At 45.0% G+C, this 144,179-nt stretch overlaps 3 protein-coding genes across 8 annotated transcripts in view; 1 reads left to right on the forward strand and 2 right to left on the reverse strand.

The window, feature by feature from the left end:
* Positions 1-3,195: 3,195 nt before the first annotated feature.
* RNPEPL1 (arginyl aminopeptidase like 1) lies at positions 3,196-30,483 on the reverse strand. The gene is made up of 11 exons (XM_087725086.1): positions 29,578-30,483; positions 20,870-21,010; positions 19,082-19,233; positions 15,924-16,040; positions 15,203-15,438; positions 14,180-14,293; positions 11,178-11,290; positions 9,045-9,153; positions 6,559-6,786; positions 5,967-6,109; positions 3,196-3,564 (listed from the first exon to the last, which is right to left on the reverse strand). Exons 1-11 carry the CDS (start codon positions 30,340-30,342, stop codon positions 3,286-3,288), a joined length of 2,397 nt encoding a protein of 798 aa, XP_087581212.1. The 5' UTR covers positions 30,343-30,483; the 3' UTR covers positions 3,196-3,285.
* Positions 30,484-34,793: 4,310 nt separating this feature from the next.
* ABCC5 (ATP binding cassette subfamily C member 5) lies at positions 34,794-100,402 on the reverse strand. Of its 6 annotated transcripts, none has more exons than XM_087725089.1 (30): positions 100,275-100,402; positions 95,341-95,521; positions 84,452-84,609; positions 82,382-82,537; positions 78,061-78,208; positions 73,181-73,414; positions 72,190-72,363; positions 71,118-71,265; positions 68,910-69,058; positions 68,684-68,791; positions 66,783-67,133; positions 64,602-64,673; positions 63,994-64,118; positions 61,939-62,011; positions 60,036-60,239; positions 57,909-58,052; positions 55,095-55,197; positions 53,484-53,668; positions 49,179-49,325; positions 48,211-48,340; positions 46,755-46,908; positions 46,082-46,210; positions 45,197-45,383; positions 43,694-43,783; positions 41,773-41,962; positions 40,442-40,601; positions 39,851-39,929; positions 38,609-38,722; positions 38,144-38,308; positions 34,794-36,476 (listed from the first exon to the last, which is right to left on the reverse strand). In XM_087725089.1, the coding sequence occupies exons 2-30, from the start codon at positions 95,467-95,469 to the stop codon at positions 36,375-36,377; spliced, it is 4,308 nt and encodes a 1,435-aa protein (XP_087581215.1). In that variant the 5' UTR covers positions 95,470-95,521; positions 100,275-100,402; the 3' UTR covers positions 34,794-36,374. The 6 variants fall into 6 exon arrangements, with proteins under 6 accessions (XP_087581215.1, XP_087581214.1, XP_087581217.1 ...); XM_087725088.1 differs by having other exon boundaries at positions 84,452-84,612; XM_087725091.1 differs by lacking the exons at positions 82,382-82,537; positions 84,452-84,609; positions 95,341-95,521; positions 100,275-100,402 and adding an exon at positions 75,668-75,744 and having other exon boundaries at positions 78,061-78,201.
* Positions 100,403-128,503: 28,101 nt separating this feature from the next.
* The window catches only part of EIF2B5 (eukaryotic translation initiation factor 2B subunit epsilon), a 30,956-nt gene continuing 15,280 nt past the window's right edge, over positions 128,504-144,179 (forward strand). Inside the window, exons 1-7 of the mRNA XM_087725095.1 lie at positions 128,504-128,690; positions 135,844-135,968; positions 137,496-137,681; positions 138,962-139,139; positions 141,582-141,662; positions 142,916-142,993; positions 143,258-143,567. Of these exons, the coding sequence (XP_087581221.1) occupies positions 128,535-128,690; positions 135,844-135,968; positions 137,496-137,681; positions 138,962-139,139; positions 141,582-141,662; positions 142,916-142,993; positions 143,258-143,567 (1,114 nt within the window). The 5' untranslated portion in view covers positions 128,504-128,534. The remainder of the gene's footprint in view (positions 128,691-135,843; positions 135,969-137,495; positions 137,682-138,961; positions 139,140-141,581; positions 141,663-142,915; positions 142,994-143,257; positions 143,568-144,179) is intronic.

Genomic DNA, 144,179 nt, shown 5'->3' on the forward strand with positions numbered 1-144,179 from the left:
AGGTTCCCCTCATATATGCTAGTTGTTCCCGACTCTCCGTTTCAAAGCTGAAGAGCCAGCACTGTCCAAAGACGTCTCTGTGGTCATGTAGCCAGCAGAACTAAACACCGAAGGCTGTTCCCTTCCCACCAACGGTGGTACCTATTTTTCTACTTGCATTTTTTTACATGCTTTCGAACTGCTAGGTTGGCAGAAGCTGGAATAAGTAACGGGAGCTCACTCCATTACGCAGTGCTAGGGACTCAAACCGTCAACCTTTCTGATCAACAAGCTCAATGTTTCAGCCACTGAGCAACGCATCCCTGCATTTACCGCAGGCTAATTCACTGCTCACTTCTAGGAGTTCGATCCTCGCCAGCTCAGGGTTGTCTCAGCCTTCCATCCTTCCGAAGTCGGGAAAAAGAGGACCCAGATTATTGGGGGCCAATAGGCTGACTCTGTAAACCGCTTAGAGAGGGCTGTAAAGCACTGCAAAGTGACATATAAGTCTTAAGTGCTATCGCTAAGACCTCATTTGCAATCACTCAACCCAGGTGCCAATGTTAACAATAAGGCGGGCAAACCCTTACTTCCAACAGTTGGGGCCTTATCATGAAGAGGATCCAAATCTTTGGAGCAGAAAGGTGGAGCTACACCCAATTCGCACCTCAACTGATGCGCCTTGCGTGTTGTCTTGTCGTGTGTAACAAGAGCTTTTTCAAATGTTGCTTTGAAACAATAGTTGGAAGAAAGCAGGCCGTCAGGGCTGTCCGTGGGAGGTCAGAAAAGTCAAGATGGCTGCCACACAATATGCCCCACCCCCATCCTTTCTACATGCATGGCTACAGGTAGTTCAGCTTCAGCAAGGTCTTGCCTCTCTTGGTGCTTACTACAGGTAGTCCTCGACTTACAACAGTTCATTTAGTGGCTGTTCCAAGTTAGGACGACACTGAAAAAAAGTGACTTACATGACCATTTTTCACACTATCATTGCAGCATCCCCGTGGTCACATGATCAAAATTCAGATGCTTGACAACTGCCTCATACTTACGACGGTCCCGCGATCCCCTTTTGCCACCTTCTGACAAGCCGAGGGAAGCCAGATTCACTGAACAACTGGGTGACTTAACTTAAAAACTGTAGTGATTCACTTAACAGCTGTGGCAAGAAAGGTCATAAAAGGGGTCAAAACTCCACTGTCTTGCTTAGTGGCAGAACGTTTGGGGGGTCAATTGTGGTCGTAGGTCGAGAACTACCTGCAACGCCCTTGTGATGCCGTCAACGGCTAGGGGAGGAAAAGCCACGAAACCTCCCAAAGTCGCAAACATTCGTTTAATTCAACATTTATAAGTGATGTTATTGTAAGGCATCCAGGTACATCTCCAAGGAATTTCCACCCTGGTTGCATACATTCTCCTGGAAAATAAAAATAAAAACGCAGGATAACAAGAGCTCAGGATGGTAGAAAGGTGTGTAGTGGTTGCGTTCGCGGCCCGACTGGAGCAGGCATCAAAAGTGCTGCCAATCAAAAACACCTTAAAACAGGAAGGTATTTTTGACAAGGTGTGGGATTCAGCCGGTTCGGGCGAACCGTTAGTTCTGGTGGGCATTTGTCCCCACGCTGCCCCCGCTTTCCTGTCCTATATGTCCGTTTTTTACCTCAGCTAATTCGCACAGTACAGCGGATTCCTGTGAATCAGCTGTTTTACTCACAGGCGTTGACATAGAAAGTAAGTTTCGAAGCTTTAAAAGGTCAGGTTTTTTTAATGCTGCAGGCACGCAAAGAGCGCACACTCGCCGAACCGGTTGCATCCCACCACTGGTTTCTGGGGAGATGGGAACCCTGCACATTTCCAAATGGCGGAGGAATTCCGGAACCGCTACGCCAAATGATCCCAACCCAACTCAAGCCACTGTGGAGTCCGACTTCATTATCGCTCGTCCTCCCTTTTGTCTGAAGCCCCAAATGAAACGATATTTCAGGGGGAAAACAGACAATTGAAGCACCTTGGGGGACCAGGAACCAGTTTTCACCAAGTGGGAGGCAGTGGACAAGCATCCTCTCTGCCGGAGCTGGACGCTGGAATGGTATCTAGGGGGTTATCTGCCCATCTTTACTGGGACGGAGAATAAATATTACTCTTGAACACAGAAAGAAAATCCCAGAGTTGCTTTGGTTAAAAACACGTGAAAAGGGGGTTGCGTGAGCTCCTGTGCGCGGGGAGGGGGGGGAAATGAACGAAGGGGCTGGAAACCACCAGCGGCCCCATCCAAAGACCACAGCGCCACGAAGATGCGAAGACAAAGTCAGTAGGTTTACAGCAGCCTCAGGAAAGGCTTTTGTGTGGCTGGTTGAGTTTTTTTTTTGCAAAGATTTAACACTCCTATTTTTCCCCGTGGTGGAAAGGAAATAACGACATTGCACTGTTGCATTTGGGGACTGGCCACTGACATAATTGTGGTGCAACCTCGCAAGGGTCTTCCCGTCCGTTCCTGCTGGGCAAGTGTTCGCCTACTACACCGTTAACAGTTGGGCTGGCTGGTCTCCGAGGAAAGCAAAGCAGTGTTAAACACCCACGTTCCTACCACCCCACTCCCAAGGGTTGGCTTCTGCCCCCCGCACCCCCCTCCCCCCGTCTCTATAAAGCCTGCTGTGCACTCACACACCCTCAGCCTGCGCACCCTACAACTCTTTTCATCCCTGGCCCATTTTTCCAACCCATGTCCTGAAATCGGCAGACACCGCTTGGAAGAAACGTTTCATTCTTTAGGGTTCCGGGGGGGGGGGGGTGTCACGAGCGCAGCGTACAACGGGACAGATCCCGACATCAACATTTACCATGATCCTAATCAGTTTTTTTTTCCCCCCTTCCCTTCCAGCCCTGGGACCAGGGAGGATTCTGCCTCCTTCAAGGCCAGGCTTTGGCGAGCGAGTGCTGGAAATTGCGCTTCGTTGGCAGACGCACAAAAAGAAAAAAAGAAAAATAATGCAATCCGATGTTCCACATTCATGATGCAACCAGCCCAACCCGTCGCTTGCTCCCAGTCGCTGCTTATAGAGTTAGGAAAGGAAAAAAAATACATCCCTGATATCTCGCTGTGCCTAGGGGGTCAGGCACCTGAAGGCACGTAGGACTCTCGATGTACACACCTGGGGAGGGATTTTGAACAAAAACCCCAACCCCAAACACCCCCACACACACACACCCCACCCCACCCCAGCAGTGGCACGAAGGGCAAGAGAGGGCAGTCCTAACTTGGCGTTTTTGGCTGGCCCCTCCCAGCTTCCAAGGTCCAGCATTGAGCTAAGCAGACACATTGACGTCCCTGAGAGAAACGGCACCGTGCGCGGCTGCTCTGCCCTCAAGCTCGGAGCCCGGAGGATCCGCCGCCGCCGCCACCACAGCGGCCGTGTCCGTGGCAAGAAGTGGTGGGTTCAAGCCCTGGGTCAGGATCTGATGGATGGTTTTCCGCAGGTTCGGGTGGAGCTGGGCTTGGGTCTGTAAAAAAACCTCCAGGGCGAAGGACTTGAGGGTGCCGGTGCAGAGGTCCTCGTATAATGGAATCGTGTACATGCGGGACATCTGTAACGCAAGCAGAAGGAGGCCAGGGTCAGCCCAAGAGACTCGTGTGGAACTGGATCGTCGTCGTAAAGGAAACCTGGGACCAGCTACAGGTTAAGTAGTCAAAGGATGAAATTTTTCCGAAAATTCCTACTGCCTCTCCCTGCTCTGAGTTAGGCTTCATAAAGTCACGAAGCAGACTCCAAACCCCCCTTTTTTTATTAAGCTACGATGAATTCCTCTCATTCACATGGCAGACAGTCTTTCAAGGGTGAATTTACAACCACAGACTTTAGCAGGCTTGGAGAGCTGCCAGGCTGATATCTTCCAAATGCCACGTTGTACTAGAAAATACTTGGCAAGGAGTCTCGCAGAGTCACAAACAAATCCTCACACTAATTAAGCGAACTAATTGACTCCTGCAAACTCTGCTCCTCTTTATTCCCTATGGGAGGGGCCATTCACCGTCCACCTGTGGCTTTACTCCCAGGTCCCCCCTTGTTCCTTAGCTGTTCCCTTCGTCTGGCAACTCTGTGCATGCGCGCACTGGGAACAGGCTCCAGCTGTTCTTCTGCCCCACTGATCTCTGACTCCGAGGGCAACTGATAACTGTCAGACAGCCCTGGTGCCCTCTCTGTTTCCGACACAGAGCCCTCATCCGAGCCTTCCCCAGACTCCAGGACTGGCCCATGTTCCTCAAGGAGAGAAGCAACTTAGAACTGAGGAGAAATTTCCTGACAGAACAATTAATCAGTGGAACAGAAGTTGCCTCCAGAAGTTGTGAATGCCCCAACACTGGAAGTCTTTAAGAGGATGTTGGATAGCCATTTGTCTGGAACGGTATAGGGTTTCCTGCCTAGACAGGGGGTTAGACTAGAAGACCTCCAAGGTCCCTTCCAACCCTGCTATTGTACTGTACTGTAAATCCGTCCATTCCCCACCATCCAATCAGAACTGAAGAAGCTTCTTGGATGAGAAGCGAAACATCTTCCAAGAAAAACCAGAAAGTCCAGGTTCTTCTTGAAAAAAGAAAAAAAAAGACAACCATGACCTGGATGACTGAGAATCTCCATGAACTTTTCAACTGTGATTAGCTGTAATGTCTGCTAAGTATTCTGAAAGAAAGCTCTCTGATGACACCTAGTGGCCCATTCCCCCAGGATAAGGAGGAAAACATATTTATTTCAGTAGTAGCTGATAATTCGGTGCTGCCCAGGTAACACCTACGACTTCTGGTGGCAAGCTGTTCCACTGGTTAACTGTCCTCACTGTTAGGAAGTTTCTGTGTTGTACAATACAGTCCTTTCAATAGTTCCGAGGAGGCTCCACACCCATTTGCACCACTCAGGTGAGGCTGAGAGGCTGAGAAGAACCAGTTTTATAGAAATAAATATAAAAATATCATAGGGAGGGAGGGGGAGAGAGAGAGAGAGAGAGGAGAGCGAGACATGGCTAAACCTCCAAGTGGCCTCAAGGACTCTCTAAAAAGGATGCAAATGACCAGCTGTCTGCAAGGAGCATCAATCCTTCCCTTCCCAGAAGCTTCTTGGATGAAAAGTAAAACGTCTTCAAAAGCAAAACCAAAAAGTCCAGGTGCCTCTTGAAAAAAGAAAAAAACGACAACAACAATAGAACACCTGTGGGACAACCATGACTGGGATGGCTGAGAATCTCCACAGACTTTTAGGCTCAATTGTGGTTACCTGGCGATGCTCCTATTTGACTATTCGCTGTAAAAATCAACTAGAATAGAGCTGGAAGGGACCTTGGAGGTCTTCTAGTCCAACCCCCTGCTCAAGCAGGAGACCCTATACCAGAGATGGCGAACCTTTTAGACCAGTGTTTCTCAACCTTGGCAACTTGAAGATGTCTGGACTTCAAGTCCCAGAATTCCCCAGCCAGCATTCGCTGGCTGGGGAATTCTGGGACTTGAAGTCCAGACATCTTCAAGTTGCCAAGGTTGAGAAACACTGTTTTAGACACTAGGTGCCCAAATTGCGAGGGCACATGCCCAAAATGAAAGGTGTGCGCATTTGTGTGAATGTGCGCATGCGCTGACATGTGCATGCATGTGCGACATGCGCAGCAGAGACCCAAAGACCAGCTGGCTGGCAGGAGGCGGGGCATCCCCACTCCAACAATGCAAAAAGAGATAAGATCTTTTTCTTTTGTGAGTCTGTCTCTCTGTCTTTCTCTCTGTCTCTGTCTCTCTCTCCCTCCCTCCATATATTTTTATATTTATTTCTATAAAACTGGTTCTTCTCAGCCTCTCTGGCTCCATTTGGACCCCAGCTGAGCAATTTTCCTCCATTCCCACGTCCAAGCATCAGAGCTTCCCAGGTCTTTTGGGCATCAACTGGTTTCCTGCCCCAAATCTTCAGACCCCAAGCAGCCCCAAGCTTTTTAACCCGGCAACCGGATACCTGGTTTTCCAAGAAGCGACGGACTTTGTGAACATCAGGATAATAATCGTTGCGGACGATGATCTGCAGCCAGCGGATTCGAATCTCGGCGTTCATGTTTTCCAGCTGAGCCGAGTAGCATTCGGACAACTTTGTTATCACCTCTGCGGAAAGACAACATTTCTCTCATTTGCTTTTGATTCAATTTAGGGGCCATCCAAGAGCTCCGGGTGGTGCAAATGTGTATGTTGATTAATAATTTCTGGAAAACTATTAAGGTGGAAACAAGATGGATCTCATTCCAGAGGACAGGCACCAGAGAAAGAACACTTTCTGAGTCCAACCATTTTTTTTATCCAACCATTGGTAAAACAAATCCCATACCTTATAAAATTGCTCATCCTCCTGTTCTCTAATTTCAAATGTAAGTCTACTCATTTCGGCACATTCTATTATCGCTGTTAAAACATTTACAATCAAATATTTCAAGTTTTTATTGTATGTTTCTGGTATGATTCCCAATAAGGAAAGTAGGGACCTTGGTAGTTCTCTGAGCTTGGTTGTTTTCTTGCAGACATTTCATTACCCTACTACCGTAGGTAACCAAACTCACCGTGTGGCAAGGGCGACCCATCCAGTAACCGATCCAGGAAAAGCACCGTTTGGAATGTTTGCCACTCGGCGATGTTGACGCTGTTCGCAGCAGCTCCTGCGTCCAGAGGCTCCGTGGTCCAGAGATGGAACAGCGTCTCCACCGGCTGGGTCAAGCTGGATCCCTGAGATAAGTCTGGTTCGACCAAAGGAGGCCCTGTGGCATTGAGCCAGCGGTCAAACTCTAGCCCTGCAACAGATTCCCCAACAAGGGTCAACTTGGAAAGGCATACCCACGATCATGTGATCAGAATGCAGATGCTTGGCAGCTGGCTGCCACTTAGGATCTGGCTTGCTGCTATCAGCTATCTATCTGTCTGTCTGTCTGTCTGTCTATCTATGTCATCTATCTATGTGTCATCTATCTATCTATCTATCTATCATCTATCTATCTATCATCTATGTCTATCTATTTATCTCTCTCTCTCTCTCTCTCTATCTATCTATCTCTATCTATCTATCTATGTCTATCTATCTATTTATCTCTCTCTCTCTCTCTCTATCTATCTATCTATATCTATCTATCTATCTATCTATCTATCTATCATCTATTTATCTATCATCTATTTATCTATCTATATCTATCTATCTATCTATCTATCTATCTATCTATCATCTATTTATCTATCATCTATCTGTCTATCTATCTATCTATCATCTATATCATCTATCTATGTCTATCTATCTATTTATCTCTCTCTCTCTCTATCTATCTATATATCTATCTCTATCTATCTATGTCTATCTATCTATCTATCTATCTATCTATCTATCTATCTATATATATATATATATATCTTATCTATCTCTCTCTCTCTATCTATCTATCTATCTATCTATCTATCTATGTCTATCTATTTATCTCTCTCTCTCTCTATCTATCTATCTATATCTATCATCTATCTATCATCTATCTATCTATCTATCTATCTATCTATCTATCTATCATCTATCTTCTGGAGGCGGGGGTGGTGATAAACGGGCAGTTTTCACCAGTTTTTTGGTCTCCTGGGGCATCTGTACGCCCCATTTTCACACACACACCCCAGAAGCATTCTGCAGGCCAAAAGGGCTCATTTTTTGCCAAAAATGGGCCGTTTTCACCCAATTTTTTGGCCTCCTCTGTGCGCCGTTTTTCACACACCCCTTCACCTCCAGAAACATTCTGCAGGCCAAAATTGTTGGCCGTACCTTTCACTTCCAGCCTGCGAGGGTCCTGAAGGTAAGACCTGTGCTCGAGCGAAGGGTGGGCAGGGCAGCCTCATGGTCCTGCGCGGGCCAGATTAATGGCTATTGGTGGGCCATATTTTAAGGATCCGTGACGTATGACGTCGCTGTGTCTCAAGGTCATGTGATCGCCTATTGCGACCGTCTCGCAAGCAAACTCAATGGGGAAGCCAGGTGCATTTCACAACCATAGCATACCCACATGATCATGAGACCAGCATTCACATGCTTAGCCACTGGTTCCTTTTTTATGATGGTTGCAGATCACCTTCTGCGACCTTCTGACAAGGGGGAAGCCAGATTCACTTAACAACCGCGTTGCTCACTTAACAACTGCAACGATTTACTTCCCAAGGGTGGCAAGAAGAGTCATCAAATGAGGAAAAATACACTTAACCACTGTCTCACTTAACAACATAAATTTTGGGCTCGATTGTAGTTGTAAGCCGAGGGCTACCTGCAGTTTGTCTCCTCCATCTGGGCAATACTCCTAAGATATGTGTGTGTGTGTGTGTGTGTGTGTTACATTCTGCCCATGTAGAAGGAGGAGAGTCTTCTCTGTGGCTGCTCCGACTCTTTGGAACGAGCTACCCCCAGAGATCCGGACCATACCCACTCTCATGGCCTTCAGGAAAGCTGTAAAAACCTGGCTGTTCCAGCTGGCCTGGGGCTGTTGACCTCATTGTTGAGGTCCAGCCCCGATTAGAATGAATGTATGTGGTGTTGTGATTTTAAACTGTCTTTTTTTCTCTCTCTCTTTTTTTGTAAGCCGCCCAGAGTCCTTCGAGATTGGGCGGCATATAAATTTTAATAATAAATAAATAAATAAATAAATAAATAAATAAATAAATAAATAAATAAGTAGTGCCGACTGGCGACTACTCGGAGGAGAGCCTTCTCTGTTGCGGCTCCGACACTATGGAACAATCTCCCCGTGGAGATTCGTACCCTCACCACCGTCCAGGCCTTCCGCACAGCCCTTAAGAACTGGCTAGCCCGTCAGGCCTGGGGATAATCTTATTTTCGCCCCTCCCGAATGCTGAGTGAATGTTGAGTTTTACTGTCTAATTTACTTTGTGCACATTTCTTTTTGGTATTGTCCTACACTCCCCTTCCTTTTTTGATTGTAAGCCGCCCTGAGTCCCCTCAGGGAAAAGGGCGGCCTATAAATAAACAAATCTAAAATCTAAATCTAAATAAATAAAATGTCCTCTTCCCTACCTATTTTGCAATCGATGCTTTGTTCTTTCAGGTCTGGAAAAAATGCCAAGAAGGAATCCAACAGATCTTGGGCTACAACGCTTGTGAACTTGTACTTCTCGATATAAGTCTGAAAGAGAGGCAGCATAAACCCAGGTTACAAAATTAAGGGAAACAGCAAGGTTGAGCAAGGGGAAACTGGAGAGGCCCGGAGTGGAAACGGCCAGAAAAGCAACAGAGATGAAGACACATACACATACTAGAGAACAAAGTAAAATATCACAAATTGAAGGAGCTTCCCCTAAGAGAAGAGCAGAAAATAACCAAGGTTTAAATGAATCAGGACCAGCCGTGCTGGATTTCTAATGCTCTGACACAAAGATCCCCGCTGATGGAAAATCTCTAGAGGTCATTCTTCCAGCACAATATTTTTTTGTTAAATTACAGGGGGCTCCAATCCTTTATGACAGCCCAGTAATTTAGGGGACTGAGACTCAATTCTGAAATAAAATCAATAATGCATACTTTTAAGTTTTTAAGTTCTCAGAGGCTGGGATTTTAACTTCCCAGAGGCTGGTGGGAAGAGCTGCTGGTTGTGAGTGGGGGAGACTGAGAGGGAGTACAGAGGACAAAGGTAGAGTAAACCTGCCTCCATTGCATTTTAACTTCCCAGAGATTGGTGGGAGGAGCTGCTGGCTGTGAGTGGGGGAGACTGAGAGGGAGTACAGAGAACAAGAGTAGAATAAACCTGCCTCCATTGCATTTTAATGTCCCAGAGATTGGTGGGAGGAGCTGCTGGCTGTGAGTGGGGGGGAGAGTGAGAGGGAGTACAGAGAACAAGAGTAGAGTAAAACTGCCTCTATTACATTTTAATGTCCCAGAGACTGATGGGAGGAGCTGCTGGCTGTGAGTGGGGGAGACTGAGAGGGAGTACAGAGAACAAGGGTAGAGTAAACCTGCCTCCATTGAATTTTAATGTCCCAGAGATTAATGGGAGGAACTGCTGGCTGTGAGTGGGGGAGACTGAGAGGGAGTACAGAGGACAAAGGTAGAGTAAACCTACCTCTATTACATTTTAATGTCCCATAGATTGGTGGGAGGAACTGCTGGCTGTGAGTGGGGGAGACTGAGAGGGAGTACAGAGGACAAAGGTAGAGTAAACCTCCCTCTATTACATTTTAATGTCCCATAGATTGGTGGGAGGAACTGCTGGCTGTGAGTGGGGGAGACTGAGAGGGAGTACAGAGAACAAGAGTAGAGTAAACCTGCCTCTATTACATTTTAATGTCCCAGAGACTGATGGGAGGAGCTGCTGGCTGTGAGTGGGGGAGACTGAGAGGGAGTACAGAGAACAAGAGTAAACCTGCCTCCATTACATTTTAATGTCCCATAGATTGGTGGGAGGAGCTGCTGGCTGTGAGGGGGGGGGGGAGACTGAGAGGGAGTACAGAGGACAAGAGTAGAATAAACCTGCCTCCATTGCATTTTAACTTCCCAGAGGCTGGTGGGAAGAGCTGCTGGCTGTGAGTGGGGGAGACTGAGAGGGAGTACAGAGAACAAGGGTAGAGTAAACCTGCCTCCATTGCATTTTAATGTCCCAGAGATTGATGGGAGGAGCTGCTGGCTGTGAGGGGGGGGGAGACTGAGAGGGAGTACAGAGGACAAGAGTAGAATAAACCTGCCTCCATTGCATTTTAATGTCCCAGAGATTGGTGGGAGGAGCTGCTGGCTGTGAGTGGGGGAGACTGAGAGGGAGTACAGAGAACAAGAGTAGAGTAAACCTGCCTCCATTGCATTTTAATGTCCCAGAGATTGGTGGGAGGAGCTGCTGGCTGTGAGTGGGGGAGACTGAGAGGGAGTACAGAGAACAAGAGTAGAGTAAACCTGCCTCCATTGCATTTTAATGTCCCAGAGATTGGTGGGAGGAGCTGCTGGCTGTGAGTGGGGGAGACTGAGAGGGAGTACAGAGGACAAAGGTAGAGTGAACCTACCTCCATTGCTTTTTAACTTTGCTTTGAGTCATGCTTTTTCGAAGGATTCAGCTGAAAACGCCTGATTTGAACTGAGACTGACTGGCAAAGTTGACGGGGCAATAAGTATCCATGGGCACCCATGCGTATACCTCCCCCTCCCGCCCCAAACCAGATTACTAACTCGGAGAAAGGCATCGAAATGTGTTGGGTCTCCGCACAGCTGAGACAGATAGTAAACAAAGCAGAACCCTTTCTCGTAGGTGAAGAGGTTCATCAGGTTGCTGGGATTCACACCTGGGGGGGAAAAAAGGAAGAGAGGATAAGAGTGATAGAAAAATAAATGGCAAAACAGGTACTCCTCGACTTATGACCACAATGGAGCCGAAAATATCCGCTGCTAAGGAAGACAACTGTTAAAGTGAGTTGTGCCCCTTCTTATGACTTTCCTTGCCACAGTTGTTAAGTGAATCACTATAGTTGTTAGAGAGGTAAAGGTAAAGGTTCCCCTTACGCATATGTGCTAGTTGTTCCTGACTCTAGGGGACAGTGCTCATCTCCATTTCAAAGCCGAAGAGCCAGCGCTGTCCGAAGATGTCTTCGTGGTCCCGTGGCCGGCATGACTAAACGCCGAAGGCGCAGGGAATGCTGTTCCCTTCCCACCAAAGGTGGTTCCTGTTTTTCTACTTGCATTTTTTACGTGTTTTCGAACTGCTAGGTTGGCAGAAGCTGGGATAAGTAACGGGAACTCACTCCCTTATGTGGCGCTAGGGATTCGAAACGGCAAACTGCCAACCTTTCTCATTGACAAGCTCAGCGTCTTAGCCACTGAGACCCCGCATCCCTCTATAGTTGTTAGTAACATGATTGTAAAATGAATCCGGCTTCCCCATTTAACTTCGCTTGTCAGAAGGTTGCAAAAGGGGATCCCGGGACTCCGGGACGCTGCGACTGTCACAAATATGAGTCCACTGGCATTTTGATCACGCCATGGGGATGCTGCAACGGTCGTTCAGTGTGAAAAACGGTCGTTAAGTCACTTTTTTCAGTGCCATTGTAACTTCAGATGGTCACTAAATGAATTGTGGTAAGTGGAGGACCATCTGTAAACCTTTGGGGTGGGGGATTATTCTTCCAAGGTGGCGCAGTGGTTAAATGCAGCACTGCAGGCTACTGCTAGATCAGCAGGTCAGCGGTTCAAATCTCACCGGCTCAGGGTTGACTCAGCCTTCCATCCTTCCGAGGTGGGTAAAATGAGGACCCAGATTGTTGGGGGCAATATGCTGACTCTGTGTAAACCGCTTAGAGAGGCCTGAAAGGCCTATGAAGCGGTATATGTCTACTGCTATTGCTATTATTGCTATTCTTATTATAACTTTCTTTGGAATGGACTTTTAAGAACCATCACTGGGCGGGTTGTTCTACAAATGCAATGCGGAAGCTCAAAGAACTGACAAATCGGGTTCAAAAAAATCTGGGATTTTTGGGTGGTCCCCGACTTTTCCAGCTTTGCGGACCAGCGATGATTGGGGGGGGGGAGGGCAGGGAGAGCGGATGGTTCTGAGTGCACAGCTCCATTTGTGCCAGCAGCTGGGCATGCATGCCTCCGTTTGTCACTCACCCAAATTGAACTTCACGTGTGAGCTCCCGTCACTCACCCAAATTGAAGTTGCAAGTTACAATAATGAAATACAATAGCAGAGTTGGATGGGACCTTGGAGGTCTTCTAGTCCAACCCCCTGCCTAGGCAGAAAACCCTATACCGTTTCAGACAAATGGCTATCCAACATCTTCTTAAAGGCTTCCAGTGTTGGGGCATTCACAACTTCTGGAGGCAACTTCTGTTCCCCTGATTAATTGTTCTCACTGTCAGGAAATTTCTCCTCAGTTCTAAGTTGCTTCTCTCCTTGATTAGTTTCCACCCATTGCTTCTTGTCCTGCCTTGAGGTGCCTTGGAGAATAGTTTGACTCCCTCTTCTTTGTGGCAACCTCTGAGATATTGGAAGACTGCTATCAAGTCACCCCTGGTCCTTCTTTTTATTCAACTAGACATCCCCAGTTCCTGCAACCGTTCTTCCTATGTTTTAAGTTGTTCGCATGGCCCGGCTCCAAATGGGCCATCGGAGGGTACTGGGACATGGCCAAGAGGCTGGGGACCCCTCCTTTAGAGGGTTTTATGAACCCAGCCAATCTCCCACAAGCTAAGATTATTATCATTATTTTGTCTTTTAATGACCCTGTAATCCCTTACATCAGGGTGGAGTTGGGGCAACTGAATGGACTCAGTGTTTACTGGCCGGATGCTCTTCCTGTTGCCAAGGCAGAGTTTGCAGCAGATAATTACTCATTGTGCCCAGGGAGAGAAAATTCTGCCACTACCTAGGATCAAACTCACAGCCTCCTGATCCTGAGGCAAGAGCTGGGCCACTGCACTGTTCTGACCTAGACTTCACAATACCATGAAGCAGACTCCTTGTCCCGATAAAACCCCTTTATTATCATGTGAATTCCTCTCATTCACATCCAGCAAAGTCTTAGCAAACAGTCTTTCAAGGGTGAATTTGCAACCACAGACCTTATCAGGCTTGGAGAGCTGCCAGGCTGATATCTTCCAAACACAACTCTGTACAAGAAAATACTTGTCAAGGAGTCTCTGAGTGTCACAAACAAACCTTCCCACTAGTTAAGCGAACTAAGTGTCTCCTGCAAACTCCACTCCCCTTTCGCTCCTCTTTATTCCCTCTAGGAGGGGCCATTCACCGTCCACCTGTGCCTTTAAGAGTCGACCCTTGTTCCTTAGCTGTTCCCTTCTCCTGACAGATCAGGAACAGGCTCCAGCTGTTCTTCTGCCCCACTGATGTCTGACTCTGAAGGCAGCTGATAACTGTCGGATGGCCCTGACCTCCTCTCTGCTTCCGACACAGAGCCCTCATCAGAGCCTTCCCCAGACTCCAGGACTGGCCTATCTTCCTCCCCAACCTCCTCACTGTCTCGAGTCTGCCGCCAGCTCCACTGGCTGCTGGCCAGCCACAACACTATCCCCCAAGCTATGATGAACCAAGACCTTGTTTGCTGTCTTCACCTTCTGCAAGTTTCATTTTGGTAATTCCTTGAGCAATCTACGCAGGGAAGGCAAAATCCGTTGGCTTGATTTGATAAAAGAGAAGGCCCAGCCCTCTTTCTTACCTGGTTCAAGTTTAACCTGAAGTTTGCTGACAGGATTGTCCTCCCCAAGGAGCTTCATTTGCCGGTGAAGGGCATCAAGGCGGAAGGCTGTCTCCAAGCATGTAAAAGCAGCACCTGTCCACACGCACAGCCCAAAACACGCGGATTTTAAGCCGAGAGTTGAAATTTTTACACATTATATGGCAGGTCGGATTTTGGCTGCCGTGATATAAAAACGATGCTAAGACTCCGTTGATGGTAAAGGGAAGTTGGAGACCGTATAAGGCAGGGGTGTCTAACACAAGGCCCGCGGGCCACATCCGGAGCGCAATGTGGTCTGATCCGGCCTGCGGGCAATGTAAGGGGCTGGCCAGTCTGGCTTCAGCCTGGCCTACCCAATGCGAAGAAGAAACATGCCCGTCAGCTCTGCAGCCATCTTTCCTTTTGGATCTTTGGCCTGCCACACTTTCTATTAATGCCATGCATTTTCTATGGTGGGAAAATGGGAGGGGGGGGATTGTACGGAGTTAGATGCTATGTAGCCATAACAAAATTCCTTTCTGGAAAGCCAAGGTCATCCTTTGTCTCTGCACCTGTGCACCTGACCGGAACTGGATGGGTGGAACTGCCAGAATGGCAGTGGGAAATTGTACCGTGTAATGGACTTGTGGGTGTGGGGGCAAGATCTTGAACTTTCAACTAGGCGGGGGAAACCGGGAAGTTTTCAGATTTGGGTTTTCCCAGATGTGCCAACATGGCTCTCTTAATAAATTGGAACTTTGAGGAACACTTTGCCTTGGACTCTGATTTAATTTTGGATGCTATTTGGAATCCTGAAATTGCCAGCAGTTTGGGGAGTGTCGTCAAGTTGGCCATGTCCACCCAGTTGGCCACACCCACTCCGAAGTCAACCACAGCCCTCATGCGGCCCTCAATGAAATTGAGTTTGACACCCCTGCTCTGAACAGAGCCAAGCTGGCCTTGGCAACTCCTGCAATTTAAAGGCGCAACACGCAGGCGAGGCAGAGTAACGACAGAACTTACCGTAAGTCTCCGTCGTGATTCGGCGCTGAGCGTAAGTGGCCAGCCCTTCGCTCAACCACATCTCTTCCCAGGTGGCGTTGGTGACGGCATTGCCGAACCAGCTGTGGGCCACTTCGTGGATGATGTCGATGATGAGAAACTCATCGCTCTCCAAGATGGACGAGATGACGAAGGTCAAACACGGGTTCTCCATGGCGACGATGGGAAACGAGGGAGGGAGGAAAACGATGTCGTACCTGGAGATCAGAGGAGGGAGGGAGAGAGGGAGAACGCAGATCAATTGGCGAATCCTGAAGCCATAATTCTCAAAGCAGACAGATACACAGACAGCCGTAAAAATGTCGACATGCATAAATAAAATTCCCCAGAATTTACAAGGAGCCTCCATCTTACAACTACTTAAGTTGGGGTTTGCTCAATTTTACGATCTTTTTTGCCTCACTTGTTAAAGGAACACTGCAGTTGTTAAAATTAGTTGCACAGTTTTTGTGTGGTTTGAATTTATGTTTTGCCGATAAAGAAACCAAGTGGTCCTGTCCACCATTAAAATCATCTTTCCAATTATCCTCCATGTTTCCGGGGTCTTTCTTCCCACTCGGAAGTGAACCCAGGACGTTTCTTCCAAAAGCGCAAAAAAAGAAGGGGAAGAATTGCCGCCCCTCCACATGCATTTCGTTCCTTGCGCCCCATCCGAGACCTACGCATGCTATAATGAGCTTACCGGCCCCATATGTATGGACCGTAGAGGGTCTCTGCAGCGCTCAGCCAGTGCTCCACCCGACCTGAGAGTTTGCCGATGGCTGTTGACAATAGGCACGGCTCGGCCCAGACTTTGCTCCTGTTGGCAAAGAAAGCAGAAAAACAACAGAGTAAATAATAGGGCCTAGGATGTTGTGGCCCACCAGCAGAGCTGGCAGAAGAGTCGGAAAGTGAGGAGGTTCGGGAGGAAGATGGGCCAGTCCTGGAGTCTGGGGAAGGCTCTGAGGAGGGCTCTGTGTCAGAGGCAGAGAGGGGACCAGGGCCGTCTGACAGTTATCAGCTGCCTTCAGAGTCAGACATCAGTGAGGCAGAAGAACAGCTGGAGCATGTTCCCAGTGTGCGCATGCGCAGAGTTGCTTGATGAAGGGAACATTAAAGGACAGGGGTCGACTTGGGAGTAAGGCCACAGGTGGACGATGAATGGCCCCTCCCAGAGGGAATAAAAGGGGAGAGAAAGGGGAGTGGAGTTTGCAGGAGACAATTAGTTCACCTAATTGGTTTGTGACTCTCCGAGGCGCCTTGCCAGGTTTTGCAGATCTCGGCCTGGCAGCTCTCCAAGCCAGATGAGGTCTGTGAGTGTAAATCCTCCCTCGAAAGACTTTGCTGGAGGTGAATGAGCAGAATTCACAGTAAACTAATAAAAGGGGTTTTTGTCGGGACAAGGAGTTGGCTTCAAGCTCTGGGGGGAGCCTCGGTCAGAATATAGCAAGAATTTGGCCTTTTTTGCTGTGGAGGTGCAAAACTAACACCTAATTGCCCACTTTAAAGAAAGTTCCTGATTCCAATACAGGCAGTCCTCGACTTACAACACTTTGCCTAGTGACCGTTTGAAGATGTGACGGCACTGAAAAAAAGGACATGACCATTTTTCACACTTATGACCGTTGTAGCATCCCCACTGTCTTGTGATTTACATTTGGATGCTGGACAACTGACTCACATGTATTATTTGTATTTTGTATTTGTATTTATTGTACATTTATAGGCCGCCCTTTTCCCTGAGGGGACTCAGGGCGGCTTACAATAAAAGGGGAAAGGGAGTGTAGGACAAATACAAAAAGAAATGTGAACGAGAATAAATTAAACAATAAAACACAACATTCACTCGACATTCGGGAGGGGCGAAAGTAAAAACTTATCCCCAGGCCTGACGGGCTAGCCAGATCTTGAGGGCTGTGCGGAAGGCCTGGACGGTGGTGAGGGTACGGATCTCCACGGGGAGATTATTCCATAGCGTCGGAGCCGCAACAGAGAAGGCTCTCCTCCGAGTAGTCGCCAGTCGGCACTGACTGGCGGATGGAATTCGGAGGAGGCCTACCCTGTGCGATCTGATGGGACGCAGGGAGGTAATTGGCAGAAGGCGGTCTCTCAAATAGCCAGATCCACTACCATGGAGCGCTTTATAGGTGGTGAGTAGGACCTTGAAGTGCACCTGGAGATCGACAGGTAGCCAGTGCAGCTCACGGAGGATCGGTGTTATGTGGGCAAACCGTGGTGCGCCCATGATCACTCGCGCGGCTGCATTCTGGACTAGCTGAAGTCTCCGGGTGCTCTTCAAGGGCAGCCCCATGTAGAGCACATTGCAGTATTCCAGCCTGGAGATCACAAGGGCTCGAGTGACTGTTGTGAGGGCCTCCCGATTCAGGTAGGGCCGCAACTGGCGCACCAGGCGAACCTGGGCAAATGCCCCCCTGGTCACAGCTGAAAGATGGTGGTCAAAACTCAGCTGTGGGTCCAGGAGGACTCCCAAGTTGCGGGCCCTTTCTGAGGGGTATAAGTTTTGTCCCCCCAGCCTGAGTGATGGTACGTTGGTCAAATTTTTGGGAGGAAAACACAACAGCCACTCGGTCTTGTCTGGGTTGAGTATCAGCTTGTTTGCTCTCATCCAGTCTTTAACGGCCTCAAGACCCCGGTTCTTATGACGGTTGCACTGTCCCTGGCTCATGCGATCCCACCTTCTGACAAACAAAGTCAATGGGGAAGCCAGATTCATTTAACGACCGTGTTACTAACTCAACAACGGCAGAGATTCACTTAACAAAGGTGCCAAGAAGAGTCGTAAAATGGGGCCTAACTCATTTTAACTGTCTCACTTACAAACATCCATTTTGGGCTCAATTGTGGTCGTAAGTTGAGGACTACCTGTACTTTACAATCGCATTGTTTAGTGATGGCAATTCTGGTCTGAATTGCACTTGTAATTCAAGGCCTCCCTATACCAGCAGTCACCAACTGGGGATCCGCAAGAAAATTTTGGTGGTCCGCAGAAAAATTATTTCCATTTTTTATATTGCACTCAATCAGGGGTCCTCAAACTACGGCCCCTAGGACGGATACGTGCAATGAACGCTTGTGTGGCTGCAGGGAGTCTTCCCCTTCGGGGTCTTTTTGTGAGGGGCAGAGGGGGGCAGAAATTCCCACTTGGGGTCTGCTTCAGCCTCCTGGTGGGGGGCTTTTGGCGAAGGCTGGAGGGAAGAGCCGCTGGTGGCAAAAAGCCGGAGGGCCTCGTTCCAGTGGGACTGCATCATGGCCTGGAATTGGCTGACCATCTCAGCCCGCTGAGCCTCCAGATGTTGGCACCTGGCCTTGCACTCCCGCAGGCTTCCCTCTGCTTGGAAAGCCTATGCTCCTAGTCCTCAGTGAGGTGCTTCTGCTGAAACCTCCTTCTCGGTCAGATCCAATTTGAACTGAGCTGTTTTGCCAACTCTTTCTCCCGGTGGCTGCTCAGCTCCAGCAACTGCTTCCTGTTGGGGCCTTAAGGAGCCCGGGCGGGCAGACAAGGGGTGGCGAGTAGAGGCTGGCAAAGCGCCCCTCGATGTGAATGACAGAGTTGGCCACACCCTTCCAGTCACATGACCACCTTGCCACGCCCACCCAGCTGTCATTAGGCAGACCATTTTGGTGATCCGCGGGATTTTCAATTATGAATTTAAAATCCCGCGGATTTTAATTATGAATTTAGTGGTCCTTGAGGTCCCAAAGTTTGGGGACCTGTACGGCTTTCCACAAGTTGCTGAACTACAATTCCCAGCCTCTTCAGCAACCACAGTGGTTAAGATGAGAGCCTCGCAATATCCCAGCCTTCCATCAACCCTGCTAAATCAGACAAGAGTGCCTTACCTGGGACCAACCTCTGCGGCAACAAGATCCCCGGCCACCAGAGCCACCAGGTAAGCAGGGATGGGGTACTCCATGTAGAACTGGTATACGCCCTCTTCTTCCTCATAGGTACTTTGGGTGGCGCTCATTAACACCTGCATACCTGCAGGGGCCTGTTCAAAAAAAGAAAAGAAAAACAGAATAATAAAGAGTTGAAAGGGATCGTGGAGGTCTTCTAGTTCACCCCGTGGCTCCAGATGGAGACTCCATACCGGGGTGAAATCCAGCAGATCCTGGAGAATTCTTAGTGGGAATTTTGAGTAGTTCGGAAAATAGGACAAGTTGAGTATATTGACATATAGTAGAAATACACCAAGGGGAGGAGGAGTGGGATAGAAGAAAGAGGGGTAGAGAGGGCGGGAGAGAGGATGGGAGGGAGGGTGAGAAGGAAGGGGGGAGTGGATGTGGAGAGAGGAGTGGTAGAGGGGGAGGGAAAGTAGGGTAGAGGGGAAGGATGGAGGGAAGATAGAAAGTTGGAGGGGGGAGGAAGAAAGAGGTGTATGGAGAGTGGAAGAGGTATATTGGGTTTCCATTTTGGGGGGTATTGTTGACAAGAGGAATTGCTGTGATTATTGTTTAATGTTGTATGGCCCCGGCTATGCACAGTATATATGTGAGTGTATGGAAATGAAAAATGGAAAATAAAAACATTTTAACCGGAAAACAGGCAAATGCCACCTCTGGCTGCCCCCCCGAGTGGGGTGGGAATGGAGATTTTGCAGTATCCTTACCCCTGACACGCCCACCAGGCCACACCACGCCCACCAAGCCACGCCCACAGACCCGTTAGTAAAAAATACTGCATTTCACCACTGCTCTACACTTGTGATGGTGAACCTATGGTACGCGTGCCACAAGTGGCACACGGAGCCTTCTTTTGAGGCTGTTTTTTGCCCTCCGGAGACTTCCTTGAAAACTCCAGAGTGCAAAAAACCAGTCCTACGGGCAAACCAGAAGTTCAAGAACGGACTTCTGGTTTGCTCATAGGGCCGTTTTTCGCCCTCCGGAGCCTTTAGGCTTCCCTGAAGCTTCCGGGGGGGCGAAAAACGGACCTATGGGGAACCCGGAAGTTTGGGAATGGTCACTTTCAGTTTGTCCATAGGGCTGATTTTCGACTTCAGGAGCCTTCAGGATGCTTTCCGTTTCCCCCCCTCCGGAGCCTTTAGGGTTAGGGTTAGGGTTAGGGTTTAGGCTTCCCTGAAGGCTCCGGAGGGGGGGAAACGGAAAGCATCCTGAAGGCTCCTGAAGTCGAAAATCAGCCCTATAGACAAACCGAAAGTGACCATTCCCAAACTTCCGGGTTCCCCGTAGGTCCGTTTTTCGCCCCCCGGAAGCTTCAGGGAAGCTCTCGAACCCTCCGGAGGGCCTCCAGGGAAGCCGGTGGAGGGCTGTTTTCGCCCTCCCTTGGCTCCTAGAAAGCCCTCTGGAGCCTGGGGAGGGCGAAAAAACCACGTCAAAACTGGGGGCGGGTTGTCGCGCGGATAGCATTATGGGTGTGGCATGCCCGCCCACGAGCCCCCCTGAGCTCCCCCCGCTTTTGGCATGGGAACCAAAAAAGGTTAACCATCACTGCTCTATACCCATGATGGTGAACCTTTGGCATGTGTGCCACCAGTGGCATGTGGAGCCTTCTCTGCAGGCATGTGAGTTGTTGCCCAGCTCAGCTCTAGTGGATACACGCAGGTGCATCCCCCCGGCCAGCTGATTTTTCAGGCGGATTCTCTCTCAGCACACTGGAGAATGTCTTACCTTGACAACCGCGGAGTAAGTGCATTTCACAGCCGGCGTGTCAAAGCAAGGGAAGAAGGACCGGTTGCACACCGAATGGCCTTGGGTGAAAACAAATGGCTTGGAGTTGCCGTAGGTAAGCTCCGGATCCAGCCACCAGATCTGGCGGAAGGAATAGAATGAGGGGAAAAAAACAAATAGATCAAACAGATAAGTCTTCGACTTATGGCACGCCATGAAGCCCCGAATTTCCCTTGCTAAGTGAGGCGCTTGAGTTTTGCCCCCTTTCTTGCCGCAGTCGTTCAGTGAATCATTCCATTCGGCAAGTGAATGGATATGGCGGTTAAGTGAAGCAGGCTTTCCCATTGAGTTTGTGCGTCGGACGGTCGCAAAAGGAGACCACGCAAGCACGGTACACTGCAACCGTCATAAATAGGAGCCAGTTGAGCAGAGTCTAAATTTGGATCACGTGACTGTGGGTACTTGAGAGACTGCCTACTGCCAATCGCCTCCATTCAACCAATTAGATCTCACTGATTAGGCCTCCTCCGAGTTCCATCCGCCGGTCAATGTCGACTGGCAACCACGCGGAGGAGAGCCTTCTCGGTGGCAGCTCCGACCCTATGGAACGATCTCCCCGTGGAGATTCGTACCCTCACCACCCTCCAGACCTTCCGCACAGCCCTTAAAAACTGGCTTTCCTGTCAGGCCTGGGGCTAAAGATTGCAACCCGCCCGAATGGTATGAATGTTGTGTTTTAATGATGTATTGTTCTATATGTTAAACGTGTGTTCCCCCCCCCCCTCTTTTTAAGTTGTAAGCCGCCCTGAGTCCCCCCAGGGAAAAGGGCGGCATATAAATAAACTTAAATACAAATACAAATACAAATTCTACAACTGTTGTTAAATGTGAAAAGCAGTCATAAGCCACTTTTTTTTTCATTGCCGTTGTAACTTCGAAGAGTCCCTAAATCAGGGGGTGCCAAACCTGGGAACTTTTAAGACTTGTGGACTTCAACTCCCAGAATTCCCCAGCCAGCATTCTGGGAGTTGAAGTCCACAAGTCTTAAAAGTTCCAAAGTTTGGACACCCCTGCCCTAAATGAACGGTTGCATTCTCGAGGTGGCGCAGTGGTTAAATGCAGCACTGCAGGCTACTTCAGCTGACTGCAGTTCTGCAGTTCGGCGGTTCAAATCTCACCGGCTCAGGGTTGACTCAGCCTTCCATCCTTCCGAGGTGGGTAAAATGAGGACCCAGATTGTTGTTGGGGGCGATATGCTGACTCTGTAAACCACTTAGAGAGGGCTGAAAGCCCTATAAAGCGGTATATAAGTCTACCTGCTATTGCTATTGCTATCTCAGCCAACAGTGCTATTTACTGAAGATGACGGGATTTTAGCTCAAGGAAGGCTGGCTGGCTGGGAACAATGGGAATTTTACTCCATCTGGGGTGGGGTGGGGGGAACAATTTGGGGAAGGCAAACTTAAAAGAGCCGAGGTGGTGCAGTGGTTAAATGGAGCACTGCAGGCTACTGCTAGATCAGCAGTTCAGCGGTTCAAATCTCACCGGCTCAGGGTTGACTCAGCCTTCCATCCTTCCGAGGTGGGTAAAATGAGGACCCAGATTGTTGGGGGCAATATGCTGACTCTCTGTAAACCGCTTAGAGAGGGCTGAAAGCCCTATGAAGCGGTATATAAGTCTACTGCTATTGACCCTGTAAACTGCTTAGAGAGGACTGGGAAGCACCCATGAAGCGGTATCTAAATTTAAGTCCTATTGCTATTATTATTTTTATAACTAGATCAAACAGCCATGGGATGCAAGCACACCTCCCTGCCTCAGTTTAAGGACCCTCTCTAAAACTAACCTCCAAATACATCCTTTGTATTGTAAAAGTATCAGTCCTGCCTGAAGTAAATAATATAGACCAGTGGCTGGCTGGGGAATTCTGGGAATTGAAGTCCACCCATCTGAAAGCTGACAACATAGAGAAACACTGATATAGATGCATTAAAAATAGAATTGCATGGAACAATGTGCCACCACCTTAAACTATGCTGCCTCCGGCCAGCCTCTTTGATCTCCTAGACAGAGAGAATAGAAAGTCTGGCCAAGGCTGGCATATTTTAAAATGGTGGCATGTCATTCCATGAACTTCTGTTTTTAATCCACCTTATATAAACTACTTCAGGCAGGATGGATAAAATGCCATCACCTAAGAGAGGACATGATAGTGAATGACAATTAACAGTCCATCCCAAATGGAAAATGACCATCTCACAAGCCATCCATTTCCCCCGTGTAAAAGCCTCTGAATCTGAGCACACTTATTTATTAAATTATTATTGGGGTTGCTAATTCAAATTATGTCCTGCCCCGACATGTACGTCGATGAAACATGTACGTCGATGAAACATGGGATATTGTTTTCTTTTGCATTTCTATTCTTCTTCTCTTCCTTCCTAGTATCAATCTCTTCCCACTTATGACTATAACCATGTTGTATCTTTCAATTTATATTGTTTATTTGTTTCCTAGTATGATTTGATTGCTTATTAGTAACCCATGATTATCACTAAGTGTTGCATCTTATGATTCTTGATGAAGAGCCAAGGTGGCGCAGTGGTTAAATGCAGCACTGCAGGCTACTGCTAGATCAGCAGGTCAGCGGTTCAAATCTCACCGGCTCAGGGTTGACTCAGCCTTCCATCCTTCCGAGGTGGGTAAAATGAGGACCCAGATTGTTGGGGGCAATATGCTGACTCTCTGTAAACCGCTTAGAGAGGCCTGAAAGGCCTATGAAGCGGTATATAAGTCTACTGCTATTGCTATTGAATGCATTTTATTTTTATTTTTGTACACCAAAGATAAATTCCTTGTGTGTCCAATCACACTTGGCCAATAAAGAATTCTATTCTATTCTATTCTATTCTATTCTATTCTATTCTATTCTATTCTATTCTTTTAATGTTGTACACCGCCCTGAGTCCTTGGGAGAAGGGAGGCATATAAATCTAATAACCCTAAACCTATTCTATTCTATTCTATTCTATTCTATTCTTTTAATGTTGTACACCGCCCTGAGTCCTTGGGAGAAGGGAGGCATATAAATCTAATAAACCTAAACCTATTCTATTCTATTCTATTCTATTCTAATAACTTTCGTCAGTTCTTCCATTTGTTGTTCCAAGAATCAGGTGCTCAGCCAATACCTAAAGAATTTTTATAAGAAGAAACAAGACTATTTATATCTATCCATGAAACTATCTGAAAAAAATGAGAAATTGAGAAGTCCAGAGATTGCTGACAAAACAGAACTATCGTATTTTTCAGACTATAAGACGCACCGGTATATAAGGCGCACCAAGATTTCAAAGAGGTAAGTCAGGGAAAAAAAGGTTTTGCCTTCCCCCACCCCTCAGAAGCACTCTGCAGGCTTCAGCAGGGCTCGGGGAAGGCAAAAATAACCCAGTTTTTCACCACAATGGGGGCATTTTTCCCTTCCCTCAGCCTGCAGAGTGCTTCTGGGGGGTGGGGGAGGCAAAAACGCCCTTTTTGCGAAAAATGTCCCGTTTTTCACAAAAATGGGATGCGGGGTGAGGCTTTGGGAGGCCAAAAATGGCTGTATTCGGTGTATAAGACGCACCAACATTTCCACACTCTTTTAGGGAGGAATAAGGTACGTCTTATACTCCGAAAAATACAGTAAACTACCCAAAATACAATACATTTCTCCCTGCTGAAGTATGGACAGTCCTCGACTTACAACCGTTCGTTTAGTGACCGTTTGAAGTTACTGAAAAAGAGACACGATCTTTTATCACACTTACGACTATTGCGGCATCCCTGGGGTCATGTGATCAAAATTCAGACACTTGGCAACTGGCTCACACTTATGACGGTTTGCAGTCCCAGGGTCACGTGATGCCCTTGCGCAACTTCCTAATAATTGTGTTACTAAATTAAACTGCAGTGATTCAGGTAACAAACATGATAAGAAAGGCCACAAAAGGGGGCAAAATGTCTTGCTTAGCAGTAGAAATGTTGGGCTCCATTGTGGTCATAAATCAAGGACTACCCTTGCGGCGCTCAGCCCAGTCTTCCATTCTGTCCAGTTTGCGTTGCAATGTGGTTTTGATGACCCTGGGACTCTGGGCCAAATATTTTTTTTTTCTCTCCTATTGTCTGTTTTCTGACCTTCCTACAAAGGAAGTATTTACTTTTTCCTCCCTTGTTTGCTGAGGGTGAGAAGATTCATAAAGAGCTTTTTGCTAATCCAAGTCAATTTTGCTAAGTCATCCCGACCACTTTGCAAAAACTCTAAGAAGTTTTTTGCTTTTTTAAAGATTATTTTATAAAGATTATTTTTATTAATCTTTCTTTGGCTAAATTCGTCCTTTTTTTGTTTTTGTTTTTCGATGACTTTTATATTTATAAATGCTTCCACCAATTTATACCTGAAGCCGTTAAGTCTGCAATGTTAGCGTTCCTCTTGAAACCCACCGTTACGATATTATATCGGCTATTTTCCAAACTTTGGGTACCATAGAGCAGGGGGTGTCCGACTCGATTTCATTGAGGGCCGCGTCAGGGTTGCATTCCACCTTCGAGGGGCTGGGGGGGCGTGGCCATGTGGGCGTGGCCATCGTGGGCGTGACACAGGATTGTGTCTGGGGCAGGGGGGGGCACCTGTGGTCGCCAAGTGCTAAGGCAGGACTTCCTCATTCTCATTACATAATCTCCTTCCTTCCTTCCCTTTTTCTCCTTTTTCCTTCCCCCTTCATTCTAAATTCTTCTTCCTTCCCCTCTTTCCTTATTTTTCCTTCCTTGCTCTCTTCCCGTCTTTTCTTCTTTTTCTTTGTCTTTCCTCTTTTTCCTTTCTCCTTTACTGACCCGCGTCGCATTTTGGCTGCTAGAGGGCTGCAGAAGGCCCTCCGGGCCCAAAACAGGCTAGGTCCCTTCCAACTCTGCTATTGTATTGCATTGTAATTGGTTTCCATGGGTTGCTTCTATTGATGTATTCGGCAATAGATATGAAAATGGAGAGATTTATAATGGAATAACAAGAGTTGGAAGGAAGCTTGGAAGTCTTCTAATCCAACACCCGCTGCTCAAGCGGGAGACCCTGTGCCATTCCATGTAAATGGCTCTCCAATCTCTTCTTGAAAACCTCCAGTGATGGGACACTCACAACTTCTGAAGGGGAAAAGTTCCGCTGATTAATTGTTCTGTCTTAGTTCTAGATTGGTTCTCTTTTAGATCGGTTCCCATCCATTGCTTCGTGTCCTACCTTCAGGTGCACTGGAAAATAGGTCGGCCCCCTCATCTCTGTGGCAGCCCCTCAAATATTGGAACGCTGCTATCCTGTGTCGCCTAGTCCTTAACAGATATTAACAGAGCTGGAAGAGACCTTGGAGGTCTTCTAGTCCAACTTCCTACACAAGGAGGAGACCCTATGCCATGTTCCAGACAAATGTCTCTCCAATCTCTTCTAAAAAGCCTCCAGTGTTGGAACAACCACAACTTCTGGAGGCAAGTAGTTCCATAGGTTAACTCGTCTCACTGTCAGGAAATTTCTCCTTAGTTGTAGGTTGCTTCTCTCCTTGCTTAGTTTCCATCCATTCCTTCTTGTCCTACCTTCAAGGTGCTCTGGAAAATAGGTTTGTCCCTTCATCTTTGTGGCAGCCCCTCAAATATTGGAAGACTGCTTATCAAGTCTCCCCTAGTCCTTAACAGAATATCAGAATAACTATGACTATCATTAAGTGTCAAGTACCTTATGATTTGTGAGAAATGTATCTTTTCTTTTACGTACACTGAGAGCATAGGCACCAAAGACAAATTCCTTGTCACACTTGGCCAATAGAGCCGAGGTGGTGCAGTGGTTAAATGCAGCACTGCAGGCTACTTCAGCTGACTGCACTTCGGCTGTTCAAATCTCACCGGCTCAAGGTTGACTCAGCCTTCCATCCTTCCGAGGTGGGTGAAATGAGGACCCGGATTGTTGTTGGGGGCAATATGCTGACTCTGTAAACCGCTTAGAGAGGGCTGAAAGCCCTATGAAGCGGTATATAAGTCTAACTGCTATTGCTAACTGCTATAATAAAGAATTCTATTCTATTAGAAACAGTTTTTCCCTCATGCCATCACTCTGCTAAACAACGAATCCCCACAACACTGTCAAATAATTTACTAAGATGTATTATTATTATTCTTCCCTTCTTCCGAGTACCTACCTCTTCCCACTTAGGATAATAAACATGTTGCTTGTATCTTTACAATTTATATTGCTTTTATTTATTTCCTAGTATGATTTGATGGCTTATTAGTAACCTTGACTATCACTGTGTTACATCTTTTATTCTTGATGAATGTATTTTTATTCTCCTTATGTACACGGAGAACTTATGCACCAAAGACAAATTCCTTCTGTGTCCAATCACACTTGGCCAATAAGGAATTCTATTCTATTCTATTCTATTCTATTCTATTCTACTCTGAGTTGGAAGGGACATTCTCACTGCTTGGGAAGTGGTTTTCTAGTTCAACCCCCCATATAGCATTTAACACAAATGGTTGTCCAATCTCTGCTTAAAAACCTCCAACGTTGGAGCACCACAATTTCTGGTGGCATGCTGTTCCACTGGCTCACTGTCCTCACTGTTAGGAACTTTCTCCTTAGTTCTAGGTTGCTTCTCTCCTTGATTAGTTTCCATCCGTTGCTCCTTGTCCTGCTTTCAGGCGCATTGGAGCATGGGACTACTAAATTCATAATTTTAAATCCCGCAGACCACAAATAAGATTTTTTTTAAAAAAAAGATAAATAGCATTTAGTGCAATATAGTAAAGGCAAAGGTTCCCCTTGCACATATGTGCCAGTCGTTCCCGACTCTAGGGGGCGGTGTCCATCTCCGTTTCAAAGCCAAAGAGCCAGCCCTGTCCGAAGACATCTCCGTGGCCACGTGACCGGCATGACTAAATGCTGTTACTTTCCCATCATAGGTGGTTCCTATTTTTCTACTTGCATTTTTACGTGCTTTCGAACTGCTAGGTTGGCAGAAGCTGGGACAAGTCATGGGGAGCTCACCCTGTTATGCAGCGCTAGGGATTCAAACCGCCGACCTTTCTGATCGACAAGCTCAGCGTCTTAGCCACTGAGCCACCATGTCCCTTATTTAGTGCAATATAAAAAATGCAAAAAAATTTTTTTTTGCAGAACACCAACTTTTTCTCACAGACCGCCGGTTGGCGACCGCTGCTCTGGGGAATAATTGACCCCCTTCTTCTTTGTGGCAGCCCCCCCCAAATATTAGAACACTGCTATCATATCTTAGGGGCGCACATAAGAGTGATCAGGGTGCCCTTAAAGTCCTTGTCCTAATCTCCCCATTTATTTGCACCCATTTCCTGTGGGTCTTATTCATGTTTTATTCTTATTCCTGTTATCTTGCGCATGAGCGACAAACTAAATAAATTGAACTAAATAAAATGAGCCAAATAAAATACACTAAATGAATTGAACTAAGTAAACTAAATAAAATACACTAAATAAAATGAACCAAATAAAATAAACTAAATGAATTGAACTAAATAAACTAAATAAAATACACTAAATAAAATGAACCAAATAAAATAACACTAAATAAATCGAACTAAATAAACTAAATCAATTGAACTAAATAAAATGAACCAAATAAAATACACTAAATAAATTGAACTAAATAGACCAGTGTTTCTCAACCTTGGCAACTTGAAGATGTCCGGACTTCAACTCCCAGAATTCCCCAGCCAGCATTCGCTGGCTGGGGAATTCTGGGAGTTGGAGTCCGGACATCTTCAAGTTGCCAAGGTTGAGAAACACTGAAATAGACTAAATAAAATACACTAAATAAAATGAACCAAATAAAATACACTAAATGAATTGAACTAAATAAACTAAATAAAATACACTAAATAAAATGAACCAAATAAAATACACTAAATAAATCGAACTAAATAAACCAAATCAATTGAACTAAATAAAATGAACCAAATAAAATACACTAAATAAATTGAATTAAATAGACCAGTGTTTCTCAACCTTGGCAACTTGAAGATGTCCGGACTTCAACTCCCAGAATTCCCCAGCCAGCGAATCCTGACATCTTCAAGTTGCCAAGGTTGAGAAACACTGAAATAGACTAAATAAAATACACTAAATAAAATGAACCAAATAAAATACACTAAATAAATCGAACTAAATAAACTAAATCAATTGAACTTCAATAAAATGAACCAAATAAAATACACTAAATGAATTGAACTAAATAAACTAAATAAAATGCACTAAATAAAATGAACCAAATAAAATTCACTAAATGAATTGAACTAAATAAACTAAATAAAATACACTAAATAAAATGAACCAAATAAAATACACTAAATGAATTGAACTAAATAAACTAAATAAAATACACTAAATAAAATGAACCAAATAAAATACACTAAATCAATTGAACTAAATAAACTAAATAAAATACACTAAATAAATTGAACTAAATAAAATAAATAAAAGAAAATAAAAATCATGACAACCCCTTTAAAAAAAAACCTCCTTTTTAAAGCATTGATCCATCTGCCTTCGGGGAGCCTTTCAAGGGGTCTCGGGGAGCGTCTCGTCCTCGAAAGGCCCCGCTCGGCCCTCTCAGCCGGCGGAAAACAGCCTCCCACCCCGGGGCCTCCCCACTTACCGCGGGGGCATCCACGGTGGTGTAGCGGACGATGATCTGGAAGGGCCGCTGCGGCTCCAGCGAGGCCGGCAGGGAGATGCTGAGCGCCGAGCCGTAGTCGGTGAAGGGGTCCAGGCGGAAGAAGAGCGGGCAGGGGGCGCGGGCGGCGGGCGCCGAGCGGGGGAAGGTGGGCAGCGGCGGCGCGGGAGCCTCGGCGCTCTCCAGCGGGGCGCAGGCCCAAGGCCCGGCCGGCGGAGGCTCGCCCCACGGCGGCGGGGCCACCTCGGCCGGGGCGTCCCGCAAGGGCTCCGGGGAAGCCACCAGGCCCGGCCGGTCCCCTTCGGGCGGCGCCTGCCCCAAGGCCGAAAGTGCGCTGGCGGTGCTGAGCGGGCAGTGCGGGTGAGGGTGGCCCGCGGGGGCCGAAGACGGGCGGGCGGGCGGAGGAGGAAGGGCACCGCGGCCCGGCTCGCCTTCAGCGCCGCTCCCGCCGGAGAAGACGAAGCCGCAGCGGGCCTCGCCGGCCGGACAGGCCCGGAAAGCCACCGAGGCCACCCGCATGGTCGGGTGCGCGTCCAAGACCAGGACGCGGGGCCGGCGGGCTTCCCCGGCCGCCTCTTCTGGCTGGGCCCCGCCGGGCGCCGGCTGGGCGCACAGCTCCAGCACCAGGCAGCCGGCCAGGGCGCGGGCCTCAGGCCGCAGGTCCAGCCCGAGGCGGAGGTGGCGGAGGCGGAAGAGCGCGGCGCTGGAGGCCGAGGCCACGTCCGGGAGCGTCTCGGGGGCCGCCATGGGGCCTAGGTGAAATCCATGGGCGGGCGCGGGAGGCCCGGCGGCGGCCGACGACTCACCCAGGCCGCCCGGGAAGCCGCTCGCCGGCGCCAGGAAGAGGCGAGGCCCAGCCGGCCTCTGCCCCGAGCGGGGCGCGCTGCGTGCGGCTGCCGGAGGAGGAGAAGGAGGCGGCGGCGGCGCTGGGCGGCGCCCGAGAGCGGCCTTTGGACGCGCGCCCTGCCTTGGACGGCCGTTGGACGGGCAGCCTCGAGCTTGGGCCGAGCCCGGGGCTTTATTGGTCCCTGCGGCGGAGTTCAGCCCTCGGGACGCCCAGAGACAAGAGGGAAGGCCCGGCGCTTGGGAGCGCATGGGGCTTGGGAGGCAGGAGGGATCGATCCCCTCCTTGGATCTGGCCGAAGGATCTCCCGGGGGGGATCGAGTGGTCCTGCAGAAGGTGAGCAGGGTGGGAAGGAGACTTTTCTTTCAGCAGGGATCGACTGGTTTGCCAGAAGGAGTTGGAAGGCAACCGATTTAACAAGAGTTGGAAGGGGCCTTGGAGGTCATCTAGTCCAACCCCCTGCCCAAGCAGGGGACTCTACACCTGCCTCTACCTAGGATCGAACTCACAACCTCCTGATTGTGGGGCAAGGTCTTCCAACCCCCTCTTCTAGTCCTGCTCGGGCAGGAGACCCTTGTGCATGTAGTCCTCGACTTACAACAGTTTGCTTAGTGGGGAAATGGGGAAACCAGATTCACTTTACAACCGTGTTACACTACGGTAACAGCTGCAATGATTCACTTAACAAACGTGTTGAGAAAAGTCATAAAACGGGGTTTTGATATCTCGGCAACATCTATTTTGGGCTCAGTTTTTGTCGTTAGTTGAGGATTACCTGTACTATCTCAGGCCTGGCAAGGTGGCTCACTGGCTAAGACACTGAAGTTGTCGTTCAGAAAGGCCACAGTTCTGTGGTTTGAATCCCCAGTATAGGTCTCCTGCGTTGAGCAGGGTGTTGGACTAGATGACCTCCAAGGTCCCTTCCAACTCTGTTAATCAGGTAGTGCCTTCTCTCCTTTAAAACCTTCCAGAGTTTTGAAGACGGGCCATGAACAATGGTGGAGTGACTCCCAAAGCAGTAATTCTCAACCTCGAGAACTTCAAATCCCAGAGTTCCCCAAGCACTGAAATCTAGAGAGATCTCTCCCAACTTTCAAGGGTTTGTTTAGTCACCTTTCAACTTGCAACGGCACTGAAAAGGTTGACTTATGACTGCTTTTCACACTTACGACCATTGTAGCATCCAATTCAAAATTCAGATGCCTGTCCCAGGGTCATGTGATCAGACCGTTGTTTGGAAAGACAGATGCTGAAGCTCAAATGTTTTGGCCACCAAATGAGAAGAGGACTCCATGGAAAAGACCCTCATGTTGGGAAAGAGGGAAGGCAGAAGAAGAAGGGGACGGAGAGGATGAGATGTTTCAGATGGTGGTCATCGACGCAATGAACATGAATTTGGACAAACTCAGAGACAGTGGAGGACATTGGGGAGGGGGGCTGGAGTGCTGTGGTCCATGGGGTTGCGAAGAATCAGACTGAACAACTCCGTGCATTGTATACATTTTCTAATCCATTGTAATTTAAATAAACAATTAGAAACTCAAGCAGGAGATCCTATACCCGGGATGGTGAACCTATGGCACGCATGCTACAGGTGGCACACAGAGCCATTTGTCAGGGCACGCGAGGCGTTGCCCTTTCAGCTGGCCAGCGCGCATGCGCACACTGGCCAGCTGAGTTAAGCCTTTTTTGAAGCCATTTCTCGCCCTCCCCAGACTCCAGAGGCTTTATAGTAGCCTGGGGAGAGCGAAAAGAGCCTCCCCCCACCTCCGGAGGCCTTCAGGAGCTTCCCTGGAGCCTCCGGAGCACAAAAATCCGGCCCTATGGGCAAACTGGAAGTTCGGGAACAGACTTCCGGTTTGCTCGTAGGGCCGGTTTAAGCCCTCCGGAGGCTTCAGGAACCTTCAGGAGTCTTCCCTGAAGCCTCCGGAGGACTAAAGATGACCCTTCTAGCAAACCGGAAGTCACTTCCGGTTTGCTCGTAGGGTCGATTTTTGCCCTCCTATAAAGCCTCTGGAGCCTGGGGAGGGCAAAAAAAGCATGCAAAAAATGGGGGAGAGCACCTATCATGCATGCACGGGGGAGGGGGGGTTGTTGCGCGTTGCATTATGGGTGCAGCACACCCGCGCACAACCCCCCCTACGCTCCCCACACTTATATCACCCGAGCCAAAAAAGGTTCACCATCGCTGCCTTATACCATTTCAGACAAGTGGCTTGTCCAGTCTCTTCTTAAAAACCTGCACTGATGAAGCACCCACAGCATCTGAAGGCAACTTCCCTTCCACTGTTTAATTGTTCCCACTGTTCTGAAGTAGCAATAGCAATAGCAGTTAGACTTATATACCGCTTCATAGGGCTTTCAGCCCTCTCTAAGCGGTTTACAGAGAGTCAGCATATCGCCCCCAACAGTCTGGGTCCTCATTTCACTCACCTCGGAAGAATGGAAGGCTGAGTCAACCTTGAGCCAGTGAGATTAGAACAGCTGAACTGCAGATAACAGTCAGCTGAAGTGGCCTGCAGTACTGCACCCTAACCACTGTGCCACCTCGGCTCTCCTTAATTCCTCCTTAATTCCAGGCTGCTTCTCTCCTTGATTAGTTTCCATCCATTTCTTCTTGTCCTGCCTTCAGGTGCTTTGGAGAATAAGTTGGCCCCCTCTTCTTTGAGGCAGCCCCTCACCTATGGGAAGACTGCTACCATATCACCCCTAGTCCTTCTTTTCCCTAGATTGGCCATATCTAATTCTTGCATCTGGTCTTCATGTGTTTTATCCTCCAAATCACCTTTGTTGCTTTTCTCTGCACTCTTTCTAAAGTCTCAACATCCTTTTTTATATTGTGGTGACCAAAACTGGATGCAGGATTCCAAGTGTGGCCTTTATGAAGTAGTATTAACACTTCACATGATCTTGATTCTCTCCCTGTATTAATGCAACCAAGGATTGCATAGACTCTTTTTGGCAGCTGCCACACACTGCTGGCTCATACTTAAATGATTGTCCGCTTGGACTCCAAGATCCCTCTCGCAGCTACTACTATTGAGTCAGGCACCACCTTTTTAACAGACTAAGTCTTATATAATCTTATACAAAACATCAAGTACCACAAAAGGTATCCGTCTTGTTGATCATTGTCGCATCTGTGAAATGTTAGCATTAAGTGTTAAGATTGTGGTTCTTTTTTTCTGGTTGCAAGTGACACACACACCCCTTCATTGTGGCAGCCCCGTCAAATACTGGAAGACTTCTTTCATGTCCCCCACTAGTCATCCTTTTCTCTAGACTGGCCAAATCCAAATCCTGCAACCGTTCTTCATATGTTTTAGTCTCCAGGCCTTTAATCATTTTAGTTGCCCCTTTTTTTCTTGCCCTTTTTTCAGTATCTCAACATCTTTTTTTGTAGTGTGGTCACCAAAACTGGATGCAGTATTCCAGGCGTGGCCTTACTAAGGCTAGTACGACTTAATTCTAGGCTCAATGATGGTCTCAAATTGAGGACTACCTATGTAGAATAAAGAGTTGCATGCAAAAAAGGGAAATATGGTTTTTAGACTTCACAAATTTAGAATATACAAATGTCTTGACGGGTATCGCAGGAAAGCAGGAGAGGATCACTTCCCAGATTACAGGAGGCTGGGTTTAATCTGCATGTAAGCAAGATTTTACTTGAACAATAGAAAAAAATATTAAGAGTAGCAATAGCAATAGCAGTTAGACTTATATACCGCTCCATAGGGCTTTCAGCCCTCTCTAAACCGTTTACAGAGTCAGCATATCGCCCCCACAGTCTGGGTCCTCATTTCACCCACCTCGGAAGGATGGAAGGCTGAGTCAACCTTGAGATTAGAACAGCTGAACTGCAGATAACAGTCAGCTGAAGTGGCCTGCACCCTAACCACTATGCCACCTCGGCTCTTACTACATATAGAGTAACTATATGGTGGTGACATTTCAGACAGATTTAAACATCCATCTTAAACTATGTGTCATTTAACTAACGACTTAGTAAATCTGTGTTTTTTTCCCCTTTTCTTTGCTAATGTATCCATTTTTATGTTTGCACTTTATTCTTTTTGTGTTTTTTAAAATAACTTTAAAAATCAATTAAATAATAAATTTTAAAAGCCCTATAGATTATTGAATATACCACGAAGGGCAGGTTCCGTTTTCATGCAAAGCAATACGCGTGGAACGTCTTTAGGAAACTGCAATATAACGTGCTAAATAAAAGAACATAAGCTATTAAATTTAACCGTATCCCTAAATTGTGGCTGATTAAATGGCAACAGTACACAGCTCATCCCAGCTGCTTCGCGGGAGAAAACTCAGTACAATGAAAGGGCACACACACGTCTTTACAAAAACCAAAATAATTTTTATTCAGTTTTGCAGATGTCCGTCTCGACAAGACAATTTGCAAACATGCTAAGGCTATAAAATGTCCAGCTGGACAAAAACAGACCAACAAACATGCAGTGCTGACCGATCGAAACAGCTATTACGAGACTGACCACGCCCGTCTGGGCTACCGGTCCCATACAACACAGATGGTGTACAGTAACCATGGTAACGTACGACACAGGACCAGCAACCTGAGGTAGGCCTCTTTACAATTAGAAAACGAAATTCCCTACACCAGTGTCAGAACCTGATCAGGTGCCTGCTAAAAGCTGCAAGATGCTGAGGATGTAATAGTTCCATTAATGAGTATGCAAGAGCAAAATTTTGTGCACATACAGTCGGGTGAATGAATAACGATTTTAAAAAGTACCAAAGTGTCTGGAGAACTTTTCCGAAATAAACGTGAATATCTCAAAAGTCTGCATCTCGGCAGAGAAACGCCGTAGGAAGTAGCAGGGTCCAGTCTAAAAAAAAGATTTAGCTGCGACAGCTTGGGAATAACGCTGTACGTCATGGGAAAAGATCTGCGGACTTTTAACTCCCAGAATTCCCCAGACAATATGGCCGGCGGAGGAATTCTGGGAGTCGAAGTCCACAAGTCTGAAAAGTTGCCCGCTTTGGAGATCCCTGCTGCATATGCTTTGGAGAGGTTCTTTTGCTTAGCAAAATGGGAGTGGCTTGACCGTGTTGGATGAAATAACAGCCAGCCGACTGACGGTGTCATTGTGTGCACCCAGGTGAATGCACTGGGTTCAAAGCTACCTGAGTTTTGTGATGGGCCCTTCACTTTTCTGCTATAGTTAAGTATTTGCTAACGAAACCACCCCAAGGGAGGGGAATGTTAAAGCCCTCCAGGGCACAGTACCATGAGAAACTGTGGCTCCTGTCTTAACAATTGTCAAGGGTCTTCTTGACTGCTGTCTTGTCCCACATGCCTTACATGGGAATGATGAAAATAGGAGAGGGGGGGGGGGAGTTACACGAAACTTTCATTTCCACCCGGAACTTAGGGGTGAGTGGAAAGAGCCCCAAGCCAGGCTCCCAACCCCACTAAAACGGTACAGAGGGGGGAAAAAATAGGATAGAAAAGAATATGCACTGGTATTAACCACAGCGCTCATTTTAATATAAAATAAACAGCTTAACATTTCCACTGTAAATATAGGCTATGTACAGAATTCTGTATAGATATAGCTACATGTATAAAGCTTCAATATAGGCCTCTGGATACATTTATAACATGGCTCCCTGAGCCACTTCGTAGAGTGCATTTAATAGCAAAAAAATTAGTAAGAAGAATACGAAATAAATACCATAATAAAAACTATGAAGAATCTTCCTTGTAGTGCTTCCCCCCCACCCCCCCCCCCCCGACAAAAAGAAGAACTCAATCCTGACCCACGATCCTAAAAAAAATATATATTAAAAGTTGAAAAGACAACCTGCTTGAAAGACATGAAAATGGAGGGAGGAACGTCCCTGCCACAGGCAGAGGAGGATTACACTCCATAATAAAGTGACTTTGCCCTGAATTTTAGCCCTTTACAGCAACCTTGTTTTCTACAGCCGCAAACATGGCGTAGAAGCGGGAATTGTCATTGGACAGAAGAGCAGCCGGAGTGTCGAATTCCACCACCTGAAATGAACAGAAGAGGAAGGGCATGAAATGCAAATACACCGCAGGAGTAAATGCAGGTAGTCCTCGGCTGGCGGCCGCAATCGAGCCCGAAGTTTATGTCGATTAAGTGAGACATTTGTTAAAAGCGTCTCCACAACCTTTCTCGCCACAGTGGTGAAACCTGGCTTCTTCTGTTGACTCTGCTTGTCAGAAGGTTGCAAAAGTCGATCACATGATCAACCCTACAACCTTCATAAATGTGAGTCCCTTGCCCAGCGTCTGAATTTTGATTGTATGCCCATGGGGGATGCTGCAACGCAGTGGTGGGATTCAGCCAGTCTGCGCCTATTCGGGAGAACCGGTTGGTAACTTTCTAAGCAGTTGGGAGAACCAGTTGTTGGAAGAAATCTCATTTTGTGTTTTTTCCCACTTTACAGGGCTAAGAAAGGCAGGAAGGAAACATTCTGGTGGTGTTTCTAGCCTAATCTTTATTGCCCTGCTTACAGAAACTGCCTCTCCGGTTCAACCTTATTCCGTTGTAACAGCTAAGGCGAAGCGCCCATCGACATGAGTGACATTGAGTTGGCCACACCCACCCAGTCACAAGATCACCAAGCCACGCCTACCCAGCTGGTCATTAGGGCAGAGAACCGGTTGCTAAATTATTTGAATCCCACCACTGCTGCAACGGTCGTAAATGTGAAAATTGTTCATAAGTCACTTTTTTCAGTTGTAACAGTCACTAAATGAACTGTTATAAGCCGAGGACTACCTGTAGCATTACCGTTAAAAACCAGACTGAAATGTCTCCTATTCCTTTATTTTAGATAAAGGATTAGAGTTCCTTTAGGAGTGGTGCGATGGCAATCTTCCCCTATCTAAGGGGCTGCCACAAGAAGAGAAGGGAAGGGTCAAGCTATTCTCCAAAGCAAGACAAGAAGCAATGGATGGAAACTAATCGAGGAAAGAAGCAACCTAGAACTAAGGAGAAATGTCCTGACAGAACAATTACTCATTTGGAGTCACAGGATTACAGAGTCGGAAGGGACCTTGAAGGTCTTCTAATCCAACCCCACCCCAGCTCAAGCACCATTTGAGTCAACTGGCTGTCCAATCTTTTCTTAAAATCAAATATTCCAGCTCCATCACTGGCATCTCAGGTAAGCCTTTCCTATGATTAATTGTTCTCCCTATTTCCAGGTTGGATTTCTCCTTGATTAGTTTCCACCCACTGCTTCTTGTTCTTCCTTCAGGCCCTTTGGAGAATAGGTTCCCACACACCCTCTTCTTCGGGGCAGCCCCTCAAATATTGGAAGACTGCTATCATGTCACCCCTAGTCCTTCTCTTGGTCAAACTAGACATACACAATTCCTGTGACTGTTTTTCACATTTTTAGCCTCCCCTAATCATCTTTGTTGGTCTTCTCTGCACTCTTTCCAGAGTCTCAACTTCTTTTTAATATCGTGGCAACCAAATGATTTCTAGGGAAACGTATCATTTTAGAAACGTCCTGGCTAAGACCTTGTTTACATTACAAGGAAGGCTGCTTCGATGCTGACTATGAATTGAACCAAATTATCTCGCAACTAATTGCATGTGAGGGGCAGAGTTCTGCCACCCGTTGAGTGGCTCCCAGTTTCTATGGTAACTTGCAGAAGAAAAAGGAAGTTCACCGCTCGCTCACCTGTCCTTGCATCAGTACCATGATCCGGTCAGAGGCCAGAACCGTATGCAGACGATGAGCGATTGTCAGCCTGGTGCAGTCCGCAAAGGCTTCTCTGATCGTCTCTTGGATTAGTATATCGGTCTCGTTGTCCATGGCAGCCGTCGCTTCATCCAGGATTAAGATCTGTGGAACACAACATGAACTTTGTTAAAAATGTAGCCATCAACCTTTTCCCGGGACTTCCACAATGACTAAAAGAGAGCAGAACGCAAAATGAAAGGCCTAAAAATGTAGAAAATATGCAAAGGGGCTGAGGAGGGGAGGCATCACGGAACAGAGTTCCTCTCGTTTATCTAATGAAAACTTAATTGTGCTGAGTTGTCCTGCATGGATCTTGGCCATCCTGGGATACGAGTAAGACCTGGATTCTTTGTTTCAAATATGATTGCAATAATTAACCCATTAACCCAATTCATCACTCACCTTACAACGACGCAACAAGGCTCTGGCGATGCAAAGCAACTGCCTCTCCCCGACGGAGAAATTTTCCCCATTTTCCATCACTTCGGATTCAAGTTTCATGGGCAGCTGAGAAATCTTAAGTGAGAACGAAGCAAACAGAACAAGGTCAAATGCGTGGTCCTAAACCAGAGGTGGGGAACGATGGCCCTTTTATGACTTGTGGGCTTGAACTTGAGTCAACGAGAATCAAAACAATAAAGCCCCCCTTATAGACACTCAGAGTCACCATATAGGATGGTAGAGTTAGAGATAAAAAAATTAATAAAGATGGATGGATGGATGGATGGATGGATGGATGGATGGATGGATGGATGAATGAAAGGAAGGAAGGAAGGAAGGAAGGTAGGTAGGTAGGTAGGTAGGTAGGTAGATGATAGATAGATAGATAGATAGATAGATAGATAGATAGATAGATAGATAGATAGATAGATAGATAGATAGATAGATAGACAGACAGACAGACAGACAGACAAGTAGGTAGGTAGGTAGGTAGATGATAGATAGATAGATAGATAGATAGATAGATAGATAGATAGATAGATAGATAGATAGACAGATAGACAGATAAGTAGATAGATAAGTAGATAGATGGGTAGGTAGGTAGGTAGGTAGGTAGGTAGGTAGGTAGATAGATAGATAGATAAATTAATTAACAGATTCTTCTTTCTGTCCCCTCCTCCTCCTCCTCCTCTTCCAACCTGTGGAAATTATAGAAAGTCCTCAAAGTACAACCACAGTTGGGACTTGCAACTCCCATGGCTAAGTGATTCAGTCATTAAGTGAGTTGTGCCTCTTTTACAATCTTTTTCCCATGATCATCAAGCAAATCATGCAGTTGTTAAGCAAGTCCGACTTCTTCCATTGATTTTGCCTGTCAGAAACAGGCTGGGAAGGTTGCAGATTGTGATCATGGGACCCAGAAACCGTTGTCAATACCTGCCAATTGCCAAACACTCAGATCACAATCACATGGCCATGGGGATGCTGTGAAAGTCATAACTACAAGGACCGGCCATAAGCCACTTTTTTTTCAGCTCCTTTGTAACTTCAAATAGTTGCTAAATGAATTGTCATAGGTTAAGGACTACCTGTATTCCCTGAATAGCCCAGCAGTTTTCTGTGAAAAGCTGGCAAGATCTTGCAGTTATGGAACAGTGGACTACTGGAACAGAACAGAATTTAACTACCAATCCTTGTACTTACACAGTCTTTCATGTGAGTCCTTTCCAAAGCCTCCCAGATTTGCTCTTCGCTGAACTGAGTGAAAGGATCCAAATTGGATCTACAGAAGCCAAAATAGAATAGCAAATTAATACCCATTCCCATCAAAATATAATCCATGGAAATTAAACCCTCTTCAAGGGCAATCCTATCTTGTAAGGAGTGAGCAAAAGGAAGGAGAAGCAAGAGCAGAATGGTTAGTTGAATATATGAAGTTACATTGACTGGAAATTCACACAATGAGCACAGGTTGGCTAGGGAATTCTGGGAATTGAAGTCCACAGACCTTAAAAGTTGCCAAGGTTGAAAAACACGCTTATCAACCTGTTGCATGAACCCAGGCACTACAGGTTGTAAAGAACAACTAATGGTCGATAACGTGAATCTATTCTGGTCTAGCAAATTATGGCTTAGCACAATCAGTAAAGCCAGTTTCAGAATTATTTATCCCGGTAATCTCATATTCATAATGACTAATGAGCTAATCCCCCCTCTCTCTCTCCCTCCCTCTTCATTTCTATCTCTCTCTTCCTCTCTCTCTCTCTCTCCCTCTCTCTTTTCTGTTATACCAACCTCACAGTGCCACTGAAGAGGACTGGCTCCTGGGGGATTATGGAAAGCTTGCTCCGAAGATCTGCCAAGCCAATGTCACTGATTTTCACCCCATCGATTTTAATGCAGCCCCCTGACAGTTCCACCAAGCGAAAGAGAGCCATTCCTAAAGAGGATTTTCCTGGGGGGGGGGGGGGGGGGAAGAGAAAAACCAAGGAAGTTCACAGTTGGCTGTCATGTTGAGGGACGTGCAAGATTAGCCTATACACCATGGATGGAGAACGATGGCCCTTTTAGGACTTGTGGACTTCAACTCCCAGAATTCCTGGGCATGACTGGCTCAGGAATTCTGGGACTTGAAGTCCAAAGTCATAAAAGGGTGAACATTCCCCACCCTGCTATTTAATCTTTAGCCACCCTTTAGCAGCTGTTTCAAAAAAGAAGCTAACATATCGCCAAGATTACTGTATTATTGCAAACAATTCCGATAAAACTGGAAATAATATTTTGAGGAACTCAATAAAATAATACATAAATATAATCGGCAAGGGAAAAAAGCAAGAATTGGTTTGGAAATGATGCAAGATATAAGAAATAGAGGAGGCTTTGGGTTACCTAACTGGGAACTGTACTATCAGGCTGCTGTTGTCAAGCCTGCAGTTATATTCCTTTTAGGTTCTTTGGCCTGCCACATACACTATTATTCAATTATGCTGTTTCATTAGTGTAGTAATTGGGAGGGGGGAATAGAAAGGAGTAGGATTTTGGAATGCGTTGTTGTCATTCCTTTCTAGAAGCCCAAGGTCATCTTTTGTCTCCGCACCTCTGCACCTGACCGGAACCAGCTGGGTGGAAATGCCAGCATGACCGAAGAAGATTGTACCAGGTGATGCATTTATGAGTGTGGGGATAAGATCATGAACTTTCAACTGGGTGGAATCCCAGGAAACTTTTAGATTTGGGATTCCACATTTTCTGCCAACGTGTCTGCCTTATTAAATTGGAACTTTTAAGGATAGCTCTGCCTCGGACTCTTGATTTAATTCTGCATGATATTTGGAACGCTGACAGCTGTATTAACAAGACTACCAAACCAAGGAATGCTTTTAGGAGAGACTTCAATGAGGAATCTTAAGCAATACTTGTGCATTGCCTGAACAGACACTTGCTAATGTGAATTAGCTCCCCCCCACCCCATCTTCTTAAAACCTATTTTGGCACAGAAAATACAGTGGCAAATTGTTTCCTCTTTGGAAATAGGTGGTTTTTTTTTTACTTCTAATCCCCACAAGGTGGCTCTGGTGAGCTTTTGAAACCTCTCAATAGGAGCAGCCTGCGCAGCCCAGCCTTACCTGAGCCGGTTCTCCCCACAATTCCAATCTTCTCCTTGGGTTTGATGGTGAAGCATACTTTTTTGAGCACAAGCGGAAGGTTCTCGCGATACCGCATTTCTGCATTTTCAAAGCGGATTTCTCCTTCGTGGGGCCAGTCCGGAAGGGGAGCCTTATTCTTGATGCGAGCAGGGGCCTCCAGGGAGAGAGTCTTGGAATCACAGAGAGAGAAGAGAAAAGGCGTCAACTACAGACAGCATTCTAGGAATGATTAACAGAATGGCAGAGTTGTGAGAGGACCCCTAGAGGTCTTCTAGTCCAACTCCCCGCTCAGCAGGAAACCCTATATTCCTTTCAGACAAAAGGTTGCACAATCGCTTCTTAAAAACCTCCAGTAATGGAGCATCCACAAATTCTGGTGGCAAGCTGTTCCACTGATAAATTGTTTTATCTGTTAGGAAATTTCTCCTTAGTTCTAGGTTACTTTTCTCCTTGATTAGTTTCCACCCATTGCTTCTTGTTGTTCTGTTCAGGTGCTTTGGAGAATAAGTTGGCCCCCTCTTCTTTGAGGCAGCCCCTCACCTATGGGAAGACTGCTATCATATCACCCCTAATCCTTCTTTTCCCTAGATTGGCCATATCTAATTCCTGCATCTGTTCTTTATGTGTTTTATCCTCCAAATCACCTTTGTTGCTTTTCTCTGCACTCTTTCTAGAGTCTCAACATCCTTTTTTATATTGTGGTGACCAAAACTGGATGCAGGATTCCAAGTGTGGCCTTTATGAAGTAGTATTAACACTTCACATGATCTTGATTCTCTCCCTCTATTAATGCAACCTAGGACTGCATAGATTCTTTTTGGCAGCTGCCACACACTGCTGGCTCATACTTAAATGATTGTCCGCTTGGACTCCAAGATCCCTCTCGCAGCTACTACTATTGAGTCAGGCACCATCTTTTTAACAGGCTAAAGTTAGAAGTCTTTTACAATCAACATCAAGTACCACAAAAGGTATCCGTCTTGTTGATCATTGTCTCATCTGTGAAATGTTAGCATTAAGTGTTAAGATTGTGGAATTAAGAGTGTTAAGAGGGTAGAAGTAGGGGAGAGGTAAGGGAAGGAAGAAGGGGAAGGAGAGGAGGAAGGAAGGAAGTAGAGAAGGAAGGGAGGAGAAAATAAAAGAAAGAGAAAATAAGGTGGTGTCATAGTAGGTGCGAAGAATGCTAAACAAAGCACTCCAAACTATACCTTATAATCTTTTAAATGGAATAATAATAATAATAATAATATAGGAATGGCAAAGAAAAAGAATATGTGAATGTATATCTATAACTGTATGTAAGAGAATAAATGACAGTAAAAATATAAAGCACAATATAGGTAAATAATATTTGGTCATAAGTAGCTAAGTACAAATAAATAAAGAATTGTACATGGATAACGAATAAGGAGATTACGAACGCAAGATAGAAATGTATAGAAGGGAAAACACTAACTGCAAAGAAACCGATTCAGAACTGCTGTATGATATACGACGGAACTTATTGTTCCTATGTTGTTTTTAAGTCATGTGTTTGTTTCTGTTGATGTGCTTATATGTTTAAAATAAAAATTAATACAAAAAATATATTGTATAAATAAAAACTGCTCAAAAACAAAAAAGTGTTAAGATTGTGGGGTTTTTTTTCTGGTTGCAAGTGAGTAAATTCTTTTAGGAATTTGAGGGACATTTCAGATTTTTACACCATTATTGTTGATGGTACTCACTGTGCTTTTGATTTTTTATCTTTAATTTGTATACTTCTGGAGTATTCTATTATTGGATGGTTGAAGAATATACTGCGGAAATCCAACGGAGCTCAGCAGCAGGAATAGGGAGCATCTTTCTAGAGGCAGGACACTGGAGAAAATATTGGGCAACGGACAGAATGTTTAAATACCTTGATGTAGTGGTCAATTCTTTCCACAGATGTAAAGCGGGCCTCCGTCTCTGAAGCCAACCTGACGGTAAACTGGAACAGTCCCGTTAACTGAGAAGGAAACAAACCACTGTTATTTGCAGCACTGCAGTACATTAACAAATTTATTAACTGTGAAAACTTCAGAGTGATTCTCTGTGGCAGGGGTCCTCGACCCTCAACCCCCGGGATGTGGACCAGTACAGGGCCGCAACATGCCAGAAACCGGTCCGTGCAAACAAGCGAAACCCCGTCCGCAAGGCGCAAGCAGCATACAAAACCACGCCCCTTCCGGCCCGTGGAAAAACCTCTCTCCACGGAACCGGTGCCCAAAAGGTTGGCGGCTTCTGCTCTATGGAGTAACTTAATCCCAGTGAGGGCGGTTAAGAGAGGCTTTCTCATGAACCACGCCACAATAGGAAGGAAAGGAGTGTCATAAAATTCAAGGCTTTCCATTCCTTGTTCGTGGTCAAGTTCCATTAAGTTGCCTCCGTGCAGAAAAACAAGTACCAACAAAAACCATGGTTAATTGTATTCAGCTTACCGCCCCCTCCCACACACCTTATCCCTCCATTTGTAAGCTCTAGTTTTTTTCTTATCCACAGGGCACTTTCTCTTTAATAAGGGATGCTCACTCCACAGTATTATCACTACATATCTTCAGTGTCATACGACTTTGGTGGACAGAGGAGCAAGCAGAGAGGTGCTACTTGTTAAGTCTCTTTAGGTAGTCTTCACTTTATGACCATGACTTTATGCCATAACCATAATGGGCAGACCAAGCCTGCCCGTTAAGGTTATAGCGTGTAAAGATTACAACTTACAACCATAAAGTTGTTGTTAAAGTAGGACAACATAGTTTTTTTCTTTTATGACCCCTTTTTGTGATGGTCATTAAGCGAACCCATAGTTTGCCATGGGTTGTTTTCACTGGAAACTGGAATTGTCAGTTTTCAGCCAAACAGTGGTTAAAACGTGGTCACAAGAAACTGCACGTGGTTGTAAATGCTGCCCTTTTGCCAAGTGCCCAGTGCAGTCCAAGACTGCCGGTGTCCGTTTGCGTATCGACGGTCAGAACTTTCAATCCCTAGGACCTACCCCCTAGGTAGGTCCATCATAACTCTGACCGGTTGCTAAGCAACTGGTCTTAAGTTAAGGACTATTGTAATATAAAATCAATTCAACAATGTACTTTGGCTGCCCTGTTCTTCCAAAATGCAACTTTGCTTTGACATGAAAGAGATGCATTGAGGCACGGTGGCGCTGTACAATACTGCAGGCTACCTCTGCTGACTGCCGGCTGCCTGCAATTTGGCAGTTCGAATCCCAACATGTTCAAGGTTGACTCAGCCTCCCATCCTTCCGAGGTGGGTCAAATGAGGACCCGAGTGGTTGGGGGCGAGAGGCTGATGCTGAAAACCGCTTAGAGAGGGCTGTGAAGCACCGTGAAGCGGTATATAAGTTTTAAGCGCTAATGCTATTCACCTGAACGGCATACGAGATGGCGAGCCCAGCGTAGGCGGGCGGGATCTGGCCGTGCATTAAGACGATCATTAAGCCAGTGATTGTAATGAGGGCAGTGCTGACAATATCCAGCCTGACAGCCAGCCAGCGCATCGCACAGCTGAACAAGTAGATGGGAGCCTGGTTATCATCCAGCAGTTGTTGGTATCTATAAGAAAGAGAAAGTATTTAAAATTAAAATACAGATCATCTCCAACTTACAACTGTTCGTTTACTGACTGTCTAGCTACAACACCGGGAAAAAAAATGACCTACGGCCATTTTTCACATTTAATTGATTGTTGCATTTCCCCATGGTCACGTGATCAAAATTCGGACGCTTGGCAACAGGCATGTATTTACGACGGTTGCAGTGTCTCGGGGTTACGTGATCACTTTTGTGACCTTCTGACGAGCAAAGTCACTGGGGAAAGCCAGAGTCAACTCAACAATCACATCACTCACTTAACAACTGCAGTGATTCATTTAACAAGCAAGGAAGGTTGTAAAATGGGATCAAACTCACTTAACAACTGCCTCGCTTAGCAATGGAACTCTGGGCCTCTGCTGTGGTCGTAAGTCGAGGACCACCTGCATTTCATTTTTAACTTGAATTGGAGAAGAAATTTCACAAAACCCGATTCGTGTGACTGCTAGCAAATTCAGATTTGCAGCATGTGAACCAATTCATCTGAAATGTTAAACCCAAATTGCCGCTTACTATTTCTAGGTCAATGTGATACGTGAACTCGCATCATGAGTGAATTCAGCCACTGAGGCTTGTGCAATAAACCCAACCTTTAAAAATCCTGGCTTGTCTGTCTTGCAGCAGCTCAGACTCAATGTCAGAGAAGAAACAGCACTAACTTGTATAGGAATTCCTCTCCTTTATTGTAGGCATGGATGGTAGAGAGACCTTGAATGCTTGAAGTGATGTGAGAAAGGAACGGAGACTGAGTTATGTTGTCCAGTCGTTTCAATTCCCGAATGAAGACTCTGCGAACAAAAATTGCAGCCAACTGTAAGCAAGAGGTCTCACAAAATTATGAGAATAACAAGGCCTTTGATGCTTTAAAAAGGTAAAGGTTCCCCTTGCACATACTATGTGCTAGTCATTCCTGACTCTAGGGGGCGGTGCTCATCTCCGTTTCAAAGCCAAAGAGCCAGCACTGTCCGAAGACGTCTCTGTGGTCATGTGGCCGGCATGACTCAACGCCGAAAGCGCGCGGAACGCTATTACCTTCCCACCAAAGGTAGTTCCTATTTTTCTACTTGCATCTTTACATGCTTTCGAACTGCTAGAAGCTGGGACAAGTAACGGGAGCTCACTCCGTTACGCGGTGCTAGGGATTCGAACCGTCAAACTGCCAACCTTTCTGATCGACAAGCTCAGCGTCTTAGCCACTGAGCCACCACTTTAGGCAGCCGAATTGGGTTTGGAAGCAGCTGGCGTCCAATGAAGTTATCCCAACACCAAGTTATGGAAGAGCCTCAAGGCTAGCAATGTCTTAAAAGGAGCTGGAACGATTGGTGCTCTTACCTAGACACAACATGCAGAATGGTGAAAAGAACCACCAGGGGCCCCACTGCCATTAGGAACCATGGGAAGACACCAGAGATCACTCCCACGCAGAAGAACACCAGGATGACATTCTGTATGAACATTTCAGCTTGAAAAGGCAGGCGGACATCCACTGGAAGAGAAGGACAGACACAGCGGATTAGGATAGGCTACAATTCTCACCAACGTGAACAATAGAGAGAGCGATGTTAAGTGTAACGGTGAAGATGCTGGCCTAGAAACCAAGAGAGTTTGAATTCTAGGTCTCACCTAGACCTGAAAACCACTGGGTGACTTCGGGGCAATCACCAGGAGAGTGTGAGTTCTAGTCTCACCTTAGCCATGAAAGCTGGTTAGGTAACTTTGTTGGTTTTTTTTAGTTTTTTTATTAGATAAACATTAAAAACATTGGACATGGTGCAACATTTCTGGCATAAACGTTCCCATATAGCGATTAGATCTTACAACAATTACATTTGATATTTGGTATGTAGTCAGTCAGATTACCTGTCCGTTGATCCTTTCTTTTATATAATTACTAATCATACAAATACATATCCAATTCCTACCTATCACACATTCTTAATACCATATTTTCCCATACTTAACTTGTCTGTGTTTTTCTGCCCTGGCTTTTTCCCTTCATTTCTAGAAAGCTGATTAGGAAACTTTGGACCAATCACTAGGAAGCCTTGATCACTATTCCTACGTTAGACATGAAAGCCAGTCACACTCTCCCAGCTCAACCCACATCACAGGGTTGTTGTTGCGGGGGGGAAAGGAGTATTAGGTACGTTTCCCATCTCTAGATATGTATGTAAAAGTGGGATAAAATATAACAAGAATATCCTATATATATATACACAATGTGTCAGCGTTCCAAGTATCATGTAGAATTAAATCAGAGTCCAAGGCAAATCGATCCTTAAAAGTTCCAATTTAATAAATCAGACATCTTAGCACATCTGTGTAATCCCAATTCTGGAAATTACATCAGAATTCCATCCAGTTAAAAGTTCATGATCTTGGGCTGGTGGAGGAAGACAATACCTTGTTATGGTCTCTCCTGCCCAGCCCAGGAGAGATACAGGTAAGGCCAGCACAGGTAAGTTCAGAAATTTTAAATGAGTTGTGTTCCATTCTGTGATCTTTTTTGACATTGTTAAGCTAATCACTGAAATGAATCATGCAGCCATTAAGGGAATCTGGGTTCCCCCGCTGACTTTGCTTGCCAGAAGCTCCCTTCTGAATGCATCCTGCAACCATCGGCATGTATTTTACCTGAATGTGGGGATGCCACGATGGTCATAAGTGTGAAAACCACTTAAGTGTGAAAATTAAGTCACTTTTTTCAATGCTGCTGTAACTTTGAAGTCATTCAATGAATGTACTACCTGTATTAGCACCATAAGGTTATTAAACAAGAGTTTATTACCTTCATCCATATCTTTGGAGAACCTGTTGAGAATCCGCCCCGTAGGTGTGGTGTCAAAAAACTTCATTGGACTACGGAGAATCCGTCGGAAGAGTTCATCATGCAGCCTGGATGAGGCCCGCAATGTCCCCTGTAGTGACCATAGAAGAGGGCTGTTTGAACCAGGAGTTTTAATAGAAAGTTCACAAATGATTAGAAGGGACGGCAGACCCCAGGAAGGATTACTACACTACAAATCTCTTCCACCATATTTGTGACATGACATCAAGTTATGGAAGCAAAAATCAGGAAATGAAGGCAGTTGCTTTCATGGAAAGAATCTATTGTCCAGAATAACAGGATGGGGAACAAGAGGTGAGAATTATTTTGTTAATAGAATAGCAGAGTTGGAAGGGACCTTGGAGGTCTTCTATTCCAATCCCCTGCTCAAGGAGACCCTATACCATTGCAGACAAATGATTGTCCAATCTCTTCTTAAAAACCTTAAGGGTTGGAGCGGACGCAACTTCTGGAGGCAACCTGTTTCACTGATTAATTGTTGGCAAAGTTCTCCTTAGTTCTAGGTTGCTTCTCTCCTTGATTAATTTCCATCCGTTGCTTCTGGTTTTGCCTTCAAGTGCTTTGGAGAATATAGGTTGATACCTTTTCTAGATATTGGAAGACTGCTATCATGTCATGTTTTTCACTAGCCCTTCTTTTCACTAGACTTACCGAATTCTTGCAACCGTTCTTCGTGTTTTATCCTCCAGTCCCCCAATCATCTTTTTTTTGCTCTTCTCCGCACTTTATCATAGAGTCTTAACATCTTTTTGACATTGTGGAGACCAAAACTGGACGCAGTATTTAAAAGTGTGGCCTTACCAAGGCATTAAAAAGCGGTACTAACACTTCACATGATCTTGATTCTAATCCCTCTGTTAATGCAGGCTGGGACTGTGTCGTTCTCTCCTCTTTACACAAGCGCCTACCTTGACAAAGGCAACGCCCCGGACAGCCTTCAGAATCAGCATGACTCCCATGGAGAGTGCATAAATGCCAGCATAGTAACGCATGTGAGGGTTATCCTTCATACTGTCGCTCACCACGGTTTCATTCCCCAGCGTCAAAGTAGTGTTCTGGGTTTGTTTCAAGAAAGAAAAAAGAACAGGTTTCACGATGAAGACAGAAGACAGGATACACTTTGGCCCAGTTCATAGATCACAGCTAAGGAATCCACACATACCTTGTTCGTGGTTTTGCACGAATAGAGGTGGTCCTTGGCTTAATAACCATTCATTTAGTGAACATTCGGAGTTATAACGAAACTGGAAAAAAAGTGACTTGCGGCTGCTTTTCACATAACCACTGCAGCGTCCCCAGGGTCGCCTGATCAAAAGTCAGGCGCTTGGCAACTGACTTGCATTTATGACGATTGCAGTGTCCCAGGATCATATAGCAATAGCAATAGCAGTTAGACTTATATACCGCTTCATAGGGCTTTCAGCCCTCTCTAAGCGGTTTACAGAGTCAGCATATTGCCCCCAACAATCCGGGTCCTCATTTTACCCACCTCGGAAGGATGGAAGGCTGAGTCAACCTTGAGCCGGTGAGATTTGAACAGCCGAACTGCAGAACTGCAGTCAGCTGAAGTAGCCTGCAGTGCTGCATTTAACCACTGCGCCACCTTGGCTCCCGCAGGACCGTTGCAACTTTGAGTGGTCACTAAATGAACTGTTTTAAGTTGAGGACTGTAGGAATAGCGGAAAGGTTACATAAGGACACGTGCAGTAAAATGCCATGATCTCAGTGACCGATTACCTCGACTATTTATTAGAACCAGGTAGTACCAGGAACCTTTAGATATGTGAAGCCTCTACTCTGGCTGGGATGGTCTTAAGAGATTGACAAGGTGAATGTACCAATAAGATGCTGTTGCCATCCCTGCTTCTGCTTTGCTTGTTAAAACTGTACAAAAGCCAAATAAACTCTGCGTAAGGCAGACAGACATTTTGGACCCAACCTGTTGTGAAGGATTTCTGAGACTTACAGAGGACTTACCTGTAACTATGTATTAATCTTTTCAAGTAAATTACATGTTTGTTGTGGCCCAGCAGGAGCCGTTGGAGCTGCCAATGGACTCCGATAGCGAGTGACCCTATGAGTCGACTCTGGAAGATGTGGAGGACCCTGGGCAGGGTTCAGATTCCGAGCAGGGACCAGAGAGGCTGGTTGGCCACCAGGAGGCGCCTGAAGCATGGAGCAGTGGTGAAGATCAAAGGGAGTTTGTCCCTGACATCAGGCACTGGAGCAGCGGTGAAGATCAAAGGGAGTTTGTCTCTGACGCCAGGCAAAGAAGGGCGGAGAAACGGAGGCAGCAGTTACAGAGACAGACTCATAGGAGATAATCAAGCCCAGGTGGTTGTGGATTGGCTCCTCCCAAGAGAGTATATAAGAAGAGACTTTGGGAGGAGACCTTTTGCAGGACACAACCGTTCAAACAAGCTGGAGAAGCTCTTGTTTGTTTTGTATCTCTTGTCTGTGGGAGTCTGGGTTGCTGCCAACGTTTTGCCTGTGAGTAATTGCTGTGAATAAAGTGTGGCTGTCAGTAAGCCTGTGTCGGTGTTAATCACCAGACGGAGGGAGGTCAGAACAGATGTTTATTTGTAAACTGTGTAGGATCAGAAGATGAGCCTTTTCTGCAGTGGCCCCTTCTCCATGGAACATCCCTTCTTTCAGAGATCTGAATGGTCCCAATCCTGTAAGCTTTTCATAAGGTCCTAAAAACTTGGCTAGGCTGGGGTGGTGAATTTGCAAAGCCTCCCCCCCCCCTTTTCACTGGCTATATTGCTATCTTCCTCTTGGATATCTTGAAATGGAGGTTTAATGTTTTTTCTTGCTTAAAATGCTTTTTAAATTTTTAATGGTAATAAATTTTGTGTATGTTCGGTAAGCTGCCCATAGTCATTGACAGAGATGGGTGGCCATAGAAATTGAATAAACAAATACATTTGACTATAATATTGTCCTACCTTCCATGGTTGATGCAAATATTACAACAAGAAGATAGTTTGAATGTCAAAACATGCTGTAAATGCAAAGTAATGCCATGCTGAGCAGCAATAGTTTGTTGAACATAGCAATAGCAATAGCAATAGCAGTAGACTTATATACCGCTTCATAGGCCTTTCAGGCCTCTCTAAGCGGTTTACAAAGAGTCAGCATATTGCCCCCAACAATCTGGGTCCTCATTTTACCCACCTCGGAAGGATGGAAGGCTGAGTCAACCCTGAGCCGGTGAGATTTGAACCGCTGACCTGCTGATCTAGCAGTAGCCTGCAGTGCTGCATTTAACCACTGCGCCACCTTGGCTCTAGTTAGTAACATTACTAACATTACTGTGCAACCTACTGTGCAACCTACTTTTCCTGACATTTTGTTAGGAATATAATCTAATGGCTGGGTTGGCAATATATAAATCATGTAACCTGTTTCTTTAAATCATACTATAAAATGTGATTGGGTGCGGTATTCCTCAATCGGCCATAAGAGGGAGCCAGAATGACTGTTAGCTCTCTGTTCATTAGATGCTGGGCTGATCTGATCTGAGTGCCGTGAGCTATTATAAGTTTTGCAACTGCTAGCAAACTTTGAGTACCGAACTGATTATATGATACTGGACTATGTTATTTGGATTATCCCTTAACTGAAAGACGTTGATGACTGACTGTCTTATCCGTGTATGACTTGGACTGTTTGATGGACTCTGATACTTCTATTTCCACGAAAGTAAAAGCCTATTTAAACTGGCTTCCAAGCACAGTATTGTGACCACAAGATCACAGTGGTGGTGTGACAATTGCAAATGTGAGCACAAGGCCATAAGAGACTGTAACGTCCATTGTTCTGATGTTCACTGATGTGCACTGAACCAGAATAACAGTGGGAAGGGATCTTGAAGGTATTCTAGTCCTACCACCTGCTGAAGCAGAAAACCCTACACAGGTAGCCCTCAACACAATTGAGCCCAAAATTTATGTTGCTAAGTGAGACATTGTGAGTTTTGCCCCATTTTACGACCTTTCTGGACACAGTTGTTAAATGAATCACTGCCGTTATTAAATTAGTAACAAGTTAAATGAATCTGGCTTCCCCGTTGACTTTGCTTGTTAGAAGGTAGCGGGAGTGGATCACATGATGCGGGGACAATGCAACCGTCATAAGTATGAGTCAGTTGCCAAGCGCCTGAATTTTGATCAAGTGACCCATGGGGATTCTGCAAACGATTGTAAGGGGTGAAAAACGGCCGTAAGGCACATTTTTTCAGTGCCACTGTAACATCAAATGGTCACTAAATGAACTGTTGTAAGTCGAGAACTACTTGTACCACTTCAGACAAGTGGCTGTCCAATCTCTTATTTTAAAACCTCCAGTGTTGGGGCACCCACAACGTCTTGGAAGCAAGTCATTTCACCTATTATTAGCTCCAGAATACGAGAATCACTAGAACCAGAATACTAGCTTGGACACAGTTAACTTTTGCAATGTTTGTTTGATGACAGTTAACGCATTGTGACATCAACATTATTTGCTTCATTATTTGCAAACACAACAATGATCTTGGAACTTCCCTTAAACCAACTGCCATTCTTTTTCTGCAACGGCCCTTCGGAGATTAGGATTAGGGTCCCAATCTTGTTTGCCTTTCGTAAACATGGCAATGCTCCCGAGCTGGGGAAGCCACATGCGCCAAGGGCCCCTCCTCCTGGCTATATTATTAAAGGGCCAGATACCTTACTCCTGTGTGCCCTTCGAATTAGATATTTTAATGTTTTCTTACTGTTCTTGGATTTTTAATAGTAAAACAAGTGGTATCTCAGTACTTATCCTTAATTGGCTCCAGAAGGCGTGACAAGTACTAAAAAAAGGACGGGTATCAAACAAACCATGTGACTTCCCATGTGACCCTCGGTTTCCGCCAGGAAGGACTTCCTATTTTCCTAGGTCAGTGACCTTCCACACATGACTCTGCAGCTGTTCCCCACTTCCTTGCGCAGCGCGTCAAGTGCCGAACCAATTAGGAGTACTGGGAGGACTATTTTTTTAATCATTTCTACGAGTACCAAGTACCATTATTTTGTTGAGTACAAAATTCAACGAGTTTTGAAACAGTCGAGAGTACTGAGATCCCACTGTGTATGTTTTGAATTGTAAGCCTCCAGGAGTTCATTTACTGAGGTGGGCGGCTATAGGAATCAAAGAAATAAATAAAATTCGAAGATACTGCTTGCTCTTACCCCACTGCCTTCTTTGATCCAGTAGCTCAGCCACCAGTTGCTGAAGGCCATACTGCCCACATTCAATATGAAGAGGGTCATAATGGTCAGGAAAGCGACTGGGCCTCCAGCTGCTTGGATGTAGACCCAATAAACCGACCAGGGAACAGAACCTTTGCCTTTCTCTTCCACTTGCATCAGCTGAACTAAAGCACAGGGAAGGGCAGAAGAGGAGGTTAAGCAGAGAGAATTCAGCAAATCCAATCTATACTAGATACAGGTAAGTCCTTGGCTTACGACCAAAATTGAGCCCAAAACTTCGTGACCTGACAAATGCGCGCCGACAAAACCGTGCCGCGACGAAAAAAACAACATAGTGGGACGCGAAAACAAGGTTAGGGGTTAGGGTTAGGGTTATAACGTTTTTGTGTCGCGGAATGTTGTTTGTTTCATCGCGGCGCGGTTTCGTCAGCGCGGTTTCATCGGCGCGCATTTGTCAGTGAACCCAAAACTTACAAGCCAGAGAGCTTTGTCCCATTTTACAATCCTTTTTTTTTTTGCCACAGCTCTTAAGCAATCACTGCAGTTGTTAGGTGAATCATCTGATTGCTAAGTCAATCTGGCTTCTCCCGCTTGTCGGAAGCCAGTTGGGACAGCCCCAAACAGTGATCATCATATGACCTTGGGACAGTGCAACCATCATAGCTACAACGCTGGTTGCCAGGTGCCCGAATTTTGCTCATGTAACCATGGGGATCTGCAACACTTGTAAGTGGGGAAACCCACTCATGTGACTTTTTTCAGTGCCGTCGTAACTTCGAATTCTCACTAAACAAATGGTGATAAGTTGAGGTTTGCTGTTCACAGCTAAATCCTTCATTTAGTAAATCCTTCATTGATGACAACAATTGAGCCCAAAATTTCTATAGCTAAGTGAGACCTTTTATTAAGTGAGTTTTGCCCCATCTGACGACCTTTCTTGCCACAGTTGTTAAGTGAATCACTGTCGCCGTTAAAAGTTAATAAAAAGGTTGTTAACTGAACTTGGCTTCCCCACTGACTTTGCTTGTTAGAAGGTTGCAAAAGGGGATCGTATGACCCCCCAGGACACTGCAACCGTCATAAATACGAGTCAACTGCCAAGCATCTGCATTTTGAGCACATGACTATGAGGGAAGCTGCAGTGGTTGTGTGAAAAAAAAATGGTCATGTCACTTTTTCAGTGCCGTTATAGCTTTGAATGATCACTAATTGAATTGTTGTAAGTTGAGGGCTACAGTACCGGTATCATACAAAGTTCTCTAAGAACATTTTATATATCCAGACAGCGTTCAAATGTAGTCAACCAAAATCTGTAAATATGCTAGAATTAAACTCTGGTTAAATTTTCCTGCCCTTGAATTAAATTATCGTAAATTCTTGCTCAGATTACTTGGCTCATCCTGAAGACAAAGAAGGAGGCCGTTTCAAAATTAGCACTAGTCTTTGTGGCTAAAGAAAAGGCAAGACCTAATCTGGGGCTCAGACCCCCAATAAGATCATCTGGAACCTACAGCATTGTTAACAGAATACTTCTGCGTGCACATAAGTTGGGTAGGAGTTAAATTTGTGTTTTTGGATGATGAGCTGTACCTTCTTCCTTCTTAACCACTTTCTCTTTCTTCACAGATCCCGTTTTGGTGCCTTTCTCTGGGAGTCTTTTCAATGAACTGTTTGCAGTCTTCTTTAAATTAACCTGCAAAAGAGAGAGGAGGTAACCTAAATTCAGTCTATCTCAACTCTGCAAGGAAAACATCATTTTATTTATTTATTTATTTATTAGACTTATATACTGCTTCATAGGGCTTTCAGCCCTCACTAAGCGGTTTACAAATTTTTTTAGCAAATTGAGTCAGCAACTTGCCCCCACAGTCCGGGTCCTCATTTCACCCACCTCGGAAGGATGGAAGGCTGAGTCAACCTTGAGCCAGTGAAATTTGAACCACTGAACTGCAGATCACAGTCAGCTAAAGTGGCCTGCAGTACTGCACCCTAACCACTGCGCCACTTTGGCTCTCTTAATCATAATCTTATCATAAGCACAGGAGAGAGAAAAAAGGCCTGGTTAAAGTCTCATATGCTAGGACCGGTGGTGGATTTCAACATTTTTTAGAACATTTTCTGTAGGTGTGGCCTGCTTTGTGGGAGTGGCATGCCGGCCATGTGAGCTTGCCAGCCATGTGACCGGGTGGGAGTGGCTTGCCGGCCATGTGACCGGGTGGGAGTGGCTTGCCGGCCATGTGACCGGGTGGGAGTGGCTTGCCAGCCATGTGACCGGGCGGGAGTGGCTTGCCAGCCATGTGACTGGGTGCATATGGCCAACTTGTAAAATGTGGTGAAACTCACTTAACAACGCTCTTGCTTAGCAACCAAAATGTTGGCTCGAAAACTCTGGCATTTGAAGCATGCAAGTCTTAAAGCTGTCAAGTTACAAGACCCTTGCACCCCTAACCCTTTAGGAAAAAAAAAACCCAGGGGTGTTCAAACTTGACAGCTTTAAGACTTGTGGACTTCAACTCCCAGAATTCCTCCTCTCGCTCTTCATCTTGATGATGTGCGGACGGGCGGGGGGAGGGAGCTGTAACTGGTTCTAAACGGCACGGTAGATTTGTGGAACCTCTTCTATAGAAGAGCTTAGAACTGGCAGGAACCCACCCCTGGCTAGGATCCATAGGGTAGGATTGGACAACCATTTCTCTGAAATAATATAGGACTGGGATGGCAAACCTATGGCACACATGACAAAGGCCACACACGGAGGCCTCTCTGCAAGCACGTGAGCTGTCACCCAGCTCACTTTCCAGCTGTTTTTTGGGTCTCTGCCGCGCATGCGAAAGATGTGTACATGCGCAGGGAGGGTCACATGTGTAAGCGGTGGGGGGAGCACAGGAAGGTGCCCCCCCACGGACAGTTTTTGGTCTTAGGAAGTTCAGGGAGGCCTTCTAGGCCCAAAACGGGCTGTGGTGGGGTGCGCCTCCCCCCTGCAGTCCATTTTTGGACCCAGGAGGCTCCAAAGAGGCCTGTTAGGCCCAAATCGGGGTTCGGGGGAACCACGCGCATGTGCGGGTCATTTGCACATGTGCAGGGTGCATTGCATTATGGGTGTGGGTGCGCGCATGGGCAATTTTGGCACAGGAGGAGAAAAAGGTTAGCCACCACTGATATAGGGTCTCTCGCTCGAGCAAGGGTTGGAGTAGAAGACCTCCAAGGTCCCTTCCAACTCTGCTATTCTGATATTCTAACTACCATTTCAAAGATGGATTTCAACAGAAACTTCCCTCTCTTTCTGCCAGCCACCAAGCAGAAACATGAATCACGTTATATTTTTCCTTAGGGCAAGAATCGTAGCACCAAAAATAAATACCTCAATGTTTACTGTAAATTTGTTCTTTGAAGTGCATGACAGCAACAACTAGGTAAACTACTAAAACAAAGACATTAACATCATTACCCAAACTAGGTAACATCAGTCTGACGATGTTACCTAGTTTGGGTAATGAAAAATCTAGAACACCTGTAAGAAAACAACCAAGCTCAGAGAGCACCTCATGTCATCCCCTGAGCTGCAAATATTCTCCTTTGTTGAGATTAATATCAGGAATCCGGCTGGTGATTGACAGAAGTCAGAGGTTTACCCAGCCTTCATCTTGGCAGATTGTCCAAGTATGTGGAAACCTGGGTGGTTCAGAAGACATATTACAATCTGACCAGAGGTGGGTTCCTACCAGTTTGCACCTATTCGGTAGAACCGGTTCGTCAAATCTACCGAACCGGTTAGAAGAGGTTCCACCAGTGGACCCGGAAAGCAGGCCACACCTACAGAAGAGCTTCCGAAATTTTTTTTGAAAGCCACCACTGGTCCTTGGATAGGATTATTCTACACTATCATGCTCATATTTATAAATCTCAGTGCCTCTGTGAAAGGTAAGGATGACTACTGCGTTTGTGGTGCAACCAGAACATTGTGTGTGTTGAAGTTGTTTTAACGCAAACCAAAGATGCCTTTTAAAAAACAAGTTTACATCCTATTCTTATGAATGCCAGTGCTGTGTGTGAGGTAATTTAAGGTGGTTCTGACAAGGGTCGTCGGGATCTTCATATCAGGTCACATGGGGGGCAAGCCACTCCCATCCGGTCACATGGGCAGCAAGCCACTCCCATCCGGTCACATGGGTGGCAAGCCACTCCCATCCAGTCACATGGGTGGCAAGCCACTCCCACAAAGGAGGCCACACCCACAGAGTAGGTTCAAACAATTTTTGAAACCCACCACTGAAGCTGACACAATAATTTTGCTATTACATGAATAGCTTGTAACAAATAACAAGTTATTTGGTCTTTAGGATAATTTGCTTTAATAACTTTATTTTTCCTTAGGGCAAGAATCGTAGCACCAAAAATAAATACCTCAATGTGTGGTGTTTCTCCCAGCTGCAAGCTATTGAAGTTGGCTGCATAGTCACCGTTCAGATTCATCAAGTCTTCATGGCTTCCCCTCTCAGTGATGCAACCTTCCTTCATGAAAATCATCTCATCGCAATCCACAAGATACTGATAAAAAGAAGAGGGACACTCATGGTGAGGTGGAGAGATCATTAGACTATTTTTTTTTAAATGCATAAATAAAAGAAAACAAAAAAGGCCCTCTCAAGAGGCCGGTAAGTCTTTTTCTGCTGTCAGTTTTCTATGTTTCTATTCAATTGTTCATTCATTCAGGATGGCCACCCAATTCATCATGCAAGTCTCTAAGCCATGAGATTTCCTCTTCCTAAATCCCCTCCATTTTCACTTTCCTTTATACTAGTCACTATCGCAACTGTGCAAGGCAGATGGGTTTAATAACACATCTGATTATGTGCAGAAGCAATGTTTACATCAATTTATCTTGGGGCAGCTTTCTGTCTCTTTAGCAGAGAATCTCAGGCCTGTTAAATAAGCCATTAGATTCTTCTAAACATGGAAGCACCCACTCCTGTAACCTCTCTTCACATGGGAAAATTACCCGTATTTTTTGGAGTATAAGACATGCCGGAGTATAGGACGCACCAAGATTTTGAAGAGGCAAATTAAAAAAAAAGAAGTTTTTGCACTCTACAGACCTCCCAAAAACGGGCCCCTTTTTGTCAAAAAAAAAGAAAAAAGGCATGCATAGCCTTTAGGAGGCTTCCAGAGTGTTCCTGGGGCAAAAACGAGGAAAAAATGGCCCGATTTTTGCCTTCCCCAGCCCCCAGGAGCACTCTGGAAGCCTCCTAAAGGCTCTGCACAACTATTTTTGCAAAGGAGGCAGGGTTTTGGGAGGACAAAAATGCTGTATTCAGCGTATAAGACGCACCCCGATTTTCACCTCTTTTTTGAGGGAAAAGGGTGCGTCTTATACTCTGAAAAATTCGGTAATTTCACCCCATAATAATTTGGATATAAACAGTCCATACAGGTAGACCTCAACGTACAACCACAATTGAGCCCAGAATTTCCACTAAGCAAGGCAGTCATTAAGTGAGTATAGCCTCATTTTGCAACCTTTCTTGCCACAGTTGTTAAGTGAATCACTGCAGCTGTTAAGTGAATCACTGAGGATTAAGCAAATCTAGCCAAGCCAAGCATTCAATTTTTGATCACATGACCATGAGGATGCTGTAACAGTTCTAAGTATGAAAACCGATCGTAACTCACTTTTTATCAGTGTCGTAACTTCAAATGGTCACTAAATAAATGACTGTAAGTCAAGGACTACCTGCGCGAACTGAAAATGCAGGATATACACTTTTATATATCAGTTAACAAATTGCTGGCTTTTCCTTCTCACTCTTGGCTGCTGTTGACTCTCAAATACACAGGCTAAAATCCTCTGTATTTTTACTTCTTCTGTGAGGCTGTAACCCAATTAGAATAGAATAGAATAGAATATACTTTATTTGTATGCCGCCCTTTTCCCTGAGGGGACTCAGGGTGGCTCACAATTCAGGGGGAGGGAAGGACAAGACAAGTACACACATGAAGACAATACATCGTTAAAAAGCAGAACAGTCATACTATTCAGGTGGGGTTGAAGTCTTTAGCCCCAGGCCTGTCGGGACAGCCAGGTTTTAAGTGCTATGCGGAAGGTCTGGAGGGTGGTGAGGGTACGAATCTCCATGGGGAGTTCGTTCCATAGGGTCGGAGCAGCCACAGAGAAGACTCTCCTCCGAGTAGTTGCCAGTCGACATTGACCGGCTGATGGAATTTGGAGGAGGCCTAATCTATGGGATCTTATTGGCCTAGTGGAAGTAATTGGCAGTAGGCGGTCTCTCAAGTACAGAGATCCAATACCATGAAGGGCTTTGTAGGTGACAAGTAGCACCTTGAAGCGCACCCGGAGATCAACAGGCAGCCAGTGCAGCTCACGGAGGATAGGTGTTACGTGGGTGAAATGAGGTGCACCCACGATCGCTCGCGGGTTGATTAAATTAAGACCTACTCTGAACAGCAGAAGTTACATTTATTCAGCCCATGAAATCCTGAGCAGAACAGAGCAAGGTAACACTCTCAGCATACCTGGAGCTGATGTGTGATGAAAAGAACCGTTTTGGACTTCAGGTGCTTTCGGATGGCACTGTTGAAGATGTGGTTTCCAACATGGGCATCTAAGGCACTCAAAGGGTCATCGAGGATGAAGATGCTCTTGTCGCTGTACAGCGCGCGGGCAATGCTGATCCGTTGGCGCTGCCCCCCACTCAAGTTTGCGCCCCGGTCACCAATCTAAATAAAACATGCCTTGTTCAAATATTTGTTTGGTCATCAGTTAAGACCTTCTTCATTCCTTATTTATCAATCCTGTCATTTGTCCAAAACTCAAAGCAGGATTCCAATAATTAGCAGAATTCAAATAGTCGTAACTTACTGGAAACCATTTACTGAATTTTATAGCAAAGATTCAAAGCCAAAGATTCTACAGGCTCAAACTATCTAGTACTGTAACCTATTATTTACTTAAAGAATGCGAGAGAGACAAATATATTTGAAAACAACAGAAACATAAAATATAATTGACAGAAACAGCAGATGCCTATTTAAAAAACAGCAACGATAATCACTTGATGGGCATCCAACTCATTTCAATGCAGTTACATAATTTTACAATTCAACTGAAATGAGAAGCAGGAAGTGCACCCACGGCAACATTCAAAAGTATTTGATCAATTATTAGAAAGTCTCTTCAACTACCTTCTGACCCTAAGAAATTAGCAAATGAAATGAAAACCATCCTTCTAAAAAAGCAGACAGGAATAAAATAAGGATTTCAAATACATTTAAAGCAGGGATGTTTTTTTATTACCTAAAAACCTCCAAAGATGGAGCTGACCCTTGCTTCTCTGGGAGAAAATTGTACAATTTGGGTGCTGCCATTCAAAAAATGCTTTATAATATTTCCATCAATTGAGTTTAACTTGAAACAACAAACAGAACCTGCTCTTTCCAGAAAATAATCTTTCCTTAGCAATAAATACCTTACCAAACTCACCCCTCACTTAAGGTAATCTACCTTTTTTTATCAAGAGAAACATAATTTATTTACAAATTTTATTTACAAATTTGGAAACTAGCCATCTTTCTCCCACAGCAGTTGACAAAGCACTTAATTTTGAGATTCCTCTCCTCAAAGTGTAACAAGGACATGACCTAATTATTATTTTGTGAAATAACTGTAAGAGAAAGAGTGGCGGAACCTGTGGGTGGCGTTAAAAGAGGGATCAGCCTAGAATCCCTACATAGCCACAAATGAATTAAGTCTAACTTTCCTTGAATTCCCATGACTCTTATTTGCTAAACAAATAATTCCCTCACCACTGTCAAACTATTCACTAAGGCTGCATTATTATTACTATTAGTCTTCTCATCGTCCCTATCACCCATCTCCTCCCACTTATGACTGCAGGACTGTAACTTTGTGGCTTGTATCCTTACAATTGATATTGATATTGACTGTTTCCTGAGTGCTTATTTGTATCATTAAGTGTTTGTACCTTATGATTCTTGACGAATGTGTCTTGTCTTTTTATGTGCACTGAGCGCACATATGCACCAAAGACAAATTACTTGTTGTCCAATCACTCTTGGCCAATAAAGAATTCTATTCCATTCTATTTGACTCCAAGCAGGTGCTGAGCATTAGTTGAGAAGATTTCAGTACACAGGCATGACTAGCTATAAATTAATTTAATTAGACCTTCACATGTGGACCTGGTCTTTCCTGCCCCACATTAACCCACAAAACCATTAACGACATGGTTGGTAAACAGGTCTCATATTTTAGAGTCTGATTACATATTGAGTAGTTAAGGTGTCACGAAGTTAACAAGCAAGGCTGTTTATCAACTCCTAAGGATGTCACACATTTTCCCTCTACAGAAGGGTCTCCTAGAATTGGGGGGCTGATGTGTTCAAGCAAGGTTCTTACCTCGGTCAGATCCCCGTTTGGCAGGATAGCCAGATCAGGTCGGAGACAGCAATCATTCAACACCATATTGTACCTAAATATATACATATATATGTATAGATGGACATACGTATTTTTAAAAAGCCGTGAATAGTTAATTGGGACTAAATTAATTGGGACTAAGTCTGCCCCAATAGCATTTTCCCAGGGTCTGTTTAAAGAGTGAAAGACAATGTTTAGAAAATCTAAGCCAGACACAGGTCTGTCCTATTGGGAGATTTAGAAATTTATCTGGTTTTGTCAGGTTGAATTGTGACTGTTAGGCCAATTAACTAATTGCTTTGAAATAGATACGTGACTGCGAGTCCCTTGGACTGCAAGGCCATCCAACCGGTCAGTCCTGGAGGAGATCAACCCTGACTGCTCTTTAGGAGGCCAGATCCTGAAGAGGAAACTCAAAGACTTTGGCCACCTAATGAGAAGAAAGGAAGGACTCACTGCAGAAGAGCCTCATGCTGGGAAAGACTGAGGGCAAAAGACGAAGGGGAAGGCAGAGAATAGAGTCCCTGAAGCAGTAGGCATGAGCTTAAATGGACTCCAGAGGATGGTAGAGGACAAGATGGCCTGGAGGAACGTTAACCGTGGGGTCGCAATGGGCCGGACATGACTTTGCAACTAATAACAATATACGTGACTGGTGAGCACAATGGGAAATAAAGAAGGTTATTGGCTCAAAACTGACTTGTAACATCAGTTGCATTTTCAATGATGGAATATCAGGCTGGCTCTTACATAATGCTGTATTATAATTTTGTATAACATTTATTTCACCTCCACCCTCTTTCAGTGGCCGGGGAGGAAAATTCCTGCCAAGTTTATGGGGGGTTTTTTTGTGTGCATTTGTGTGTTCAAGTTAGTGTCGTTTCCTGCAAACTCCCTGGGCAGCTCTCTGCGGTTTCTCTTGGCAAACCTTTTTCAAGCAGTTTGCCCACGCCTTCTTTCTAGGCTGAGGAAGAGAGACTGGCTGAAGGTCACTCAAAACAAGCCTGGAAGCTCCCAATCTCATGGTTTCTAGCCAGTTGTCTTAACTTTTACACCAAACTCTTTCTCATTGGATTCTAATTTAGTGTTTACTCTTTTTTTTTTTACTTATTAGGGGCTTATATTAAACGTGGCACAATTCTGCAAGGTAGGCTGGGCTGAGAGAGGATGACTGACTCATAGTCAGGAGTTTCTGTGGTTCAGTGTCCACATCACCCTCAGTTTCCTTGCTCCCAATCCAATACCTTCAACTCTACACTATATTATATCTCACTGATTTATCAGTGATTCCTACCAAGTTCTTAGCTGTGCCCAAAAAATAATGTTTGAAAAGCACTCTCCGTTTTGTGAAGAGGTTGGCTAAAGCCACAACTCCCGTGATGCAGTGAAATTATAAGCCAGGGATTAGGGAAAATCGGGGGTTTAAAGACTTCCTCCCAGCTGGGAAGAATGGAAGATAAGCGGCTCCAGTGCTCAGTTCAAGCTCACCAACTCTCATGGGCAGTGCTCATCTCTGTTTCTTAGGACAGTGTTGTCCGAAGACACTTCCACGGGCATATGGCCAGCATAATTATATGCCAAGATGCAGGGAACATTGTTATCTTCCCACTGAAGTGGTACCTACTTATCTATTTGCATTTGCATGCTTTCAAATTGCTTGGTGGGCAGAACCTGGGGCAAGGAACAGGCGCTCACCCCATCCTGGAGGCTCGGGGCTCGAACCCAGGCTGTTCGCTTTTCCAGCAGATAGTTTCAGCGTTTTTAACCACCGAGCTATCATACCCCTAAGTCTCATGTATTTAATACTAAATCATAGCTTTGTGTTACAAAGGGCCTGGACCAATGTTTTATTTCAGCGCAACCAAGATATCCACCGTAAGGGAAGTGCAGTCCGGAAATCACAGTCTTGTTATCAGATGTAAACTATCCAGCCGGAACAGCTGCAAGGCCAGTTCAGGACCAGCCTCCACCCATCAGCCTTTCCCCACCTCTCTGCATTGCGAGAGAAAGTGCATGGAACTCCAGCAGACCAACCTTTCTTCTTCAAACTCCTTCCCAAAAAGGATGTTGTCTCTAAGCGTGGCATTGAGAATCCAGGCCTGCTGGGCCACGTAAGCAAAGTTCCCATCCACAGCAATGCTGCCTTCCAATAACGTCATCTGAAAACAATGACAACAGGCCCATCAAAGATACCCACTCCAAGTCGCATCGATAAAGGAGAATATTTGTAGCTCAGGGTTGAAATGAGGGCTCCTTGGTGCTCTCCGAGCTAGGTTGTCTTCTTGTGGGTGTTTCATTACCAAATTAAGTAATGAAAGGCTAGAAACGTCCTCAAGGAAACAACCAAGCTAGGAGAGCACCAAGGACCCTTTAAAGTCTTATAAATGTCCGCCCCTCCCTCTCAGATCTTCTTTCCCTCTTCCACCTCCCACTTCTGGAGACAGGTCAAACGATCACATCCCAAAAGACATTCTTGCAAAAGCGTCAACTTTATAGCCCTTCCTTTTTTCCCCAAAATACTTTTTATAAAAACACACACAGGCACACAATAATACAATAATACAATACAAAACAATAGCAGAGTTGGAAGGGACCTTGGAGGTTTTTAAAAATAGGTTTTTAAAAGACCAGTGGTATCTCACCTGTCCCAAAATGGCTGAAATGAGGGAGGTTTTCCCACTCCCCACGCTGCCACATATCCCAACAAGTTTCCCCTAGATTGGATCAGCAAAAGGGGAAGAAAAATTAGTGCATGGCGAAGCACGCAAGAAAGTAATGCTATTTACCACCCAATTATTTAATAAACATTAAATGAAATCCAATTACTATACGTAATATTAATGGATGAATACATTATTTCCTGCAGTCCTGAGCATAACATTTGGGGGGGGGGGGGGTTGCTCGGATGACCAGCAGCCAACGCCTCCTTGAAAGGAAAACTGTACTAAATGGATAGCCAAATCCTGTGGAGATTTCCCAGTCCTCCTGCCCTCAAGGAGGCCGATTGCCACTGAAAGGAATCAATTTGAACTTTCCCTTTCTCAAACTGGTGACCTGCGTTGTTTGAAGTCAAGCAGAACAGACGTCTTTGCATAAATAAATAGATGAAAATGCAGCTGCCAAATATTATCAGAACTAATCTCAGATAAAACTGTTGCTCCAGCATATCCCCGCTGTGTGCCCAACTCTTCGGAGGATAAATAGTTCATTGTGCTGAAAATAATTTCGCAACACAAAGGGCAAACTTGTCCTTAGATAGCCTAGGGTTATCGGTATCTGCCAGTCTTTCCTTCAGCTGGCAAATAGCTGGTTAGTTGAGGCCATAGTACAAGTAGTTCTCTACTTATGACCACAGTCGACCCTGAAATTATTGTTGCTGAGCAAGAGAGTTGACAAGGGAGTTTTGCCCGATTTTTTTTTTTACCTTTCTTGTCCCAGATCTTCAGCGAATCCCTGCAATTAAGTTAGGAACATGGTCGTTAAGTGAATCTGGCTCCCACTGACTTTGCTTGCCAGAAGGTCACAAAATGGGATCATGTGACCCCCCCCCCAACCTAAATATGAGCCGGTTGTCACACATCTGAATTCTGATCACGTGACTGTGGAAATGCTGCAACGGTTGTAAGTCTGGAAAATAGTTATGTCTTTTTTTTTCCAGGGCTGTTGTAACTTGGAACGCAGTCATTAAATGAATAGAAGTGTATTGTGCAATGCCCACCATTACTTCCGGAGGCATCAACAATCCATTCAACGGCTAAGAATAAGCATAGTGTATCCTGTGTTTAGGCAGTAAACTAACCGAAGTCCTTGACTTAAAAGCGGTTCATTTAGTGACCATTCAAAGTTACAGCAACACTGAAAAAAGTGGCTTATGACCATTCTTCACACTTACGGCCATTGCAGCCACCCCGCGATCACATGATCAACATAAGGATGCTTGGCAACTATAGCAATAGCAATAGCAATAGCAATAGCAAGTTAGACTTATATACCGCTTCATAGGGCTTTCAGCCCTCTCTAAGCGGTTTACAGAGCCAGCATATCGCCCCCACAGTCTGGGTCCTCATTTTACCCACCTCGGAAGGATGGAAGGCTGAGTCAACCTTTGAGCCGGTGAGATTTGAACCGCTGAACTGCAGATAGCAGTCAGCTGAAGTGGCCTGCAGTACTGCACCCTATTCACTGCGCCACCTCGGCTCTTTTTTAACTCATATTTATGACGGTTGTTGTGTCTCAGGGTCATGGGATCACCTTTTGTGACCTCCTGAGTCAAACCGAGTCAATGGGAAGGATTCACTTAACGACCATGTTACTAACAACTGCAGCGATTCACTTAACGACCGTGACAAGAAAGACCACAAATTGGGGCAAAGTTCACTCAACAAATGTTTTTCTTCGCCACAAACATTTTGGGCTCAATCGTGGTCGTATGTCGAAGACTACCGGTACGTAATAGTTGTCTGTGGCTGCAAATGGCCAAGGAAAGAAAGGAGTCAGTGGGGGCATTCCACCCTCAGCAAGAAGCCCAAGTGAACATCATGTGCCAATGCACTGCAATGCGTATCAAATGACTCTTGATAGCCGTCAACAGGGCGCTAAAAATAAAACAGGAACCACAGCAACAAAAATAAAGAGTGGGAGGAGAGATGGGGAGAGAGAGAGAGATCGGGAGAGAGATGGGGAGAGATGGAGATAGAGAGAGAGAGGGAGAGAGAGAGAGAGAGATGGGGAGAGAGAGAGATGGGGAGAGAGAGAGAGATGGAGAGAGAGAGAGAGATAGGGAGAGAGAGAGAGATGGAGAGAGGAGGGAAATACTTCCTCACCTTCTCAATTTCCAGGTCAATGTTGTAAAGGACCTTCTGCAGCCGGACATTCGCAAGCTGGACGCGCTGGTTCTCCTCCTCGGGGCTCGGGGGGTCATCGCTGTCCACCAGAAGATGGCCCTTCTGCTCAGGGAACATGGTCTGCCCTCCCTCGTGTTGCTGCAGCTTCCTCTTGTCTTTCGTGCCCGTGGCCGTCTTGCCTTTTTTCATTTTAGGGGTCATCTTGGGTGAGCTCTGGACACTAGCATGGGAGGATTCCCAGGCTAAGGTGGCATTTGTCATCTGTATGGCTGCGTGAGGACTGGCTGGTTTTTTCTTTACCATATGAACCTCTTCCATTAGAAACAAACTCTGATAGGAGTTGTGAGAGAGGTGCAAAGATGAGACACCTGGTCAAGACTGAGGGGGGGACAAGTCTACGGCACACTCACGCAGCAAAACACATCAGGCTATACAGTGCGAGGAAGCTGAAGAGCAAAAGGTAGCTCATTAGTGAAAACTAACGCCAGATCCTTCAGAAGGATCTGGTTGACCCACGAATGCAGTGGTCCTCAGACAGAGAGACGGAGGATTCATTTGGCAGGCGAGAAATTTTGTTCGCCAGAAACGCCACCAGCTTAAACGGGCGAGAGTACTGCTCAACCCAGGCTCAAAAAAAATGCACAATTCTCTGCTGTACAAAAGGCAGGCGCTTTTGGAATCTGACGGTGTGTTATCACTGATGACCAAAACAGCATCGTTAAAAGCCAGAGCCTCTGTGTCCCGTTTTCCACTGCATCCGTCTTTCAAAAACATTCTGCAGTATTCAACACTTCGTTCAACAGTTTACACAGAAAAATCAAAACACAGTTTGAGTTAGTTAAACGAGTATTTCCAAAGAGACTTATTTCTTTAATGACTTCCATCCTCCCGGAATAATTATGGGACTGGCACTGAAATGATAAGCAAACTATATAAGCCTCTGTCTTAAGAGATAACATTGCTGGTTTTCTCTGAAGGATTCCTCTTTCCCTACCTTCTTTTAACTAAGATTTAGCATCCTGCATATTTCAAAATGATAGTGTTGTTGTGGCCAAGAATAATAAAATTATTCCACTGGCCTAAAGGTTTGCTTGCTTGATGGAATTCCTGGGTATTCAAATGACAGAACCTAAAAGCAATTTACAGTTCAAAGCATATATACAATGCCTTCATGCAATCTCAGGTAGATACTTCTGCTGATAACATAGTTCTATGGTGAAAAAAAGTTGGACATTAGCTAGTTTAAGCACAGTAAGAGAGGAACCGCAAACATTCAGAAACCGAGAGAGAGAGAGAGAGAGAGAAAATGAAAATTGAAGAACGCATCTCAGTTGGGCTGTTCTCAGTATGTTCCATGTTATGTTTTGAAATGCACTTCAAAAGTAACTGTGACAAGAATCAAGTCCAACAGCCAGACTAGCTTTCCATCTGAATAAACTGCGCATGCTAAAATCTTCACCAACTCACAAGCAAATATAGAAAACTTTAAATATATATATATATATATGAAAATCACTGCCAAGCAATTTGACCCTGTAAGCTATCATAAGGCATGCTGTGGGTTGCATTCTATGAGATTCTGCATGCGTGTGCATCATGCTTTGTTATCATGCTTTAAATTTATTTAGATACTGCAATCCTATTCTTTGACTTGGTAGTTAACTGAGTGCAATTGATTACCAACGTTAGGGGTGTTAGTATTATACAGCAAAATGGCAAACTTTGGCAAACTTTCACCAAGTAAAATTTCAGGATGTTTAGCTCATGCTCCTTGTGGTGAGAATACAGCGATGAAAGTAGCAAGAGACTTAATATGTATTTTAAAATATGCAAAGGGGCTCAACTTAGTAGTAAAATACGGCAAGGCAAGGATGACTTACTTTAAATCTATCAGCCGCAACAGAAGCTTCGGACAAGGACTTCACAGAAAACGGGGTGACTTTCAAAGCAAAAGTCATGGAATTGAATACAGTCACCACTGTAAAAGCCTGAAACACAGATGGAAATAAGCATTTTTGACTGCAGCAGCAATAAGAAGCCCCGTGTAAATCCAAGAATTTATAGTTAATGGGCAACAGCAACAGTATTCTTTCAGGTTGAAATTACCTGGGCTGCTGTGAGATCATAGCCGAGGATCATATGAACAGAGAAAGTTAGCACACTAGCTATTACAACAACAATGGGTGCCACTCCCACAGTGATGCTCTGGAAGTATCCTGCACGCTCCAGAATTTTGCGTTCTTCCTCTCTGATTTCTGGGACGAGGAGACAAAGTGATTAGCAGAAGATTAAGTTAATTACCAAGTTAACTGTGGTTTTGTCATCTGCAGGGGACCATATTTACAGCGGACTAAAAGGAAAATGCATAAGGGAGCAAGATTTATATATTTTAAAAGATTGGCCCTTTTTGGCTGCAAAAATGCAAGCTCAGTTTTATCCTATGCAAATGTAATAACAGTAGGAAAGCCAAAGAAATCTTGATGAAGATTCTCAGTCATCCATGTAGAATTGCCTGAAAGTTGAGTTATGGCAACTGGATTTATTTTGTTGTTGGTTTGTGATGCCCATCCAAGAAGCAAAATTTCTCAAACCAACAAGAAAATACTGGCAGTCCTTCGCTTACAACAGTTCATTTAGTGTCCGTTCAAAGTTGCAACTGAAAAAAATGACTTATAACTATTTTTCAGTGTTTCACAGTTTTTCATGACCTTTGCAGAATCCCCATAGTCATGTGTTCTGACACCCCCCCTCCGTACGCGGAGGCACTCCAATACAAAGATTACTGCTAGACAATTTATTCACAGTAAATTAACACACTGACAAGACTTTGGCAGCAATCCAGACTTCCAAGATAAGAAATACCCACAAGAGCTTTTCCAGTGTTGGTATATAAGTTGAATCCTGCAAACAGCCTCCTCCCAAAGTCTCTCCTTATATACTCTCTTGGGAGGAGCCTAATTACAACCACCTGGGTCCAATTATCTTCTGTATCTGCATTCTCAGCATTTATTTGCCCGCCTCTGCCTGGCGTCTGGGACCAACTCCCTTATCTCCTCCCCACTGCTCCAAGGCCTGACGTCATGGGCACACTCCCTTTGGCTTTCACCGCTGCTCCATGCCTCAGGCGCCTCCTGGTGGCCAACCAGCCTCTCTGGTCCCTGCTCGGAGTCGGAACCCTGTCCACGGTCCTCCACATCTTCCAGAGCCAACTCATAGGGCCCCTCACTATCGGAGTCTGTTTGCAGCTCCAACGGCTCCTGCTGGACCACAACAGTCATGTGATTTAAAAAAGGAGGCAACGGGCTCATATTATGATGCAGAATCCATGGGTTACGTGATCACATTTTGTAACAAGCAACGTGAAAGGGGAAGCCAGATTCACTGCAGTGATTCACTTAATGGTGGCAAGAAAGGTAATAAAACAGGGCAAAAACCAATAGCTATCATGCCTAGCCACAAAAACCTTGGGCTCAATTGTGGTCATAAGTCAAGGGCTACTTGTAAGTGCAGTTGCCATGACTCAACTTTTAGACAATTCTACCATAAGAAAGGCTGAGCGTCAAAGAATGGAGGCCTTTGAACTCTGGTGCTGGAGAGAAGACTCCTGCAAATTCCTTGGGCTGCAATGCAATTAAACCGGTCAATCCTAGAGGAGATCAACCCTGACTACTCTTTAAAAGGTCAAATCCTGAAGATGCAACTCAAATACTTTGGCCACCTAATGAGAAGAAAGAAAGACTCACTGGCGAAGAGCCTGATGCTGGGAAAGATGGAGGGCAAGAAAAGAAAGGGACGGCAGAGAATGAGGTGGCTGGATGGAGTCACTGAAGCAATCAGCGTGAGCAGAAATGGACTCCAGAGGATGGTAGAGGATAGGAAGGCCTGGAGGAACGTTGTCCATGAGGTCGCGATGGGTCGGACACGACTTCGCAACTAACAACAATAACCTGAATGACCGAGACTCTTCATAGACATATTGCCACTCTGGGGAAGAAACCATGAAGTTGGTGAAAGAACATTCCTAATAATTTTAGTGGTTGGCCCATGCCAACAATTCTATGCCTACTCAGATTCCCCTAACCAACTTATTGAGACTGAAGAAGCTGCTTGGATGGCCAGCAAAATATCCCAAACCAGCCAGAAAATAAGTCCAGTTGCCATGACTCAACTTTCAGATAAACAATTCTCCCTTGTGCATATCCAGTATTTGCAGCAGCATCAACATTTATATGTCATTTCACCGTTTAAAGAGGAATCAAAAGAAAGACTCGTGAATGAGACAGTAAAGAATTTTTTTTTTTAAAAAAAGCTCACTTTGAACAGTCTGCGAGAAGGCTTTCACCCAAGCATACATTTTGATGAATTTAATATAGTTAAGCACTTCATTCATTTTCTGGACCCGCTCATCAGTTATAGCCACACATTTTCTTCTGAAATAAGCTGTAAACCGGGATGCAAACATCTGGAATCGAAAGAAAGATAATATCAGCGTAACAGAAGGTGCCGACTCCTTCAGCAGCCAACACAATGGAGGTCAAAAGCATCATCTATCCAATGAATTAGCTAATCGCTTAGAACACTGTTTCTCATCCACATTCTCAACCACAACCATTTTTGTATGGACTTCAGTTCCCAGAATTCCTCAGCCAGCATCCTGGTTAGGGAAGTTTGAAATATTCACAATGTATTGGCCCCTGTTTCAATACTCATCAGAGTTGCAATCCAACAGTGATTTAGCTCCCCCCTCCCCATTTTTTTTTTATTTTAGTACAAATAATCCATCTTCCATTAAACAGTGTGTCATCTCGGTACAAATGTTTGTGCAATAAAAGTTAAAATTTACAATCATATTCATTATTTAATCTACTCTTATCTTAATACCAACACATTAAATATCTAATACTTTACATCCTCTTTTTAGTTCGCTTAACTTAACATTGTAATATTTTCTTTAACATATTCTCCTCTGTAGGAATCTTTTCACTTTTCCAGTTTTGTGCAAATACAATTCTAGCTGAGGTTATTACATGAATAATGAAATAAATATTTTCTTTACTATAGGTTTCTGGTAAAATCCCCTACAGCAGTGTTTCTCAACCTTGGCGACTTTAAGTCCTGTGGACTTCAACTCCCAGAATTCCCCAGCCAGCTACAGTTATGCTGGCTGGGGGATTCTGGGAGTTGAAGTCCATAGGACTTAAAGTCGCCAAGCTTGAGAAACACTGCTCTACAGGAATATTCCAGGTTTCAAGTCAATATGTTGCATCATATTTTCCAACCACTTGCATTATTATTATTTTTTGCAAATTTTTATTTACAAATTATTATTTTTTTACAAATTTTGCAAATTGTGATTTGGCCTTTAAGCAGAGTGTTTTCTACTCACCATTGCAGGATAGAAGAGGATGAAAACAGCTGAACCTAGGAAGCCTGTTGGCCCAAGAATGACAACGATGTAAACCATGCCAAGAATGGCAATGATAGGACCTCCAGCCAACAAGCTACCCACAGCTGCAGCTTCGAACATTCTCTGGCCGTCATTGGAGCACATATTTATGAGCTGAAATATACACAGTGCAAATGAGAAATGATCAAGGACACAGGACAGAAAACAACCACAGATTTGCTGTCACCTTTGTTGTTTTGACTGAAGAGATACAGGAAAGAAAAGCAGTGTAGAGGTAGTCCTCAACTTACAATCACAACTGAGCCCAACATTTCTGTTGAAAAGCGAGACAGTCGGTAAGTGAATTTTGCCCCATTTTACAACCTTTCTTGCCATGAATCACTGCAGCTGTTAAGAGACGCAGTTGTTAAGTGGCTTCCCTCTTGACTTTGCTTGCCAGAAGTTTGCAAAAGGTGATCACATGACCCCAGGACACTGTAACCCGACATAAATAGGAGCCAGTTGCCAACTGTCCAAATTTTGGCCATGAGGATGTTGCAATGGTCGTAACTGTGAAAAATGGCCATAAGCTACTTTTTTTCAGTGTCGTAACTTTGAACAGTCACTAAACGAACCGTTGTAGGTCAAAGACTACCTGCATGCCCTTTTATTTGTCTATGCCCCCCTTGGGAGATAATATGCAATGGAAAGGCAGGGTGTCAATTTAACCATTGATAAAATGAGACCCACTGTCAGGAGCATTCATTGGGTTTAAAGCACAGAGGTCTCTATTATTGCTACTTTTAACTGAAGAATCAAGTCAACTAATGACCAAAACTAAATTGGCACTAGATAAGGGTCAATGGGATTCACAGGGGGCTGAATGTAAGTCTTTGGTGGCAACGCAATGACTCTAAACTGATGACACCTTTAACCCCGCCTTCCAGTTCAGTCTGTCCTTCTCCTACAACCCACCACCATTTCAACTTACCTCACCCAAAGATTTCTCCTTGATATTTTTCAGTCTGAGTATTTTCTTGAAAACCATTGTAAGGATAGCTCCACGCAGTCTGACCCCAGTGCGATAGTTTAAAGCCCACGTTAATGCCAAAGACCAGGAACGCACTACTTCGGTTATTAAGAGGCCCAAAACTAACAACAGGCTGTATTGTAGGCTGGGTTCCATTTTCTGAGTGTATTCGAGAAGATGTTTCACCATAAACGCCTACAGGAAGAAAGGCAATACTGCATGAACATCCTAGCGTGTCAGAGGCACCATTCAATTTTTTTTTTTAATGTTAAGTTAGAAAAAAGGAGCTATTTGATTTTCAGGTTGGAATTTTTATCATTAATCGGAAGACTTCCGAGAGATAGGAACTGCAGGCATTAACAGCCTGCTGAATCTCCAAAAGGGAATCAAATTTAATCAGGCAATGCGCAATAATTTGAAATCTCCCAATTCTTCACACTGCCCCATTGCTGCTCCTTCACACATTCTCTAACTTAACATAAAATCTTAAGAGAGTTAGCTGAAACAATTCATCGTCGCTGTCAATCTTACGATAACGTGTACTTTACGCGAAAACTGAGCATATTACAAACGTAACACCTTTTTTTTATTATTCTTTCTTTCAAACGTGCTTATTTGAGAAAAAGGAACAATTGTACCTACAGTTGAACTGGGGAAGAGTGTGAGAAGGACATTTTGCAAAATATTCCTGAAAATTAAACATCAGCAGTTTAAAAGTAAAGAAAAGGACAAGCAGAAAAAGAAAGAAAAAAATCAAATTAGGCGATACCAATTTAAAAAAAAAAAAAAAACCCACCAGCCCTCAACCCTCATCCTTCCCCCCTCAGCCTCCCTCCTTTTAAAGACAAAAACAATTTTACCTCAGGAATCACAATTTCAAACCACCACCTGCAAAAAGAGAAAAAGAATATCCCAAGCAGCAAACCCTCCATTCACCTGCATTGGCCAAAAGGACAATGTGGTCCATTACGACTCAGATTCATGAGCAATATTAAGTACTAATAAATGGGAAGCAGGAAACTTTTTATTTGGAAAAAAAAAAGAAACCAGTAGCATCTTATGAAAAGTGAGTAAGTAGCATGTCACAAACACTGTACAAAAGAAAAGAAAGATAACGGTGGAAGAACGTACAATCGGCATGCACAACAAAAGAATTACACAAGGCCTGAATCCAAACTCGAGCTTCCAACACAAAATCGAGCTCACATTTTGCAAAGAGACACAAAAAAAAAATCAAATATTACAAGAAAAAGCAGGACCAGTGTTTGTTCACAAAGTCCAGGGAGGAGGGAAACATTGGTGGATATTGATCTCCCATCATGGCCAGGTTGTGTTTCCTCCTTTTTTGGTTTAACACGGCTTTGCTAGATGGAAGACTTTTTTCCAGCTGGGCATTTCCAACAATAAAGACATCTACACATTCTGGAGGCTTCAAGGTTCTTTAATCAAAGGCAAGAGGTACCGTTGCCCACCACAAAAATGCGAAAGGATGGAGGTGCTTGGGGTGGATTTCCGGAGTCTGTAGGAAGTCCCCACGGCTACAACTGGCTTTGCAAATCAATGTTCTGGACAACAACGGGTTGTCAACGCTTCTTAAACAAGGAGCAGAGGCTCAGGATCAAGTTAAAAAGTGAAGGCAAGGACACAAATAAGTCCCAAGGTGGCTGATTCTGAATTTCCAACTGAGAACTTATTCGGTAGGATTCCTCCCCCGAGTTTTTACATGCACATGTCAACAGCCGGACATCCGTCACGGGCCCAAAGAGGTCCAAAAAAGCAAGCCAAAATAAAATAAAATAAAAAGGACCTCAAGCAAATCTCTGATCACAGTACAGGAGCGCAGATTCCAAGGTCACACCATGCCAGCTTGTTCCTCCATTGCTTGACTTTACTTTCTCTCCATCCGAGACACAACTGGCTATTTTTGTATGGTTGATGCTATTTAGCAACAAGATTTGTCGGCTTCTGGTCCAGGATCCAATCCATCAACTGAAATCAAGTCACTGGCAGCGTGAATAACCTTTCAGTGCTCTACTTTCATAACCTATGACCCCCCACATGCTGACAAGGGCCGCCAACGTCTTCTCACAAACCCCACTTGATACAGGAAGAAATAGGGATAATATTTGCAACATCAACAGCAACTCTCTTCTACCATAATAACTAGAAAGCAAGAGATTTCCAGGGAAGAACAACAAGGTGGCTTAAGAGATTTTTGTTTTGTTATAGATGTAAAGAAAGTAGCAGCAGAAAGATTAAAAGGGGGGGAAAAACAATATATGCAATCTTAAAAAAAAAAGCATTCAGTCACCCCAAGCTAGCAGAAGCGTAGGAAATTATCCCTGAAAACTATTCCTGGAATTATTCATGAAAACTATTAATGGTAAGTAGCTTCCCTAAGCTAGCCTGGCTGTTTGTAAACATTCCCACAAATAAACATCACCTTACCTTCCATCTTGGCGTATGGGATTCTGCCCAGCTTGACTGTCTCATTCTGATCGCAGAATACAGCCATCCTGGAAATTCTAAAGAAGAGCTTCTGTCATTGGCTCCACTACAGAGAGGAAAAACTCTCCCCGATTCACATCCAGCCTTTCAGAGCCGAAAACGAGCTGCGGCTGGAATGAACTTGGAAGAGTGGGAGGCTTACCTTAAGTGGCTCTCCCCACCAGTGCCCCCCCTCCCTTCCCCCCCACTTCCACAATGCCCTCTGCAAAATAGACCTTGGAGCATCCTTCACTCAATGCTTTTCAACGATAAATTCAATGTCCCATGGAAGCCAAGGCAAGGTTTGAAAAAGGTTGTCCTGCTTGACCTGTTCAGCAAAAGTACGGGGGTGTCTCTCCATTTTATTTTATTTTTTAAAAAAAACAAATTTCATGCCGATTCTGAGGGCTGCTAAAAAAAAAAACACTAAGCTGTCTTGGTAGGTTGTGGGGCAAACCAGATAGCAGACAAGAAATTCCTGAAGCTACTTTAATTTTTAAAAAAAAAGGGGGGGGGGGACAGACTGTTTTGTGAGTCTGGATACACAAGGAGGTTATGAACAAGGAGGACTTTGGGTTTTAGGCATTATTAACACCAAGAATTTCAATAACCTCACTAGAACTCCAGGTTTTTGCACCTCCAGGTGTGAATGGTAGTTTGCAAAAAACAAAAGAAAAACCCTGAAAAATGCATTTTTATTTATGAATGCAAAGATTTCAAATTTCTTCTTTGATCCATTCCACATGGATTAAAAGCAAAGCAAACCAACCCATGGAAATTCCTGCAATCAAGTGCCAAAGGGTAAGGATAACAATTCCCTTTGTACTCCGAATAAGGGAGTTAATTTGAGGGGGGGGGGGGTTCATTCAAGTTATATAAATTTCTGGACAATGGAGGATGCATACAAATAATTGCACGTATCCCAATTCAGGGGCAGGCTGCCTGCTACTTCTTCCTTCTTGTCCTGCATTTCAGATGGGCTGAAACTGTGCAAAACAAAGATGACAATTCAGCTCTCTGCTAGGCCTTAAGAGCCTCCACTGGGCTCTGTAGTGAAACAATGACAGAAGCTCTTCTTGGAGGAACCGGTTCTGTTAAAACCTCATTCTTATTAAAATAGCATAATCCAGTGAAACGGCTCGTGAGAGCTTTCATTCCCATTACAACAACAGTAACAGAGACTGAGAAAGACAATTTACTTCCTTCTTAATAAGAAATGCAAGCAAAACTTTTCAGAGTTTAAGGATGGGATAGGATTGGGTGGTGGTTTTTTTTTTTTTTTAAAGAGACAGAAGACAAAACTGTTTCAACATTAACCTCAGCTGTACTTACCCAGAGCACTGAACCTTCCCCGTTTATCAGCAAACTGAAATGTGTACTACAAAGCAATAACACTGCTCCTACTCCTCAAGGGAAATTTGTAGAGAATAGATTTAGTCAAGATGTCAAAGAGTAAATTTGGCACAGCAGGTGCAACAAACAGGCGAAAAGAAAACGCTGTGAATATGAAGACCCTACGTTACACGCTCTTCCTCGTCAACCAACATTTGCTAGAAGCAAAATCTAATCATGCCACAGGTACCTGCCCCACTGTGTTTTTCACACGTCGAACAATGCTAGCTCTATAAACTATTACAAACCCTGGTTCCTAAGGACCTTAAAAAGCAATGTGTCACCACCATTCAGTTCCACTTCCTCGAAAGAGAGCGCCAAGCAAAATAACATGACTTTTATTCATAGGTAACTGTAGATTTAGCCCAGGAAATCCTTTGCCCTCCCCTCTCCAGCTATAGCCACTGAAGACAAGCAATGAAACTTTAGGCCACATAAAAAGCAAGGAAAAGAGAGAAAGGGGCGGAAGGAAGGAAGGAAGGAAGGAAGGAAGGAAGGAAGGAAGGAAGGAAGGAAGGAAGGAAGGAAGGAAGGAAGGAAGGAAGGAAAAAGAAAAGAGAAGCAAGGGAAAGAGAAGAATGGGAGGGAGGAATGGAGGGAGGAAGGAAAGGAAGGAAGGAAGGAAGGAAGGAAGGAAGGAAGGAAGGAAGGAAAAAAAGAAAAGAGAAGCAAGGGAAAGAGAAGAATGGGAGGGAGGAATGGAGGGAGGGAGGGAGGGAGGGAGGAAGGAAGGAAGGAAGGAAGGAAGGAAGGAAGGAAGGAAGGAAGGAAAGGAGGAAAGTCTTGAAAGTCTGAGGATTCCTGCAGCTGGAAGACCTATTTCTTCTCTGCAAGCTGCAAAGGCATGGTTCTAACTAATCACAACATCTAGCAGATTCTCTGCAATGTAACCTGAACACATTAGCGCTGGCTGCAGGAGAAAGGCCAGTCTGGATGCAAGATAAAGGATGGATTGTACTTACTGGTCCACTGAAGCCAGCAAGTTGTGTGACCATTAAACACGCAATGGAAATGATGAGCCTAGTGCGACAGAAGTTCCACACGACTCTACAAAGGGAGGCATCGTCTGGCCCACAGTCATGTACCTCTTGGTGCCAAAGTCTTTCCAATCTGGAAGAAGATGAAACCACATATAGTGCAAGATCCAAGCAATCTTTCTCTCTACCTAGAAGCCAGGAAATATGCATTTCCCTTGTTTTTTTTTAAAAAAATCAAATATTATTTGTTTAAAAAGGGGGTTACCTTTTTCTAAGTATAAGGTGTTTTAATAATATTAATATATGTACGTGGGCTTTATAATTCAAAAGAATCAGTGCCTTTTACTAAAAACAATTGGGTTTATGGAATCTCTATAATTACCTCTCTCTAATTACCTCCAATAGACCGATCAGATCCCACAGATTAGGCCTCCTCCGAATTCCATCCGCCGGCCAATGCCGACTGGCGACTACCCGGAGGAGGGCCTTCTCTGTGGCTGCTCCGACCCTCTGGAACGAGCTCCCCGTGGAGATTCGAACCCTCACCACCCTCCAGGCCTTCCGCAAAGCCCTTTAAACCTGGCTGTTCCGACAGGCCTGGGGCTAAAGAGCTTTTTGCCCCCCTTCTCGAATGGTATGGTTGTTGTGTGTTTTTGAAATTTTGTATTGTTATGTTCGTCTTTTTATCCCCCTGTCTGTACCCCCTTCCCTGACTGAATTGTGAGCCGCCCTGAGTCCCCTTCGGGGAAGAGGGTGGCATATAAATGTAATAAATCCAATCCAATCCAATCTATGTACATCATAGAGGCTGGCTCAGGAATTCTGGGAGTTGAAGTCCACAAGTCATAAGAGGCCCATGGTTCCCCCACCTCTGATGTAAATGCAGAACCCGTTTTCTTACTGCCCGGACATGATTGTTTGATCTCAACCTCATGAGTATAATATCCACAGCATGCCGGCTAGCTTTACTTCAATCCAGCAGCTGTGGGCATTTATTTTTTTCTTACTGCTTTGTAAGGATCGGGTAAAAGCAGAATAAGCAGAAGGAAGCAATGCTAAAAAGAAGCCAAGGCAAATACAGACTTCTAGATAGATCACCTTTTCCCAATGCTGATCATTAGACAGATCAAAAATGGAAATGTTCTCTGTGCAATTAAAGAGTAAAATGATGATACAGTTGTGGTTGATTGATTGGAGAGGGCGGGCTCCTGTGTGAGGCAATTTGTGCTGTGATTGGTTGCTGGGGGTGTGAGGGGGAGTTTCCCTTTTTTCCCGCCTTTTTCTTCTGTGTGCTCTATGTGCTGTTCGTGATTTACCTCATGATGGCTTGCCTGACTATCTTACAATACAATAGCAGAGTTGGAAGGGACCTTGGAGGTCTTCTAGTCCAACCCCCTGCCTAGGCAGGAAACCCTATACCGTTTCAGACAAATGGCTATCCAACATCTTCTTAAAGACTTCCAGTGTTGGGGCATTCACAACTTCTGTTCCACTGAGTAATTGTTCTAACTGTCGGAAAATTTCTCATCAGTTCTAAGTTGCTTGAGTCTCTCCTTCATTAGTTTCCACCCATTGCTTCTTGTCCTGTCCTCAGGTGCTTTGGAGAATAGAATCTTGTCTGCTGTAAATAATCGTAGTTAAATATATTTATTTATATGAAACTATGAGTTTGTGTCAATGTCTCTGACTTCATTTGGACTCTTGCTGCGCAATTTCCCTGACCATTAACCTTGACCAAGGCTAGCCAAGGACGACCTGGATACGTCCGCTGATGTGCAAGAAACCTTTGACAAACCCCTTAATGCAACACAAACTGTTGTGTTAAGATATTTAAATTTAGTAACTGAAGCAGTGGGATTGGGACACAGTAAAAAAAAAAAACACCAATTGCTTCTGTTTGTCTCCTTGCTTTAGTTATGAGAATAAAAATAATCTATGCTGGATGTTGTCCTGTGGTCTTTAGCAGAACTGCATCCAGTTTTGGTCGCCACGATGGAGAAAAGATGTGGAGACTCTGGAAAAAGTGCAGAGAAGAGCAAGAAAGAGGATTAGGGGACTAGAGGCTAAAACATATGAAGTATGGTTGCAGGAACTGGGTATGTCTAGTTTGATAAAAGAAGGACTAGAGGAGACATGATAGCAGTCTTCCAATATCTCAGGGGTTGCCACAAAGAAGAGGGAGTCAAGCTATTCTCCAAGGCACCTGAAGGTAGAACAAGAAGCAATGGGTGGAAACTAATCAAGGAGAGAAGCAACTTAGAACTGAGGAGAAATTTCCTGACATAGAACAATTAATCATTGGAACAACTTGCCTCTAGAAGTTGTGAATGCCCCAACACTGGAAATCTTTAAGAAGATGTTGAATAACCATTTGTCTGGTGTAGGGTTTCCTACCTAAGCAGGGGGTTGGACTAGAAGACCTTCAAGGTCCCTTCCAACTCTGTTATTCTAATCTAGAACCCAGAAACGGAATATAAATGCCTCATTCGTTCTACCTTATTTTTACTACCTAACAGTATTCTAATTTTTTTGCTTGTTTTGTTTGTTAAGGCAGGGGATTGAGAGTTCATCCCGGGCCTTTTCCGATCAAGAGAGATCATGGGATGACTGGAAAATGAAGCTTTAAATATAGGAAAATGGGTGGAAGAAAAATCAAACGAGAGCTGATTTGGAACCGTTGTGTTGCCATCTGCATTTCAACCCTAAGGCTGAACTGTTGAGCCTAAGATTTCAAACTTACCTTTAAAGCTTAACTATTAATCGGATTATGAATGCTAACATGCCGAAGGACTAAACAAACCAAGGATTACAGTGTTTATCTAGGAAGACCAGTTATTTAAGAGACTATTGTAGCATGTTAATTTCCAACTTTACTTTCAATTACACAACGACAGGTAGTCCTTATGACCACCATTGAGCCTGGCAGTTACGACCGTGAAGGTTGTAAAGCAGGTCACTCGTGTGACTGACTTGGTTTTATGATCTTTTCTTGCAGCAACAGCAAACCCATTGTCTTGTTTGCCCGACTGTCCAGTTTGCTGTCTATATTGATGTAAAATAGATTTATCTATATACAACTACAAGTTCATGTCAGCGTCTCTGACTTCATTTGGACACCTGCTGCGCAATTTCCCTGACAAGGAAGTTGGCAGGGTAGTCCTCAACTTATAACCACAATTGAGCCACAAATGTCTGTTGCTAAGCAAGACAAGCGTTAAGTGAACTTTGCCCCATTTTGCAACCTTACTTGCCACAGTTGTTAAGTGAATCCCTGCAATTGATAAGTTAGTGACACGGTTGTTAAGTGAATCTGGCTTCCCCATTGACTTTGCTTGTCAGAAGGCTGCAAAAAGGGATCGCATGACCCCAGGACACTGCAACCGTCATAAATATGAATCAGTTGCCAAGCGTCTGAGTTTTGATCACATGACCATGGGGATGCTGCCACGGTCATAAGTGTGAAAAAAACGGTCATGTTACTTTTTTCAATGTCATGGTGACTTCGGCCATTAAATGAATGGTTGTAAATTGAGGACTACCTGTAAGGGAGTATGGAGGAGGGAGAGCAGAGAAGGGAAGGGAGGTAGATTGCAACAGAGAAACACAAGCCTCATTTTAAGAGCAGAACCAGTTTTAGCTTTAAATACTGTATTTTTCGGAGTATAAGACGCACCAAGGTTTTGAAGAGGCAATATTTTTTAAAAAGTAGGTAGGTAGATAAAGGGATAGAGAGGGAGAGAAAGAGAGAGAAATACAGTAGGTAGGTAGGGAGAGAAAGAGAGTAGGTAGGTAGGTAGGTAAAGGGAGAGGGAGGGAGGGAGAGAGAAATAGAGAGTGTAGGTAAGTAGGTAGGTAGAGGGAGAGAAAGAGAGAGAGAAATACAGTAGATAGGTAGGGAGAGAGAAAGTAGGTAGGTAGATAAAGGGATAGAGAGGGAGAGAAAGAGAGAGAGAAATAGAGAGAGAAATATATATAGAGAGAAATACAATAGATAGGTAGGGAGAGAGTGTGAGTAGGTAGGCTGGTAGATGTTTCCAGGTGTATTTATCCATGTGCTGGCGAAGGAAATCGCTGACAATCTGCAGCACCTATGACTTTGTTTCTGCTGGCACAGCACTTGATCAATGTAATTCTCATCAATCAGTTAAAGATATTTCAAAAAGAAAAAAAAGTTTTTGCACTCTGCAAACCTCCCCAAAACAATCCGTTCTTCACGAAAATGGGGCCGTATTTTTTAAAGGCATCAATAGCCTTGGGGGCGGGGGGCTTGCAGAGGTTAATTGGTAGCATTGCAAGTATTCCATACCTTCTGCAGTTAACCTCAGAAGAATCTTGAGTCGACAAAGGCCACACATCTTGAATCAGCAGTTCTCCTTTTTTGTAGGCTAATCTTGCCAAAGGAGAAAGCCAAGAAAACGTCATGTAGGAAAACAAACCAGCATTGTCAATTGGGTGCCGGTGCCTAAAAGGATAGGAAGAAAGAGAACTCATTAAAGGCAGAAAGAAGTACGCATTTTGTTCTAGCACATGTCTGAATTAAACTACATCAATGTTTCTCAACCATATCCATTTTAAGATGCGTGGACTTCAACTCCCAGAATCCCCCATGCTGGCTAGGGAAGTATGGGAGTTGAAGCCCACACATCTTAAAGTGGCCACGGTTGAGAAACACGGATTATAGGCAGGTAATCCTCCAGAGTTTGCTTAGTGACCGTGCAAAGTTGCAACAGCATTGAAAAAAGCGACTTACGACCATTTTTCACACTTGTGACTGTTGCAGTGGTCATGGGATTTACATTTGGATGCTTGACAACTGGCTCATATTTATGACGGTTGCGGTGTCCTGGGGTTATGGGATCCCCTTTCGTGACCTTCTGACAAGCAGTCAACGGGGAAACCAGATTCACTTAACAACCCTGTGACTAATTTAACGACAGCAGTGACTTGCTTAACAAACATGGCAAGAAAAGCCGTAAAATGGGAAAAACGTAGCAAATATCTCACTTAGCGACATAGATTTTGGACTCAGTTGTGATCATAAGTGGTGGACCACATGTACTATAGCTTAACATAGTGTATGAACCAGTTTTAGATAGCTGAGTATTTACACAGGATGAAACCAGACACCAGCTGGTTTATTTTTGGCTTAGTGCTTTATATACACCCAATTGTTTTTGTTTGTAGGTACAATTCACAGCTTTTTGCGCATGGTTTATAGCAGTGTTTCTCAACCTTGGCGACTTTAAGTCCTGTGGACTTCAACTCCCAGAATCCACAGGACTTAAAGTCGCCAAGGTTGAGAAACACTGGATTATAGACTAAGCCACTACAGTTTGTAGGAAGACAAACTGTAGTGGCTTAGTCTGTAAACCATGCCCAGCAGATGATATGGCACCTGGCCTATAAGTGGTGGTATTTCCAGCTATATTAGAGAGGGGAGTAAACAGGTTGGCTTTTGCTTAAGAGTAATTCTGTAGGAGGAAGTGACCCAGCCCAGATGATTGGATTCTTTATCTGTCTGTCTATGGAGATTCTCAAATCATCCAGGTCATGGTTCAATCAATCAATCAGAATAGAGCTGGAAGGGACCTTGGAGGTCTTCTAGTCCAACCCCCTGCTCAAGCAGGAGATCCAATACAATTTCAGATAAGTGGCTGTCCAGCCTTTCCTTAAAAACCTCCCAATGACGAAGCACTCACAACTTCTGGAGGCTGTTGTCCCAAAGATTCTTTTCCAAAAGGCAACTGAAGAAGCTTCTTAGATGAGATGTTTAAACATTTTCGAGGAAAAAAACCAAGAAAGTCCCTTTGGAAAAGCATCTTTGGGATCTCTGTCTGTTCATAAGAGAATGTAATCAGGTGACAGTCTTATAAAATAGGAGAATAGCAATGAAGAAGCTACTCTGACCTGGGAGTTGTTTCAGTTCCTTGCAAATGAACACTACACAGATAGTCCTTGACTTACGACCCGTCATTTCTTTTGCTAAGTGAGACAGCTATCTCACTTAGGAATTTTGTCCCATTTTACTTTTTTTGCCACAGTTGTAAAAATCACTACAGTTGTGTCAAGCTAGTGACACCGTTGTTAAGTGAATCTAGTTTCCCCATTGACTTAGTTTACCAGATTACATGGCCCCCGGGACGCTGCAACTGTTATAAATATGAGTCAAATGCCAAGCCTCTGAATTTCGATCACATGACCATGGGGATGCTGCAATGGTCGTAAGTGTGAAAAACGATCATAACTGTTGCAAATCGAGGACTACCCGCATTTTGAAATAAAATTTCTGTTGTTTCCCCCACAGACCTCCATTCAGCTAGGCATTCTTGGTTAAAAACCAGCTGCCTCTTACAGCTCCACTTAAAGAAAGCCATACTTGGAAGTAGTCCGGATGGGTTTCATCAGACTGAAGCCATAGTGATATTTCCCTTTGGGGTGCTCTTCGTCCAGCACTCGTAGGTGAGAATCTGTGGAGCTCTCCAAAGGAAGACCTTCTGCCCGGGCGGCGGTTTCCAAGGCATCTTGGCAATCCACCTGCTTGAGAGAAAGTACAGAGTTAAACCTCAGGTGTTACGGGGAAAAAGCTTGCTATTTCCCCCAAGATTTCACTTGAATCCTAAAAAGCACAAGGAATTCAGGTCCAAACACTAGCGCAGGGGTCAGCAATCCACGGCTCTGGAGCCGCATGTGGCTCTTTCACCCCTCTGCTGCAGCTCCCTGTCGCTCAAAATATGTGTCACAACTGGCCAATAAGTGACACCCGCCAGCAGGCGATTTATTGAGCTTTTCGACCCCCAGGAGGCCAACGATGGATAAATCTAAGAAAAGAAAAGTTTTAGAAGAAAACAGAACCTTTAATTCAAATGTATATGCTAGTTTTGTGGGTGCTCAGGAAATAGTCAGGCGCGGGAAAAGTTTTGTGGCTCCCGGTGTTTTCTTTTCTGTGGGGAATGGGTCCAAATGGCTCTTTGAGTGTTTAAGGTTGCCAAACCCGGCACTAGTACTTTCAAATTTGTTAGGAATATAATCTAACGGTTGGGTTGGCAATATATAAATCATATAGCAATGCTGTACCTGTTTCTTTAAATCATACTGTAAAATGTGATTGGTTGCTGTTTTCCTCAATTGGCCATAAGAGGGAGCCAGAATGACTGTTAGCTCTCTGTTATGTTAGATGCTGGGCTGATCTGATCTGAGTGTTTTGGAAGCTGGCTGTTAGAAAGTGCCGTGAGCTATTATAAGTTTTGCAACTGTTAGGAAACTTTGTGTACCAGACTGATTATATGATACTGGACTATGTTATTTGGATTATCCCTTAATTGAAAGACATTGATGACTGACTGTCTTATCCGTGTAGGACTTGGACTGTTTGATGGGCTCTGATATCTCTATTTCCACGAAAGTAAAAGCCTATTGAAACTGCAGTGTGTCTGTAATGCTGGTTTGTGTGTTCTCCAACACAACTCTCACAACGCTTCTCTGAACGTACTCGCTCTCCCAATGGGGAGCTTACCTAAAAAAACTGATTGATTAGCAACATTTCCAGGCTGGCTTCATCTCAAAGGATCCTGGGAAGCAAACAGCTAAATTTAAAATTACCTGCAAGTCCTTTAGAGGCACCTCCAATCAACCTGTGGCAAAAATATGATAGAATGGATTCCCCACTTGCGTTCAGAATACAAAGTGTTGGCTGCAGGTACTGTCTCTCTGTTTTGCATTTACGACTGCTTGCCAAGCACATCACAATCACGTGACTATCTTCTGCACATTCTCTGCCGGCTTCCCCAGAAAAATCAATGGTGAAGCCGGCAGGAAAGGTTGCAAGTGAAGGAAAGGGAGAAGAGCTGAATCCTTCGCAGACCAAAGGGATTGTTCAGGAATTCAGCTCCATTTCTGCAGCCCTTGAAAGATTTCCCCTCCAAAGATAAATTAGGAAATAGAAAGGAGAGGGGGATACCCTTTGGCAAGCTGCCAGAAGAGAGCCCAAATCCCAAACATTTCAGCTCCATTCCTGCAGGCTCCCCAAAGGCTTTCTCCTCCGTGAACAAAGTGGAGTAGAAATCTTTCAGCGGGCTACAGGAACATTGCAGAACAAAAAGGCTACATCCCAGGAGGATTTTATTTCCACACAGAGCTGAAACCTTTGAGCAGGGAGCCATTTCATTCTCCAAGAACTGCCTGCCCAGTTGACTTCAGCTCCACAGGGAACTGAAATCCTTTGGCAGGCAGCTTTTTCAGTCCATCCCCTAAATGATCTGGAAGATCCCTTAACAACCACGATCATGAGTTCTGGGATTGCAGTTGTTGACTGAAGCAGTCACATGGGCCTCTCGCTTAAGGAGTGCTTCACTCAGTGACTGAGATTCCAGTCCCAATTGTGGTTGTAAGTCAAGGACTACTTGTAATGACCTCTGATTCAAATCCTGGATTAGACAGATGAGACATTTACAATACAATACAATAGCAGAGTTGGAAGGGACCTTGGAGGTCTTCTAGTCCAACTCCCTGCCTAGGCAGGAAACCCTATACCGTTTCACACAAATGGCTATCCAACTTCTTCTTAAAGACTTCCAATGTTGGGGCATTCACAACTTCTGGAGGCAACTTCTGTTCCACTGATTAATTGTTCTCACTGTCAGGAAATTTCTCCTGAGTTCTAAGTTGCTTCTCTCCTTGATTAGTTTCCACCCATTGCTTCTTGTTCTACTCTCAGGTGCCTGTCTCCTCCCAAAGGAAACAAAAGAGGAGCGAAAGGGGAATGGACTTTGCAGGAGACAATTATTTCACTTAATTGGTTCGTGACTCTCTGAGGCTCGTTGCCAGGTTCCGCATATAAGCGGCCTGGCAGCTCTCCAAGCCAGATAAGTTTTGTGACTGTAAATCCTCCTTTGAAAGACTTTGCCGGCTGTGAAGGAGCAGAATTCACAGTCAATTAATAAAAGGGTTTTTTTGTTGGGACAAGAAGTTTGTTTCATGCTCTTGGGAAGCCTCAGTCAGAACAATTTTATTAACAAACCCCACTCCCTCCTAGCACTGATGATGTTACCTAATTTGGGTAATGAAATGTCTGTAAGAAAACAACCAAGCTCAGAGAGCACCAAAGGACCCCACCCTTCAACGCCGAGCTACAAATATTCTCCTTTTATTGGTGCATTTTATTGTCAGCCACAAGTTTCTCTGAGCTGCACAAAAAGGCTGATGCCTTTTAATAAAACCAGTTAGTTGGAAAAAGTGCTACCAGACCCCTTCCAGGTTTCTATGGCTATTTATAAGTTGTGCTAAACAGCTCCAGCATTCATGATAGTTGAACAATGAGGTGATAACTTCTTGCACTTTTCTAATTCCTTGGAAAAATATATTCGTCAAAGAGGATGTCAAAAAAAAATAGGGGGGAAGGGAGATGTCATAGAAAAGCTGAAGCATATTCCTGATTACTTGGCAGCAAAAAGTTTTCCACTGAGATCAACGGGGTTTACTAATTTCCCACTCTAGCCTTCAGCACTGATCCATCCCAGGAGATTTCCCTTTTCCAGGGCTAACTGGCTTTGTTTAATTTTAGGAGATCAATCAAGGCCAACTAAGGATTACCACCCACCAAAAGATCTATTTTAGATCCTTGCATTCTCAAAAACTTCATTCTTTCGGTTTGCTTGTTTCTTTTTTGTATACTCATTCTTGACAAATGAGCTCAACTGACAAACATTGAAAGAATCAGAACTTAATCACCACTGTTCATAAATCTTTGCAATAGATTAAGAAATGTCTCAAGTTGATGGGAACTTCCCGAAATTGAAGTAGAACTTTGAGTTAACCTATTCATTGGCTTATAATCCTATTAACAAGCAAAAATCCCCTAGCAATGTTTTAACACTGGAAATTGTTGGGCTCCACTGTGGTCGTAAGTCGAGGACTACCTTGCCAAAAGGCAAAAGGTCTTGCCAAAAGTCAAGGCTGGTTTCTTGGTACCAAAACAGCATGGGGGGAAAAAATGGCCAGACCTATATTGCCTCCAATTATATATATGACTAGCTGATAAGCCAGCATTGCCTGGGTATTTATTTTTCCCAATCCTGCATTAGACAGGAAAAGGAATGAATTATATCTATAGTGTCGTGCGATACACACACACACACCATGTGTACATCAACACCCCCCCCCCTCGGACGCCATTTTGGGCCTCTCTGCAGCCTCCTGGAAGCAAACACAGGCCATGGGGGGGGGGGGCTTGCGTCGCACCCCTCTGCGCTCTCCCGCTCCCCCGTGCATGCGCAGCAGAGACCTGAAAATCAGCTGGCCGGCGGGAGGTCTGCGCGCATGAACGGTGGAGCTGAGATGGGCTCTGCGTGACACCTGCGTGCCAGGACGGACACACACACACACATCCCGAGGGACGTTAGGGGTGTCTTACCCTCATAGTATTTGTTTCCAGAGAGTAAGTCATCTGTGTACCAAGTTTGGTTGAAATTGCTCAAGGCGTTCCAGCGTTATGCTGGTACACACACAGACACAGACACCCATTTTTATATAGATAGATAGATAGATAGAAGATTTGTAAGTAGACCACATACTGAAATGCTTGTTTTGTAAAAGTAAACTTCCTTCTAATAAAGATACTAATCAGAACCCTGAAACATATTAATTCTTTCTTGTCCAGATTGCCAGTAGGAAAATCGGACAACACCCTTACATTTTCTCGGAAAGAGGCGCATCAAAGAAGCTTAACATTAACTTCTGCAATTTTATTTTATTCCCCAGGCCTAGATTTTCCAGGTAGTCTCTCAATCAAGTCCTAACTTTTAATCAGCGTCAGTTTTATTTTCCTGTCGGCTTATCTAAAATGAATTTAATTTATAAAGGCTTTTGAAATGGCGTTTTATCATTTGTTTTTTTTCCTTATCACCTGCCTGCTAAAATAGATTACATTGCATTTTCTGGGGGCAAAAGTCAACCGCCATACAATCCGCAACCCAGAATAATACCGTATTGCAGTTCCTTTCATCGCAACCATTGCATTGTTTTTTCAGTTAATAATATTAAAAGGATCTCAAGTCTCCAAGTGCAAAATATCAGCCTCCGTTACAGGAAGAGGATGTTTGTTTTTTTTAAAATTAAATGTGGCTTGCAACGTTAGGCCTTTTCAAGGTTGTTATGCCATTTGACCCAGAGAGACAGCAACAGACAAAGCTTCCCACACATGTGGCTGTTCCTGATGGTTTGAAGGTCGCAGGGCTTTTATGCCAAAGGCTACTCATCTTCTGAAACAATATTAAGAAAAAAATGTGCCTGCTGAAGATACTGCATATAAAGCAGTGTTTTCTCAACCATGGCCATTTTAAGACGCGTGGACTTCAACTCCCAGAATTCCCCACCCCCGCCTCAAATTTGCCACGAGTGGCCCTTGATTTATGCCAGTTCATTAAGAGACCGTTTGAAGTTGTAACGGCGCTGGAAAAAGTTTTTCACACTTACGACCTTCGCAGCGGCAACCCCGTGGTCACAGGATCAAAACTCAAGACACTTACAGTAGTACCAGACTCATATTTATGACGGTTGTCGTATCCCGGAGTCATGGGATCACCTTTGACAAGCAAAGTCAATGGAGAAGTCATTCCCGTTGTGTTACTAACTTAGCAACTTTCATGATTCACTTAACAACAGAGGCCAGAAAGATCAGAAATGGAAACACTTTGTAGAAATGGAAACAAGTTAAGAACAGGGGTGAAATTCAGCAGATTCTGACAGGTTCTGGAGAACCGGTAGCAGAAATTTTGAATAGTTTGGAGAACCGGCAAATACTACCTCTGGCTGGCCCCAGAGTGGGGTGGAATGGAGATTTCGCAATATCGTTCCCCCAGGAGTGGGATGGGAATCAAGATTTTGCAGTATCCTTCCCCTGGAGTGAGGTGGGAATGGAGATTTTGCAGTATCCTTCCCCTGGAGTGGGATGGGAATGGAGATTTTGCAGTATCCTTCCCCTGGAGTGGGGTGGGAATGGGAATTTTGCAGTATCCTTCCCCCAGAGGTGGGATGGGAATGGGGATTTTGCAGTATCCTTCCCCTGGAGTTCGGTGGGAATGGAGATTTTGCAGTATCCTTCCCCTGGAGTGGAGAGAGAATGGAGATTTTGCAGTATCCTTCCCCTGGAGTGGGGAGAGAATGGAGATTTTGCAGTATCCTTCCCCCAGAGGTGGGATGGGAATAGAGATTTTGCAATATCCTTCCCCTGCCACGCCCACCAAGCCACGCCCACAGAACCGGTAATAAAAAATTGAATTTCACCACTGGATAAGAAGCACTTGTGAACTGGACCAACAAGCTATATAGAGCCGTCACGGTGGCACAGTGGCTAGAATGCAGTATTGCAGGCTAATTCTGCTGACTGCCAATTGCCAGCAGTTCGTCAGTTCAAATCTCACTGGCTGAAGGTTGACTCAGTCTTCCATCCTTTCCGAGGTCAGTAAAACGAGGGCCCGGATTGTTTGGGGGCCATATGCTGACTCTGTAAACCACTTAGAGAGGACTGCAAAGCACTGTGAAGCGGCATATAAGTCTAAATGCTATTGCTATCCCATGCCAGCCCTCCATGAATCCCTCTTTGTTATCCAGCCATGAAAAAATCTTTCCAATCTGGTCTGCACTTTTTAATCCTGATGAGCATCAAGTTCCTCCTCATTGCAATTGCTCATCTCTGCTTGGGAATAGCTTTTTTCAGTGCCGTTGCAACTCTGAATGCTCACTAAATGAACTGTTGTAGGTTGAGGACTGTCTGTACCCTGTAGATTACCATGCTGAGCCCAAGGCAAGGGTCAGCAGTCTCAAGTCCAGCCCATCTTCAATTCCTTTGACTCCTATCTACCGCCAATTTGCTCTGACCATTAGTAGTTTATATTCTTGTAGAGAGCTTTAGTGTACAATAAACCTATATAAAATGGCTGTGTGTGAGTGAGTGAGTGAGTGTGTGTGTGTGTGTGTTCGTTCCAGCATAACTCTGGAATGCATTGAGCAATTTCAACCAAACTTGGTACACACATGACTTACCCTCTGGAAACAAATATTATGGGGGTAAGACACCCCTAACACCTTTCGGGGGGGGGGGTGTTCTATTAAGAGCCTGTTGTGCCTTAAAATGGCTTCTACCGCACTGCCTTAAAATGGCTTCTACCGTACTGCCTTAAAATGGCTTCTACTTTACAGCGCTGTGGAATTGCCATGGTAACGGCTTCACAGTACTCCACAAGGGGGCTCCCTCTGGTAAGCGGGGAAATCCAACATTAGAAATTGCGGCAACGTTCATGGAAGGAGGGTTGGGATAAATAGATATAGGGGCAGCGCCGGGTTATCAGCTTGTAACTTGTAGAATTCACCTGAACTGTCTGGGCTCCTGATTGGCGCCACCCCCAGGTTGGGCCGTCAGAACATCCAACAGTTGCATAGTGACCAGTCATAACTCGAGGACAACCTTTATGGTTTCCAGAAAAGGAAAATTGATTTTAATAGCAAACTTATTTTTAAAAATGGGTACTCTGCCCTTCAGCTCTAGGTTTTCCCAGTCAAAAAAGTCTTCAGTCTATCCAACAAACTATGCCACTCGGATGGCAGGGGAGTGGCGAAGGGGAAATACTGCAGAACCAGCCATCTGTGACTGCAGAATGGCAACTACAGCTCTTAAAATTATTACGGGTGGTTTACACAAGCAATTATGCCCATTTTCTTCCTGAATGAGGATCTTAATTCAAACTAAAATCAGTGAACTAAACTATCAATCAAGGGAAAATTAAACATAATTGTTTATGTGAACTATTTATAGCAAAAGGAATAGCCGTAGCTGGCCTAATGTAACCAGATGCTAAGTGGCTTGTTGTTAAATCACAACACAGTGTCCTCGCTGGCACCAATTTAGCCCCCCCATCCCAGCTAATTTTAATTGTGCTTATTCAATTTATTTATTCGATTCCTACCCCACCTTTCTATTCAGCCATCTTAATTAATATCTACAAAAACGCTCCAACAACTCCATTCTCTTCTTGCATTCAGCCCATTTGTGAATCTCGGGAGGTAGAAGAGGCGATAGAAAAAGAGATTAAATTTCATTTATAAACTCTTCAAATGAAATGACTTCCACCAGAACCCTCTAACCAGATCCCTGTTAAGTAACTATCTAGTGCCATCTACCTCATTGCCTTCTGCCAGGAAGTCTGCCAACTATTCAGTTGACAAATCCAGAAAAAAGGAACTCCTGAGACATTGGTTTACCAAAAGTTACCGAATAAATCACATTGGCACAGAAGCGGCAAAACCAGCTCTGGGTTTCCCCGCGCAAAAGCAAGCATCGTTGATTTCCCCTTTTCCCTAAGGGGCCACCCACAGTCCAAAACGTCTATCGATCACCCTTGTTCGTTTTGTTAGGGTAAACAGCCAGCCACGCTGGGACATCATGTCCCTGAGATGCCAGCAGAGCCAAATACCGTTCTCCCACCCTGGCGTTACACACACACACACACACACACACAAGCTGCAAGCACAGGAAAAATGTAGGTGAAAATGAGAATCAGTCTTGACAAAGTCATCTGGCTGGCAACACCAGAACTCCATGATTGATGCCAGGGCAGCCTTTCAGAATTCAGGATTGAATTCTGGATAAATTTTACCAGCAAACTAGCTTGGCAGCGAAGAAGCAGGTCATCTGAGGCCAAAGGACCACCCAAGATGAACCAGTTAACACTGCACAAGGAAAATGCAATTGTGAGGGCAGTTTAGGACTAAGAGCCAAGCTGAATGCAATGAAAATTAACTTTCGGTCCTTGCGGCTTAAAAGCGAGGATTGCAGCAATGCTGTTGGTGGATGCCAAAATTTGCCAACAGCATCTGCTTAATTAAAGTCAACGAAGCAGCTCAACATCACCAGCTATCTCCGAAAACAGCAGCCATAACTTCCCTTAACACCGGGAGTAATTTCTGCTGAGTCACAAACTATCAGGAAGTCCAACAATAATAGCAACAAGGGGGAAAGAATTGGGCTTGCCTTATCGAGAATTTGGAGCTGTGGCCCACAACTCTTCATTATGTGGCAATATTTCCACATTTATAGTAGGGTATTAGCCACAACAACGTGCTAATCACAATTGCAAGTATTAAAGGGGCGGGGGGGGGAGCAATGAAGGTAGTCCTCAACTTACAACAGTTCATTTAATGACCGTTCGAAGACACAACAGCACTGAAAAAAGTGACTTATGGCAGTTTTCCACACATAACCTTTGCAGCATCCCCATGGTCACATGATTTATATTCGGATTGAATTGAATTGAATTGAATTTATTGCACTTATATGCCGCCCTTTTCCCCGGAGGGGACTCAGGGCGGCTCACAATCCAAGTCAGGGAAGGGGATACAGATAAGGGATAAAAAGACAAACAAAATAATACACTATTTAAAAGCACACAACAACCATACCATTCGAGGGGGGGGGGGGGGGCAAAAGCTCTTTAGCCCCAGGCCTGTCGGATTCTTGACAACTGGTTCCTATTTATGACGTTTGCAGTCTCCGGCTGTCCCGACAAGCAAAATCAAGCCATATTCACTTAACAGCCACGTTACTAATTTAACAACTGGAGTGATTCACTTAACAACTGCGGCAAGCCATAAGATGAGGACAAAAACGCGCTGAACAGATTTCTCGCTTAGCAATGTAACTTTTGGTCTCCATGGTGGTCGTTAAGTCGAGGACTACCTGTGACATTCATTATCCCCCGCAAAAAAAAAAAAAAAAGGGTTTCTGAATTTCCCCCTGCGGCTAATTATGCAGAATTAGTTCTTACAGAATCGGTGGATTCTCAAAAGCTTAATCAACAAGCAGAACAATGTATGCCCCCCTCCTCAGAATCTATTGCTCCAAAAATATTGTTTCCCATATTCTGATCATTTAAAAAAAAAATTAAAATGGCTACGAAACATTGCGCAGCCTGCTCAGGTATTATTATTTTTTTTCCTTTTACCCCGTGACTGCTAATTTTGCTTTCAAGTCCTTGGTCAAGGACTTGGCTTTTTTTTTTTAAAAAAAAGTCCTTTGAAACTTCTAAGGAACAAAGTCATAGTGATTACGCCTCTGTGCATATTTGTTGATGCTCCAAAGAACTCTAAAAGAACAGTGAGGCAGAAATTACTTTGGCACCATTAAAAGTTTCCCCTACTCCACCTTGCAGGTTTCTATTTACCTATCCTAGGGCAATACTTTCATTAGGCTGATTCCAAGTTCACATTGTAAGTCCTTGCTATTTTTTTTCATCTCTCTCTTTCTCTCTATCTGTCTCTCTGTCGCTGTCTCTCTCTATATATATAATAGCTCTGTCTCTCTCTGTCTCTCTCTCTGTCTCTCTCTATATATAATATCTCTGTCTCTCTGTCTCTCTATCTGTCTCTGTCTCTCTCTGTCCCTCTCTCTGTGTGTGTCTCTGTCTCTCTGTCTCTCTGTCTGTCTCTATATATATCTCTGTCTCTCTCTGTCTGTGTGTCTCTGTCTCTCTCTCAGTCTCTCTCTCTGTCTCTCTATATATATATCTCTGTCTCTGTCTCTCTATCTGTCTCTCTCTTTCTCTCTCTATATATAATATCTCTGTCTCTCTCTGTCTCTCTCTCTCTGTGTGTGTTTCTGTCTCTCTCTGTCTCTCTCTCTGTCTCTCTCTATATATAATATCTCTGTCTCTCTATCTGTCTCTCTCTCTTTCTCTCTCTATATATAATATCTCTGTCTCTCTCTGTCTCTCTCTCTGTCTCTCTCTATATATAATATCTCTGTCTCTCTCTGTCTATCTGTCTCTGTGTGTCTCTCTGTCTCTGTCTCCCTCTCTCTCTGTCTCTCTCTCTCTGTCTCTCTCTGTCTCTCCCTCTAGACTTGCTTCCACAGCAAATCAATCTCCTTTTCACTGATTGGCATTTAAAACATGAAGCCGATTACGCTCTACGATTATAGTGGAAGGTCATGCGCTCACTGTTTATGTAACACAGAATTATATCAATTATACATTATGCAATTCAGTCAAGCGCTTGGTGTCCGAGGCAGCGTGGTTAGTGGTTACCGTGTTAAAAGACTAGCAAAGGCATCGGCTTTTATCCTCACTCCCTTCAGGGTTTTGGGGCTGGTCTCTCTTTCTCAGCATGACCTATTCCACGGGATTCCTCTTTTTGGGGGGGTCACAAGGAGGAGGATTCCCCAGCCGCCTTTGAGCTCATGGATAAAATGCGCTTTGAAAAGCAGCCCTTGAGACTTACCTTGTATTTCTCTTGCCGGAACTTCATCCCATCTTGTCCTGCGCGTTGATTCAGGCTATTTCTCTCCCTGATATTTCTATACCCGGGGCTGGGTATCACATACTCTTTCCCTAGATCGATATCTTTCATCTTTTTCTGTAAACGCCAGGGTTAACAAATATATTTCGCCACTCGGAAAACCCTGCGGAGGCGGGGGGGAAGAAACAAAAGAGAAAAAGGAATTATTACGGGAGGACATCTGCTGCTCTCTGTCTCTCCCTTCTTAAAACGGATGTCCTGAAACCCGGGCTTAGATTACAGCTTTGTAACCCGATTCCCAAATATGGCCTGCCTACTGTACTTCCACCAGCCCTGGCAGAAGGGATGCTACTTCAGATGAATTCCTGTCACCAGTGACCCCAGATAATCCCGAAAGGAGGAAAAACCACCTCTTAGTCCTAAGAAAGCCCAAGCAGATACTTCAGCTCCGTGCTACGACGCCTTTTCTCAACAGACTTAAAGAGACATCCACTCTAGATAGTAATCTATGTATTTGGCAAGCACAGAGATCAACAATAATCTGGGATCTAGGCAAGCAAGGAGGCCTTAAAGACCAGGAAGTCGAGAAGGAAAAAAGGAAAGAAAAGACTGTCATTGCGTTTTTAAAAACGAAGCTGTTTGCAGCCTGGGAGAGGAGGGGGTGTTGGGGGAAAAGAACAGAATAACACAGCTGGAAGGAACCTTGGAGGTCTTCTAGTCCAGCCCCCTGCTCAAGCAGGAGACCCTACACCCGTGATGGGACGCCTGCCACAGGAGGCATGCTCAGCTCAGCTCCACTGCTCCAGCTGACTTTCAGGTCTCTGCGCACATGCACGGGGCGCGTGTGAGACACGCACGCATGTGTGGGTGGTCAGGGGGTTGCACAGGCATGCGTGAGGTGGGGGGGAGAGAAAGGGCGTGCGGGGGGGGGGGGTGTTGTAGCCTATCTTTGCTCCTAAGAGGCTGCATAGAGGCCTACTAGGCCCAAAACGAGGCACGGGGCGGGGGGAGGATGCGGTGCGCACACACACCCTACGCCTATTTTTGCTTCCATGAGGCTATAGGGAGGCCTAACTAGGCCCAAAACAGCGCACGGGGGAGTGACACACGCATTGCATTATGAGTGCGGGCGGGTACACACACACACACACGCTATTGCATGCGCACATGTGCTCTTTTGGCACATGACAACAGAAAGGTTAGCCATAACTGCTCTCTAACATCCCAGACAAATGGCTGTCCAGTTTCTTTACAATATACAATAGCAGAGTTGGAAGGGACCTTGGAGGTCTTCTAGTCCAACCCCCTGCTTAGGCAGGAAACCCTATACCGTTTCAGATAAATGGCTATCCAACATCTTCTTAAAGACTTCCAGTGTTGGGGCATTCACAACTTCTGGAGGCAACTTCTGTTCCACTGATAAATTGTCCTCACTGTCAGGAAATTTCTCCTCAGTTCTAAGTTGCTTCTCTCCTTGATTAGTTTCCACCCATTGCTTCTTGTTCTGCCCTCAGGTGCTTTGGAGAATAGCTTGACTCCCTCTTCTTTGTGGCAACCCCTGAGATATTGGAACACTGCTATCATATCTCCCCTAGTCCTTCTTTTCATTAAACTAGACATCCCCAGTTCCTGCAACCGTTCTTCATATGTTTTATCCTCAAGTCCCCTAATCATCTTCATTGCTCTTCTCTGCCCTCTTTCTAGAGTCCCCACATCTTTTCTACATCGTGGCGACCAAAACTGAATGCCGTATTCCAAGTGTGGCCTTCCCAAGGCAAGTACAAGTACCTCCGACACATCTAAGAGACAGTCCCATGGAGCTCGCTGTGTTAAATACAGTCTGTCTCTGGATTGCGTAGAACAGAGGTCCCCAAACTTGGCAACTTTTAAGACTTGTGGACTTCAACTCCCAAAATTCTCCTGCCAGCAGTTAAAGTCCACGAGTCTTAAAAGTTGCCAAATTTGAAGACCTCTGGTGTAGAGCTAACAGAGAACATTAAAGATCAAAACAATGGTTCCTTAAGTGTCAGTGGTTTTCCCCCTCCTGTGCTACTTTCTTCCTTTCTTTCTCCTTTCTTTCTTTTCCTTAATGCCCAATCATCCTGCCTTGTATCTTCTACGTCACCCGGCGGTGTTGCCTTTTGTGTTTTATGCCTCACTACAACAGAAGGAGAGGAGGGGGGAAAAAATAGTTTCGGGCTGCATGATTCAGCAAAATTCTGTCGCCACCGTGAGGTCAGGTTCCTCTTTCTGCAAATAACAAAAAGCTTTGCAAATGTTTTTTTTTTTAAAAAAAAAACACCCTTGTTTTAAAACAGTTAAGTGAGAGCCATTATCGTATCAGATGCCAGTTACTGCTTGATGAAGTCATTCCGTACTCTTCACGCCACAGGGGCTTTATGGATCCTTCCCGTTCCCCTCCGTGGTGGCACGAGATGCCTTCCTTACATAATGGCTTGGCATCAAGCAGAAAGGCCTTAGCGAGGCACCTCCTGCCTGCCGCTTCATCCTTTCCCTTGTTTGCAGCACCCTCTGTAGGGCCCACCTGCAAACAGCCGACCAGCCATCCCCATCGCCAAGCATCCTTTTGGGATCCGGGAAACAAGAGCAGGGGGTGACCTATTGCTCACCTGTTTCTAGGCAGCTTTTGCAGGAAGGGGGAAGAAACCACGGCCGGTAAACCAAGGAAGGCGGGGGGGGGAGGGTTTTCCAGCCTGTCGATCCACTCTTCCACCCTTGTTTTTAGATTATTATTATTATTATTTTCACCTCCTTCCAGGCATACATTTAACTACACACTCCTCTTTGGCAGATTTTCACACATTTCCAGGCAAGGGGAATCAGAACAGACTTCCCTCCTCACCCGCCCCCCCCCCCAAATACAAAATATGCTATTCTGAGGGCGATGAGTGGTTAATAGGTTAGATGATAGATGGGTGGGTGGGTGGATGGATGGATGATGGAGAGAGAGAGATGTAGGTAGGTAGGTAGACAGAGAGACAGAGGGAGACAGAGATAGAGGGAGAGATATAGTTTGGTAGGTAGGTAGGTAGGTAGGTAGGTAGGTAGGTAGGTGGGTGGGTGGGTGGGTGGGTGGATGGGATGAATGGATGGATAGATGGATGAGATAGATAGATAGATAGATAGATAGATAGATAGATAGATAGATAGATAGATAGATAGATAGATAGATAGATAGATAGATAGATAGATAGACAGACAGACAGACAGACAGATAGATAGATAGATAGATAGGAGAGGGGGAGAGAGAGAGAGACAGAGAAGGAGAGATACAATTTGATAGGAAGGTAGGTAGGTAGGTAGGTGGGTGGGTGGATGGATAAGATAGATAGATAGATAGATAGATAGATAGATAGATAGATAGATAGGTAGGTAGGTAGGTAGGTAGGTAGGTAGGTAGGTAGGTAGGTAGGTAGGTAGGTAGGTAGGTAGGTAGGTAGGTAGGTAGATAGATAGATAGATAGATAGATGATAGATAGATAGGAGAGAGGGATAGAGAGAGAGAAACAGAGGGAGACAGAGAAAGAGGGGGAGAGAAAAAGAGATGTAGGTAGATAGGTAGGAAGACAGATGGATGGAGAGAAAGAAAGAGAGAGAGCGCTATGTGGTTAGGCAGGAAGGTAGAGAGAGAGAGACAGAAATAGAGAGACAGGCAAAGATAGAGAGATATAGAGATGTAGAGACAGAGATCAGAGATAACGAGATAAAATTCTGCTCTGATTAGGCCTATCCGCCTGTGCAGAGGTGGGAATGGGATGTTTACCTTTCAAGGCGGTGTCCCAGTAGCGGCTGCCTCTCCTTCAGTCTTATCCACCCACCCCAACTGGGGAGGGGGGGGAGGACCCTTTTGCCAGGCCTTCTCAGGAGGTTTGCAGCGGATCTCCTGCCCCCCTCCCCAAGCCCCCAAGTCAAGCGGGACCAGCAGGGACGGGGAAAGCGGCATCCACCGGAGAGGGGTGGGGGGCAGTGGGAGCCCGGCGGGCGGTGGAAAGAAAGGGGCTGTCTGTCGGGCAGGTAGGCTGGGAGTGGGGTGAGTCGGTACACAAACACACACACACACCGTTGCAAAGCACCCACACTTTCCCATTCAGACCCCCCCCTTCCCCGCCCAGCTCTTCGCAAGAGGAAAAGGGGAGGGGGACAGCCTGACCACCTCCACCGCCTGCAGAATCTCCCCCTCCTCCCTCCTCATCTTCAACAAAGGCAGCTTTGGCCGCGGAGGATGGGCGCTGGAGTCCAAAATCTTTGGAAAGCGAGGAGGGGTGTCAAGGCAAGCCAGTGAAAGCCCCCCCCCCCCCAATCAAGGCTTCTAGATCACATCCCCCCTGCCTCCTCCTCGAGCTGCCCCCTCCTCACTGAGGATCCCCCTCCCTCCATCACCCCCACCCTCCTCATCTTCAACAAAGGCAGCTTTCGCTTTGGCTGCGGATGATGGGCGCTGGAGTCTAAAATCCTTGGAAAGCCAGGGGAAGGGGTTTAGGGCAAGGCAGTGAAAGCGCCCCCCCCCTCGGCCAAGGCTTCTGAATCACAACCTACTTGCATCCCCCTTGAGTCCCTCTGGGACGCCCCCTCCTCACTGAGGATCCCCCTCCCCATCTTCAAAAAAGGCAGCTTTGGCTTTGGCTGCGGATGATGGGCGCTGGAGTCTAAAATCCTTGGAAAGCAAGGGGAGGGGGTTTAGGGCAAGCCAGTGAAAGCGCCCCCCCACCTCGTCCAAGGCTTCTCGATTACAGCCCCCCTGCCTCCCCCTTGAGCCTCTCTGGGACGCCCCCTCCTCACTGAGCATCCCCCTCCCTCCCCTCTTCCCCCACCCTGCCCTAGCTTCACCGCGGGGCGCGACAAGCCCCCCCCGTCCCCGGAGCCGAGTCGTGCAGGCGCCCCCTCCCCACCCTTACCTGCTCCAGCGGCTGCGCTCCAGCTCGGCGGCTGCGGCGGAGGAAGCAGCCAGGCAAGCAAGACCTTCAAGCGGCTCCTCTGTCGCAACCGGCCGCAGTGCGCCTGCGCGGGCATCCTGGCCGAGCAATCACAGAGGCCGCCTCCCCCTCCCTCGCTGGACGGGAACGGTAGTCCGCACCCTCTGCGAGGGTCTCGGCGCCGCCCGAGGGGAGGACTACGTCTCCCATCAGGCTTTGGGCACAGCCTGATCATTTGCATACTCCCCGCCTTCCTCCTCTTCCTCCCCCCCTCCCTTATACCGGCTGTGCCCCTCCTCCTGAATCGCCGGTGCTGTATGATTTACAGAGGAACAGAGTTGAATTGGAAGGGACCTTGGAGGTCATCTAGTCCACCTCCACCCCCCATCCGCCCAAGCAGGAGACTCTACACTATTTCTGACACATGGCAGTCCAATATCTTCTTGAAAGCTCCCAGGGATGAAACTCCCACAACTTTCGAAGCCAACTTCTGTTCCATTGAATATAGAATAATAGCGTTGGAAGGGACATTGGAGGTCATCTAGTCCAACACACACACCCGCCCAAGCAGGGCAGGGCAACACCATTTCTGACAGATGGCAGTCCAGCCTCTTCTTGAAAGCTTCCAGGGATGAAGGCACTGAACTTCTAAAGGCAACTTCCGTTCCATTGGTTGATTGTTATCATTTATAGATAGATAGATAGATAGACAGACAGACAGACAGACAGACAGACAGACTGACTGACTGACTGACTGACTGACTGACTGACTGACTGACTGACTGACTGACTGACTGACTGACTGGTTGATTGTTATCATTTATAGATAGATAGATAGATAGATAGATAGATAGATAGATAGATAGATAGATAGATAGATAGATAGATAGATAGATAGATAGATAGATAGATAGATAGATAGATAGATAGATAGACAGACAGACAGACAGACAGACAGACTGACTGACTGACTGACTGACTGACTGACTGACTGACTGACTGACTGACTGACGACTGACTGGTTGATTGTTATCATTTATAGATAGATAGATAGATAGATAGATAGATAGACAGACAGACAGACAGACAGACAGACAGACAGACAGACAGACAGACAGACAGACGACTGACTGGTTGATTGTTATCATTTATAGATAGATAGATAGATAGATAGATAGATAGATAGATAGATAGATAGATAGATAGATAGATAGATAGACAGACAGACAGACAGACAGACAGACAGACAGACAGACAGACAGACAGATGTGCTGTAGCGCCTGCCAGCTTGGCCTGGTCCCTTTAATCCCAATGGGCACGTCCACCCCAAATCCTGGGTCATGTGCACTGATGGGGAGGGTCCCACTTTAACAGTGTTGGAAGGGACCTTGGAGGTCATCTAGGCCGACCCCACTGCTCACACAGAAGACCTGTACTAGGGATTCCAACCACCGACCTTTCTGATTGACACCAAGAAGCTGGTTCGTTCCCCTTTTCAGAAAAGAAGTTGCACCCGGCCAGTTATCCAAGAACCGCTGCCCTGCTTTCATCTGTTTAATTTAATTTATCAAATTGATACAGTCGCCCATATCACAAAAGTGACACTGAGCACAGTGGTGGGTTGCAGACGGTACGCCCCGCTATGGGCGTACCGGAGCCAGCCCGGAGCACCACATACCGTTCCGGTACGGTGCTCCGGAGGGCCCACTCGCCCGCCCGAACTCCTTACCGGTCTTTTAAGTCCTCCGTGCATAAACACAGCATGTACAGCGCCTGCCCAATGCTCCGCTGAGCAGCTGGAGCATCGCGGAGGCTCGCGGAGGTGCTAAGATGCATACACACGCACTGCGCGCATCCATGTGGACGCCGCCGGGCCCATTCCAACCGTACCGGTTGTAACGGGATCCGGAACCCACCACTGACTGAGCGGCATACAATTAAATAATAGAGTGGCATGGCTAGTCTAGTGAAGAGAAGGACCAGGGGTGACATGATGGCAGTGTTCCAATATTGGAGGTACATCACCCTGCCAGCAAAAATGCATATAGCCAAGGTTATGGTTTTCCCAGTTGCAATGTATGGCTGTGAATGTTGGACCATAAGGAAGGCTGAGCATCAAAGAATGGAGGCCTTTGAACTCTGGTGCTGGAGAAGATTCCTGCCAGTCCCTTGGACTGCAAGGCCATCCAACCAGTCAGTCCTGGGGGAGATCAACCCTGATTGCTCTTTAGAAGGCCAGATCCTGAAGTGGAAACTCAAAGACTTTGGCCACCTAATGAGAAGGAAGGACTCCCTGGAGAAGAGCCTCATGCTGGAAAAGATGGAGGGCAAAAGAAGAAGGGGACGACAGAGAAGGAGGTGGCTGGATGGAGTCACTGAAGCAGTCGGCATGAGCTTAAATGGACTTCAGAGGATGGTAGAGGATTGGAAGGCCTGGAGGAACGTTGCCCATAGGGTTGCGATGGGTCGGACACAATGTCGCAACTAACAACAACAACAATATTGGAGAGGCCGCCACAGAGAGGAGGGGATCAAGCTATTTTCCAAGGCACCTGAAGGCCAGACAAGGAATAATGGATGGAAACTGATCAAGTAGAGATTCAGCCTAGAAATAAGGAGAAATTTTCGGACAGTGAGAACAATCAACCAGTGGAACAGAAGTTGCCTTCAGAAGTGGGAACTTCATCACTGGAAGCATTCAAGAAGAGACTGGAATGGGGGACTAAAATGTTGAACAACTAAATAATGAAGGCCTATATTTTATCACAAATATGTATAATAACATTATAATTATATAAGTATGATCTAATATTAGTAGTATCATTACTACTTGTATTTAAACGAATGATAACCTGATGTCTCACTGTTCATGTGTTGATATACTATATATATATATCAAATACAAATACAACAAGACCAGCGTGTGTGTGTGTGTGTGTCTGTCTGTCTGTCTGTCTGTCTGTGTGTGTGTGTGTGTGTGTGTGTGTGTGTGTGTGTGTGTGTATGTATGTATCAGGGGTGGGTTCCTGCCAGTTCTAACCTCTTCTATAGAAGAGGTTCCTCAAATCTACAGTGCCGTTTAAAACCAGCTCCCTCCACCCGCACATCCGCACATCATCAAGATGAAGAGCGAGAGGAGGAATTCTGGGAGTTGAAGTCCACAAGTCTTAAAACTGTCAAGTTTGAACACCCCTGGGGGTTTTTTTTTCTAAAGGGTTAGGGGTGCAAGGGTCTTGTAACTTGACAGCCTTAAGACTTGCGTGCTTCAAATGCCAGAGTTCCTGAGCCAACATTTTGGTTGCTAAGCAAGAGCGTTGTTAAGTGAGTTTCACATTTTACAAGTTGGCCACACCCACCCAGTCACATGGCTGCCAATCCACTCCCACTCAGTTACATGGCCCACTGGTATGTATGTATGTATGTATGTATGTATGTATGTATGTATGTATGTATGTATATGTATGTATATGTATCAGGGGTGGGTTTCTCGCCCCGTTCCAACCGGTTCGGTTGAAACGAGGCCGGTGGCGTCCTCGCGCACGCACGCGGCATCCTCGCGCACGCACGCGGCATCCTCGCGCACGCACGCGGTGCGCGCGTGCGTACTAGCATCTGCGCAATGCTCCAGCTGCTCCTGGAGAATCGCGCAGGCGCTGTATGCGTTCTGCGCATGCGTAGAAGCGCAGAATTCATAAAAACCGGGTAAGGAGCGGGCGCGGGTGTGCGGGCGGGGGGGGGCCTTCGCCGTTCCCGGAAGTTACTTACTTCCGGGTTCGGAGACCAACCGGATCGCAGGGACCGGTGCGAACCGGTCGAAACCCACCCCTGATATGTATGTAGAAGAAGAAGAGATTGGACTGCCATTTGTCAGAAATGGTGTAGGGGCTCCTGCTTGGGGAGGGTGGACTAGATGACCTACAAGGACCCGTCCAACTCTGTTTATCTGTAATCTAAACAGACAATAAGGTTGTCCTCGAGTTACAACAGTTCATTTAGGGACTGTTCAAAGTTACAGTGGCACTGAAAGAATAGTGATTTGTGATCATTTTTCACACTTACTTGACTGTCGCCTGATCAAAATTTGGATGCTCGGCAAAGGGTTCCTATTTAAGGACGCTGGTGAAGCCCTAGTGTGGTGTGATCACCTTTTGCCGACTTGCTGACAATGAAAGTCAACAGGGAAGCCACATTCACTTAACAACCATGTCCCTAACTTAACATCGGCAGCGGTTCACTTAACAACTTGCAGTAGGAAAGGTCGTAAAACGGGGCAAAACTCACTTAACAACTGTCTCACTTAGCAGCATAAATTTGGGGCTCAATTCTGATCGTACACCAAGGATACTTGTATTTAATTTCTGGATGACTTTACTGTTTTATTTTTAATTGTTTTATAATTTTAAAATTATACGCTGCCCAGAGTCACTTGAGTCACGAGATGGGAAAGGGGCTATAGAAATCGGAGGAATAAATAAATCAGTAATCTTGCTATAGGGATACTGCGTGTGAACAAACAAAACCTCTCGTGCAATTGGAGATTTCAATTTTGAGAGTACGGCTGCCTGTAGGACAAATGTAGTTTCTTGACCTTTATCCCATTTGATTTTTGGCCCTGTTAAAACAACAGGTTTGATCCAGTTCCTGTAAGCCTATCTTGCAAAATAAAGCGAACCCATAAACAAGCCAATTAACCTGGGTCCATTAGTTTGTACAGTTGATTGAACAACACACACACACACACACACACACACACACACTTAGCGAGGTTAACTTTAATGAAGATTAACAAATGGTGGGAATGATACAGTGGTGGGTTTCCAAAATTGTTCGAACCTACCTCTGTGGGTGTGGCCTCCTTTGTGGGAGTGGCTTGCCGCCCATGTGACCGGATGGGAGTGGCTTGCCGCCCATGTGACCGGATATGAAGATGCCGACGACACTTGTCAGAACCACCTAAAATCACCTCACACACAGCACTGGCATGCATAAGAATAGGATGTAAACTTGTTTTTTAAAAGGCATCTTTGGTTTGCGTTAAAACAACTTCAACACACGCAATGTTCTGATTGCACCACAAACGCAGTAGTCATCCTTACCTTTCACAAAGGCACGGGATTTTATAAATATGAGCATGATAGTATAGAATAATCATATCCAAGGACCAGTGGTGGGTTTCAAAAAAGTTTGGAGCCTCTTCTGTAGGTGTAGCCTGCTTTCCGGGTCCACTGGTGGAACCTCTTCTAACCGGTTCAGTAGATTTGACGAACCGGTTCTACCGAATAGGTGAGAACTGGTAGGAACCCACCTCTGGAACGATAGAACTTGACTGGATCAAGTTAAGTAAGTTGTAGCAGGGAGCATAATGGTGTTCCTCCTGTAAATTTAGGTGCGTCTTATAGTCCGAAAAATACGGTACTTCAAAAAGTTGACGTGTGAAAATCCATTGCTAGCAATCCAGAGGAGGAATACAGTAAGAAGAAATGATTTTTACTTTCCTGGTTTTCCTTGCGGAGTTTGAAGAGCTGCCAGATGAATTAGGCAGAGTTTCATCAGGGGCCAATGTTGACCAGACTCTAAGGGAGCTCAGACATAAGCCAACATTGATGAAGTTAGTAAGTTAAGGATAAACCACTATGGAACCTGAGGGCTGAAGGCTAAACTATGGAGCTGATCAATCGTCCTAGCAGAAGGTATCGTTTTCTACAATGCAAAGACGCAGGAAGTCCTCAACTTACAACCAGAACTGAGCCCAAAATTTCTGTTGCTAAGTGAAATGTTTGTTAAGTGAATTTTGCCCCATTTTCTTGCCACAGTTGTTAAAGGGAATCACGGCAGTTCTAAAGTTAGTAACACGGTTGTTAAGTGAATCTGGCTTCCCCATTGACTGTGCTTGTAAAAAAGCGGCAAAGGGCGATCATGTGATCTTGGGACCCTGCAACCGTCATATATATGAATCAGTTGCCAAGCATCCAAATTTTGATCACGTGACCATGAGGCAGCTGCAACAGTTCTAAGTGTCAAAAACGGTCAAAAATCACTTTTTTTCAGTGCTGTCGCCATTATGAACCGTCACTAAATGAACCGTTGTAAGTAGAAAAACATATGGATGTGTCCATGAATTAATCAACTGTTGAGGTCAACGCAGTGGTGGGTTCCGGATCCCGTTGCAACCGGTAGGTGCAACCGGGCCAGGCGGCCATCATATAAACACGCACGTACTTACCACCCGCAACGCTCCGCAACGCCTCCGCAACACTCCAGCTGCTCAGCGGAGTACAGGCGCCGTACACTCCATGAACGTAAGCTCCAAACAGCTCAAATACCGGTAAGGAGCGCAGGCGGGTGGGCTCTCGGGAGCACCGTAGCCAAACGGTACCTGGTGGTCCCAGCAGGCACCGATACACCCGTACCGAGGTGTACCGGTCATAAGCCACCACTGGGTCAACGTGATGGAGATTTTATCAATGATGGTCAGGCCAGAAAAGAGAGGAATTGTCGCTGTCCTCCATTCCTCTCTTGTTAGGAACTTCCTGATTGTCTGCTTCTTGATCCACACTGGGATTTACTTCTAAGCAACTGTGCCGAGATTGTGGTTCAGTGTTGTGTGCTATTCCCACGCCCTCGAGTCCAAGTTCCCACACCACAATGCCGCCCTGCAAAAATCCACTGCAAAGGTGTAATCACAGGCTGAGAGGAAGGGTTGCAAAATGGTATCTACAGTGGTAGGAACCAAACCACAGAGAATCCAACTGGTGGTAAGAGACTTGTTATAACCTTAAGCCCAGATTCGCTGGGCGTATTGAACACCCTACCAAACAGAGTGCTTGTGTGATTAGCAGAAGAAGAATTTATTCACCACGCTCGGCCTGAAATCACACATCTTACCTTGAATGAAGTCACCATTTATATTTCTGTTTGTTTTATTCTATTTATGTATTGATTTCGTCAAGCATGAATTAGATAACAGATATAAGTATAAACATCATTATGAATGCATGAAATACAAGGGAGGATTAGGACAGGGATAATAGGCATGTTGGTGCGCTTATGCGTGCACCTTACCGACCTCTTAGGAATGGGGTGAGGTCAGTGGTGGGAGTCAGCCAGTTCGCACCTATTCGGGAGAACCGGTTGTTAGAAGAAATCTCTTTTTGTTTTTTTCTCATTTTTTACAGGGCTAATCCTATAAGGAAGGCAGGAAAGAAACATTCTGGTATTGTTTCTAGCCTAATTTTTATTGCTCTGATTACAGAAACTGCCCCTCTGTCTTTAGAGTTAACCCTTATTATATTCTAACAGCTAAGGCAAAGTGCCCATCGACATGAGTGATGTTGAGTTAGCCACGCCCACCCAGTCACATGACCACTGAGCCAGGACTATCCAGCTGGTCATTAGGGCAGAGAACCAGTTGTTAAATTATTTGAATCCCACACTGGGTGAGGTCAACAGAAGTCAGTCTAAGGTTAAAGTTTTGGGGGTTTGGGGAAGAAACCACAGAGCCAGGTAACACATTCCGAGGTGGCGCAGTGGTGAAATGAGGCACTGCAGGCTACTTCAGCTGACTGCTAGTTCAGCAGTTCGGCTGTTCAAATCTCACCGGCTCAGGGTTGATTCAGCCTTCCATCCTTCTGAGGTGGGTAAAATGAGGACCAGGATTGTTGTTGGGGGCAATATGCTGACTCTGTAAACCGCTTAGAGAGGGCTGAAAGCCCTATGAAGCGGTATATAAGTCTAACTGCTATTTCTATTGCTATTCCAAGCATTGACAACTCTTGTTACTGAAGTCATATTTTCTGCAATCAAGTCTGGAGTAATTTACTTATAAGTTTATTGTGTGCTCCTATGTTGTTGTGGTTGAAGGTATGGTTGACAGGTAGGACATTGTAGCAGATAATTGTATGTACCACGCTTAGATCAAAGACAGCAAAGTTCTAAATTATCTAAGCCCCAAATTTGGCATAGGGTACTCCGTTGCGAGCAGAGGAGAGGAGGACTCTTCTCGTGAAATACCTCTGGACTCGCTCGATTGTATTAATGTCTGATATGCAAGGCGTATTCCAGACAGATGAGCTGTATTCAAGAACAGGTCTAGCAAAAGTTTTGTATGCCCTAGTTTGCAGTTCAATATTACCGGAGAAGAAGCTACACAAGAGTAGGTTAACAACTCTTAATGCCTTTTTGGCAATGCTGTTACAGTGAGCTCTGGCACTTAGATCGTTAGAGATGAGTACTCCAAGATCCTTGACAGATTGGGGGTCATCTACGAGGTCATATATTGTATTTGATGTTCTGATTATTATTATTGCCAATGTGTAAGACAGAGCATTTGATGCTTGAGATTTGGAGTTGCCAATTGATTGACCATTCAGACACATAGTCAAGGTCTTTTTGTAGGGTAGCAGCATTGTTGATGGTGTTGAATAGTTTTACATCATCAGCTAAGATGACGCAGTTGCTTGTCATATGATCGCAAAGGTCATTTATGCAAAGTGTAAAGAGTGTGGTTCCTAAAACACTACCTTGGGGGACACTGTTGTTGACAGGTGCAGGGTTTGATAGGGTGTTTCCTATATTGACTACTTCTTGCCTGACAGGAATACAGCTATCCACTTATGCAGGGAGCCGGAGATGCCATCAGGTTTTAGTTTTAGAAGTAATTTGTTGTTTACCACTGAATGAAAGGCTTTACAGAAGTCTATATTAATTGTGTCTATTGCTTTACCCTGGTCGAATTGTGAAGTCCATATGTTTCTGCAGCGAAAGAGTTACACTGTTAATTGTTGTTAGGAATGGTCTTTGTTGAGCTTCTGTTTCCACCTTCTGAGGTATTAGGAGATAACTACACCGATCTGCAATTGTTTTACCTCATGTGAACCATTTCAGGGTTTGTGTCAGACATGCCTCAGACTGATCCCTTAGGGAAGTGAAACTCTCGACTCCATTTAGTTGAAGTGAAAAGGCACTTTAACCAAGAGATGCTTTAAAGTCAAACAGAACTTAAAATTCCCTCATGCCGGTAGAAAACTAAACCCTTGGTTTCCCCTAGCTCTCCCCATGTGTAGCCAATTCGGTACCACCAAGACATTTTGGGCAACGCTGAGGTATTTGGGTGGGTGAAATTCCACTCTCAGGGCAAACGAACTTAAAGATGCCGGTGTGCCAGCGTGAACCAGATTCCAAAACGGTCTGTTCTTTCTCAATTTCCCCCTTCCGCATTTCCCATCACAAACGTATATAGTTTTATTGTCCGTTTGTTCCCCCTTCCCTTCCCCAATTGATGACAGAATGCCTGCAAGGCGCCAAGCTGAAGCCAGCAGATCTGACAGTTTATTATATGCAATACAGAGCAACGCAATCAGTGGTGGGATTCAGCCAGTTCGCACCTATTCGGGAGAACCGGTTGGTAACTTTCTAAGTAGTTCAGAGAACCGGTTGTTGGAAGAAATCTTATTTTGGTTTTTCCCACTTTACAAGGGCTAATCCTGTAAGGAAGGCAGGAAGGAAACATTCTAGTGTTGTTTCCAGCCTAATCTTTATTGACCTACTTACAGAAACTGCCTCTCCAGTTAACCCTTAGTACATTGTAACAGCGAAGGCGAAGCGCCCATCGACCTGAGTGACCTTGAGTTGGCCAAGCCCACCCAGTCACATGACTACCGAGCCCCACCTACCCAAATAGTCATTAGGGCAGAGAACCAGTTGTTAAATTATTTGAATCCCACCACTGAACGCAATGATCAGTCAATAGCCTTACACAAAGCCATGTACATCACAGATCAACTTCCTTTGGGAAGCATTGTTAGAAACTGAAGCAGTGATGGTATTCAGCCGGTTCGGACTGGTTGAGGCAAACCGGTAGTCGTGACCTTCAGGTGGACCAGCCCACCCGTCCCGGCACGATGTTGTCCTATTTAGCCACGTTTTCTAAGCCATACATATGTGTGCAAGCCGCAAGCGCATGCACGGAAGGCACGTGTGCTCACAGTTTTGGTGTGCGGCGCATTGGTGGTAAAATTATGTGAAACCCACCTCTGAACTGAAGAGCCCATTTTGGTCTAAACCAGTTAAAATGTTCATATTGTTTTCAACCTCAGGCACAGGTGCAATATTTCCCATCACAATGGGAGCAGGAAAGGGTGTGATATCAGGTATGCCACGGTTCCACCATGCAAATTATACAAATTAGGAGATTTGAATCAGTCAACAAATGCAAAGCACATAATTTGTGACCTTCTCGAGGTGACTGTAAGGCTCACACAACGCACTAATGTTTTTGTACAAATGACGATGTCCATTACTTTCAGCTTTGCTTAAAATCTCAGGGGCTTGGGAACACTAGGAAGGTTGGCTGGTTCACACAACTCGGGGTGGACCAGAGCCAAACACTTCAGAGGAGGGTATGCGGCTCTGTTGCCGCCGAAACGATGTAGTTCTGGTGAAAAATTTGGACACTCGGCAACGGGTTCATATTTACCGTGGTGGCAATGTTCCAGTGTCATATGGGGTCACCTTCTGTGACTTTCTCACAAGCACAATCAATGGGGAAACCAGATTCGCTTAACAACCAGGTTACTAACCATAATACAATCCTGGGTGGTATAAACAGTGGCATAGAATCAAAATCGCATGAAGTATTTGTACTGCTTTATGAAACCTTAGTATAAAGCCACACCTGGAATACTGCATCCAGTTTTGGTCACCACATTACTAAAAAGACGTTGAGACTTTGGAAAAAGTGCAAAGAAGAGCAACTAAGATGATTAAGGGCCTGGAGGCAAAGACACATGAAGAACGGATACAGGGAGTTCTAGTCTCGCCTTTGGCACAAATGCTAGCTGGGTGAATGCCAGCTGGGTGACTTTGGGCCAATCACCAGGAGACAGGGAGTTCTAGTCCCGCCTTTGGCACAAATGCCAGCTAGGGTGACTTTGGGCCAATCACCAGGAGACAAGGATTTCTAGTCCCACCTTTGGCACAAATGCCAGCTGGGCGACTTTGGACCAATCACCAGGATACTGGGAGTTCTAGTCTCGCCTTTGGCACAAATGCCAGCTGGGCGACTTTGGACCAATCACCAGGATACTGGGAGTTCTAGTCTCGCCTTTGGCACAAATGCTAGCTGGGTGAATGCCAGCTGGGTAACTTTGGGCCAATCACCAGGAGACGGGGAGTTCTAGTCCCGCCTTTGGCACAAATGCCACCTGGTTGACTTTGGGGCAATCACCAGGATACTGGGAGTTCTAGTCTCGCCTTTGGCACAAATGCTAGCTGGGTGAATGCCAGCTGGGTGACTTTGGACCAATCACCAGGAGACGGGGAGTTCTAGTCCCGCCTTTGGCACAAATGCTAGCTGGGTGAATGCCAGCTGGGTGACTTTGGGCCAATCACCAGGAGACGGGGAGTTCTAATCCCGCCTTTGGCACAAATGCCAGCTGGGTGACTTTGGACCAATCACCAGGATACTGGGAGTTCTAGTCTCGCCTTTGGCACAAATGCTAGCTGGGTGAATGCCAGCTGGGTGACTTTGGGCCAATCACCAGGAGACGGGGAGTTCTAGTCCCGCCTTTGGCACAAATGCCAGCTGGGTGACTTTGGGCCAGTCCCTCTGTCTCACTCAGCCCAACCGATCTCATAGGTTGCTGTGGGGTAAAATAGAAGGAGGAAGGAAGATCCAGTGTGTTTTGTCACCTTGCGTTATTTATATAACTAATAGGCGGGATAAAAATAATTAAATAAAACAAATTGCCTCTCTTCCCAAGAAGTGTCTCTTTCCAGATCTGATCAGTGATCATTTCTGTTCTACTCTCTTTGCTTCTTGCCTTCTTGTTTCATGCCATTCATGCCAAATTAAGAACGGTTATGCCAAGCCCAAGCCTTTGCCAAACAATAGCTAGAAATAAAACCAAGTGTGTTTCCCCTGTCTCACTCCAAAGATTAAATCAGGCAACTTCTTCTGAACGATTTCACGATTAGAAGCGTGAAATGTGCCAATTTAAACTGGTTGGGCTGGAATTTTCCAGTTGACGGGAAGACTTTCTGCCAAAGAAATGTGGGTTTATTTCTCTCTTACGAAAAACACGAGGGGTGGGGGGTGGGTGGGAGCCTTTTTTCATCCAGCAACCATAAAAACTTCACCGTGACTCACTGATATCTTTTAGTTAAAAGTTCAGAGAAAAGTTGAATGGGCTGTTAGGGCTTGGATTTATTTGAGGTGGGGAAAATGGCGACCAAAGAAATGGAAGTTTCAGAAAAAACAATACCAGAAATCAGTGGTGGGATTCAGCCGGTTCGAACCAGTTCAGGAGAATTATTTGTAAATCGCTGACACTCCCTGGCCATGCCCACGCCCACCCAGGCAGTCATTAGGGCAGAGAACCGGTTGTTAAATTATTTGAATCCCATCACTGGAGAAGCTGCATGGGTAAGGTGACCAGATTTTCAGATTGGTAAAGAGGGACACCATTGACCGGGGGGGGGGGGGGGGGGGGGCTTGATTAAAAATTTTATATTTTGTCAAAAGGTCACAAAAAGCGATTACATGACCCTAGGACACTGAAACCATCATAAATACGAATCTGTTGCCAAACATCAAAATTTTGATCACGTGACCACGAGGATGCTAGCAAAGTTCGCTAAGTGTGAAAAATGGTCGCTAAGTGTGAAAATGGTTGCGGAGAGCTGCTTTGTCTTTAAAACACGTTTCTCCCTTTTCACATCCAGGGAAACATAATATTCTGCCTTTTCAATATTTCCTAGGATATTTCACTTTTCTGGGAGAGGGCTGGGGGCTAACTTCCTACAGATGTGTGTTTTTGTTTTATTTTTATAGCTTTCTGATGCATAATGTACACTGAAGATGGGATTTAATGCGTTGTACCAGGTGCAATGACAATAAAGTCCTACTCACCGTGAATGTGACTCAGCGTTTTTGAAACTGCCCGCTCTCTTAATGACTCAGCACTTTTGATACTCTCCTCTGGTGTAATCCGTAATACATGTCCATACTATACACCTGTCCTCTCACCTGAGTCCACGCCTCAATTTACCTAATGAAATTCCCAGTTGAATTGTGATTATACTGTTATCTCTGGTGCAATGGTTTTACCTTCTCAGCCCTTTAGGCAGTTGTGCAATCCTAAGTTTTTTATTTGGCAATCCCTGTTTTGCCCATAAGTTTTGCCCTGTCGGGAGGGATCCGTGCATTGACATCACAGTATAGAGGCTACTGTGGCTTCCCGGGGTCAACCAGGGCTTTTCACGGGAGTGTTGGGACTTGTGAGGATTCCACAATACCTCTCTGGCTGACAGAACAAACGGCCCCACTCGGTTGTGGGTTTCAGAATGCAACCTGTGCTGAACAAATGAATACAGGGAGAGGGGAACCTTAGCTTGCTTTCCCTGAAGCCAGAATTGGATGATTGGGTTGGTTTGAGGTTTCATGTCTATATTTGTAAAAGTAATAAAGGTGGGGGAGAAAGAAAGGAAGGAAGGGAGGGAGGGAGGGAGGGAGGAAAGAAAGAATGGAAGGAAGGAAGGAAGAAAAGAAAGAAAGAAAGGGTGGGAGGGAAGAAAGGAAGAATGAAAGGAAGGAAGGAAAGAAAGAAAGGGTGAGAGGGAGGGAGGGGGAGGGAGGGGGAGGAAAGAAAGAAAAAGAAAGAAAGAAAAAGGAGGGAGGGAGGAAAGAAAGAATGAAAGGAAGGAAAGAAGGAAAGAAAGAAAGGAAGAAAGAAAGAAAAAAGAGGGAGGGAAGAAAGGAAGGAAGAATGAAAAGAAGGAAGGAAAGAAAGAAAGGGTGGGAGGGAGGGAGGGAGGGAGGGGGAGGAAAGAAAGAAAAAGAAAGAAAGAAAGAAAAAGGAGGGAGGGAGGAAAGAAAGAATGAAAAGAAGGAAAGAAAGAAAGAAAGAGGGAGGGAGGGAGGCTAAAGGAGGGGAGGGGAAGGAAAGAAAGAATGAAAGGAAGAAAGGAAAGGAAGGAAGGAAAGAAAGAGAGAGAGGGAGGCTAGAGGAGAGGAGGAAAGAAAGAAAAGGAAGGAGAGAAGGAGGAAGAAAAGGAAGAAAAGTAAGATGATAGATAGATAGATAGATAGATAGATAGATAGATAGATAGATAGATAGATAGATAGATAGATATTTGGAATGTATATATGTATTATGTTTACTATGAAGAAGGTAGTTTCCACAATCAACAGAGAAGAATGTCCACAGTAAAGTTCTCATTTTATGAATATTTTAAAAATATGGCTTATTAAAATTATTTGCTGCATTGTAACCAGGGACACCTTCATTAGAGGGCCAGAAAAACCAAGATGGCAGCTGGGACAAGCCAGTGAATCTTCCCTGCTTGCTTGTGAGGTAAATAAAAGGGGGGTGGGATTTCAATTACATGGCTGTGGGAGCCAATTAGCGTTTTGTATCCCAACCTGCCCCTCGCCACAAACATCATTGATCGGAAACAGCGAAGGACCAGTCCGCGGTGCCTCTGCCAGCGAAAATGGGCTCCCAATCTCCATTATCGGCTGGGACAGCCTCCTGCAGTCCTCTGCCAGCGAAAATGGAGCCCAGCGAAAACAGGGTTGAAGGAGGCTGTCCCAGCCGAAAACGGATATTGGGAACCCATTTTCACTGGCAGAAGCACCGCGGACCATCACAGACACCTCGACACAAGTGACATCAAGCTGGCCATGCCCATCCTGGCCACGCCCCCCTGCCTCCCTGAGGTCAAACACAACCCTGATGCGCCCCTCAATGAAATCTAGTTTGACACTCCCGGCCTATAGAATATGGAAGCTTTCTGTGCAGGACTTTATCATGTCTAGGTTCTCTCTTTTCCTCTTCCTTCCCACTTTTCCTTTACCATATTCGTCAGACTGTCTTGTCCCCGCCTTATTCTCGTCTCTCTTCTTTTTCTCCTTCCGCCCTTCTACCTCTTCTCTCTCCCCTGCGAACATCTCAGCCAGATGCGGCTGGAGAAATTTCTCTCGGCTTCCCCTCTCCGTGACCCGAAGCCCGCTTTGCTAGTTAACTCTTGTAAGCTTCAGTACCCTCATCCAGTGATTTAAGTTCCCTTTGAAAAGAGGAAGGGAGACAAGAAAAAGAACCGAAGCCATGGAGTATTGTGATGGAAAGCTTCTGTACTCCGTGGATATTCATGTCTCTTTCTAGCGCTAACCAAGGGCTAAACTGGAATTTGCTTCCATCAGAGTAGAAGACCTCTAAGGTCCCATCCAAATCTGTTGTTCTGTATTCTGGTGAAAGCCATCCAGATGCTTACAGATTGGGGCTTTGCTAAGACATGGTGGGTTGAGCTATTAATGGCTTTTCCTCTTAAAACGCAGTTCACTACTTCCTGAATTGCAAAAACATATATCTCAAATTCAGTTACTATAGAGCAACACAACAAAAAAGGACAACTTCCCTATTCTTCAGTTTAAGAACGTCCAGAATGTGTCTGGTTAGGCACAGTGGGCTACAGATAGTCCTTGAGTTATGAACCCAAAATTTCCATTGCTAAGCAAGACAGTTTAACAGAGTTAAGAGACTTGGAAGGGACCTTGGAGGTCTTCTAGTCCAAACCCCTGCTCTGATTTAATGACCTTTCCTGCCACAGATGTTAAGTGAAACCCTGCATTTGTTAAGTTAGTAGCATGGCTGTTAAGTGAATCTAATTTCCCCCTTTGCTGGTAATAAAGTCGCAAAAGGTGATCATGTGATGCCAGGATACTGCAACCGTCATAAATAGTTGCCAAGCGTCTGAATTTTCACCACGTGACCACAGGGCTACTGCAAAGGGTGTAAGTGTGAAAAATAGTCATATGTCGCTTTTCACTGCTATTGTAACTTCCAACGGTCACTAAACAAATGTTTGTAAGCCGAGGACTACCTGTACTGAATACCGACCTTGACGGATTCTTAACCTGAATCAACTTTAGGGTTCATCTTATCATGTTTACGAGGATATTGGATTTCAGCCATATTTCCTATAGGGGCCAGCAACCTGTGGCTCGGGAGCCGCATGTGGCTCTTTCATCTCTCTGCTGCGGCTCCCTGTCACCGGTCGGCTCCACAATTGATAGGGCTTTTGGTTAGGACAGGTAGAGGAAAAAGGACGCTGTGCTAGGAGGAGACTCTATGTTGGGTGAACTGGACTTCCGATTGGCTTCAGAATTGAATGGGGGGACTTCTGGTTAGGACCTCTGTGGCTCTTTGAGTGTTTAAGGTTGCCAACCCCCGTCCTACAAGGTCAATCGATGTATGTAGTAGATTGTTGACAATGTAATCTTGATTCAATAAGTCCCTTTTTTCTCTATTACGTAATTTACTGTTTCACTGCGCAAGTACAGAGCAGAGGTCAGGTCCTCTGTTTTCCTAGAATTAGATAACTATGCTGCAGATCAATTTATGTAGGCAGTAGGGTTTTTGTTGTGGTGGTGACAGTTGTAAGCAAAGACGTAATTCATACCTATTGCAAAACCATGGTTTACACAACCTCTCGAATGGACTCCTAACATCAGAAACGTCATCAAAAAAAGCAGAACAAAGAATGTTCTTTCTGCGCCAACTCAAGAAGCTCAATCTACCCAAGGAGCTGCTGATTCAGTTCTACAGAGGAATGATTGAGTCTGTCTTCTGCACCTCCATCACTGTCTGGTTCGGTTCTGCAACCCAACAAGACAGACAGAGACTTCAGAGGAGAATCAGAACTGCAGAAAAACAATTACTGCCAACCTGCCTTCTGTTGAGGACCTGGACACTGCACGAGTCAAAAAGAGGGCTGGGAAAATATCTACAGACCCCTCACATCCTGGACATAAATTGTTTCAACTCCTACCCTCAAAATGACGCTATAGAGCACTGCACACCAAGACAACTAGACACAAGGACAGTTATTTCCCAAACGCCATCACTCTGCTAAACAAATAACTCCTTCACCACTGTCAAAACATTCACTAAGGCTGCATTGCTATTACTCTTAGTCTTCTCATCGTGCCTATCATCCATTTCCTCCCACTTATGACTGCCAGACTGTAACTTCTTGCTTGTATCCTTGCGATTTATATTGATATCGATCGTTTCCTGATTGCTTATTCGTACCCTGTGACTAAGTGTTGTACCTTATGATTCTTGACGAATGTACCTTATCTTTTTATGTACGCTGAGAGCCTTTGTACCAAGGACAAATTCCTTGTGTGTCGAATCACATTTGGCCAATAGAGAATTCTATTCCATTCCATTCCAGTCCAGTCCAGTCTAATCTAGTCTAGTCTAGTCTATTCTTCATTCCAATATTTATTCTATTCCATTCCTATTCCTATTCCTATTCCTATTCCTATTCCTATTCCTATTCCTATTCCTATTCCTATTCCTATTCCTATTCCTATTCCTATTCCTATTCCTATTCCTTTCTATTCTATTCTATTCTATTCTATTGCATTCCATTCCATCCTATTCTATTCTATTCTATTCTATTTCTATTCTATTCTTTTTCTATTCTATTCTTTTTCTATTCTATTCCATTCCATTCCTATTCCATTCTATTCCTATTCCTATTCTATTCTATTCTACTCCATTCCATTCTATTCCTATTCCCATTCTTATTCTTATTCTATTCTATTGCATTCCATTCCATTCTATCCTATCCTATCCTATTCTATTTCTATTTCTATTTCTATTTCTATTTCTATTTCTATTCTATTCCATTCCTATTCCATTCCTATTCCATTCCTATTCCATTCCTATTCCATTCCTATTCCTATTCCTATTCCATTCCTATTCCATTCCTATTCCATTCCTAGTCCTATTCTATTCTATTCTATTCTATTGTATTCCATTCCATCCTATTCTATTCTATTTCTATTCTATTCTTTTTCTATTCTATTCTTTTTCTATTCTATTCTTTTTCTAATCTATTCCATTCCATTCCTATTCCATTCTATTCCTATTCCTATTCTATTCTATTCTATTCTACTCCATTCCATTCCATTCCTAGTCCTATTCTATTCTATTCTATTCTATTCTATTCTATTGCATTCCATTCCATCCTATTCTATTCTATTTCTATTCTATTATTTTTCTATTCTATTCTTTTTCTATTCTATTCTTTTTCTATTCTATTCTTTTTCTATTCTATTCTTTTTCTATTCTATTCTTTTTCTATTCTATTCTTTTTCTATTCTATTCTTTTTCTATTCTATTCTTTTTCTATTCTATTCCATTCCTATTCCATTCTATTCCTATTCCCATTCTTATTCTATTCTATTGCATTCCATTCCATTCCATTCTATCCTATCCTATTCTATTTCTATTTCTATTCTATTCCATTCCTATTCCATTCTATTCCTATTCCATTCTATTCCTACTCTACTCTACTCTACTCTACTCTACTCTACTCTACTCTACTCTACTCTACTCTACTCTACTCTACTCTACTCTACTCTACTCTACTCTACTCTACTCTCTTAATCTATTCTATTTTCCATTCCATTCCTATTCAATTCTAATTCTATTCTATTCTATTCTGGACTAGTCTAGTCTAGTCTTCATTCCAATATTCTATTCTATTCTATTCTATTTTCCCTAATTTTGGGCCACCTGGGTTGTATTTCCGATTTCCCCCGTCCACAGGCTGGTCTTCGACATTAAGATGATGAGGAGTAGAATTCATAAATCTGGAAGGAACCAGTGTGACAAATTTTGCAAAGTTGAGATAATCTCTGTAGATACAGGCAGTCCTTGATTTACAACAATTTGTTTAACGACTGTTTGAAGTTACAATGGCACTGGAAAAAGAGACTTATAACCATTTTTTTTTACACTTACAACTAGCAACCTCACGTGACCAAATTCGGACGCTTGGCGGTCAGTCTGCCTTTCTGACGGTTGCTGCGTCCCTGGGGTCATATGATCCCCTTTTGCGACCTTCTGACCCACAAAGTCAATGGGGAAGCCAGATCCATTTAACCACCGTGCTACTAACTTAACAACTGCCGTGATTCGCTTAGCAACGGTGGCAAGAAAGGTCGTACAATGGGGGAGGGGGGCAGAAACTCACTGAACCACTGTCTCCCTTATCAACAGATAAGGTCATAAGTCGAGGACTACCTGAATCCGGAAGGAACCGCAGGCAGGATGACAAAGTTAACAAGGCTGGGATAATCTCTTTAGATAATTGTTTCTCTGCTTTGTAATTTAAAACAAAGTTTAAGATGGAAACTGGACATGTTTAGAAGTAAAAAATGATCATCTGAGTGCTGTAATCTTGGTGCTATCAAAGAGCACCAAGGACCCAGAGGTGGGTTTCATGTAATTTTACCACCAGTTCTTCACGCACCAAAACTGTGAGTGCGCACCCGTGCATGCTCACACCATGAGTGTGCATGACTTCCGCACATGTGCTTTGCTTATGCACGAAGCTTGCACGCATGTGCACGGCTTAGAAAATGTGACTAAATAGGACGGCATAGTACCAGGGTGGCCATCCGGAGGTCGTCCTTACCGGTTCTCCCGAACCGGTGCGAACCGGCTGAATACCACCAGTGTAAGCAAGCACACCTCATTTCAACCCTGAGTTACAAATATTCTCCTTTATTGATACGATAATCTCCCTGCACTGAGGGACAGCGTTAAGCACACTCGTGAGACATTCTCTTGAGGAATAGCCATGGAAACTGTTATTTGTTCTCCAGATCTAGCTTTGATCGAGGGAGAGCAAAGTCCAGTTTCCGAGTCTACATTACAAGCTAATGCAGGGCTTCAATTTTTTTTGGGGGGGGGGATTTACGTTCTGATGTTTCGTGAAGTTGTTTAAAACATCGACTTTCCTTGAGGTTTCTTTCTTAATCCTGTTCTGTGCAAGAGGCACATGATGCTGAACCAGTCAAAAAAAAATAATCAAAAATAATGAAAGCTCTTGCTTTTTATGACCATAAAGTACGTTTTTCCTTCTTTCAGCCGTATCTATACGGTCTGGAACTCAATTATATAATTAAGGGGGAAAGAACCTCCTCTATAAATAGACACACACAATTGAGCTCAAACTTTCTGTTGCTGAGTTATGAAGTGAATTTTGTGACATTTTACAACCTTTCTTGCCAGGGTTGTTAAGTGGATCACTGCAGTTGTTAAGTTAGCAACCCGGTCGTTAAGTGAGTCTGGCTTCCCCGTTGACTTTGCTTGTCAGAAGCTCGCAAAAGGGGATCCCATGATCCTGGGACACTGGAACCAACATAAATATGAGTTTCAGCCAAGCAAGGTTGATGGGCAGGCCAGTTTCAATTAACAATCGTGTCCCAAACTTTACAATGGCAGTGATTCACTTAACAACTGTGGCAAGAAAGGTCATAAAATGGGGCAAATGTATCACTTAGCAAAATACATTTTGGGCTCCATTGGGGCCATAGGTCAAGGGCGCAGTGGTTGTAGTGTAGTACTGCAGGCTACTTTTGCTGATTGATGGCTGCCAGCAATTTGGCAATTTGAATCTCACTAGGCTCAAGATTGACTCAGCCTTCCAACCTTCCGAGCAGTGGTGGGTTGCAGGCGGTACGCCCCGGTACGGGCATACTGGAGCCTGCCCGGAACACCTGGTGCCGTTCCGTTCCGGTGCTCTGGAGGGCCCACTCGTCCGCCCGTGCTCCTTACCAAGGTGGCGCAGTGGTTAGTGTGCAGTACTGCAGGCCACTTCAGCTGACTGTTATCTGCAGTTCAGCGGTTCTAATCTCACCGGCTCAAGGTTGACTCAACCTTCCATCCTTCCAAGGTGGGGACCCAGACTGTGGGGGCGATATGCTGACTCTGTAAACTGCTTAGAGAGGGCTGAAAGCCCTATGAAGCGGTATATAAGTCTAACTGCTATTGCTATTGCTATTACCTGTCTTTAAAGTCTTTGGCACTTCCACGCACGGCGTGCACAGGACCTACACGACACTCCGCCGAGCAGCTGGAGAGTTGCGGAGGCTCGCGAAGGCATCACTGGACAGTAAGACGCATGCACACGCTGCGTGTGTCCATGTGGATGATGCTGGGCCCGTTCCAACTGTACCGATGGGAACAGGATCCAGAACCCACCATTGCTTCCACCAGATTGTTGCGGGCAAGATGCTGACTCTCTAAACCGCTTAGAGAACGGCTGTAACACTCTGAAGCAATATATAAGTCTAAGTACTATTGCTATCGCTATGACTCCATGATCACACTTGTCTAAATGATTATTTAACTTCTACAGGTAGTCCTTAACTCACAACAATTCAGGGACCATCCGTAGTTACACTATGGTGCCACAGTGGTTAGAGTGCAGAACTGCAGGCTACTTCTGCTGACTGCCAGCCCATTTGGCAGATCGAATCTCCCCAGGCTCAAGGTTGACTCAGCCTTCCAGCCTTCCGAGATCGGTAAAATGAGGACCAAGATTGTTGGGGGCAGGATGCGACTCTGTTAAACCACTTAGAGAAGTCTGTAAAGCATTGTGAAGTGGTATATAAGCCTAAGGGCTATTGCTACTATGAGTAATAACAGCAATAATAGCTAGTCCCATTGATCCTTGGGAAGGGGGTTTATTATTGACCACTTTGGAGAACCCTGTATTAGCTTATTGGTAAACCCAGTCACTTGTGGTGGATTCGGTAATTGTGGTTGAGCAAAGCATGAGGGAAAGCTTGTGTGTGAATCAGGCAGAAGATCAAGACACTCTACGGTTAGCCCACAGTGATGAAAATACTTTCCCACATCAATCATCTCCTTGTTGTGGGTAGGGCAGCTGTGTTTCACTCTGATGACTCAGGTAGCATGATGAAGCAAATTCAATTTCCCTTAGGAAGCCATTTCATTTCACCTTAACTTCTCCTTTGGCAGAGCCATTAAAAGAGGTGTGTTGCTTGGTGTAAATCCCCTTAAAATTGAAACATGCTTCTAAAACTTTGCTTAAACTGGTTTTTCTCCAAGTTTCCTCCTCTTCGGCAACCAAACTTGGGATCAAGAAGGGCCCTTTAGCATTGGCTTCCTATTGGTCTCCGGACGCGCTTCAAGGTGCTAGTCGTTACTTTTAAAGCCCTACATGGTTTAGGACCTGGTTACCCGAGAGACCACCTCCTGCCACGTACCTCCCAACGACCAACAAGATCGCACAGGTTGGGCCTCCTCCGGGTGCCGTCAACCGGACAATGCCGGCTGGCGGCTCCCCGGGGGAGGGCCTTCTCTGTTGCTGCGCCGGCCCTGTGGAACGATCTACCTGCAGAGATCCGGACCCTTTCCACTCTCCCGGCCTTCCGTAAAGCCGTCAAGACCTGGGGCTGTTGATTGATATCCAGCCCCGCTTAGATGGAATGGGTGATGTGAATTTTAATATTGTATTTGTTATTTCTATTTTTTAAACTTTAAGTGTTGTTGTTTTTTCCCCAACAGGAAGCAGTTGCTGGAGCTGAGCAGCCACCAGGAGAAAAAGTTGGCAAAACAGCTCAGTTCAAATTGGATCTGACTGAGAAGGAGGCTCAGCAGAAGCACCTCACTGAGGACTAGGAGCATGGGCTTTCCAAGCAGAGGGAAGACCTACAGGAGTGCAAGGCCAGGTACTGGCACCTGGAGGCTCAGAGGGCTGAGATGATCAGCCAGTTCCAGGCCATGATGCCGTCCCACTGGAACGAGGCCCTCAGGCTCTTCGCCACCAGCGGCTCTTCCCTCCAGCCTTCGCCCAAAGCCCCCCACCAGGAGGCCGAAGCAGACCCCAAGTCGGAATTTCTGCCCCTCTCCGACCCGCACAAAAAGACCCCCAAGGGCGGAGACCCTTTGCAACAACACAAGCATTCATTGCACCTATCCTGCCCAGGGACCGTAGTTTGAGGACCCCTGATTTAATGCAATATAAAAAATGCAAATAATTTTTCTAAGGACCACCAAATTTTTGTCGAGGAGACCACCAGTGGTCCACGGGCCACCAGTTTGGTGACCACTGCCCTAGATTGCCTTGAAGCTGCCTTCCAACGGATGCAATCGATCATTCTCTGATTCTGCAAGTCACCGAGGTGTCCATAGTTACTGATCTACACTCCAGAGACTTCCCTTCCTTGATGCTGCCCTCATGTGACCCAGAAAGAGAAATCTTCTCTAGCTAAATAGCACAGCGGCTGCATAAGAACGAGACAATTTTTATCCAGGTAATTATCTATTGTCAGGAGATCAATCTGAAAATTACCCGAAGCGGGCAGGATTTCTGAACAAGCATTGATCAGGAGGGAATTACAGATACCGGTTGTTTTTTTAAAAAAATCTTGCACACAAGGCAATGGCAAATTCTCAAAATGTGCCCTGTTGAAGGACATCACTTATCTATAATGGCAGAAAACTGAAGCCAGTGTGATGTATGGACAATAGCCAGGGTTCAGTGTAGGGCAGTGGTGGGTTGCAGGCGGTACGCCCTGGTACGAGCAAACCGGTGCCTGCTGGGAGCACCGAGTACCGTTCCGGTGTGCCAGAGGGCCCACTCATCCTTCTTACCTGTATTTGAGCTCTTCGGCACGTACCGTGCCTGTGCGATGCTCCGCCGATCAGCTGGAGTGTCGCAGAGGCTCGCAGAGGAGTCACAAGAGGTAAGGATGCATGTGCGTGCTGTGCCCATGTGTGCACATGCTGTGCGCATTCATGTGGTGGACGCCGGGCCCCGTTGCACCATACTGGTTGCAACGGGATCCGAAATCCAACATTGCTGCAGGGGTGTCAAAATCAACGCCCGGGGGCTGGATCTGGCCCGTGGGGTGCTTAGATCTGGTCCGCGGGACTACCCTAGAAACAGTGAAGAACCGGCCCGCGGTGCTGCTGCCAGTGAAAACGGAGCTTGGGAGGGGTACATGAGGCCCTCCCGAGCTCGGTTTCTGCCGGCAGAGGATTGCAGGAGGCCATTGCAGCCTGAAACAGATCTCGGGAGCCTGTTTTTGCTGGCAGAGCACTTGGGCCTCCACAGGCACCTCCAACACAAGTGAAATTGAGCTGGCCACGTCCACCCTGGTCATGCCCCCCCCAGCCTCCCCCGAGGTCAAAAACAACCCTGATGAGGCCCTCAGTGAAATCAAGTTTGACACCCCTGGTTCAGTGGAATAAGCCTATAGTCCCATATTTTCTATTTTTGGAGCTCAAACTCTTGAATTTTCTTCAGAGGAATTGTGTCCGTTTTTCCCAACTGGTGTCCTTCTGCACCAGACTTCAACACAATCTCTAGCCAACATTGGCGATTATTCTAGTGGAAATTTGGGGAGCAGTGGTGGGTTTCCATTATTTTTACTACCGGTTTGCTTGTGTGTGTGTGTGCAGGCTCGTGCATGTGCAGAAGCATCGGGGCCGGTGGGCCGAGTCTCCCAACACTGCCGCTACTGGTTTGCCCAATCCTGGCTGAACTGGGAACAACCCACCTCTGTTGGGGAGGTGATAAAATTTCATTTACTGGAAGTGTTTAACCTGGGGTTGTCCAACCTTGGCAACTTTAAAACCTGTGGACTTCAAACTCACAGAATTCTCTAGTCAGCCAGTTGAAGTAGTCCACAAATTCTAAAGTTGCCAAGTTTGGACACCCCTGGTTTCAGCAACCATTAAGTGGAGATGGTCTAGAACTGGTTTCCCACACTAGGCAGAAGGTTGGACATATGTAATTAAGGTCTTTCCAACCTTTAAATTATAAATTTTAATAAATAATTTACATTTAAATGAATTAAAATAATTTACATTTAAATGAATTAAAATAATTTACATTTAAATGAATTAAAATCCAAAGCAAGTAGAAGACAACTGATAAGGAAGTCCAGTTTAATCTGTAGATCAAACCAAACTTTGCACTAGAAGATGGTGCTATAGCTCCAACTTGTGGTTCGCCAGGGAATTGCTCATGAGAAAGTCAAACTGGAAAGTACAGTGAATTGGTTAATAATTCCTAATGTTTTGCCCTGCCCTGCCCAGTTAGATGACCCATCAAAATTACGGTCATAATTAGATGATAATTTGTTGGACGGATAGTGAAACATTTCTGCTCACGAGCGATGGTTGTTAATGTTTAGACATACTTGGAGAGTTTTGGCTTAGTGCAATGTGCAAATGAGCCAAATAGAATCAGAATCGAGCTGGAAGGGACCTTGGAGGTTTTCTAGTCCATCCCCCTGCTCAATCAGGTGATCCTATGCTATTTCAGACAAGTGACTGTCCAGTCTCTTCTTAAAAACCTCCAGTGATGAAGCCCCCACCACGTCTGAAGGCAACGTCCACTGGTTAATTGTCCTCATTGTTAGGAAGTTTCTTTTCAATTCCAGATTCTCTCCTTGATTACTTTCCATCCATTGTTTCTTGTCTTGTTGTCTGGTTAATAGGTTAGCCCCCTCTTCTTTGGGGCAGCCTCTCAAATACTGGAATACTGATATCAGTATTCCCCTCTAGTCAGTGGTAGGTTGCTCATCCCCTTCCAACCGGTACGGTTGGAACGGGGCCGGCGCTAAGACGCACGCAGTTCACGCATGCGTCTTAGCGCCTGCGTGATGCTCCAGCTGCTCGCGGAGAATCGTGCAGGTGCTGTATGTGCCATGCACCTGCGTGGAAGCACAGAAGCCTTCAAAGACCAGTAAGGAGCGCGGACGGGCAGGTGGGTGGACCCTTCGGCGTTCCCGGAAGTTACTTACTTCTGGGTTCACCAACCAACCGGTCCACGGGGACCGCCGTGAAATGGTTGAAACCCACCCCTGCCTCTAGTCCTTCTTTTCCTCTAGACTAGGCAAACACAAATCCTATGTTTGCCTAGTTTGCCTAGTTCTTTGGTGTGTTTTAGTCTCCAGGTCTTTAAATCATCTTAGTTGCTGTTCTTTGCATTTTTTCCAAAGTCTCAACATCTTTTTTGTAATGTAGCGATCAAAACTAGATGCAGTATTCCAGGTGTGTGGTCTTACTAAGACTTTACAAAGCGGCACTAATACCTAGGGAGATTCATAGTATGAAACTGGGCAACCTGAAGGCGTGTCTGAGTTGCAGAAGTAGAGAGAGAGAGAGCTGTCTTTGGCCTGAAAAGAACTTTCTATTTGTTTACTGTTGGTCTCTTTCATCAGGCCGGATCGGCTTCCAAGGAAGCAACTAGCAGGAATGATTTTCAAGGCCAACGAGATTAATCTCTATGGCAAACTCAGGACTTCCTGGAACGATTACTCACTGGCCTCTTCAGTGGAATGTATTGATTTACTCTGGATTCAGCGCTGCTCAATTCTAGTGTGACGGGAACGCCGGTCCCCCCCCCCCCCAATCCCAGACTTGGCTTGTCAAGAGGTTGCAAAAGGGGATCACGTGACCCCAGGAAACTGCAATTGTCATAAATATGAGTCAGTTGCCAAGCCTCTGAATTTTGATCACGTGACCATTGGGAATGCTACCGTGGTTGTTAAGTGTGAAAAACAGTCAGGGGCCGAACAGCTGGAGCGTCGCGGAGGATTTGCGGAAGCGTCGCAGGAAAGTACGTGTGCGTGCGGTGCGCATCCATGTGGGTGACGCCGGAATCCAGAACCCACCACTGATACATACATACATACATACATACATACATACATACATACATACATACATATGGATATGGATATATAATCTATCTATCTATCTATCTATCTATCTATCTATCTATCTATCTATCTATCTATCTATCTATCTATCTATCTATCATCTATCTATCTATCTATCATCTATCTATCTATCATCTATCTATCTATCTATCTATCTATCTATCTATCTATCTATCTATCTAATATCTCTGTCTCTCCCTCACTCTGTCTCTGTCTCTCTAATATCTGTGTCTGTCTGTCTGTCTGTCTGTCTCTCTCTCTCTCTCTATATATATAATCTCTCTCTCTCTAATATCTGTCTGTCTGTCTGTCTCTGTCTGTCTGTCTGTCTCTCAGTCTCTCTCTCTATATATAATCTCTCTCTCTCTCTCTAATATCTGTCTGTCTGTCTCTCCCTATAAATATATAATATCTCTCTCTCTCTCTAATATCTGTCTCTGTCTGTCTGTCTCTATCTATATATAATCTCTCTCTCTCTCTCTCTCTCCATCCATCCATCCATCCATCCATCATCTATCTATCTATCTATCTATCTATCTATCTATCTATCTATCTATCTATCTATCTATCTAATCTCTCTCTGTCTCTGTTTCTGTCTCTGTGTGTCTCTCTCTTTATCTATATTATAGATAAATAATATCTATTTATCTATCTATCTATCTATCTATCTATCTATCTATCTATCTATCTATCTATCATCTATCTATCTATATCTGCCACTGTCTCTCTCTCTCTCTCTCTCTAATATCTGTCTCTCTCTGTCTCTCTCTCTCTCTATATATATAATCTCTCTATCCATCTATCCATCTACCTTGGAGGTCTTCTAGTCCAGTGTTTTTCAACCACTGTGCCGTGGCACACTAGTGTGCCGTGACATAGTGTAAGGTGTGCCGTGGGAAAAACACTTTATATATAGTCAATATAGGCACAGAGTTAAATTTTTTTAACATTTTCTAATGGTGGTGTGCCTCGTGATTTTTTTCATGAAAAAAGTGTGCCTTTGCACAAAAAAGGTTGAAAAACACTGTTTTAGTCCAACCCCCTGCTTAGGCATGAAATATGTATTTCAGTATTTTTTTTAACTTGGCAACCCAAGAAATGTGGGCTCACTCAGCCGCCCGGAGTCCTATGGGATTGGGCGGCATATAAATGTTATTAAACTTCTAAACTATGTACATGCATATATCTGAACTAGACTGTGTTGTTCTGTGTCATATACCATAATTTAGGGATACACAGTTAGTTTTGCATCTATCCATCCATCCATCCATGTTTGTGTAGGGTAAAATTGGAGGTGGCGACCCTTTGAGAGCTGCATGCAACGACATTTCCTTTTAATGTATGCCGATTAGTGTACATTCAAAGTGACAATAAAGTTATTCTAAGTTCTTTAGGATTATTTTTTTGTGCTTAAAACGCTTTTCATTTCAACGTTTGACAACTCCAGTCTCTCCTGAGGAGAATCACAGGTTCTCCCTCAGAAGGGACTGCTGAGGAGCTACAATGCTCCTCCCCTCCTTCGCTCCTCCCACAGCGTTCTTATTCGTCCGCTGCGTTTGTGTTTCCCGAAGGCCTTTTGTCCTCTGCGAGGCCCCGTCTCTTCCCCCGGTTTCTTCCGGAAACGGAAGAGGCGGGGCCCCAAGCGTGGGGTGTCGGGGGAGTGGAAAGCGCGAGCCAGCATGGCGGCCCGCGGTCCTGTTGGGAAGCGTGGCGCCGGGTCCGGGGGCTCGCGTGGCTCGGACCCCCAAGAGGAGCCTCCGCCTCCGCTGCAGGCCGTCCTGGTCGCCGACAGCTTCAACCGCCGCTTCTTCCCCATTTCCAAGGACCGGCCGCGGGTGAGCTAGCGTCTCCCTTCCTCCCTCGTGGCCTCTTCGCTAGGTAGCCTGCAAGCCTTCTTGCTCCGGACTTCGACTCCCATCATCCCCTGCCAGCATGGCCCGGGACAGTGGGTTGAGAAAATTGCGGTCTCGCATCTCCAGATGGGGCGCCTGACTTGGTGCCCCAAAGCCATAGAGCTGCTAGTGGCCAGCCTGGACCAGGCTTTATGGGGATGATGGGAGGTGTAGTTCAGCCTATTTAAAGGGCAACAGCTTGACAGATCTGGATAGTTTTATTTTCTGCCATTCAGCCATAGAGCTGCTAGTGACCAGCCTGGACCAGGCTTTCTGAGGATGATGGGAGCTGTAGTCCAGCCTTTTTGGAGGGCAACAGCTTGACAGATCTGGATACTTTTTATTTTCTGCCATTCGGCCACAGAGCTTCTCGTGGCCAGCCTAGACCAGGCTTTCTGAGGATGATGGGAGCTGTAGTCCAGCCTATTTAAAGGGCAACAGCTTGGCAGATCTGGATAGTTTTTATTTTTCAGTTCTTTTTTGTCCTGGTCATGCTCTCCTAAGGAATTCTGGCCCTCATCAAAGGTTATACAGAGTAACAGGGTTGGAAGAGACCTTGGAGGTCTTCTAGTTCAATCCCCTCTGCTGAAGCAGGAGACCCTTTACCATTTCACATTACGTTGAATTCGAGCCCATAGTAAGTCAGATAACTTATGTTCATCTTACAGAAGCGGTGACCTTCGTATTATGACAAGTCAGAGGGCACCAAGGACTGCGCAGTTCAGTCCTGAGCTACAAATATTCTCTTCTGGTTTATGAAATGAGAGCAGACCACCCCTCCCTTTTAGCACTGATGATGTTACCTGGTTTGGTAATGAAATGTGCAAAAAAAAACAAACCAACCAAACTGGGAAAGCACAAAGGACTCCGTAGTTCAATCCTAAGCTACCAATATTCTTTTCTATCAATTTAATAAAGTTTTTAACTAAGCTAAAGCATGAAAAACCTTTATTTTATTCAGTCGAGCAACTGTCGGTGCCAATTGCATCTCTACTGAATGAAATGTCATTTTTATAGTTTGTATGGATTTTCTTTCAAATGTCTATGCTTTTGATAACTGCCTGTCATTTTACGCTTGACATCATTTATCTGATTATGAGGCAGGAAGTCAACTGCTAAAGTAACAATGTATTCTTTTGTATGCATGGAAAAAAATGATAGCTGGTTTGCTTCACTAAGTGTGACACTGCTACAATCTGTGATAATAAGCCATAATGTGGGTTGACTTTGGCATCTTGTATAGATCTAACATTTATTTAATAAACCCTCCCGATTAAAATATGGCTTTGAGTGCCAATTTATTGTAGTGGCTATAGGCACTACAGAAAATAGAAATAGAGATAGAAATAAAGAGGGTGTGAATTCTAGTTCCTGCCTCAGGCATGAAGTCAGCTGGGTGACTTTGAGAAGTTGCTGTATCTCAAATTAGGCAATTGCCAATAGTCAAAACTGACACGAAGGCAGAAAAAAAAGATTTAGCTGGTTAATGTCTATAGAGTTTCTCAGTCATCCAGTTCATGGTTGTCCCAAGGATACTTTTTAAGAGGCATCTGGACTTTCTGGTTTTTCTTTTGAAGAGATTTTTCTTCTCATCCAAGAAGCTTCTTCCGCTCTGACTGGATGGTGGGGAATAGACTCTCCATTCCCCACATCCAGTCAGAGCGGAAGAAGTTTCTTGGAGGAGAAGTGAGATGTCTTCAAAAGAAAAACCAGAAAGTCTAGTTGCCTCTTGAAAAAAGCACCTTTGGGACTCCAAGTGGCCTCAACGACTCTCTAAAAGGATGCAAATGACCAGCTGTCTGCAAGGAGTATAAATCTTTCCATTCCCCACTATCCAGTTAGAGCGGAGGAAGCTTCTTGGATGTCAAGCGAAACCTCTTCAAAGAAATACCAGTTGCCTCTTGAAAAAGCACCTTTGGGATTTAGCTGGTTATTTGAATACATAACTTATTCCAAACCAAACAAATTGCGTTTTCTGTTTTAAATCTGATTAAGTCCTTGGATGGGGTTGGCTTTGAAGACGAGACTGGCAGATTCATTTGAGAGATCTTGGATCTTGTAAGATTTCTACCAGTTGGAAGAGACAGTACTTAACTAAATAGATAAGTGATCCCTATATGTTCAAGGCATTGAAAAAGTACTTTGCACCTGATTTAAAAAGTACTTTGCACCTGATTCCAAAACTGGTTTTCCAAACTCTTTTGTGCCATACAGGTAGTCCTTGCTTAGTGACCAGTCCAAAGTCCCATCTGACTTCCCAAAAGTTATTTATGACCCAATTCCGATAGTTGCATACACCCAAGCCTTTGTGGATCTGGTTTTGCCAGAAACCAGACATAACTGCCAATTTTTGACAAAACTTAAATAGATCGTGGTCAGATGCCCGTTGGAAACTCTAAATGTTCATAAATGTAGTTTGGTTGCTGATTTCTCAAAATGTTATGTGACCGGGGGGGGGGGGCGGGGCAACTCATCGGAACCTCAAATACAGATCATCAGTAGCCCCCATTAGATCTGCTAGAACAGGGGTCTCCAAACTCAGCAACTTTAAGACTTGTGGACTTCCAACTCCTAGAATTCTCCAGCCAGCTCTGCTGTTCTGCTGGCTGCAGAATTCTGAGAGTTGAAGTCCACAAGTCTTAAAGCTGCCAAGTTTGAAGACCTCTGTGTTTAGTGCTTATATATCAGTTATGGGAAGACAGGCTAGGCAAAGTTTTCCAAACCCGCGTTGGTAAATATCCTCGTTCACTTCTCCATTGTCTGAGTCACTATCTTGCAAGTAATTCTGTATTGCTTTTGCAATGAAATGGTAAATGCGAGGGATAATTGAATGTTCCTACATCCAGTGGCGTGAAGAAAGAAAACTTCCAGTTTTTGAGGATGTGTGCAAAACATATTTCATTTCAGGTCTATTATGAAGTGCGTTTACCAAACTGCACAAATCTTTTTTCTTTCCTATGAAATAAATACAGCAGCTTATGTAGAAGGCATGGCACCTTTTGAGTTGTCCTACATATGGAAATGAATACATCCATTTAAGAGTAATTTTAGTCTGCCTTACCGCCAGGAGATAAAACTGGCTTTTCTAGATTGTCTTTTGCAGCAACCAGCTCATCCTGCACAGAATTAATTGCTGGCTATACATTTCTGCCTAACAACTAGTAAAAGCATCCAATTAACAGTAAACCTCTATTATTATAAGTTTTCAAAGGCTCCAGAGAAGCTTTCGTGTCAGAAAAGAATTTGGCCAGCTCTTAAGCTAAGCGGTTTTCCTGGGAATATTAAAATTTTGCTAGGAAATACATCACAACGATGGTTTCTGTGAAGTTGTTATTCCCATCGTTTTAGTTCCTAGATATATTTTCTCTTGTATCAGTGAAGATTCCAAAATAACTATTTTTAAGAAGAGATTTCTGGGCTGCTTGTTTTCATTTTGTACGCAGTGTTAGGTATTGTGGAGGATTTGTTGGGTTAAAATAGTTGGTATGACTTGAAGGAAGGGAGTTGAGCTAATTTTAACTTCTGAAGGACATCCTAGTTATGGACATTGTGGAGTTCAGAAGAATCTGGAAGAGAATGCAGAGAAAAAGGACTCCTTCAAATTACTGAGCCCTAGTCACTAACAGAAGGACGCGGTGGCTCAGTGGCTAAGATGCTGAGCTTGTCGATCAGAAAGGTTGGCAGTTTGAATCCCTAGTGCCATGTAATGGAATGAGCTCCCATTACTTTTCCCAGCTTCTGCCAACCTAGCAGTTCGATAGCATGTAAAAATGCAAGTAGAAAAATAGGAACCGCCTTTGGTGGGAAGGGAACAGCGTTCCGTGCGCCTTTGGCGTTGAGTCATGCCGGCCACATGGCCACGGAGACGTCTTCGGACAGCGCTGGCTCTTCAGCTTTGAAACAGAGATGAGCACCGCCCTCTATAGAGTCGAGAACGACTAGCACATATGTGCGAGGGGAACCTTTACCTTTGCCTTTAACCACTAACAGGTATAAAAATTATAACAACACCACAAGTTCTGCCCAGAAAGTACCTGGAAGTGGTACAGTTGACTGAAAAATGAAAATCATAATGCTTCTTCCAAAGCTTTTTTTTCCTGAATGATTGAACATTGCTCAAGGGTATTAAAGCGGCTCCAATATTCTTTGCAAACCAAACATGGAGCTAAAAGCCATTGTTGGGGGAAAAAAGATGTTATCCCGAGGGGGCACAGTGGTTAGGGTGCAGTACTGCAGGCCACTTCAGCTGACTGTTATCTGCAGTTCAGCGGTTCTAATCTCACCGGCTCAAGGTTGACTCAGCCTTCCATCCTTCCGAGGTGGGTGAAATGAGGACCCAGACTGTGGGGGCGATATGCTGACTCTGTAAACCGCTTAGAGAGGGCTGAAAGCCCTATGAAGCGGTATATAAGTCTAACTGCTATTGCTATTGTTATATTGGCTTCATTACTGAATCCAGACTCTGGCTAAGCTCTTTGTTTTAAGAATGCTCTTTATGTCTCTCCATTTGCCTTTGTCCCTGTGTGTGTGTGTGTATGTATGTGTGTATTTCTCTACCCAATTGCTGAAGCATCTTTAAATGACAACGTTGCGGCAGCTGTTATTATATTCCTCTGAAGGAGAATGTGGAAATGTCTTTCTTTGCCACCGCAGAGAAAAGGATCCGTTTATAAGAAGCGGTGCGCTCTCAGCAGGCAGCCGCAATCCTGTCTGTGCTTGGAAGCTGAATAGGGCTTGGCTCACTTGTGAAAAGTTCAAGGGATTCCCCAGCGCTGAAGCCCAGACTGGGATGTCGAAAACCGGTGTCCCTGATGGCGATGGCCAACTCCCCTTGTCTTGTTGCCAAAACAAGTACGCAAATGTCTCCCAAGGACTCACTGGGAGCCAAGCTCGCTCTACGGGATTGCCCTGGCCAGCCTGTCTGGCCTAGATAGAACCTTTTATGGCCGGATAGTGGAGGCTGCCGTTTCTGGATTTGTCACCTGTTCAGAGTAAGGATGATCCTGTAATTTATTGGTCTGGAAGGACAGATAACCCCAAGAGTTGCTCCTGGAGATATCCTGGGAGGGGCATCGTCGTATGATCCTTATCGCAAAATTGCAGTCAAGAGAAATGGAGTGTTGCATCAGGGGGCTGTTCCTGCGCCAAACTCTGAATACGGACTGATGCCAGCTCATGTTTATGATGAGTGTGTTGGGATGCCGTCTTGTCAAGTTGGAACTTGGCCTCCGTTAAGAGCAGGGAGCTTTTTCCATTGATAATGACCTCCCTGGGCTTTTTGATTGGCCTATCCAGATCAGGATCCAGAAAAGCAGCAAGGGAGGACTGGAACAAAAACTTTCCACTTCAGCTTGAGTCTCTCTAGTCCTGCCACTGTCTAGTTGCCAGAATGCCGTTCTCCAGGCAGGAGAGAGAGACTGACAGTAGTAAAGCGCTAATCAGGCTAGAACTGGAAGGGACCTTGGAGGTCTTCTAATCCAACCCCGTCCTCGAGCAGGAGACCCTGTACCATTTCAGACAAATGATTATCCAGTCTCTTCTTAAAGACCTCCAGTGAGGGAGTACCCACAACTTCTCAAAGCAAGCTGTTCCATCCATCCGTCCGCCCATCCGTCTCTGCCAGTCATATGTCTTATTTATTTATCTCAGAATCAGAATCACAGGTTTGGAAGGGACCTTGGAGGTCTTCTAGTTCACCCCTGTTCAAGCAGGAGACCCTATACCATTTTCAGTCAGGTGGCCTTCCCTCCTTCCTTCCTTCCTTCCTTCCTTCCTTCCTTCTTTCCTTCCTTCCTTCCTTCCTTCCTCCCTCCCTTCCTTCCTTCCTTCCTTCTCTTTCCCTTGCTTCTCTTTTCTTTTTTCCTTCCTGCTTTCCTTCCTTCTCTTTCTCTTGCTTCTCTTTTCTTTTTTCCTTCCTTCCTTCCGTCCCTCCCTCTCTCCCTCCTTCCTTCCTTCCTTCCTTCATGCCTTCCTTCCTTCTCTTTCCCTTGCTTCTCTTTTGTTTTTTCCTTCCTTCCCTCCCTCTCTCCCTCCCTCCCTCCTTCCTTCCTTCTCTTTCCCTTGCTCTTTTCTTTTTTCCTTCCTTCCTTCCTTCCTTCCTTCCTTCCTTCATTCATTCTTTCCTTCCTTCCGTCCCTCCCTCATTTTCTCCCTCCCTCCCTCGCTCCCTTCCTTCCTTCCTGTATCTTATTTATCTATCACAGAATCATAGCATCCCAGGGTTGGAAGGGACCTTCTGAGAGTTAGCAAAGTCAATGGGGAAGCCAGGTTCATCTAAGCACTGTGCTGCTAAGTTAACAGGTGCAGCGGTTCGCTTAACAACTGTGACACTAAAGGTGATAAAATGGGCCAAAACTCACTTTACAGCTGTCTCGCTTAGTAAACAGAAGTTTTGGGCTCATTTGCGGCCGTACGTTCGAGGACGAGCGGTACAAAGTTGTCCTGCTAGTCATGGTATCTTTCAAGTGCTTTGTACTTCAACATCAGCACGAAGGGCATTGCCAGCAGCATAGGGACTCCCTAAACATCTGGAAGGCACCAGTTGTCAGGGTTCCAAGTAACCAACGAAAGAAAACTCCAAGGCTAGAAGTTCCCCAAAGCTCCATTTTGTTAGAGATGTCACATTGGCACATCTGGGAAAACCCGAATCTGAAAGCTCCCAGGTTTTCTCCACCCAAGTGAAAGCCCAAATCCCTTCCCCAGCGCCCTCATGTCCATCCCATGGCCCAATCAGGCACCATCACAACTGGAGATGTCTCCCAGTCACGCCCCTCCAGGTGCAGGGCAAGGTGGCCTTGACTATCTGAGAAAGGAACGTTATTTAATAATAAAAAATTATTAAAAAATTTCCCACAGCAGTACATGTGGCAGGTCTGAAGGCCCAATGCAAAAGAGGGCTTCCAGGCCTGACACCAGTTCTATCTCTGGCTTAAGGCAGTTCCTGGTTTCTAATACTTTCCCCCCATGGTTTCTATTTTTTAATGAATACTCTCTTCTTGTTATTGTATTAGAAGGATTGTGTGACTCTTTAAATGTAAGCAGAACTGCAGATTACGGTGGGGTTGTTTTTCTGTCTGACTTTCCTTTGCTTCCCTAGGCTCTGATTCCTCTGGCAAATGTGGCTATGATAGAATATACCCTGGAATTCCTCACTGCGACGGGGGTGGAAGAAACTTTTGTCTTCTGCTGCTGGAAATCGGCAGAAATCAAGGAGCATTTACAGTAAGAGCGGTCATTTTCTCGGTCTCTCCCCCCAAAAAGGAGCCTTTTCCCTTTGCTTTTCATCTATTGCAGGGGGCAGCAGTCTGTGGCTCTGGAGCCGCATGTGGCTCTTTCATCCCTCTACTGTGGTTCCCTGCTGCCGGTCGGCACTGCAATTTTGAGAGGAGTTTCCGGGTTTTTTGGGGTGTGTGTGTGTGTGGAAGCAGGGCATGCCAGGAGGAGACTCTATGGCAAGGGGTGGGTTTTCCGGCCAGCTCCACAATTGATAGGGCTTCCGGTTAGGACAGGTAGAGGAAAAAGGACGCTGCGCTGGGAGGAGACTCTATGGTGGGGGAACCGGATTTCCGGTCTGCTCCAGAATTGAATGGGGGGAGGGGGGGTTCCAGTTAGGACTATTGTAGCTCTTTGAGTATTTAAGATCGCCGACCCCTGGTCTATTGGAATTCGAGATGGCTGAAGACGGACAGAAGGCGGTTGTCAGATAAATGTCACTAAGTGATACCAATAAAATATAATATTTGTGGCTCTGGATTGAAATGAGGGGCCCTTGGTGCTCTCTGAGCTTGGTTGTTTTTTGGCAGATGTTTTCTTTTTTTTTCAGACTAGCAGATTTTATATTATTATTTTTTCCCTTCTACAACACCTTACAGTCATTACATCAACATTGTTATGTCATCATACCTGTACATGTATATAATATTTTGCTTCTATATTTACACACTTTATACACACACAGACACACACACACAGACACACACACACACACACACACACACACACACACACACACACACACACACACACACACACACACACACACACACACACACATATATATATATATATATATATATATATATATATATATATATATATATATATATATATATATAGTTTTTTGGCTTAATTAATTTTATTCTTGTTTTGCAGCCATTTGTACCAATTGTTCCAAATTTCATAATAATCTGACTCTTCTTTATCTTTTAATTTCAGTGTTAATTTGTCCATCTCTGCACAATCCAGAAAGTTTTTTTCATCGCTAATTCGTCCGAGGGGATATTATTTTGTTTCCAGCATTGGGCAAATGCTATTCTAGCTGTAGTTAGCAGATGTGTTAATATGTACTTAATTTTCTTTGTATATTTCCCTTTGATTATTCCCAGTAGAAAGATTTCGAGTTTGTATTTTATCTGTTCTCCTGTAATTTCTTGCACCCATTTCCAAATTTTTGTCCAATATTTTTGTGTTTCCGGGCAGGTCCACCATATGTGATAATAAGTCCCTTGTACTTTTTTACACTTTCAGCAGGTCGGCTTCATGTTTGGGTACATTTTAGCCAATCTTTTGGTGATAAATGCCAACGATAAAACATTTTGTATATATTTTCTTTTAAGTGTTGCTGATCGTGTTAGTTTATAATTTGTGTTCCAAATTCTTTCCCAATCCACTAGATCTTGCAGATGCTTCATGACCCTAACTAGGTAACATGTTGTTTCTTGTCTCTGATTTTTTCCCCCCCCACTCCAGAAACTCTAAGTGGTGCTGCCCGACATCCCCCAACGTTGTGCGGTTTGTCATCTCAGATCTCTATCGTTCCCTCGGCGACGTTTTGCGCGATGTTGATGCCAAGTCCCTTGTTCGTTCCGACTTCATCCTTGTCTCGGGAGACGTGGTGTCCAATATTAATATTTCTACAGCATTACAGGAGCACAGGTGGGTGTTCAGGAGAAAGGCACGGGTAGTCCTCGACTTACGGCCACAACAGAGCCCCAAAATTTATGTCACTGAGCAAGACAGTTGTTACGTGAGTATTGCCCCATTTTACGACCTTCCTTGCCACAGTTGTTAAGCGCATCACTGCAGTGGTCAGGTTAGTAACAGGGTTTGTGAAGCGAATCTGACTTTGTTTACGTAGAAAGTGGCAAAGGAGGAAATCACATGAAATTCAGGCGCTTGGCAATCGACTCATATTTATGATGTCATAAATGGACGCCAATTGCCAAGCTGCAGCCATCATGAATATGAGTCGATTGCCAAGCGTCTGAATTTCAATCAGGTGACCATGGAGATGCTGCAATGGCCATGTGAATAACAGTCATAAATCAAAGGTTTTTTTTGGTGCCATTGTAACTTTGAATGGTCACTAAATGAACTGTTGCAAGTTGAGGACTACCTTTATGCTAGAAGGGTTTGGATAAAGTAGACCAGATTTCTGTTTTTAATAAAGCAACCAGTCATATCTTTGAAGTGACTTTGAAATGAGATGGGCTGCAAATAAATTTAATAAATAAGTAATGTCATTCTGTGAAGTTCAAACAGTCACTAAATGAACTGTTGTAAGACAAGGACTACCTCCAAAAGCCTTTGATGGGGAGAAACATGGGCCAGTCCTGGAGGTTGAGGAAAGCTCAGACGAGGACTCTGCGTTGGAGGCAGAGAGGGAGCTAGACAGCAGCAAGGCAGAGGAACAGCTGGAGCCTGTTCCCAGTGTGCGCATGCGCAGAGCTGCTGGAAGACAAGAACAACTAGGAAAGCAGGGTCGACTTGGGAGTATAGCCACACCTTGAAGGTGATTGGCCCCTCCCAGAGGAAACAAAAGAGGAATGAACGGGGAGGGGACTTTTGCAGGAAACAATCCGTTCATTTGTTCTGGAAAGTTCTGTTTGTGATTATAAGAGAGTCTGCCAAGTTTTGCTTTGCCCTGTGTTTTGGAAACTAGTCATCTGGCAGCGCTGCAAACGAGATAAGGTGCGTGTGGATAAACATTCCTCTGAAAGACTGTTTGCCAAAGCCTTGCTGACTGTGAATGGAATGAATTCACAGTCATGTAAATAAAAGAGGTTTTGTCAGGACCAAGACTTTGCTTCTTGATTTCTAAGGAAGTTTGGGTCAGAACAGACCTTCTGGCAGGAAAGATGTGTTGCTATCTTATCTGTGAGTGTCCTTTAATAGTATTATTATACAACTGAATTTGTCACTCTCTCCTGGTACAGGACACGGCGTAAAATGGAGAAGAATGTATCTGTGATGACGATGATATTTCAAGAGTGTTCACCAGGTCATCGGGGCCGATGTCCGGAGGATGATATTATCCTGGTCATGGACAGTGTTACGAAACGGGTGCTCCACTATCAGCGGAAGCAAGGCCTCCACCATTTCGGTTTTCCTCTGGTGCGTGTGAATCAACGAGCAAGAGTCAAGCAGCCGGTTTTGCTACGAGTTTAAGAGGCCACTTGACTTAAAGCTGGCAAGGATGAGAAACGCCCTATTCAGATCTGTGGACTTCAATCCCCAGAACTCCTCAACCAGCAAAGCTTTCTGGGAGTTGAAGTCCCAAAGAATTCTGGGAGTTGAAGTCTTAAAATGGCTAGGGTTGAGATACACTTATGTTAATAGCTAACAGAATAGAATGGCGCCTTTCAAGGCCCAGTACGGTCATACTAGTGGTGGGTTTCTATTTTCTGTACTACCAGTTCGCTTGCGCTCGCATGCGCTGAAGCGTCTGGGTGGGTGGGCGGAGCCTCCCACCACTGCCACTGCCAGTTCGCCCGATCCGGGCCGGACCGGGAGCAACTCACCTCTTGAGTCATAATCTGCTATGACATTCATTGAATTTGGTACCTGGTGCATTTTGACGAGAAAACTTTGTCCTGGTACTCATGGAATTCAATTCTCACCGGTTCAGAGTTGAGCCAGCCTTCCATCCTTCCAAGGTGGGTAAAATGAGAACCCAGATTGTTGGGGGCATTTGGGCTGACTCTGGAAACCACTCAGAGAGGGCTGTAAAGCACTAAGAAGTGATATATATATATAAGTCTTAAGTGCTATTGCTATACTGATTTTTGTTTGAGCTGGAGTGATTTCCCCCTGTGGTCTAATCAGAATCAATACAATACAATAGCAGAGTTGGAAGGGACCTTGGAGGTCTTCTAGTCCAACCCCCTACTTAGGTAGGAAACCCTATACCATTTCACACAAATGGCTATCCAACATCATCTTAAAGACTTCCAGTGTTGGGGCATTCACAACTTCTGGAGGCAACTTCTGTTCCACTGATTAATTGTTCTGTCAGGAAGTTTCTCCTCAGTTCTAAGTTGCTTCTCTCCTTGATTAGTTTCCACCCGTTGCTTCTTGTCCTACCCTCAGATGTCTTGGATAATAGTTTGACTCCCTCTTCTTTGTGGCAACCACTGAGATATTGAAAGACTGCTATCATGTCTCCCCTAGTCCTTCTTTCTATTAAACTAGACATACCCAGTTCCTGCAACCGTTCTTCATATGTTTTAGTCCCCAGTCCCCTAAACATCTTTGTTGCTCTTTTCTGCATCCTTTCTAGAGTCTCCACATCTTTTCTACATCTTGGCGACCAAAACTGAATGCAGATCAGATTAGAATAGAGCTGAAAGGGAGCTTGGAGGTCTTCTAGTCCAGCCCCCTGCTCGAGCAGAAGATCCTATACCCGTGATGGCAAATCTATGGCACGCGTGCCAGAGGTGGCACCCAGAGCCCTCTCTGTGGGCACGCACGGCGTCGCCAGCTGCTACTGGAGCATGTATGTTGCGCTGGAGTGCCAGAACCCGGAAGAGAGCAGCTGGCCGTTGTGCATGTGCGCAGCAGCCCCCTGCTCTTCCAGGTTCCATCACGCTCCAGCTGTTCCCTTCCGGGTTGCGGCACTCCAGCGCACATGCACCTGCTCCCGTTTCAGCACTCGGTGCCGAAAAGGTTAGCCGTCACTATCCTAGACCATTTCAGACAAGTCTCTGTCCGGTCTCTTCTTAAAAAAGTCTCTTCTAGAAACCCAGTTCCCCTATTGAAATTCCCAGCTAGCAGAGAGTAGAATTGGCAGTGAATGGAATAGGTCCAAGTCTTCACTCTATTTTTTTAAAAAAATATTTTTAAAACAAACAAAAACAAAACAACATATTACAAAGAACTTTCCTCAATTTCGTCAAGCATGTCGTTTGGTTACAAGCTTTTGTGCATCAGTTTTCACAATTAGAAATAAGATCACTGGTTGTCCATCAAACTTAACTAAATACATCACTATCATTGAGCATTATGTGTTCAGGTTACCATTAATATTCCTTCATTTCAAGCAAACCTTATTTCCTTAAATCCTTAATTATCTATTAAGTAACAATAAATCTTTATAAGATTATAGAATCACCTATCTCTATCTATTGGCCTTACACAAATAAAAATAAAAATAAATTCCCATCGACTTCATCATTAATTTCAATTATCCACAATGTCACCAATCATCCATAGAGTATACAATACTTATAGTGTGACATATTCAACTCCAGTGGTAATTTTCCATTGTTAATCCAATGTTAGTTATTAAATATTTCAATTCGTGTATGTATCAATTATTCATTCCATCATCATTAGTCCATTTAACATATAAAAATCTTTCCAGTATAACGTGATCAATACTTACAATTATGCATAACGTTCAAATCATCCCACTCTTATACATTAGATTCATTATTGTCCTTTATATATATCATATGATCAAGCACTCTATTTCATAGGAAAAAAAACTTTCATAGCAATGACTGTGACTTTCTAGTAATACGTGTCTTCACTATATTTTTGTCGTTGTTGTTCTAGAATCTTTTTCAGGGCAGTGTTGACGAAGTTCAAGTACGGAACGATTTGCTAGACTGCCATATCAGCCTCTGTTCTCCCCAGGTACGTGGCATGAAAAGCATCGGGAATCACGCGAAGCTCGGTTGGGTTCTGTCTCCATCCCGCCAACTTCCAATTTGCTTAATCATGGTTGGGTGGATGGCTCCAGGAGACTGCGACCCTCATAAACGCATGCCAGCTGCCAGGCGTCCAGATTTTGATCACATGACTGTGGGGATGCCGAAACGGTCGTGAGTCTGAAGAACGGTCCTAAGTCACTTTTTTCAGCGCCGTTGTAACTTGGAACGGTCACTAAGTGAGAACTAAAGTGAGAACTGCCTGTAGTGACATACGTGTTCCTTTGTGCACTTCAGTCCGTGTAGGTAGTCCTCGACGTACGACCACAGTTGAGCCCAAAGTTTCTCGAGAAATTCGTTACGTGACTTTTGACCCATTTTACAACTTTTCTTGCCACCTCTGTTAAGTGAATCATTCCAGTTGTTGAATTAGTAACACGGTTGTTAAGTGAATCTGGCTTCTCCATTGACTGCTTGTCAGAAGGTCACAGAAGGGGATCACATGACCCCGGGATGCTGTGGCAGTTGTAAATATCAACCACTTGCCAAACATCCGGATGTAAATCACATGACCAGGGGATTGCTGTGATGATCGTAAGTTTGAAAAACGGTCATAAGTCATTTTTTCAGTGCCGTTGAAACTTCAAACGGTCACTAAGCGAATTGTTAAGTCGAGGACTACCTGTACTTAGGATGAGACACATTGGTAGTTTTTCGTGCCAAAGGTGGAGATTTCTCTTGGTGTATTGGTCTCGTTTCAGACAGAATCATAAAATTAAAGTTGCATAAAATCAACTGTCGGAGTTCCAAATAGCATCCAAAATTAAATCAGAGTCCAAGGCAAAGGATTCCTCAAAGTTCCAATTGATTAAGAGAGCCATGTTGGCACATCTGGGAAAACCCGAATCTGAAAACTTCCCGGTTTTCCCCACCCAGTTGAAAGTTCAAGATCCTGCCCCCACACCCACAAATCCATCCCATGGTCCAATCATCCAATGCCATTCTGGCAGTTTCACCCATCCAGTTCCGGTCAGGTGCAGAGACAAAGGATGACCTTGGTTTTCTAGAAAGAACTTTGTTATAGCTACTTATCATCTAACTCCTTACAATCCCCCCCCCCCCCATTTTCCCACCATAGAAATTGCCTAGCAGAATAACAGAAAGTGTGGCAGGCCAAAGATCCGAAAGGAAAGATGGCTGCAGGCCTGACATCAACCTTGTTTTGTTCTTCTTTTGTAGGTGGCCGAGCTGTTTACGGATAATTTTGATTATCAAACTCGGGATGACTTTGTCCGTGGCTTGTTGGTGAACGAAGAGGTAAATACGTAGCGGAGGCGTCTGTGGCCGAGTGGTAGTCCTGTTCCAAATCATGAAGGTTTAGGGCAGGGGTTGGCAACCTTAAACACTCAAAGAACCACAAAGGTCCTAACTGGAAGTCTCTTCTTCAATTCTGGAGCTGACCGGAAGACTGATTCCCCCACCATAGAGTGTTCAGAATGATAGCCGAAATCGTGCGCTCCCCCATGCTCCGGAGGCCGGAAACAGGCTCATTCAACAGACAGCTTTTCTCTTATTTTTCAGGTCCTGGGCAACCAGATCCACATGTACGTGACGTCAGAAGAATACGGTGCCTCCGTTTCCAATTTGTCGATGTACGAGTCGGTGTCCTCCGACATCCTGCAGCGCTGGGTCTATCCCGTCACCCCAGAAATGAACTTCATCAACGAGAAGCCGAGCTGCACTCACTCCCGCCACAATATCTACCGGGGGGCAGAAGTGAGCCTGGGCCATGAGAGTGTGCTGGAAGAGAATGTTCTCATTGGGCAAAGAACATCCGTGGGCACGAAATGCTGCATCACCAACAGCGTCATTGGGCCCAATTGCAAAATAGGTGCGTCGCGATGCCCACAAAATAGGACCATGTTTGGGGGCCTGAGGAGTCCTGGTGTCGACCTCTGGGTGCAGAAAACATGACGGGAAGAAGTCTTAATACAGATAGTCCTCGACTTACGACCACAACAGCGCCCCAAATTTCTGTGGTTAAACAAGGCATTTGTTGGAGTTCTGCCCCATGTTATGACCTCATTTGACTCGGTCATTAAGTGAATCCCTGCAGTTGTTAAGTTAGTCACCCAGTTGTTCAGTGAATCTGGCTTCCTCAATGATATTGCTCGCCACGAGGTCGCAAAAGCAGATCACCTGACCCCGCGAGACTGCGGCCGTCATAAATATGAACCAAGTTGCCGAGCGGCTGGATTTTGATCCATGTGACCACATGGAGGCTGCAACGGCTGTAAGTGTGTGAAACGGTCACACTTTTTTCCCCAGTGTGCCGTTGTAATTTTGAGCGGTCGCTAAATGAAGTGTTGTAAGTCGAGGACAACCTATAATTGTTGAACCGCAGAGGGGAGGTGATGTAAAATATGAGGGCTGGATCAAACGACTGTTCCCATCGCAGAGATTTGGTGCAGTTGCTAATTTACTGGAGGGGAATTTGCAGCTA

The sequence above is a fragment of the Thamnophis sirtalis genome, unplaced genomic scaffold, assembly GCF_051295495.1.
Source record: "Thamnophis sirtalis isolate CommonGarterSnake01/CBP01778 unplaced genomic scaffold, rThaSir2_p1.2 scaffold_11, whole genome shotgun sequence".
NCBI classification, from domain to species: domain Eukaryota; kingdom Metazoa; phylum Chordata; class Lepidosauria; order Squamata; family Natricidae; genus Thamnophis; species Thamnophis sirtalis.

Excerpts from the sequence above, each read along its gene's own strand:
- RNPEPL1 (XM_087725086.1), bottom strand. The coding sequence starts at position 30,342 with ATGGCGGCCCCCGAGACGCTCCCGGACGTGGCCTCGGCCTCCAGCGCC. Across the intron at positions 16,041-19,081 it reads GCCGCAGAGGTTGGTCCCAG|GAGCAAAGTCTGGGCCGAGC; the intron begins GTAAGGCACTCT and ends CTTTGCCAACAG. Across the intron at positions 6,110-6,558 it reads TGGGTCGCCCTTGCCACACG|AGGTGATAACAAAGTTGTCC; the intron begins GTGAGTTTGGTT and ends GTCTTTCCGCAG.
- ABCC5 (XM_087725088.1), bottom strand. The coding sequence starts at position 95,469 with ATGAAAGATATCGATCTAGGGAAAGAGTATGTGATACCCAGCCCCGGG. Across the intron at positions 58,053-60,035 it reads TCATCACACATCAGCTCCAG|TATCTTGTGGATTGCGATGA; the intron begins GTATGCTGAGAG and ends TCTTTTTATCAG. Across the intron at positions 38,309-38,608 it reads CCTTGTTGCGTCGTTGTAAG|ATCTTAATCCTGGATGAAGC; the intron begins GTGAGTGATGAA and ends TGTGTTCCACAG.